The 125016-nt window shown below is 40.8% G+C and overlaps 3 protein-coding genes across 5 annotated transcripts in view; 2 read left to right on the plus strand and 1 right to left on the minus strand.

Moving 5' to 3' along the window:
* nbeal2 (neurobeachin-like 2) overlaps positions 1-28888 on the minus strand; it is a 202607-nt gene extending 173719 nt beyond the window's left edge. For both annotated transcript variants that reach the window (XM_048595708.1, XM_020515436.2), the window contains exon 1: positions 28359-28888. In XM_048595708.1, coding sequence (XP_048451665.1) covers positions 28359-28409 — 51 coding nt within the window. In that variant the 5' untranslated portion in view covers positions 28410-28888. The remainder of the gene's footprint in view (positions 1-28358) is intronic.
* Positions 28889-44370: 15482 nt separating this feature from the next.
* ccdc12 (coiled-coil domain containing 12) lies at positions 44371-120685 on the plus strand. The gene is made up of 7 exons (XM_020515474.2): positions 44371-44551; positions 94518-94597; positions 107787-107866; positions 113275-113336; positions 117834-117868; positions 117993-118069; positions 119171-120685. Exons 1-7 carry the CDS (start codon positions 44468-44470, stop codon positions 119248-119250), a joined length of 498 nt encoding a protein of 165 aa, XP_020371063.1. The 5' UTR covers positions 44371-44467; the 3' UTR covers positions 119251-120685.
* A 3819-nt stretch (positions 120686-124504) lies between these two features.
* tbrg4 (transforming growth factor beta regulator 4) overlaps positions 124505-125016 on the plus strand; it is a 37074-nt gene continuing 36562 nt past the window's right edge. For both annotated transcript variants that reach the window (XM_020515451.2, XM_048595979.1), the window contains exon 1: positions 124505-124631. The gene's annotated coding sequence lies outside the window, so the exon portion shown is untranslated. The remainder of the gene's footprint in view (positions 124632-125016) is intronic.

Below are 125016 nucleotides of genomic sequence, written 5' to 3' on the forward strand. Positions count from 1 at the left end.
CTACCCTGATTACTACTTGTCCAGATAACAATTCATATTCCAATTGCATTTTCTAGATTGGAACCAGGATATAGCAAATGGTACAGCTGGAAATTGACACTTGAGATTTCACTGAACTCTCTGAAGAGGAAACAAAATACTTCTGCAAGACAGTGAGAGTAGCCTCTGTATCCCTTAATGTAGTATTGGGCTTGGACACTTCATTTGAAGGACAAAGAGGTAGCTTCCCTTTAGGCAAAATCCTTCATATCTCTCAACTACCCTATGTACTCTTTCTCCACTCCCAGCTAGGTTTACCTCTAATTTCTTAGTTGTAGTTAAAGTGACAATTTGATCCAAGGCATTTTCCTTCTAAGTTTTCTTTTCAGACTTGTGCTTATCAGCTCCAATAAGTCCAATTGGTTTCCCACACAACTTCCAGCATTGTTAATCAATGTGTAATATCTTATTACAATAGAAACTTTTCCTGTGGAAAATCAATGAAACCTTCCTCTGCATTTCCCCACCAAACTCTGCTATGTCAGGTATGCTAACATTAGTTGAATTTTGCATTGACTTTGTAGGGTTAAGGTTTGAATCCTTTCCCACAAATATAATACTGTCAGATACTTATCAAAGATAGTAGGAACTGCAGATGCTGGTGAATCCGAGACAACACGGTGCAGGGCTGGATGAACACAGCAGGCCAAGCAGCATCATAGGAGCAGAGAGGCTGACGTTTCAGGCCTAGACCCTTCATCAGAAAAGGGGGAGGGGAAGGGGGTTCTGAAATAAATAGGGAGAGAGTGGGAGGCGGAAAGAAGATGGATAGAGGAGAGGATAGGTGGAGAGGAAACAAACAGGTCGAAGAGGCGGGGATGGGGCCAGTAAAGGTGAGTGTAGGTGGGGAGTTTCAAAATCTCCCCTCCCCCTACCACATCCCAAAACCAGTCCAGCTCATCCCTGCCTCCCTAACCTGTTCTTCCTCCCACCTATCCCCTCCTCCCACCTCAAGCCGCACCTCCCATCTCCTACCGACTAACCTCATCCCACCCCCTTGACCTGTCCGTCCTCCCTGGACTGACCAATCCCCTCCCTAACTCCCCACCTACACTCACCTTTACTGGCCCCATCCCCGCCCCTTCGACCCGTTTGTTTCCTCTCCACCTATCCTCTCCTCTATCCGCCTCCCACTCCCTCCCTATTTATTTCAGAACCTCCTTCCCCTCCCCCTTTTCTGATGAAGGGTCTAGGCCTGAAACGTCAGCCTCTCTGCTCCTATGATGCTGCTTGGCCTGCTGTGTTCATCCAGCCCTGCACCTTGATACTTATCAAATATTGGACATCAGTTCATTCAGAGATTTTATCTTAAAAGTCATGTCACTGGTGACCCTAGACATGAAAAGCAAGTGCTAACCAACTATACTGTCATGTAAGCTCTTACCTAGTTCAGATAAAGGGTTATACCCAGTATCTTCCTAGTCTTGTGGTGCAATACCTCAATATACAGTGCCTTCATTCACTGAAATCAAAAGAGCTTACCCACATATAACTTAAAGTAAAAGGAGCTTCTACTATCGCAGCTATGAATTGAGAAACCAAATTAATGGTCAAGGAACATAGAACAGTACAGCACAGTACAGGCCCTTCAGCCCACGATGTTGTGCCGACCTATTATCCGATGAAGATCAATCTACCCTGCACACCCTACATTTTACTATTCTCCATGTGCCTATCCAAGAGTCGTTTAAAAGTCTCTAAAGTATCTGACTCCACTATCACTGCCGGCAGCGCATTCCACACGCCCACCACTCTGTGAAAAACCTACCTCTGACATCTCCCCTATATCTTCCTCCCAACACCTTAAAATTACGTCCCCTCGTAATAGCCATTTCCACCCTAGGAAAAAGTCTCCAACTATCCACTCTCTGTGCCTCTCATCATCTTGTACACCTCTATCAAGTCACCTCTCATCCTTCTGCGCTCCAATGAAAAAAGCCCTAGCTCCCTCAACCTTTCCTCATAAGATGTGCCCTCCAGTCCAGGCAGAATCCTGATAAATCTCCTCTGCACCCTCTCTAAAGCTTCCACATCCTTCCTATAATGAGGTGACCAGAACTGAACACAATATTCCAAGTGTGGTCGAACCAGAGTTTTATAGAGCTGCAGCATAACCTCGCGGCTCAAACTCAATTCCCCCTGCCAATGAAAGCCAACACACCATATGCCTTCTTTACAACCCTATCAACTCAGATCACAACTTTGAGGGATCTATGGACATGGATCTATGGACACAAGATCCCTCTGTTCCTCCACACTGCCGAGAATCCTGCCATTAACCCTGTATTCTACATTCAAATTTGACCTTCCAAAATGAATCACTTCACACTTTTCTGGGTTGAATTCCATCTGCCACTTCTTTGCCCAGCTCTGCATCCTGTCAATGCCCCGTTGCAACCCTACAACAGCCCTCCACGCTGTCCACAACTCCACCAACCTTCGTGTCACTGGCAAACTTACTAGCCCACCCTTCCACTTCCTCATCCAAGTCATTTATAAAGATCTCAAAGTGCAGAGATCCCAGAACAGATCCCTGCGGCACACCACTGGTCACCGAGCTCCAGGCTGAATACTTTCCATCTACTAGCACCCTCTGTCTTCTATTGGACAGCCAGTTTTGTATCCAGACAGCCAAATTTCCCTGAATCCCATGCCTCTTTACTTTCTGAATGAGCCTACCATGTGGAACCTTATCAAATGCCTTGCTAAAAGCCATATACACAGCATCCACTGCTCTGCCTTCATCAATGTGTTTTGTCACATCCTCAAAGAATTCAATAAGGCTTGCGAGGCATGACCTGCCCCTCAGAAAGCCATGCTGACCATTTCTAATCAAACTGTGCTTTTCCAAATAATCATAAATACTATCTCTCAGAATCCTTTCCAATAATTTGCCCACCACAGAAGAAAGACTGACTGGTCTGTAATTTCCAGGATTATCCCGATTCCCTTTCTTGAACAAGGAAGTGACATTTGCCACCCTCTAATCATCTGGCACTACTCCAGTGGACAGTGAGGACGCAAAGATCATTGCTGCCCCTTTGGCAATCTCTTCCCTCGCTTCCCGTAAAAAACCCTGTGTATATCCCATCTGGCCCGGGGACTTGTCTATCTTCATGTTTTTCAAAATTTCTAACACATCCTCCTTCCTAATAACAACCTGTTCAAGCATATCTGCCTGTTTCATGCTGTCCTCACAAACATCAAGGTCCCTCTCACTGGTGAATACTGAAGCAAACTATTCATTAAGGACCTCCCCTACCTCCTCTGACTCTGCACACAAGCTTCCTCCACTGTCCCTGATTGGCCCTATCCTCACTCTGGCCATCCTCTTGTTCCTCATAAGTATAGAAAGCCTTGGGGTTTTCCTTGATCCTACCCACCAAGGTTTTCTCTTACCCCCTTCTAGCTCTCCTAAGTCCATTCTTCAGTTCCTTCCTGGCTATCTTGCAGACCTCTAGAGCCGTGTCCGATCCTTGCTTCCGTAACCTTAACTAAGCTTCCTTCTTCCTCTTGACTAGGTGTTCAACATGCCTTGTCATCCAAGGTTCCTTCACGTTACCATCTTTCCTTGCTTCAGTGGGACAAACCTATTCAGTACCTGTAGCAGCTGCTCCCTAAACAACCTCCACATTTCTATCATGCACTTGCCTGAAAACATCTGATCCCAACTGGTGCTCCTTAGTTCTTGCCTAATAGCATTGTAATTCCCTCTCCCCCAATTAAATACTTTCCCATACCGTCTGCTCCTATCCCTCTCAATGACTATAATAAAGGTCAGGGAGTTGTGATCACTATCACCGAAATGCACTCCCACCAAGAGATCCGACACCTGGCCTGGATCGTTGCCAAGCACTAAATCCAATATGGTCTCCCCTCTAGTCAGCCTATCTACATATTGAGTCAGAAATCCTTCCTGGACACACCTGACAAATCTGCTCCATCCAAACTATTTGCATTTAGGAGGCTCCAGTCGATATTAGGGAAGTTGAAGTCGCCCATGACAACAACCCTATTACTTCTGCACCTTTCCAAAATCTGCCTCCCAATCTGTTCCTCAGTCTCTGTTGCTATTGGAGGGTCTATAGAAAACTCCCAATAAAGTGACTGCTCCTTTCCTGTTTTTTCCACCCATACTGACTCAGTAGAGAAACCCTCCTCCACGACCTCTCTTTCTGCAGCTGTGATTGCATCCCTGATTAGCAATGCCACTCCCCCACCTCTTACCTCCCTCCCTATTTCTTTTGAAACATCTATACCCCGGAACATCCAACAACCATTCCTGCCGATGTGTTATCCAAGTCTCCGTAATGGCCACATCATAGCTCCAAGTACTGATCCACGCTCTAAGTTCATCACCCTTATTCCTGACACTTCTTGCACTCAAGTAGATACACCTCAACCGGTCGCATTGACTGCCACTTTGCCCTATTAAACTCTCTGCTTGCTCTATCTGTCTGTACACTGGCTACTCCATCCTCTGATCTGTAGCTCTGGTTCCCATTCCCCTGCCAAACTAGTTTAAACCCTCCCGAAGAGCTCTAGCAAACCTCCCGCGCAGGATATTGGTGCCCCACCAGTTCAGGTGCAACCCGTCCTTCCTGTACAGGTCCCATCTTCACCAGAAGGTATCCCAATGATCCGCAAACCTGAAGCCCTCCCTCCTACACCACCTCTGTAGCCACGTGTTCAGCTGTGCTCTCTCTCTGTTTCTAGCCTCACTAGCCCGCGGCACCGGTAGTAATCCCGAGATTACTACTCTACTGAAGATAATGTAAGGTCTGACAGAAAAACAGGATAGTCATCAACCAGGTTGCACAATCTTACAGCATAGAAAGGGGCTTTTTTTTTCTTCCTACAGTGCATACATAGGCTCTTTGAAAGAGTGATCCATCTGATCACTTCCCTATTCTTCTTCATTGCACTGGAAATTTTTCTTTGTAGTACAGATCCAATTCCCCCTTGAAAACTACTACTGAATCTACGTTCACCAGGCAGTGTATTATACATCATGACTTGCAGCATGAAAAGTTCTACTCATTATTTCACCAAATAGGTTTATAACTTCATTCAAAAGCTGAAGACCATATGACAAAGGGAATAGCCCTGGAGGAGAATAGTTTCACAGGTTGGACTAAAGAACAAAGCACAAGAGGTTTCATTTACGACATAGTAATGCAGAACGGAGGAATGAGTGTGTAGGAGGCTTGAAAGAAGCAAGCAAGATTCAGTTATAATACAAGAAAGAAACATAGGTTTGCACTGAAAACAAGAACAAAAACAACCTTTACTGTGCTGTGATAAGATCTCTCCGAGATCATTATCAGTATCAACAAGGTGTCAACAAACCTAGGTCAGAGCCATTCACAACTCTGCAATTTGCACATTTGTTCCTTTCTGCATTGAATTTTCAAAACTCATGTTAGAGATTATATTAATAATACAAGTCACAAAGAAAAATTAATATGACTCAAGGGCAAGAATGAGTTGCAATCTCAGGCTGCAGTATTTGAACAAGTGTACAAATTACAACATGCCTTGCATGTCTTTCACTGACCAAGCAATGGCCTTAGTTTAATGTCTCATCCAAAATTCATCAAGACAAATGTTTTTATAGAATATGTAACCTTATTTATAATAATAACATATTATACTTGTATATTTGTAACATATCTGAAGAGGGGGAGGCACTGACATTAGTAATAATGTTACTGGCTAACATCAGGATCTCAGGTCAATGTTCTGGATATAGTTTTGAATCTCACCATGCAGATGGTGCAAATGAAGTTCAACGAAATAGCAAAATAGCAAAATAGCAAAGCTCATTTCAAAAGACACAATTTAGACATGATGGGCCAAATGGCCTTCTGCACCATTACAATTCTAAATCTTTTTTGGTAGTTGCTGAGTGATGAGTAGCAAACAGAGATGGTGGCCTCATGATCAAATCAACAAGGAGCAGCCATGGTAGTCCTCAACTCTAACACTAGATTCCATGAAGTATCATGGCATCAGGTCAAATGTGGACAAAGGAACAAACTATAGACTGCTGTCAAATGCTATCCCTTGGTTGCTGAATCAGTATTCGGCTGTTCCGCTAAGAAGAAACCAAAGAGTCACCAAGAACAACTTGGTAGCACTATTACTGATCAGGTTTGCTGAATACTCAAGTACATAATTGTTTTCAGTAGGTGCCAAAACATCTAAAGTAATCATCTGCACTGGACCACTGTTGTGGCTCATCTGCCAATATCAGGACAGGCGAGAGTGAATGCCATATTAGGTAGCATGCACGGCAAAAGGTTCTCATTCAATTCTTAAATCGGTGTTAAATTAGGAAATTAACTGACATCAGGAATCTTGAGCTAGGGTGTGTAAAAAAAAAAACACTAATTTTGCATCTGATTGCTATCCAGTGGTCCATTGTGAGGATTCTGCATACATTAATATTAGAATGCATGGTTGCAACACACCCTGTTTAGCTACTGTCAAAAGTATGCATTGAAATGAGGTACCAGTGGGAGCTCTGAAAATGCATCCTGCTGTGAATCAGTACCCAGGACAAAGGGTGAGGAAAAAAAAAACCAGGCTAAACCCTGCGTAAAATGGGAGGGAGCGAAAGTTTGCAGAGCGTTAGAAATTGCAGGCAGTCTCAATCAGAACCAATAACTTATACTCATTTAATATCCTAAAGCACTTCACATGTGTATAATCCAAAAACAAACTAACTATCTCAGAGCCAAAACCAGGAGATATTGGAAGAACTAACTCAAAGGCTTGGTAAAAATAGGGTTTAAGGAGAATGTTATAGGAGCAAAGAGAGGTAAGGAGGCAAAATAGTTAGGAAGATATATACAGAGCTTGAAGCCTAAATGACTTGAGTCATGGCAGTTTGTAATCCTCAAGGCCTACAACTCTTATCTGGAAGTCAAATTAAGATTGGACCGAGAGCATGCACTGGAAATTTAAAAAAGTCAAACCATGGGAAACGTTTACTGGTTGGTAAGAAACTGCTGTTAGGGATTGTCTACAAATTACTGTAAATTAGAGAAGAGTATGCTTTTTTTGAAAGAGTAGCTGTATTTGGATTTAACTGAGAAAGTTAGGGCCAACACAAGGTCATAAAAGTAACACAAAGAAAGTAAAGTTAAAATTTAAAGTAGGGTCTGCAAAGACTTAACACTAGGACTTTGCATTGCAGTGGGAGTGTTTGGAATAAAATAAGAACCCTAGCCTAATTAGTATTTTTTAAAAGGAATAACTACGAAGTTTAATCTAAAGGGAAGTCATGGCAGGGGAGCTTGCACCGGTGACATTCCCCTCCAGTGCTACGTGGGAAGTCATGGACACTTACAGAATTCCTGGTGAACATGTGTGTGCTATGTGTCCCCAGCTGCAGCTCCTAACTCACTGCATTTCAGAGCTGGAGCAACAGGTGGACTCACTGTGGAGCGTGTCCGATGATATTGTTGTGGACAGCACATTCAGTGAGGTGGTCACACCACAGGTAAATACTGAACAGGCAGAAGGGGAAATCAGTGACCCGGAGGCAGAGCAGCAGAAGGCAGGTAGTGCAAGTTGTCCCCTGTGGTTGTCCCTGTCTCTAATAGATATATCAACTTTGAATGAAATGAAAGTAGACAGCTGGGTGCAGCAAGCAATTAGGAAGCCAAATAATTTTGTCTTCATTGCAAGAGTGTTTGAGTTCAAAAGTAAGGATATCTAACTGCAGCTATACAGGGTCTTGGTGAAACCACACCTGGAATACTGCATGCCGTTTTGGCCTCCCGACTTAAAGGATATTCTTGCCATAGAGGGAGTACAGCAGAGATTCACTGAACTTGTACCAGGGAATAGCGGGACTGTCCTACAAGGAAAGATTGGCTCAACTGGGACTGAATTCACCGCGTTTAGAAGAATGAAAGGAATCTGATTGTTAGAGTTTTATACATTTCAGACTGGACAGACTAGTTGCAGGGAGGATGTTTTCCCTCGTTAATGAGTCTACACCAAGAAGGCGCAGCCCTAGGATACTGGGTAGGCATTTAGGACGGAGATGAGAAAACATTTCTTCACTCAGAGGGTAGCAAATGTGTGGAATCTTCTGCTACAGAAGGCTGTGAAGGGCAAGTCATTGAGTACATTCAAGACAGAGTTAGATAAATTTACAGATGTTAATAGCATAAAGAGGTATACAGAGAAATGGAAATATGAGATTGACGTTCGAGGATCAACCCATAATGCTATTGAATAGTGGAGCGAGCTTGAAGGGCTGAATGGTTTACTCCTAGTTTCTCTGTTAATGTGTTGAGGGAGTGGGTGTGTGCTGCAGTGCAGATCTGAAAAGAATGCAGAGTTCTCAAAATGCTGTACAGTTTGAGGAGATGACACGGAGAATGATGTAATTAAACATGAATAGAAGACTGTTAAATTTGAGATATTACTGAACGCAAAACCAATGCAGGGCAGATGAAAGTGAGAATTCGGACAAGTTAAGGAACAGGCAGCATTCGAGAGAAGTTAAAGTTTCTGCAGGATGAAGGATTGTTCAGTATTTTTGTCCCCTTTTTCTCTTTCACTACGGATGTGGCTAGCAGCATCGAAATGATAAGACCAATTGCAAGAAGAAGCAGTAATTAAAGTGTTTAGTCATTCTCTAGCTGCCAAAGAAAAACATGCAGTAACCCTTTCTTAGTCAAAACAAAGTTCCAAAATCATTTGCAGCACACTCGGTGTTTTGGACAAGAATGCCATAAAGAATACCCACTTTAGATCACATGCCCCTGGGGTGTGCTCATGTTCGAATGAATAAGTGGGTGACAGTGGTCATGGGACAAAGTTGGGAAAGTTCAAAGAGGAAATACAAAAGGTTAGGAAGTTATACTTCAACTGCACATTGCCTCGATCAGATTCTATTTTTAAGTTTTGGAAACAATTGCTAAGTAAGGGTATATTGGCCCTACACCTGGTATGTTGCAGATTTACCCAAACGATGTGGGGGAAAAGGCGGCTGCTGCTTCATGAAGCAGACTTGGCTATTTGTTCTTTGGTACCAGAATTGGGAGTTGGGGGCTACTGGCTTAGGTGGAAGTTGTGGTGGTGGGATGGAAGGTGGGTGTAGCGGCAGAAGGTTGGGGGGGCGGGGCACAGTATCTGCAAGGGAGTGATACAGTAAAGCACGGACAGAAAAGGGGTCATGAATGATTCGGTTTTCTCACAGTCAGGAGCTCCCGGGCTTCAAGGAAGGGGAACGAATGATATATGAGCACACTTAGCATACTCATCTCATATGCCAGGAGCTGGGAGATGGAAGATGGGCAAGTGCAGGCTCATCTAGAAGGCTTGGGTGGAAACCTGGGGAGATATAAAACGTGTTGGGTTTACATGAAGGGGATTTAGATGTTTACGGCCTCCCTGGCATAGAGGCGCAAGCTGAAAGCTAGTGATTGAGGAGCATTCACAGTCACCTTGCCGAATGCTGGAACTGAGAAGTATGCCATGGTAAAGAAAATGGTTGCAACCACATAGGGAGTGGGCAGGACAAGTGTCTGAACCTGTGAAAGAGGAGGGCTGCAAGCCTCCACAATGTGGGAGCTCAAAGGGAAAGAAATTACTTTATGCACTGTGCACAAACCTATGGGGTCCCTAAAGCCTGGCCAACCTAATGCTTTGTCCCCCTGCTTGCTGTGTACAGCCTTGCCCCAGACATGACCAACTCATTCATAACACCACTTTTGGACACGGAGGCCAGAAAACAAATTTGAGATGTTGCTGGATAAAGGCCAATGGTGTCAACAGGGGCCATTACTCCCCTGCACCTTGTTCCTTTTGCTTCCAAATGCCACAGCAGGCTCTCACCACAGACAACAAACCATGATACATCCTGTGTGGCCATTTGGAGCTAAACAGAGAGAAAACTACCAGAGGTCAAGCTAAAGCAATGCCACTTATCAGTAAGTGCCTAATAACGTATAGTACATTGTCACCTGTGCAACCAAACTGCCTTTCTTCTTTCTCTCTCTTCCACCTCATCCCAGGGTACCCCCTCATTCCCCAGCTCAGGTAGAGGCAGGCTGTCTCCTTGGGAGGAAGGGGCAACTGAAGAGATCACCAGGTTCCCCATTCCTCTGTCACTATCATGAGGACAATTGGCTCATGCACTGGAGTGCATGTGGTGCACCTCTCCAGCCAATGTCCTTGACTGTGGAGGGCGAGTGCTTGTCCAGGTTCTCAGCAGCCTTTTAAGGAAGGGCATGCTGGTTTCTTGTCCGATATCTGCTGACTGGCGAGTTGTTCTGGGAAATGCGCATCGTGAGATGGGCTAGAATTGTACATGAAGAACACCATGGGGCAGAGTCGGTGGTTAATGAGGTGAGTTTTCTCACAGTGAAAAATCTTGTTAAGCCTCATGGCAAAATATCCTGAGAAACTCAACACAACTCAGGCCTAGCCGTAAAAAGGAAGACTCAGCCCATAACATCAGACTAAGGGTTGACCATTCTAGACTGAGAGAAGGGCCTTGACTCAAAGGTGTAAGGTTATGGAATCCTCTACACAAGGGGGCTGAATAGGTTGGATTAATGAGTATATTCAAAACAAAGATCAATGTATTTTTGAATTTCAACGGTGTTAAGGAATATCAACATAGGGCAAATAATTGAAGTTGACATGGGAGATCAGCAACAATCTTTTCAAATGGTAGTGCAGACTTGTAGGGCTAAATTCCTACCTCTGCTTTGATTTCTTAAATTATTATGTACTTTCTATTTTTTAGGAACAAGATTGATAAAACATTATTCTGTGTGGGTATCAAGTGACAAAAAGCGATGGCAAGTAAACCGAGTTGAGGTATGATCTAATTAACAGGTTTAAGATGTTGAATGACCTTTCATTTTTCTTATGAATAAAGTATATACACCAATACAAACTAACCAGGGAAAATGGCTATTCCTTTGCTGTAAATTTCATAGACTTCGAAGTGAAGCATAAACGCATCCTGAGCTCATCGAATGGTTGCATATGGAGAAGTGGTGGTTTCAAAACTGTATACCTCGAAATGTACCTGTTCTGTTTTGTAACTGTTCCATTGTGACCCGTGAATAGCTAGTTGACCAATCATAGAACAAAACATTTGGGGTACTTTTGAAGAGGTGGAGGGTGGGAAATTGAGTTCTCTATTGGTGGTTTATAAAGAATCAGCAGCTGGTTTCGCACCATGCCTGGTTTTCCTTCATGTAAAACTGCCTGCTCATTTAGACTACTTTTATCCTCCCATTTCTTAAATGGTAACCAATTCAAGAAATGTATTTGGCAAGTTCTTGTCCCCCTCCGCCCCTGTCATTTCCCTCCAAAATAATAGTGTCATTTGCCAAATGTAGCTCAGTGTTAGGACTTCTGTTCCACAGTCAGGAGTTTGTAAGTTCAAACTCCAGTCTAGATAATCCAGGCTGACACTCCATTGCAGTACTGATGGGCCATAGCACTGTTCAAGATGCCATCTTTGAGAATGAGATTTTAAACCAAGGCTCCACCTGGCCTCTGACATAAAAGATCCACAACACTATTCAAAGGATGGCAGGAAATTGTTCTGGTGTGCTGGTCAATATTTAGTCTTCATCCAACATGATCGCTTTTTGATATTTTTGATGTATTCAAAAATGAGCTTCCTACTACTACATATCCACATCATCCAGAAGATGATCTTATTTTATTTCCATAACTTGAGCTGATCTTCTGCTGAAATGCACAACCATGCATTTGTAAACTGTTGACTTGACTATTCCAATGTACATCTGATCATCCTCACTAATTGTACTCTGAAAATGTGAGAAAAGGCATGCAAAATTCTACTGTTTATGTCCTGATTTGCACCAAGTCACACTCACCCACCTTCTGTGCCTGTTTATCTGTACTGGCTCCAGGTTAAGCAGTACCCTGGACTTTAAAGTTTCATTCCTCTCTATGATTTCACTATTCCATATCTCAATTGTCCTCCAGCTGTACAACCCTCTCCATCCCAATCACCTACAGACCAGGATTTTTGTGTTTCATCAATTCAGGTCTTTTGAACATTGTAGTTTTAAAAACACTCTACCACTGAGAGCTATGCCTTCAGTCACAAAGCCCCTGAGCTCTGAATGACCTCCTTAAAGCTCTTCTCCCTGCCCCAATTAACCTCTCTTTCTTCTTTTACGATAATCCTTTGAATCTACTGCTTTGGAAAAGCTTTGCATCATGAGGCGCAATATCTTTATATACGGCCTACTGCCAATTATTATTTCATAACGGACTTATGACATGCCTTGACACAAAAGAGTTGCAACCAAGACAGCTGCAACGAGCTCACTGAAAGACAAAGTAGCAGACAAGTACTGTTGTTGAGGACTTAGATAAGGATCTCAAAGGGACAGCATGTAGGAGAGTGCTAAGTTAGCTTGAACATCAAGTTCTTGGTGCAGCAGCTGAATTGCTAAATAGCCCCTTGTCACTGACAGATTTTAGTTCTTAAGGCTAAAGGGATCAAAGGGTAGGGGGAGTAAGTGGGAACAGAGTACTGTTAATGTTGGTACATCAAAATGCTGTTGAGAAGGTCGGTCCAGAATTTTTGATCCAGCAAAGGCGTTATTAGAGCCACCTGTCAAAGCAAATAGAGATACATAGAAACACTAAATAGAAATTAGGAGCAGGAATAAACGTATTCAGCTCTTCAGGCCTGCCCCACCATTCAACGGGATCATAATTGATCCCGTATGTCCCCAAATTCCCACTTTTCCCCATACTCTTGCCCGATGCTTTCAAAAACTACATACTTATCTATTTCTTGAATATATTCAGTGACTTGGCCTCCACAGCCTTCTTTGGTAAAGAATTCCACAAGTTCACTCCTCCTTAAATGAATACGTTTTTCCTCATCTCAGTCCTAAGTGGTTTACCCCATATCCTGAGACTGTGTCCCTGCGTTCCAGACTCCCAATCATGAAAAACACCCTTCCTGCTTTTAGTCAGTGCAACCCTGTTAGATTTTCATACATTTAAATCAGATCCCCTCTCGTCCTCCAAATCTCAATGAATACAGGCCCACTTGAATCAATCTCTCCTGAGAGGACAGCCCTGTCATCCTTGGTATTAGCCTAGTGAAATTTTGCTGCACTCCTTCTATGGCAAATACATCTTTCCTTTGGTAGAGAGAACAAAACTGCACAGAACAGTCCAGGTGTGATCTCACCAAGGAATCACACCATCACACTCCTGACTTATATGTTTTGTAGATTGTGGAAAGGCTCGAGATTCAGAAGGTGAATTACTCATTGCAGACCCTCTAAACTGTTCTTGCACCTGTAGTATTTATAGGCTAATCCAATTAATTTTCTGCCTCAGGATGTTGACAGACCTGGTGCCAGCGTAGATAATGTGCTCAAATTCCTGGAGTGGAGCTTGAATCTTTGGCATAGAGAAAAGCATGTTACTTAAGACTGACAGGTGGGATGTAATGGCCAAATAGCCTGTTGGAACTCAATATCTTTGGGCATAAGTAGAGATTGGCCACTTGTGAGAGGTCCAAGATTAATTCGAGCAGTCACTGGAACCCTATTTCTGTATAACCCAGTATCACGGATACAGAAGGAAACATAGTCAAAATAAGAAATGCTGATAGCACTCTGCTGAGGGTGATGTTGATGAGGATCAGTGGGCCTACTGCGAAGATCTGACTGAAGGCATTGTCTCTGTAGGCAGTAAATCTCTTAACTTTGGCTGACACCTCTTCTCTTCTACCCCAAAACCACATATTACTGGTTGCAACACTTCCATTTCTGTTTGCAAAAAAGGTTTCACAACTTCCGTGTTCAATTCTCTGTTACACAACTCAGATACAGTGGACATCATCCACAAAGTAACAAGGGCAATATACACTGTAGGTTCATGACAGTGACCTTGAGTGTCCAAAATAATAGCCGATTTGGTTCAATAATTGTAAGACTACCATAGCCCACTAAGGGTTCCATTTTTAAAGTAAGTAATCTCTCTCCGAGGTATGGAACCTTGCAACAGTTCCACAGGCACCAACTGGAATCACATTCATTTTTGACAGACCAGAGGTATTGCAGACAAATCCAAACCTATCCTCATTTAACACCAATTTTTTATGCAGGAATCAGCATGTGGAAAACAAGAGAAAGTTTACCTCTTTCCATCTCTGTGGCATGGCTGTCAATCACAACATCCCAACAGCCAGTCACCTGATATTAAATAATCTGGCAAACTGTTAGATCACCTGATCAAAGTGACACAGTACCACATGAAGAAATGCATTTCTGTTCCTCATAATAGATGTCAGGACGAACAATACCTTGCATTTATGAAGGACCTTTATTTGCATTTCAAAGGAAGAGTGTTATATCAGTAAAAATCAGTTTGATAACAATGCCAAATTAAAATCATCCTTACCCAAGACAAATTTGCTTTTATTCATACTAAGATACAAAAGGGGTACCGTGGAATTTAAAACTAAAGCTTGTCAACATTGCAGAGCAGGATTAACAAAACAAATTGCACATTGTGTTTATCTAGTTGTACAACTCCAAAGTAATTGTGGTAATACTCTCCACAATGGGGAAATTTCAAAGTGTTGTAACTTTGCTGGAGAATAACTGTGCTCGGAGAGGACTCAAACTGAGTTGGGTGAAGGTTTGAGAGTTAACTGAGGGCCCTATTCACTGCTCTGAATGACAGTGTCCATCCAACAAAGGCTACACTCCCTACACTGGATGGCAACCACCAATAAATGTGATAACAACTACAAATGAAATATTTCCTGGTTGAAGGGGCTAATTAACAAATAGATCCTGCCAATACTCAATAATGCATAAATTGTCATTTAAGCAAGAATCTATGACAGATTCAACATTCAAGCCTTTTAGCAGCATAACTATTCTCCATCAACGTCTCAATTCTCTGAAATGGGGCTACACCATTGCACACAGTGTCAGTGCAATTCCCTTTGAGTCCATTTAGTGACTGACCACAATGGGCAATTTATTTTGGCAATCATTGCCCGGAAATATAACGAGATCGCATGTTAAGTCTAATAGCACTCCTACTGCACCTTAGTTTCAATATCCGCCACTCCTTATGCAATCACACCTGTTATTTTACTGGTGTGCATTGCCTTGCATTTCTCATTAGCAATCAGTAGGGTAAACAGCAGTCTGTAAACTTGCCTGGAAGCATTTGACCTCTGTAGGGGTTCTTATGGTGTAGTGTTAATGTTCCTATCTTTGAGCCAGGTGGCCTGAGTTTGAGGTCCACCTGCTCCAGAGGTTGTGTAATAACATTTATGAATAGGTGGATTTCAAATATTTCTGACATGTTTTGCTTCTCATCTGAATGCTTACTCAGAATACCTTGGTCAAGGTTATTAGCAAAAATTGTCAATAATGGTACAATTGAAAAATGTTCTTCAGAAGAAAGAGTTTCCAACTTCCCAACTAGAACTGTTCCCTATTTGACTGAAGGATAGATATATGTCAGGATGCTCTGCTCTTCGGAGAATAGTGCATTGGGATCAATTATACTCCATCAGGATCTTGGTTTAACATTTCACTACAAGGATAGCAACTCCTATAGGGTGATACTCCAGGACAGCTCTGCAGGAGTATCAGCCTGGGAAGTCTGCTCAAGCCTCTGAAGTTTCAACTTGAACCCATAATCTTCTGAATAAAAAGTGACAGGACTAATCAATGAGTGACAGCAGTCACCCAAGTAAGGAAAAAGAGATGACCAAGGTTATAGAGGTGATCAAATCAAGCAGTTTGGATAAGCTCATAAGTTCCATATGAAAAATGCAGACACTTGCTATCTCCCTTTCTACACAGCACAACCAGAACCTCTCCTTACCCCAACACATAGTTCTCTTACTCTGACGTTCTTCATTCTGCTTGTTAGCTGTGTTGATACTAACTAATGGTACTACTAACCCTTCGATCATGACAAAGAAACCGGCATCATGTTCGACCAAGACTTTCACTGTCCTGTTTGCATAACGCACAGAAAAGATGCAATCACTTACAAAGGTGTAAATGTATTGAGACAGATCAGAAGAAGTCACAAATGAAAATTAACCCAAACTCACCCACAGCATAATCACAGAAAAGCTGTTGAAATCAAACTTGAGAGAAAACGTAATCATCTGAATATCTGGAGGTGATCCTCTAGATGGAAAATGGAAACTGGCCCATAATTTTTTTTCATCATGTATGGTACAGCAATCTTCCATTTATAACTTATCATGTAAATACTGAGTTTAATATGGATTGGCTGTGAGATTGATTTAAATGATAGCAGGAAATTAATGTCAGCAATGGTACAAGTAATTTACATCTTGTAAAAGCTGATAACAAGTGAAAAGTGCAGTAGATAAAAGAAGTTACTTTGTCTCATCAAGCCCATTTCTCCCATAAACCCTGTACAATGTACTATATTCCGACCATTTAATCTCTTCTCACTTCCTCTGTACACTCTATTATAGACTCTGCCCAATCATTAAATCTTCCACTACTGTCCCTGCAGTTTACTAGATTCAGAACCCGATCCATCATTTTAAGATCCTCCAAAAATCATTTTGCAAATTCCCTATCATGGACTCTATTCTACACATTTTATCTCCTCCCAAGCCCAATATTATCTCCCTAAAATGGATTCTATCCTGTTCATTTCATCTGCTCGAACACGCATCTCACCATTGTTAAACACCAACATCACAAGCTAAAAGCTCAGAGGAGTTGCAGTTATAAGAACCTATGAAACAGGAGCACAGTAGACAATATGGATTGTCAAGCCTGTTCCACCATTCAATAAGATCATGGCTAATTTGTTTGTGTTTAAAATTTCACATTCCCATCTATCCCCAAAAACTTCCAATTCCTCTCCCTAACAAGATCAACCTGCCTCCATCTTGAAAATATTGAATAACTCTACCTCAGAAGCTGGTGGAGGCAGAGTTCCAAAGTCTCACAACCCTCAAAGAAAAAAATTCTCTCTGTCATGAAGTGTCATTCTTTAATTTTTATACAGTGCAACTTAGTTCAGGACAGACTCAAGGCAAAACATCTTCTCCACATCCACCTTGTTAAGACTATTCAGGACTTTGTACACTTCGATTAAATTATCTCCTCTCTTTTAAACTGCAGTGGAAACATGCCTAGTCTGTCCAACCTATCTTTGTAATATAACCCACTCATTCTCGGTATCAATCTAGTAAACCTCCTCTGAACTGCCTCCAATGTATTTAAATCCTTGCTTAAATAAGGAGACAAACTGCGCACAATATTCAAGATGTGACCTCACCAATGCCCTGTATAACTGAAGCATAAATCCTTACTTGTTCTTTTTTTCTTGTAATATAGGATAGCATGCCTTCAATCTTGAATATTTGCTAGATCTGGAAACTTACCGTGACTCATGCACCAGAAAACCTGAATACCTCTGCACTTTGGAATTCTGCAGTCATTCTCCATCTAACTAATACCCTGTATTTTTCTAGTTTCTGCTAGTGAGTAATGTCACATTTTCTTACACCATACTCCATGTGCCAAATTTTTACCCCTGACTTGGCATATCGATACCCGTCTGAAACTTCCTTTTGTCGTCTTCACATGAAAAACTTTCCAGCTATCCTGGGGTCAGCTGTGAATTTAGTTCCTGTACCTTCACTCCCCTTCTTCTTCATGACTTCATATAGTTTCCATTTCTAGGACAGGCTATCAACGAACAGCACCTACAAACTGACTCCCTCAGTTGTTACCTAGAATACAATTCGTCAAACTCTGCTACTTGTAAGGATTTCATTCCATTTTACAACTTTCTCCATCTCTATCACATCCTCACTTTCCATCCCAACAGTCTCTGCATTCAAAGGATCATTTTCCACCATTTCCAGGAGGATTCACCAAATACAGCCTTATTTCCCTCCACTGTCAGCATTCCACAGGACTATTCCTTCCATGAAACCCTCGTCCATTGTTCCATCATTCCTAACACTTCTCCAATAAATCGCACAAGGTATAACACTTGCCCATTCACCTCCCCCTTCTCACTGTCCAAGGTCACAAACACACCTTCCAGATGAAGCATTTTATTTGTACTTTTTTCCAAATCAATCCACTGGTTTTGCTGCTCACAATGTGCTCTCCTTTACATTAGAACTACCAAACATAGACTGGGTGACCACTTGGCAGAATGCCTCTATTCTATCTGTAGGAATGGGCCCAACCTTCCAGTTCATTGCCATTTCCATAAACCACATATTAACATTTCCATCCTGGGCCTATAGCAGTGTTTCGATGAAATACAATGTAAACTGGAGGAATAATACCTCATTTTCTGCTGAGGCAATTTACATTTTCTAGGACTCAATACTCAGTTAAACAACTTCAGAGCATGATCTCTGTAATTCATTTTACATCTGGTAATCTGCCATGTCTCATTTGTGTTGAGAACAAAGCCAAGAAAACAGAGTGGACCCACTTTCTCCTTTTCACAACTAACATTTACACCTATTTTACACACCCATCTTCACTGCCTTTGTATTTTGCTCTGCACATTCTCAATCTGTGCCACTTATTCCTCCTCTCCCTTCATTTGTAACACAAAAAAATAACAGCATTTCCAGCTCCTTTCAATTCTGAAGAGTCATTCTGGACTTGAAACATTAACTCTGTTTCTGTCTCCACAGATGTTGTCAGTCCTGCTGAGTTTCTCCATCATTTAGTTTTTACCCCCACTTCCGGGTCATCTCACCAGCCTCCCTCACAGTCACACCATCCTATTCCTGACCATTGACTAAATCAGGAGACCTAATCCTCAGGAGGTTTGATTATCTCCTGGTAAAATGAATCCAGGTAACTCTCTGCCTCCCTGATATGTCACAGAGTCTGTAATTGAGCCTCCAGCTCATAAACTCTGAGCTGAAAACGTCTGAATTCAAACATTCACTGCAGCCACGTTTATAACCGTAGCTCAGCAACATGTTGTAACTAACAAACACTCTTCAATTAACACATATAACATAATACTATATTTACTTCTCAAACCAATGAGGTTAAAAGTTAATAGTTAGTTAGAATCTGTATTGATAAAGTCCCTTATCATGCTTCGCATAAAAGTCCCCCAGCATTTTACATTCACTTGAACTTCACTGAAGGACAATCACGGGTGTTCTGTACACAAACGCAAAAGAACAATTCTATGATGTCATCAAAGCATTTCTCAAGAGATGAAACATCCCAGCCAATTCATGGGAGGCCCTGGCTTCTGACCGATCAAAATGGAGATTTATTTGGGAAGATAGCCAACACTGAAAGATTTGGGCAGAAGTACATAGAAGTGAAGTCAAGACATCGGAGAATGTACATAGATGTTGAAAGACCTCATCTGCCATGCCCTTCAAGCATCAACTACACTGAATATGGCAAATTCTGTAGATTGTGCGCTGAATTTATCAACCATTTCAAAACCTGAGTGGAAGCAAGTCATCCTTGATCCCCAGGGACCACCTGAGAAGTACATGTGGTATGCAATTAGCTGTCCAATTAGCACACAAGATTTTACAAGCAACAATGCTGTCATTGATCTTTGTTGAGGGAGGAAAGTTTATCTGAAATCTCAGAACTTTCATTTCAAGAATCAAGGAAATAGTACAGAGGGAGGCTCTCCAGGATTGTTATCATGTTGTGTCCATATAAACACAGTCAAATGGGCTCTAGTTTTAATGTCTCATTTGCAGAACCTCTGCCAGAACAGTATTCTCTCAGTGTTGCACTGGGCATTGTGACTTGGATTTTGTGTCCTTGTCTTAGAACGTGAGACTGAAACATGCTTTTTCTCTTTGAAAGAAGAGAATGCTACCAAATAAGTTGAACTGATGCAAATGAGGGTGCTAGTGAATCTTAAATAAAGGGTTTCTATCCCTGATATTAAAACTTGCCTTTCTGCATTTGAACATTTCTCAAATGAGATCCTCCAATCACTGAAATCACTATTTTTTTTTCAAAGTTCTAAATTCAGAAAACAAAAACAATCTGTTTTCGACTCGTAGCATGAGATCATAACCATTTTAGAGCTGCACTCACATTTCAGCAGACATTTTGTCCGAAGACTATATTTTTCTTTTCCTTTTCATCTCTTTAGATGGGCTGACTGTTCCTGAAATACAATTTCACTAACTCCAGCTCCCCTCTGACACTTTGTATTTTCAGGGATACACACAGACATGGAGTGATGGCTGGCTATTCAATAATAGAATTGAATTTATAGAATTTATAGAATTGAGGAGGATATCTGTTCCACTAGGCTTGTGTCAGTACTAATTCTTTATCTGCAACTATCTATTCCAATCCCATTACTGTACCTTCTGTACTGTATCTTCTTCCTTTTCAGATACTCATCCAATTCCATTTCATGTACTGTTACAGTCTCTGCCTCTATAATCAACGGTGTCAAAATCCATAGGCTAATGATCCTCTTGGAGTAAAAATAGTATATTTTACCCCTTTTATTAGGCCAATGATAACTCTGAAGATCCATTCACTAGTCATTGGAAACTACTACAATATTTATACTTAAAGGCTATCAAATTTATGAAAAACATTGTCAGGCACCACAGCAAATCATGGTCTTGCCCATACTCAATAATGAAACATACACCTGTAAGCATCATCTAGTATTAATCAGGAGTTGATTTTCCCACTCCTCTCACATCCCTCCCCACTGCTGATAAGTAAAAGGGGAACTGAGGCCAACTGCAATGCTGTTGCCAACCTGTCAACTAACCTCTGAAGTCTGAACTTTGGTTCATTTCCTGTTGGCTCTTACTTTTATGTCAAATTTCCTATTGTAAATTGCCATGGTAATGTTCCCCGTTCTGTCTTCTGTCCATGTAATTACAGGTTCTAGCCACTAGGCTGTTCTGTGGAGCAAGTAACAAACTGTTCCCAATTTGTGTACGCTTTTGTTTGAAATAAGACTTACATTTATCAACCAGAAAACTTAAAAGGATACCAATCTTAAAATGTATAAGATTCAGGCAGAAACAATAGTGGAATCCCTGCAGTAACAGAAGTGTGGAAGTGTTATTAGATTCAACAGAAATCAATGAATCTAAATTTATATTTTAGAAAGTCAATTTGAGGTTTAAAGTTGATGAAGACTGTAGTTGAAGGAAATCACAGCCTATCTTATGCGATGCATATCACTCTTCTTTCTTACCAAGTTCCACATGCTGACTGTGCACTAGAACACCAGCCCCAAACTCATCGGGGTAGATTTTAACTGCATGACAACACCAGACAAAACAGCAGCACATTTTACAGCTCTCTTGATTTTTATTTCTGCTATGGCCAATTTTACACTACGGTCAAAGATTTAGACCTTGCTCTTCAAGCCAGCTAGAGTTTTGTAACACTTCCGAGAACAGCATCTGCACTTCCATGAATGGGTTACTGCTCATATCCTTCTTCCTTTCTCCACAGATTGCTTATCTTTCCATCACTGCATCTCTGCTCTGTGGCTTTTTCTTCCCAGAATGATTTACAAATCAGCTATGGCTCGGTTTTAGCACACTGGGTTCAGTGCGAAAAGCCTGTTGGTTCAAATTCCACAAAGAATCGAATGCAAACTTCAGGCTGATAGCTCAGTGTAGTACAGGCAGGAATTCAGGGAGGTGCGGCCTTTCTGGTGAGATGCTAAACCGAGACCCGGAAAGGATTCCACAAGACAACCTGAAGAACACTGTAGTTCTTCCAATGTTGTTTATCCCTCAAACAACAGCTCCAAAGCAGCTCATTTGGTTATGAAGTCAGTGTGGTTTATATGACCAGACACAGTTTCTCATCCCTGGAATCATTCTCATTAATCTATTTTGCATTCTCTCCAATGCATTCACATCGTTCCCAAAGTATATGGCATCCTGAACGGGACATAATAATCCAACTGAAGCCAAATTAGTGTCTTATATATGTTCATCTTAGCTTCTGTATTCTTGTACTCTATGTCCCTTTAATAATGTCTAGGATACTGTACACTTTATGAAACTCTCAAATGAATCTTTATGAATGTCTCAACCTCTCCTGCTACCTTCAATGAATTATGCACGTATGTACCCAGATCACTCTGTTCCGACACCTCTTTAAAGTTGTACGCTTAGTCTACATTGGTCAGAAGAACATGAAAAGGCAATCAAATTGAATCACCTCACGTTTCAAATTGTTATGATGCAGGAAAATATTGTAAATTACTACACCTAAAAATTCATTGTTGGTTGTGAAGCTTAAGAAATAATAAGGAAACGAAAGGCACCAAGTCATGTCTTTCCCTTTTGAAAGATATCCCCTGAATATATCTGCTTGACCTTTCTATAACCCTCCTCATTTCTTTCTGTTTTTATTTCCACTTTTATTTTTTGTTGAAACACAGAGCTGATGCTACCAGAACTGACTTGCACATGTCACTGATCACAACACAGAGCACCAACATCAGCAGATACATGTTTTGTTTTCGAACGCAAGCTTATTTCCATGACAAGTTTGCATGTGTTTCTTTTTCCCTATCTTGGCCACCAGTTTCCTCTGACCTGATTCTTGACAAGGTACAGTTCTCTGAACGTTGACCAATCTCTAGTGACTGTACAAAGTAGCTGTTTTTTGTAAGTGGATCGGGAGGGAGAATGGGGGGGGGGGGGGGGGGAGGTTATTCAATTGTTAGTTAGTAACATACCCATCCCCAATCCCATCTTTCACCAGTGTCCTTCCAACAGTGATTGCTTGACAATGATTAGGAATGACTATGGCATTAAACCAACAACCGAGAGATTGTGCGTTCAAATTCCAAAGCACATTGAGAAAGTGAATTCAAAAAAAATCTGTTAATTTGGAGGGTGGGTAGTGGAAAAATCATGAACGTTATTGGATTATCAAAAATCTAAATTTGTCCACTAAAGCACTTCACGGAAAGCATCTACCTGCAGGTTTGCTCTACAAGATTCCGGCTTGTTGTTGACTCTTAATAGTCTCTGAAGTGACCACATTCGCAGGTCAAAATGAGACAGGCAAAACATATGATTCCTACATCCAGCAACCAAACTTTTAAACACCCTGACAGTTTCCTTGATCATGAGTGGACGTGGGTGTACTTGTTCGTGAGTCACTAACAGCTCATACACACATGCAGCAAGCAATTAGGAAGGCAAACTGTATGTTGGCTTTCATTGCAAGGTGTTTTGAGTACAGGACTAAAGATGTCTTGCTGCAATTGTACAGAGTCTCAGCGAGACTGCTCCTGGAGTACTGTGTATAATCTTATTTAAGGGAGGCTTTAGAGGGTGTGCAATGGAGGTTACTTAAATTGGAATGGAGGGATTGTTTTATGTGGAGAGATCTGCAACACTGGGCCTGTATTTTCTCGAGGTTGATAATAATAAGAGACAATATTATTGTCAAAGAGGGAAGGCAACAAAGCTTCACCAGACTTGTTCCAGAGCTGGGAGGACTGTCCAATTTTGAGACAGTGAGAAAACTGGGCTTATATGGTCTAATGTTTTGAAGAATGAAAGGTGACCTCATTGAAACCTACAAAACATTTAAAAGGATAGATAGGCTAACGCAGGCAAGTTATTTCCCCTGGTTGGTGAGTCTAGATCCAGACGCACAGTTTTAAAAAAGAGGGGATGCCATTTTTGACTGACATGAGAAATATTTTTACTCAGAGGGTGGTGAATTTTTTAAATTTCCTGCGTCAGAAGGCTGTGGAAGCTCAGCCTTTGGGTATACCAAAGGTAGAAGTTGATGATTTTTTTGATTATCAATGGTGTCAAAGGATACAGGTATAATATGGATAAAAGACCTTGAAATGTTGCTTAAATAGCAGAGCAGGGTCAAAGTGCTACTGCTGTTCCTTTAGTTCTTCGCTCAGCATGCTGAAACTATGAATTCTCTTTGCCAGAAGGCGAAGGAAGCACAATCGTCAAGCATGTTCAATATAGAAACTGATAGTGTTCTGGATGCTAATGACATCAAAAGGATATGGAGATAGTGTAGGAACATGTTGTTGAATTAGATGATATGCTATAATCCAACTGAATGGTGGAGCAGGCTCAACAGGATGAATGACAATAAAATCATAAGATATAGGAGCACAATTAGGCCATTCAGCCCATCGAGTCTGCTCCACCAGCTGATCATAATTCTATGTTCCAATTTCCAACTTTTGAAACTCTTGGTTTCTTCAGTAAATCGTAACATCTCAACCCGTTCCTCAAACTCCACAAGCTCCCATTCTACCAATAACCTTGCTGAGATCTGTTTATTTTCCAGAACTCAAACTTACAATGTTGTGGTACATATAGCTTAAAAGGTACTCCATTTACTTCTTAGAATCAGGGAGTTCAACCACTTGTACCAGTGAAGTCTGCAAGGGTTTCTCTTACACAGTTTGGATAGGGATAGAATAGAATATTGTCTTGTCACTGTTTGTGTTGTGTTACTGACAAGAAGTTAATGCCCAGACTGATCCATCTTGTTCAGATTTCACACTGCTCTATGTGTTGCAACCTAAACTCCACTCAGTGATCTCCCACCAGCTACTTGCAAGAGAATGTTCCAGCTTCTCCAGTGGTATTTGTTGTCATCTCCTTGGTCTTTAAGATACAAGTTTAATTCAACTCATCCATGGTGACTATAATTTCCAGTGAGGTACCAATCATATTGAACTTCCTAACTTATGTTCAGTTTGGTTAGTTGATATTAACCAGTGCGGTCATTGGAAAATTATAATTGGTCTCTGTACCCTTAGCATGGGCGATGAAATTCAGTCTGTGTCTCCATGAACATTAGGTGAAGGTAGGATGAGCTATGGCACCTTCCATAGAAGAGGAGCCTTGTGACATTCAACCACCAGGATCACACATGAAAAAAATGGGTATAGAACAAGGAGTTAACTGGAACACATGGAGTGTATTTCAGCAAAATTAGTGCTTTGGGAAAGAACAAAGGAAAGTTAGAGACGGCTAGTTATGTTTCAAGTTCTAAAAACAATTTATTGAGCTATTACATAGATCTGTGTTTAAGCCTGAAGCTTACACCATAGATAATTAACAGATCTAATAAAAGTATAATGTTCCTGAACTATACTCTCTGTTCTTCAGATGCCAACCAGTAAAGATCCAACAGAAGTGTTAGTACATGAACTGCAGTAAAGCAAGCAACGCCACAGTTGAAGGTAGCACATACACCACCCTCACTAATAATTGCTAGGACTACACAAAAGGACACACAAGCAGCCCACATTGATTCATGCATTGAATGGGATGCTCTTTCACTTTAAAAGGAAATGCACACATAACTGGAGAAGAGCCTGACAAAATTAGGAAGTGTTAGACTGGAGGGTGGCAACCTTCAGGTGAAGCATGAAACCAAGGTCTTGTCTGCCTTCTTGGGTCCATGTAAAACTTTGTATGGCAATTTCAAGATGTTTCGGGGATGTCAGCTATTCCGTTCAATATTCACTCCTTAAATCAATAATTAGACAAAATGTTCTTAATTTCATTGCTGTTTGCAATACCCTGCTGTGTACAAATTCCCAGCCAATACAACATTTCCTACATTAAAACAGCAACTGTTCTTCAAATTTATTTCACCGATTGCAAAGAGGTTTACTGAGGTTCTGAAAGATGTTACTTAAATACAAGTCATTCTTCTTATTGCAACACTATTTGGTTTCCAGTTTCCTTACAAAGTACATGAGAATCTGTGTTTGCTTTAAGTCACATGAGTTTGCTAAGCACAATACTTGTAAGCACATGCTCCACTTGGCCTCTCCTCAGAAATGCTCTGATCTGCTCATTGTTTACCATTTACTTAATTTTCACAGCAGCTGAGTGCAAAAATCTAGAAAGCTTCATTTAACTATTTCACCAATGCATTCGCTTTAAATACACTATGACCACACAGCAGTAAGAACTAGGCTTATGCCTATGCGGTCCCTCGCTCTGCAATACCGTACTCTCAGTTTATAATCTTATTGCTAATGGGTGGAGTGACACCAAATGGAGTTTATTTAGCACTTTCTGACATCAACAGAATTGGTTTTGGTCATGGCTTCTCATGGCATTGCTGCTAATCAGAGCCTGAAGTCGGAGCAAGGAGAAGGAATGCTTAAGGTGTTATGCAATAATTGAGTTGTTGAGCCACTGGAGGTTGGGAATACAGCCAGTGGAACAAGAAATGTCCATGTACAAGCAGAGCCACTTCTGTCAGGCAACTAGTTACAGATCCTGGTGCTGCTGAAATGTCACAAAGATATTCATTACTTGCATAGATTGCCATTTCATCTTCCCACATCAAACAGAATGCTGAATTATCATCATGTTAGTGGACCTCCAGTAAGTGGCAGTCCTATGATAAGAACTCTACCAGCTCTCCAGCCCCCACCCCAAATATCTTGAAATGAACATCTCAAATTTATTTTGGGTTGGACTCTGACACCGCGCAGGGATTAACATCTCCCATCTTACACTTAAATCCAAACCTCGAATTGAAAACAATTGTACATTTCACTAATATATTTGGTTATCTCCAGAAGCACCTGAACGAGTCCTGAAATGCTCTGAGGAAACACAGCCAACGGTGTCTTCATTTGTGTGTATAATTAATCTCTAGAAATCATAGAATACTGTCAAAGCTGTCAGTGCACGCAATTTCTTTCTCCAAATCTGGTCACTGAGCTGGAATTCGTCAAAGATTCTTGATTCCAGGAAGTAGAAAACTATATACCACAGTTCCCACACCTAATTTTTTGCAAGTGCAGACTCATCTGAGCTGCAGGTGATGCCTTTCACCAGCTGATTATAACAACTGTCTGGTACATCAGTGAAGACTGCAGAATAATCACTAGGGTTAGGTAGCAAGTGTCCTTTCAGAACAAGAACAGAAATTGCTAGTGAAACTCAGCAGATCTGGCAGCATCTGTTGGAAGAAAGCAGAGTCAACATTTCGAATCGGGTGACAACAAGTCCGTGCCTGCAGCGGGGGGGGCGATGTATGGAGAAAAGCTTTGAGGTCATACTGGGACTTATGGGCAGACCTTCACCATACCACAGTCTCACCCAAATCTCACGAGGGAGATGTGGAGCCGCGAGCAAGATAAATAGCAGCGAGAGGCAATAAATCCCTCGATTACTAAAAAAATTCACGTTTGAGGTGTGATTTCCGTAAAGAGTTTGGGTTTTGCAAGTTGCTTCCACGCAGACATATACAGCCAGCTCCAGTTGAAGAGGTGGCTCCGCCTGCGGACCCAGTAGAGTTACCGTACCCCAGCTCCTGGAGCAAAAGTCGATACGGACCAATCAGACAAACTCTCCTTTAGGGACGGTCAATTCTAACACAATGTACACACTGTTATATGTACGTACAAACCGTCATATGTGTTAACTAATACGCAGGTAAATAAATAATCAATTCAACAAAAATAAACGCACCTTCAGGAAATGATAAATCAAAAATACAGCTCATTTTCTCCAAGTACAAGGGATGCAATTTGGAAATAGCTGCCAAATTTGCAAAAAGATTACCATGTTATTGAAACGGAACCAGTTATAACTCCGAAGGTGAGCAATCCCAAATATATTGCAACTGGGCACCTCACTCAGACACAAACAGAAGTATCGAGAACTTTTTTCTTGTTTGCTACCTCATTCCCACAACATCAAGATGAAACCATTTTAGCACTTGCAATGAAAATCGGTCAGCAATATACACCCTACCACTTTCTCGATTTAAATGAACACCACTCCAACTTATTTTCAAACAACATTTTTTTTAAACCCAAAGAAAATGAACAACTGAACTGTCCACAAATAAACCGCAACGTGCCTCAGAGACATTGCAATTGTTGGCTGCAACAAGTCCTGGATTGCCTTTATAAACGGGTTAATTCAACATCACCGTCAGACATAGCAGCCTGGCTTATCCATAAACATTTTACAAATCAACACAAAGACTGGCACCTTTCAACTATCCTGCAAATTATATTTCCTCAAATGAGGAATCGCGATAACTTTTTTTTACGTGAAATAAAAAGTGGAATTAAAAGATTATTCTCAAAGGCAACACGCGAGAAATTGCTTTGCAGTCACGGTGCACTGACAACAGGTTTCTACTTTTGCTTTCCTTTGCAAGCGAAGCTAATCAGTGAGAGTGATGCCGGGGGGGGGGGGGGGGACAGCATGTTGAAGCTGGCGGCCCTGGCCCCGCGTTTCCAGGTGTGGGACTCACCTTGGCGAAGTACAACATCCAGAGCTCGTACAGCCGCTCCTTCGAAGCCATTCTTCGGCCACCGGGAGCCGCGCTTTCTTCCTTTTTCTTCTTTTTTTTAAAAAAAAATGTATTATTTCCTCTTTATCCTCTCACACGCGCAGCTTTTTCTTGCAACTCTTCATCCCGACTTTTCCACTTCTCCCCACCGATGTTGTGAAGAAAAAAAAACCCGTAAAATTATTCCCTCGTTGCCAATCAGAATGGTCGCACGGGGAATACAGCATCAGCGAAGATCCTCTCTCCTCATTTATTTATCCCGAAAGCTGGGGTTTCTCAGCTTTATATTTAAAAATTCTTTGGTTAAGTTGCTCCGAGTGGATTTCTGTTTATCTCTCTCCTTGTTTTCACACAATGGGCGCTTCCGCCATCTCGGTTCCGGGGTTTCTTCTTTTTTCTCTCATTTATGTTGTTGCTCCTGTTGTGTCTGGTGTTTTTTTTTTGGCTGAATCTGTTTGCGCTTCTCCTTGGAGGCGCGCGCACGCGATGGAGGGCCGCCCCCTTTCGCCGGAGCGCGCTTCCACTCAGGCCCTTCTGCTGGAAGCGGGTGTGTTGGGGGGGAAAAGAGCGAAGACAGTTCCAAAGGTTCACGCGCGTGCTTCCGGCAACCGGGTCAGGTGACAGGGCGCGTGCGGCCAGGTGACAGGGCGGGAGGGCGCGCGCCACCGAGGGAGAGGGCTCGCGCGCGAGAGGGGAGCGCGCCACCAGGTGAACGGGATCGCGCGCGTCCAGGTGAGAGGGAGCGCGCGCAGTCAGGTGCAAGAAAGCGCGCGCGGCTAGGTGAGGGGGAGTGCGCGGCCCCTTTGCGCTGGCAAGGCCAACCCTTCCCCCCAGTCTATTTCAACCTTATAATTACCTTATTTTTGTCCTGTGCAACAGTCAGATTTCAGTCATTCTTTGTATGCTCATCACTCTGAGACATCTGATGAGCTACTTTATAAATGTTACCACTTAGCATTAATCTAAATTATTGATCTAATTCTAATGCTTTATTTTTTTTTAAACAGGTACTGTCACTTCTTAGAAACCTCCAGGGGATTAGATGATTCTGGAAAGAAAAACTTCAGACCAAAGAGATTGGACCAAGGGGGAGAGCACAGTGGATCAAGGGAACATCTGTAGACCATTCAGCTCCTCTATCCTCAATCTGTAACTCCATGCTCATTGCAGTGTGAAATGAAATACCGTCCATCTCAGTCTTGAAAACTTCAATTAACTTCAATCATCTACAGCCTTGTGGAAGGATGCACAACATTTCTCACATATTTGACATGAGAAAAGTGCTTCCTGATTTCACTTTTATATGGGAGCATGGGACTAAAAGAAAAAAACTTTTTCACTACCAGACCATAAGACCATAGGTATAAGAGCAAAATTAGGCAGTTTGGCCCATCAAATCTGCTTTGTCATTCGACCATGACTGATATGCTTTTTATCCCTAATCTCCTGCTTTCTCCCCATAACCTTTGATCTCCTTACTGAGCAAGAACCTATCCATTTCAGTCTTAAATACACTCAATGAGTTTGCCTCCACAGCCTTCTGTGGCAATGAGTTCCACAGATTCTTCGCTGGCTGAAGAAATTCCTCCTCATCTCGGTTCTAAAGAGTCATGCCTTTACTCTCAGGCTGTGCCCTCGGGTCCTAATCTCTCTTACTGGTGGAAACATCTTCTGCACATCCACTCCATCCAGGCCTCTCACTATTCTGTAAGCTTCAATGAGATTCCACCCCCCCACCCCTCATCTTTCAGAACTCCATCAAGTACAGACCTAGAGTTCTGAAGTGCTCCTCATATGACAAAACTTTGTCCTCAGGATTATTCTGAGAAGCTCCCTCTGGACCCTGTCCAAGGCCAACACATCCTTCCTGAGATACAGGGCCTAAATGCAGTCTGACTAGAGCCTTATATAGCTTTAACAGTTCATCCCTTTCTCTTGGAATCTAGCCCTCCCGAAATGAATGCTAATATTGCAGTTGTTCTCAACTGCCAACCGAACCTACATGTTGACTTTAAAGAATCCTGAACTTGGACTGCTAATTCCCTAAATGCTTCAGATTTCACAAGCTTCTCCCCATTTAGAAATAGTCTATGCCTCTATTTTTTTGACCAAAATGCATAACCTCACACTTTCCCACATCATATTCCGTCTGCCGCTTCTTTGCCTACTCTCTTAGCCTGTCCAAGTCCTTCTGCAGCCTCTCTGCCTCCTCAACACGGTCTGTCCTCCACCTATCTTTGTGACATCTGCAAAGTTAGCGACAATGCCCTCAGTTCCTTCATCTAGATGTATAATGTATAATGTGAATAGTTGTGGTCCCCGAGACTGCCACCCTATGGAGTTCTGCCACTCAAGACTGCCATCCTGAAAAAGACACCTTTATCCCCACTCCTTGCCTTCTGCTCGTTAACCAATCCTCTGCCCCTACCGTCATGGGCTGTTATCTTATTTAGCAGCATCCTGTGCGGCACCTTGTCAGAAGCCTTCTGGAAATCCAAAAAGATCACATCCACTGGCTATCTTTTGTCTAACTTACTTATTATCTCCTCAGAGAATTCTAAAAGATTTGTCAGGCATGACCACCCCTTGACAAAGCCGTGCTGACTTGGTCCTATTTTACCATGCACTTACAAGTACTCTGAAATATCGTCCTTTAAACTCTCACCAACAACCAAGGTCAGGCTAACCAGCCTATAATTTTCCATCATCAGTCTCCCTCCTGTCTTAAATAGGGGTGTTACATTAGCGCAGAACAATGTACCAAATTACAAAGGGATAGTAAGATGTGACCAAAAGGTTGGTTCTTTCAAACAGTAAATGGCGAAAATAAAACAGAATTTGTATAGTTCTATCTGAGAATGATTATGGAAGCAAATGGCTTAAATTCATTTCCCTGTGAATTTGCACTCAATAAATCCTACAAGTATCGTTAATCAAACTACTAAATTACTAAGGGTTTTGCTAGCATCAGTTGTACTCCAATCAAGTCACAAACCTGTGGGTTGTAGTCAGATGCTTCCGTTCAGTTCCAAAGGGGTACAGCTATCAGTGCTTGTCATTTACATTAGATTTTAACTGACAGCCCAACTATTCAGGCAATTTAGAGGGTGATTAGAGGACCCTTAGCACTCAGGTACTGTGTTTGCTTTGTGAATATCCTGTGCAATGATTTGATTTGAAGTCTTTACATCGATCAAATTGAGATTATTAAAAATAACACAGGATCTATTGGGGGCTCTGAAATGTTGCTTGGCTCTGATGTCTCTGATATCAATATTTGAAAAGCAACAGGAAGCTTCCTTAGGTTACTGGGCAATATTCAATTTACAACTAGTGTTACCAGCAACAGATTAATTGTTTTTGTTAGTTTGGCTTTCTCCCCTAGAATCCTTTATTTAATATTTTATTATCACCATCAAAGACTTTGCTTGGGTTGTTTGTTTTTGACAGGTTTGTTTTGCAGTTTTTTTCTACAACTACTTATGCTCTGCCAAAGCAACCTGTATATTGAAAACAATTGAACTCTGAAAACCTAGCCCTGTCAGGCAGTTAAGTCTGACACAGAGCAGCTGATTCCTTGAGGACAAACAAGATGTGATACCATCATCATATATTTGTCCACCGGGATAACCCCTGACTGTTTGACCAGTACATTTTATTTCAGAGATACATCAAAAAACATTAATACTTTTTAAATATCCTGTGTGTGTGGAAATGACAGCTGAGGAGGTGGTGGCATAATGATAATGTCACTGGACTAGTAACCCAGAGATGTGGGCTACTGTTGCGGAGGGGCGGACAGATCGGAGGGCCCCCTCATATGTCTGGTCCTGGGCCTGGCCAAAATGGTTATTAACATATTCAAGCAGCAGGCTGTGGAGGGGGTCGTTGTGCTTGACTGTCTACCCCTCTTTCACATTCTCATCTGTGTTTGTGTGTCCAAGTAGAGGGAGCATGTGTTGCTCACCAGCAAAGTAGAAGCCTTTAGAGTCCAGTGGGCACCACATGGTTTGGGGTGCATGAGGTAAGTTTCCATTTCCTTCTTTAAGTTTCTTTTAATCGTTAGTTTTTATTTTTCTTACAATGATCCATCAGGGCTGTTAACCTGATTTTGATTGTTTAAAAAGAGTAGGAACCAAAAGCTGCATGGTATATTATGGAAATGGTCTTGAAACTAGAGCAATTGAATTTTACATAAAAACAGAATTGCTAGCCAAAAAAAAAACCTAGGGTCAATCTAGTTTGTCTTGCACCATCTCAGTATTCACATGATTCAACAGGAATGCAAACTTATGATGACAATCAATCTCTATCAATTGCTTTACAACAGACATGATATGAAGCTAACCCCCAAATATGGAGAGAGTTGGAAACCATAGGTCTAATGTCACTGTTCTTTGCAGATGTGTTACACATACCACTTGTCATGTCTCAAATTATTTGTGCATTGGATACCCAGGAAGTGTTACTACTGACACAATCAGTTTGGTAAAACAATGGGTATTTTTTTTCCTCATCTAACCTTTGGGGAAATTCCAATTGCATTTTAAAATGTTATGTCTCCAGACAATTTTGCTTTTCTTCCAACAAAACAAAGAAAATTTCAGAATGCAGCTGCTAAAAATAGTAGAATCTTGGCTTAGAAACAAATCAATCTAAAAATATCCAAAACTAATCAAAAACAATAACAATTTTATTGATATAGCACTTTTAATATAATAAAACATCCCAAAGTGCTTCAAAAGAGCATAATAAAACAGTTCATGACACTGAGCCGCATAAGCAAATATTGTGTCAGATGATCAAGAGCTTGGAGAAAGATGTGTATTTTAGGTAGTGTCTTATATGGAAGACAGTGAGATGAAGAGGGGTAGGCAGAATCTTTTAGAACATAGCACCTACATAGCTGAAGGCACAGCATGATCAAAGTTGAGGATGCACAAAAGGTCAGAATTAGAAGAGCACAGACATCTCAAAGCTTGGTAAGGCTTAAGACTAAACAGATAGAAATGGGAGACAGTATGTGGAGATATGAAAACAAGGAAAGTGAATTTTAAAATTGAAATGTTGCTTCACTATGTTGATCAGCAAGCACAGGAGTGATAGGTGAAAGGGATTTTTACAAGACAGATAACAGGCTGAAACATTTGAGATGAACTTGACTTTATGGAGGATAGAATGTGGAACACCAGCCTGGAGGGAATTGGAATATTCACATCTAGATGTAACAAAGACATCAATGGGGGTCCAACTGGGAGATGAACTGAAAGAAGCCCAGGTTATATTCAGGTGACTTGGTTCAAATCTCACTGTGAGTTATATCTAAAAATGAGGTGTCAACCTGGTGAAGCTACAACATAGAACTACTCGCATTATCAAACAGCACTAGTACAAAAACCTGAAAAAGTGATATGCAGGGCTAAGGGATGCCACAACTAATGGATCAGACCCATGGATGATCCATTTGGGCCTCCTCCAGAGGGTCCCAGCATCACAGATGCCAATCTTCAGCCAATTCAATACACTTCACATGGTAGCAAGAAATAGCTGAGGGCACTGGCTATTTAAAAGACTATGGATTCTGACAATATTCCAACATTATTACTGAAGAAATGTGCTCCAGAATTGCATGTGCCTAACCCAATTATTCAAGCATGGTTACAACGACATCTACCAAACAATGTGGAAAAAAGGCCCACATTTATCCTGTACACAAAAAAAACAAGACAAATCCAACACAGTCAATTATCGCCCCATCAGTCTATTCTCGATCAGCAATATCGTGATTGAAGGGGTCATCAACAGGGCAATCAGGTAGTGCCTGCTTAACAATAACCTGCTCATTGATGCCCAGTTTGGGATCTGCCAGGGCAACTCAGCTCCTGATCTCATTACAGCCTTAGTTCAAACATGAACAAAAAAGCTAAACTCCAGACGAGAAATGAGAATGACTCCCCCTGACATCAAGGCTGCATTTAACTGAGTGTTTCATCAAGGAGCCCTAGCATAACTGAAGTCTATGGGAATTGGGGGGAGGGGAAATCTCCACTGCTTTGAGTCCTACCTGGCACAAAGCAAGATGGCAGCTCAGTCACTTCAACTCCAGGACATCCTACAGGAGTTCCTCAGGATCATGCTTTAGACCACTTTCAGGTGCTCCACCAATGACTTTCTCTCCATCAAAAGGTCAGATGTGGATGTTCGCTGATGACAACACAATATTCAGTAACATTTGAATTCCTCAGATTCTGAAGCATGCCATGTTCAAGTACAGCAAGATATGAACAATATCTAGGCTTGGGCTGACAAGTAGCAAGTACAGCAAGTAATGTTCATATGAAACAAATGCCAGACAATAGCCATCTCCAACAACAGATGATCTAACCATTGTCCATTGACATTTAGTGGCATTATCATTACTGAATTATCAAGTATCAACATCCCGAGGGTTGACAAGAAACTGAACTGGACTAGCCGTATAAATAGCGTAGCTACAAGAAAAGGTGAGCAACTCACCTTCTGAATCTCCAAAATATGTCAACCATCCAGCAGGCACAAGTCAGGAGTATGATTGGATGTTCCCTACATACTTGGATGAGTGCAGATCCTATAACACTCAAGAAGATTGACAACCTTTCAGGACAAAGCAGCGTGCTTGATTGACACCACAAACATTCACTCCTTCCATCATTGATGCATAGTAACAGCAATATGTACTATCTACATGATGCACCAGAGAAATTCACCAAAGTGTCTTAGGTTGCGCCTTCCATGACCAATACCATTGAGAAGGAAATGGAAACAGAACCACCTGCAAATTCCCCTCTAAGCTACTCGCTTGGAAATATGTCACCATTTCTTCACTGTTACTGGGTCAAAATCCTGGAACTCCATCCCTGACAGCAGTGTGGATGTGCCTACACCATATAGACTGCAATAGTTCTAGAATTCATGAATGTAGGATACATAATAAGTTTGCTTATGACACAAAGAATGATGTGTTACATAGCAAGGAGGAAAGCCCTAAATTACTGAATGATATAGATGGAATATAGATGTAAATGGAATTTAATTCTGAAAAGTGTGAGCTGATGTATTGTGGAAGAATGATCAAGATCAGGAAGTACACCTTGAATGGTCGGATTCTGGGAAGTACATGTCCATAGATCCTTGAAGGCAGCAAAATGATAAAGTGGTTAAAAAGGTAGACGAAATACTTGTCTTTATTAGTCAAGACATTGAATACAAGAGCAAGAAGGTTATGGTGGAACTGTAAACAACATTAGGCCACAGTTGGAGTATTGTCTGCACTTCTGGTCAATACACTGTAGAAGAGATGTGATTGCACTTGAGAGGGTGTAGAGGATGTTGCCTGGGCTGGAGTGTTTCAGAGAGATGACATAGGCTGGGGTTGTTTCCCTTAGAGTGGAGAAGGCTGAGGTGGGATCTGATTGAGGTGTACAAAGTTATAATAGGCAGAGGTAGGGTAGATTGGGAGAAACCGTTCCTCTTCGCAAAGAAGTCAACAATCAAAGGGCTCAGTTTTAAGATAAGGAGCAAGGGGTTAGAACTCACTGCCTAAAAGGGTGGTAGAGGCAGGAACCAGCAAGACATTTGAGACGTACTTAGATGAGTACTTGATATGCCATAGCATACGAGGCTTCGAACCAAGTGCTGGAAGATATTAGAGGATTAGAGTAGATATATGCTTGATGATTGCAGTGGATGCAATGAGCCACAGGGCCTTTATCTGTGCTGTAAAAACTCCCACTGTCAGGCAACTATCGCCACCTTCTTGAAAGCAATTTTGGATGGGCAATAAATGCTGGCCCAGTCAGCAAGGCCCTCCCCCCATGAAATGATTTTTAAAAAAGTCAAGTGGATAGAATGAGAAACCAAGTAATAAATCTGGAATATAGAACTAATCCAATGATGGTGGCAAAGATAATTATCATTGATTGTTGTAAAAATCCAATTGGTTCATTACTGTCCCTATAGAAGGGAATCTGCTACCCTTACCTGGTCTGGCCTACATGTGGCTCCAGATTCAAGGAAATGTGGTTGACTCTTAACTAAAAACTGAAAGAACTGCAGCTGCTGTAAATCAGAAACAAAAATAGAAATTGCTAGAAAAGCTCAGCAGGTCTGGCAGCATCATCGAGAAATCAGAGTTACTGTTTCAGGTCGAGTGATCCTTCCTCAGAATCCAGATGGTGGTTTCTATTTTTGTTTGTGATTTTTGACTCTTAACTGCCCTCTGACGTGGTCCAACAATCTGTTTAGTACAAGGGCGATTGGATAGAAGCAACAAATTCTGACCTTGACAACAACATGAAAGAATTTTTAAAAAGTCAATTCAGCAGTGACCGGAATACAAGATTAGAATTTAGTTTTACAGTCAAATATGACAACCATATTTGTGAATGAACTGAATTAATTTGAATTATTGCCTGGAGGGGAAGGGAGTCCACAGCTCAGGAATGAGATTTGGAGCAGTAACTGAAAGCCTTCAATTTTCCCACTATTTAATTGAAGAACTCTCTGCTCATCCAATACGAGATGTTGGATAAGCAGTCTCATAATTTAGCAATATTGACAATCAAGAGCTGTGGTGAGGTAGAACTGGGTATCCTCAGTAAATGTGTGAACACTAATGCTATGCTTTTGAATGATGACACCAAGTATAAGACTGCAGATAAGAAATGGGAGTAGGCCAAGATTTGATCTTTGGGGAGCACCAAATCTAATAGTGCAGAAGCAGGAAGAAAGATCATTGCAAGTGATCATCTGTCTGCAATTATACAGACCAAGACTGGAACCAGATGACAGCAGTTCTACCCAGCTGTGGACTTCATCGAACAGTGGAACGGCATTGTAGGAGAATGATATGGTTGACCATTGCAGGGAGATTGAGAGCAGGAGAGATACTTTATTTTTGTCATGTGGAATGTTGTTTATGAGAATGAGAAGAGTTATTGTCATCCTGTGGCTGGGCAGAAAGATGATTGGAAGGATTCAAGTAAGGATTTCCGGGAAACTTGAAAATGGATTTGGGAAGTGATGGCAGGGCTTTGGAGAGAAAATGGAGGCTGAAGCATGAGAATAGTTTCCAAGGAAGGTGGTTTCAAGGAATAAAAACAGAAAATGTTGGAAATACTTAGCAGGTCAGACAAAATCTATATAGAGAAACAGAGTTAACATCTCAGGTCTGTGACTCATCCATTTTTATCCTGATTTATTTGAGAATAGGACTGATGTCGGCAGATGAAATGAAAGAAGGACAATACATGGAGAATTTAAACCATGAATATGGGGACCAATTGGGAAAATTGCGTGGTCAATAGTTGAATGGAACTAGGGGTGAGGAAGCATGAGGTGGATTTTATGTAGAAGATGCATTCAGAAAGGGTATGAGCAAAGAGAGGACAGAAGCGAGATAGGTATACAAGTTCAGGCACTTGTGGCCTTGCACTTGGCAATCCAAGTCTATGTGGTACATTCAGGTGAAACAGAGTGACCGGGCAAAGAGATGAGTGGATCAGACCTCACTCTTGATTCAACTTCAATTTTAAAACCATATACTTTATCCTTATTTTGATTTGGCCTTTAGCATTTATATTATGTTAACAGTTTAAAAAGGCAATAATTTAATAAACTGGGCTGTTGGGTTGATTGGAAAAGTTTTTTCAGGGCTACTTAGATTGAGCAGTAAACATAACCTTGGCAGCATTGACTATAATCTGAAAAAAATCACAAGTCTGAAATCCTCCAAGTTTTATATCAGATAAAATTCTGCTAAACATACAGAAGCTCCATTTTTGCAAATCCACTAAAGTCAGGGGTGCACATGCTTGCAGTGTTGTAGAATTTTTCAAATCTACACCATTATATTCCCTATACAGGAGAAACATACGTGGGTTGTCTGGCCAATAGTACCATACAGCAGATGGTAGAGTTGACCATTCTGTAACTCTTAAAGTACAACTGCTGCCCTGTAAAGGAGAGATAATATTTAGTGGGTCAAAAGAAAACTTTCCTTCTCTGAGAAATATAGATAAAGAGCAATGTACAGAAAACTGGCCCATTTGGAGATAACAGCTTGGTGATCTTGCTGAAGCAATACAGCAAAGGAAGGTGTCTTTTTTTGGCATCAAAACCCCTCCTGTGAATCTTAGGTGTAAGCTGCTAGAATGAAAATGATTTAATTTATGAATGTAATCATTGCACCTTTCGTGCAAATTAGAAAACAATATGTTGCTGTCAGAAAGTATGTTGTACCATTCTATACATGTTAGATCTGGTGGTGAGCAGTCCTCCCAACTTGCAAGTTTCACATTTGAACCTACTTATCAAAACTACTGTTGAGAATACACATTTTTTATTTAAGATTTGAGGAAGTGGAATATGGGAAATACTTGGACATTCTGGATTGAAAGGGTTTTGAAAGGACGTGGTTTCTAAGAGTTGTGTTTGACATAATTACTGGAGTCAAGAATTTAACATGGGCTGTTAGCCATCTGTTCTTTTGGTTGGAAGTCAAATGACTTATGGGATAGCAGATAAGAAAAGCTTTTAAGAGATAAAAGATGGGTTTATGGGCTATAATTGCTGAACAGATTGATTTGGAAGTGGTGTTGTGCTGAAGGTTTCCTAGCAACAGCCTCTGAACTGAAGTTTCTGTTTTCCAGTGGATGTCTAAGTGTATCAGTTGAAGGATCGAACCTCCAAGAAGCTGACATCAAAAAGCTAGATCTCCCTCTGTATGTTTGAAAATGAAACCTTACAGCAGGACAAATTGCACAGACCTCTCTCTCTCAGGAAAATATCTTCTGGGAACCTAGATATGTTCCAGAATTCAATATCTTTAACTTCTTCGTAAACTTTGAAAGCTGAATTGTCACTTCTCATTGACTCTCATCTAAACTGAAGTCTGAGCAAACAATCTCATTGAATCTATAGCTATCAACATTGAAGTCTCAACTGTGGAATATTGATTGGACTGTGACAATCTTCCTATTTTCATCCTTTGAGAACGGACATTTGGCTCAACGGGTTGTCTTAGCTATGTGCCTTTGTTCTTAAAATATTTATCATCTCTGAAAATTTGTATTGTCTGTCATGTGACTGTGTGTGTTGATATTAAGGGAATTTAGTTTGATTCCAAATAGTCGCCGTTTTGCCACTTATTGCTGGAATGTTTGTTTTTAACAATTGAAATTTCTGAGTTCTTTGAAAGAACCTGGTGAAAATCTCTTCTGTTCTGGATAACAGTAAGAAAGAGGAACAAATTAACTATTTTGATGACAAAATAAAACATTTACACTTTTGGTATGTTTCATGAAGTAATGGGGCTTGATTACCAAAGCACCCTCCTGTTAAGAGTCATAACACCACTCTAAATTACTATGATTCCCTTTTCACATAAATAACAGTCTGGAAGAAGGGAGTAGTTATCTGCAATACTTGACATTTTACATTCCTGACAGCAGTGCAATGCACAAGTTAGGCTTGTTTAATTCATAATGAAGTTAAATGCAAGTGTTGAATGTGGATACACTTTGACGCACTCAATTTTGCCCTCTCATTCACAGGGTAGCAGTTATGTCTTAAAAAGATGCAGGATGGTCATCTCTCACACCCTCCGTTCAGTGGGGTTTCTGGCTAGACACCTGACGCATGTTTCTCTGGTGCAGGGAAAGTAAAGTGGTCGGCTTAAAATTCAATGAAGCCAATGCACCAGTCTCCCACACATGGAAAATTGAAGTTTGCATGTGTTTAATATCTGGGAATTGATTGACCCACAGGCATATCTTAAATTGAAAATGTTTTTCTTACTTTTTGAAAGGTTTATCGGGTTCCCTGACCAGATGAAATAGAGATGTACGGAGATGACAAGGACTGTAGTCACCTCTGAGAAGTTAGATTTTCTTGAGAAAGTAACACTGGCAGCACCATTAAATGTGCTGGTCAAGACAAATATGGTTCAAAGTTTGTACATATCTAGAAAATAACACTCATAGTTTGGATCTGTACCTATGATGTAAGGTTTAAATGTGGAAACGGAAACATCTGGAAAAATGTAACAGTTTTATATTGAAGGAAACGGGTGAAAATACAAGAAACATATGAAAACATTAAACATGACATTTAAAGTTTATATGAACAGATACACAGTTGGCTCCCCAAGCTGACTCCACTATTCAATCGGATTGTGCACATTGTGGCTGATCCAATCATGGTCTTTCTTCCACTTTCTTGTACCCCCTCCAACTACCACCACCACCACCGCATGTGCCCCCCCCAAAAAAACCTGACTTTCTGGGAAATAGAATTCCACAGACTAATAACACATTGCAAGAAAAACTTTTTTTCTCATCCCTGTCCTAAATGGGAGGGATCTAATTTTTAAATGGTATCTTTGAGGTTGAGACTGCCTCAAAGGGAATACATCTTTTTAGCATCTGCCTCGTCATGTCCCCTCAGGATCTTATGCGGTTCAATAAAATCACATTCCTGTGAATTCTGAGGGTTTAGGCTGAACCTACTCAATCATTCCTTGTATGACAACCTTTTCACCCCAAAAACCAGTTAGAATCAGTTCAGTGAACTTTCTCTAAACTGCTTTACGTACCATCATATGAACAAATAAATTAGCGGCAAGAGTAGACACTCGGCCTCTTGAGCCTCCTCCACAATTCCATAAGATCATGGCTGATCTGATGACTGAACATTCTTGCCTAGACCTTAATTTATTAATAATTTGTCTACTGTCTTAAAAGTATTCAAAGATTTTATATCCACTATCTTTTCGGGAAAAGAGTTCCAAAGCTTCATGGCACTCCCCTTGACACCCCTTTCTCTACTCCCCTCACCATTACCCCTGCTCCCATTTACAAGTCATGCTTATATTATTAAATTAGAATAATTTGCACTTATTGTTGAATTTTTTTTGAATAGCATAGTGTTAAGGGAGCTGATAATATATTGCATTATAAATCTGTTTATACTTACTTAAACCTTACAACTGTATTCATTGATCGACACCTTTGCAAGAGTGAAGTATGTGGATGAATTGGTTACCTCTTTACGAATCATTGAATTCTTACAATGCAGATTAAGGGCATTTGGCCCATTGAGTCTGCACTGACCTTCTGAAAAGCAACCTACCCAGACCCACGCACCCCCATCCTGTAATCCCACATTTCCCATGGCCAGCCCACCTAACCTGCACATCTTTGAACTGCTTCAGCAAACTCTAATAAATTAGTGAAGCGCAATTTCCTTTTCACAAAAGCCTGTTGACTCTGCCTGATTGTAATTTGATTTTCTAAGTCATCAGCTATAAAGTGCTTAATAATGGATTCTGGCATTTTCCATATCATAGATGTTAAGCTAATTGGAAACAAAAAGGCTTCCTGCTTAATGTCTTACCTTTTCTTGAATAGAGCAGCTACATTGTGACTTTCCAATCCACTGAGACCTTTATAGAATCCAGTAGATCAAATATCTATGTCTACACAAATGTAAACATTTAGTATGAAGTTACACACAATGGCAGGAGGAATAGAGGAGTTGAATATTTAAGTAAAAAGCAGCAACACCTGTTCACTGGCACCCAATTCAGGTTCCATCAGGGCCACTCAGCTCCTGACTTCATTACAGCCATGGTTCAAACACGGACAAAAGAATTGAATTCCAGTAGTGCATTGGGAGTGACTGCCCTTGATATCAAGACCACATTTGACTAAGTGTGGCATTAACCTTCTCTGGACTGCCTCTAATGATAGATCTTTCCTTAGATAAAGAGCCCAAAACTCTTCACAGTATTCCAGTTGAAGTCTGACAAGTGCCTTGTGTAATCATAAATAAACTCTTAATTTTATACTCCACTCCCTTTGAGATATAAACCAAAATTCCATTTGCCTTCGCTACTCCCCACTGATCTTGGATGCTAGTTTTTGAGATTCACTCCCAAATCCCTTTTTTCTGTAACTTTTTGCAGTCTCTCTCCTTTTAAATCATATTAAGCTCCTCTATTCTCCATGCCAATGTACATAACCTCACATTTCCCCACATTTTGTTTCATCTGTCAAGTTTTTTGCCCATTCACTTAACCTGTCAATATCACTCTGCACACTTCAGGGCAAAGTGGCCTGCTTGATTGGCACCACGTCCACGTCCTTTACCACTGAATTTCTGTAGTAGCATTGTGTATTATGTACTGAAGATGCATTTCACAAATTCATTAAATCTTCTTAGTCAGCACCTTCCAAAATCACAACCACTTCCATCTAGAAGGACAAGGTGAACATCACTACCAAGTTTCCCTCTAAGTCATTTACCATCCTGACTTGGAAACATATCACTGGGTCAAAATTCTGGAATTCCCTTCTTATTTGCATTGTGGGTCTACCTATAGTGGTTTGCAGTGGTTCAAAAGGCAGCTCACTTTCTCAAGGGCAACTAGGGATGGGCAATAAATGCTGGCACAGCTAGTTACTCTCACATCCCACAAGTGAATTAAAAGAATGGAGAAACAATGCATAAAGTTACAGCACAGATTTGGGAATAGGGGCAGCACGGTGGCACGGTGGCACAGTGGTTAGCACTGCTGCCTCACAGTGCTAGGGACCCAGGCTCAATTCCAGTCTCGGGCGACTGTCTGTGTGGAGTTTGCACGTTCTCCCCCATGTCTGTGTGGGTTTCCTCCAGGTGCTCTGGTTTCCTCCCACAGTCCAAAGATGTGCAGGTTAGGTGGATTGGCCATGCTAAATTGCCTGTAGTGTTCAGCGAGGTGTAGATTAGGTGGGCTATAGGGGGATGGGTCTGGGTGGGATGCTCTGAGGTGCCGTGTGGACTTGTTGGGCCGAAGGGCCTGTTTCCACACTGTAGGGATTCTATGATTCTTTACACAGATATAATGAAAGGATAGCAAACAAGTTCAGCAGGTAGTAGGGGAGGCAAATGGAATGTTAGCCTTCATTTCCAAGGGAATGGAGTACAAAAATGTTGAAGTTTCACTGAAATTATACAAGTTAGAAAACACCTGACATGCAGTGAACTGGTTTTGTTCTCTTGTCTAAGAAAAGGTATATTAAAATTGGAGGTAGTCCAGAATTGACACATATAAGATTCATAAGGGATTTAACAGGGTAGATGTGGAAAGATTGTTTCCCATCGTGGAAGAATCTAGGCCCAGGCGGCATAATCTCAGAGCAAGGGGGAGCACAGTTTAGAGACAGATAAAGAGGCAGTTCTTTTCGTGAACGTGAGGAACGTGAAGCTGTGGAATTTTTTGCTGCAGAGAGCATTAAATGTCTTCAAGGCTGATACTGACAGAATTTTAATCAGTAAAAGAATCAAGGGCAATTGAGTAAAGACAGGAAAATGGAGTTCAGGATTATCAGATCAACCATGATCTCATTGAATTGTGGAGCAGTCTTGATGGGTTGATTGGCGTACCTTGGGTCCTACGTTTTATAGTCATATTTTTATATGAAACATGTACATTTCTACGACCAAGTGGTGATCATTGAACTTAGGAGAGATTTAATATGTAACTGCTTTATTCCATCCCTTTCTGGTATTGGGCTCGGAATAATGTGCTTGGTATTAATTTATTAACATTCATATTGTGTTTAATGGAGTATATATTCAGAAGAAAAATGCGACAAAAGAAACAGAATACTTGGAAATGAACTGTGACTCCATTTTAAAGTACACAAGATGAGTCAGACTGGTATGTATGAGTAAGTTTTACTGTTGATTTCCTGAAAAGCTTACAAGAAAAAACACAACCACGTTAGAATGTGAAGTTTCTTGCTAGATAAGTATATGATTAAATTATTTCAAGGATGTCCTATATTTATCCATTATCTTGTGTTCCTAACTTATTTTAATGATAAGGAGTTTGAAAAAGCTGGTAAAGAATCCAGCTTAGTGTCCAGCATGCGAATCGATACACTCGATGTTCCATTTTCTGGTGTCGGCTCTGGCCGGTCGTCTTTTGATCGGCTGTTTACGTCTGTCGTGAGGGCTGCTGGGAATTGTAGGCGCTGTGCAGCCGGAAGATGGCGGATGGAGCTGGGAAGTTGCAGGAGGAGGCGCTCAGGCGGAAGGAGCGGCTGAGGGCTTTGAGGGAACGGCAGCTACAGGTAAACGAGGCCGAGGCAAATGGACTGGGCCTTCATTCACCAGCTCTCATCATTACTCCCCGGCATCTAACTCTAGGTCTCAGTTTATGACTTGATAAAATAGGGGAATAGCATAACAATCCAATATAATGTTTACAGCCTCCCTTACTTTTAAGATACCACTGCTGCTTGTAAAGGAGAAGATAATACTGATGGGTCAAAGTGCACCCACCAATTAACAGTTCCATTGATTCGCAATATGCGAGAAAAAAAACCCCAACTTGCTTATTCTCAGTGATATAAAATACGAAATACTACAGATAGTTCTTCCTGTCTTCTGGATGATGGTTCAAAACGAGAGAGGTTCAAGCTAAAATTAAAATGGTAAACGCAAAGAAGATAAAACTCCAGATCCAGATGTTGTACATCCAGAAGTATGTATCGAAGAGACAGCAAGGACATTACTACTACTCTTGTTATTGTGAGAAAAGGTTTTGCTGCTGGATTGTTGGTTGTAATTCCTATATTTAAGGATAGAGGCAGAACATATCCAGGAATTTATAAATCAGTCAGTATAATATTTGCGACACAACAAGGTGCAGGACTGGATGAACACAGCAGGCCAAGTAGCATCATAGGAGCAGATGCTGCTTGGCCTGCTGTGTTCTTCCAGTCCTGCACCTTGTTGTCTCGGATTCTCCAGCATCTGCAGTTCCTACTATCTCTGATTCGAGTATAATATTTGCGAAAGTTTATATAAAAAACCCTTATTGAAGGAAGGAATCAGAACACTTGGAAATGAGAAATACAATAAGGAACAATCAGCATGGATTTCAAAAGGGAAAAATGTACCTGACAAATCTTATTGAATTTTTTGAGAAGGTAACAGAGGATTTGCAGTGGCAGTGTAGTAGATGTAACTTATTTGGATTTTCTGAAGGCCTTTGATATGATGCCCATAATAGGACAGTGATTAAGATCAGTGAATGTAGAGTCAAGGACAAGTGGCAAATGGATGGCCAGCATGTTTCAAAATGGAAAGCAGAGTGTGAGAGTTATGGGTAGTTATTCCATTTGGGCAGTATGGCAGAATTGATTCTGTACAACAATCACTGATGTTCACAACATAGATCAACAATTTAGACTTTGGAAACAAAAATGCAATGTCTAGTCTTCTGGGTGATTGTAAATTAGTGTGGTTAATATTCAATGCTGAGGAGCTCTGCAACAAAGTAGAAATGCAATATATAAATTTGCAGTAATATAAAAGTAAAATATCATGGATGCTGACAATCTGAAATTTAACTCAGTCTGGCAGCATCTTTGGAGAGAGAAGCGGAATTGATGTTTCAAGTCAAATGACTATTCTTCAGAACTGAAGAGAAGTGGAAGAGATGTGTGTTTTTTGCTGCTGAAAAAAGAGAGAGGGACAAGTGGAACAAAAGGACAGGCCTTTAGGTTCTAGATAGTCGGGGAAAGTTTTGGGGAGATTGGAGATCCCTGGATCTCCAGTGGATCACTAATGACCAAAAGACAAAGGGAGTGTTATTGGTTGTGGAGAAGACAAGGCAATTGATCAAGATTACATACCCAGTAAGGGATGGAAACAAAGTTTGAATTCAAATAAAAGCAAAGCTGACTGAATGTAAAACTGTAAATAAAAACAATACAGATACTGAGGGATAGCGGAAGAATGGGGACATTGGAATGAGGAAATAATATTAAAATACAGTTACCTGGTCTGAAGTTGTTCTACTCAATGTTGGGTCCAGAAGGCTTTAAAGGGCCTAAACATAAAATGAGGTGCTGCTGTTCCTCCCAGATAGTGTTGGACTCCACTCGAACACAGCAGGCCAAAAACGGAAATTTGAGCGTGAGGCCATAGTGGTGTAATGAAATGGCAAGCAATTGGAAAGTCGGGGATCATTCATGTAGACTGAGCAGAGGTATTTTGCAAAGTGGTGACCCATTCTGCATTTGTGGTCCCCAGTGTTGAGACAACTACATTGTCAGCAGTGGATGCAACTTGACTACATTGAAAGAGGTCCAAGTAAATCATTGTTCCACTTGGAATGAGTATGTGGGCCTTGGACAAGGGAAGGGTTAAAGGGACAAGTGTCACACATTCTGTGATTATATAGGAAGGTGTTATTGGGGGAGGGGAGAGAATGAGATGTTGGGATGATGGAGGCGGACTAAGGTGTTGTGGAAGGAACGTGCCCTTTGGAGTGTTGAAATGAGATGGGAAGGGAATAATTGGTGGAGGTATCCAGCTAGAAGTGGCAGTAAAGGTGGAGAATGATCCTTTTCAATGTGGAAACTAGAGCGGGGTGGAAAGGGAGGACAAAGGGAATCATGTTGTAGTCTTGGGATTGAGGGGAAAGATGAGGGCAGAAATGCAAGAAATGTGTTGGATGCTGAGGGTCATACAAATCATACACATAATAAATAATCTCAAAATAAACTTGCAGAATGAACATGTAATTGATGAATGAAAATAATTGCATATACATGTTAAGAAATACATTTTGGTTGGAGAAATAGAAAAGCAACAATTACTTGGAATTTGAGTCTTGTTGAGATGCAAGAACAAAGGAATGTCGAAGTACGAATATATCAATTACTCAATCTGCAGAGGGTTAGCAAAACCACTAAAAATGCCCTGTTTCTAGAGGGATGGATTTGAAAAATAGAGAAGCTATGTATTAAATTTTGACTGCATCACATTTATATTACTGCCTTTGGTTCTGCTTCCCATGTTATAAAAAAGATATTGAAGCAATGCTGAGGGTACTGAAAATATTTAGAAAGATGGTACCAGAAATCCCATAGGTATTGAGAAAGGATTGATGGGCTTGGTCCTTTTTTATTAAGATGCCTAGGGGGTGAATTAATGGAGATCTTATGAAAGGTTTTAAGCAAGTGATTACCGAGAACATGTTTCCTCTTGTGCGAAGAGACAATATAAGAGTGACCAAGAAATTCAGGTGAAACTTCAGTGGAAACTTCATGGTGCAAAAACTGATGAAAATGTGGAAATTGCTGTCAGATGGAGTGATCAAAGTAAATAGTATAGATGTGTTTAACTGGGCAAGCGTATGAGAGAGAAGAGAATAGAGGATTATAATACAGATTTAGATGAGAAAAGATGGAAAGAGACTCAAAAAGCATGGCCTAATTGGCTGAGCATTCTGTTTCTGTTTGTGCATTGTATGTATGGTGGGTTCTCTTCTCCTTCACTTGACCACTAGCTCTGACATATAATGAGGCCAAAAAAAACTTGAACTAAGAGTCTAATGATAGAATTATAGAATCGTACAGTACAGCCCATCGAGCCTGCACTGACAAAAATTACTCTAAATCCACACTAGTTCCACTTTCACGCACTTGGCCCATAGAATTGAATGTTAATTAAATGGCACATCAGGCTTAAGGGGCTGAATTGCCTTCCTCCTGCTCCTAGATTTATGTTCTTATGTGAGGAAACAGTAAATGAGGGGGAGAGAAAGCTGAGTCATGGCCAGAGATGCCTGGAGTTCACAGTGGGGGCAGACTAAATATTTTGGCCAACAAATAGTGATGCAGTGGAAGGAGATGTGGGGATGAAGAATCTAGTGTAATAGAAGATGATCTGATCAATGGAAGGTATATTCAAGAAAGAAGGGTCGTTTCTGACAGCATGAATGCTTGGTTGGTCAGTAAGAAATAGGTTTGATCATTTGGGGACATTTGGTGTATGCTATCATTTGGAGGGTGGTTTTTTTTTTATTATTTGGTAATGGGATGTGAGTGCCACCAGTAAGGGTACTACTCATTGCTTGTTCCTAAGTACCCTTGAGGAGATGGTAATGAACCTTCTTGAATTTCTGCAATCTATGTGATGTAGATTCACCCACAGTGCTGTTGGGAAGAGAATTCCTTTTCTTTGATCCTACTACAGTGAAGGTTCAAAGATACAATTCCAAGTTAGGATGATGTGTAGGTTGGAGGGGAACTTAAAGGTGCTGTTCCCATATGTCTGATGCCCTAATACTAGGTGGTGAAATTTGTGGCTTGGGAAGATGCTGTTGAAAGAGAGTGCTCTCTGTAGATAGTACATGCTGCTGCCTTTGTGTTCCGATGGTATGGAAGAAAATGTTCAAGATGGTGAGTTGCTTGAGATGAGGTTTTGATAGACACTTGATTATTGGGAGTGGGGTTGTAACTATAGGCAAGGGAATTCTGAGGAGGAAATTTTACTGGGCCGGGAATTGGGGGAGAAAGATTTGATTCAGATCTCTTATTTGATCCTGTTACTCATTTGGCTTTATCCTGTGTCAGTTCTTGGTATGAAATTACCTCAGTTTTAATATTCTCATTGTTTTCGCATTCTCTGTTGCTACCTGCTCCTTAACTCTGCAATGTCCTCAAAGTCTACAACCCTCCGATTCTGTATCCATCAATTCTGGACAATTTTAACTTGTTAACAGGCAGCAGGGCATTCATTCATGCTTCGAACTGAAGGTCTGACATTTCCTTTCTAACTGTCTCTGACCTCCTTAAGAATTTCTTTGAAACCTATTTCTTAACTGTCCTAATATTTCCTTTTGTGTTTTTTTGATGAGCTCCTTTGGATATTTTCCATCATTAAACAACAATTGACATTAATAGATATTTTCAATCAAACTATTCATGAAACACCTGTGGGAGATGGTGGGACTTAACATGGGGCATCTGACTGAGAGGAAGGAATACTACCACTTGCTCAGGAGGGCCCCTATACAAATGACATTTAGGTAATGGGATGGGATTCAACAAGAGAGAGCATAGTCTTTTAGTGGAAGGTGAATTCAGGTAAATAGATGGGGATAACGAACAGTGCATGGAAATTCTCAGTCTGGGTTCAATAGTAGTTTTATGTTAGTGTCAGCTCATAGACTCTAAGTTTCAGCAGGGATCAGTAATAATTTTATATAGTGGTCTTTTTGTAATATTCACAATTTCACAAGGATGTTTGTACTTGTATGTAATACATCTTTTTTAACTTTTCTTTAGAAGTTTGGGTTATAGCTGTCGCTGATGAGAATGACATTTATTATCAATGTTTACTTGATTTGAGAAGTTAGTTGATACAATTGAGAGCAGTTAAGAGTCAGTCATCTTCAAGAGTTTCTGCGGTCACATATTGCCAGGCAGGGTAAGTATGCCAAGTTTCCTTCTCCAAAAGCCAGTGGTGAACTAACTGAATTTTTACAACCAGACACAGCTTTGTGGTTTCTTTCACTTTATATGAGAATTTTAAAAAAATCAAATTATCAATAGTTGAATTTGAATATATTCTCTGGATTATGATCCTAAGAGACTGTCTTTGCATTTATGCAGGGACTTATCAGAGCAAAACTCTCAATGTGCTTCACTGAAGTGTAATGACTATTCTTACATCGGTGCTAGTTGTTTTTGATCAGCAATTCCTCTCAATGGGGCAGTGAGTTAAAAGGGTAATTTAGTTTTAATGATATTTTGAGGGGAGAATGTTGACCAGAAGCTCAGGAAGGTTCTCTTCTTATTGAGTGTTATGCAATATTGCATGTGATTGCTTGTGCTTATGTTGCTCAAAGTATTTGAAAGATGCCAACTGTGACCACACACTGCTCCCTCAATGCTGTGTCTCACATCAGTCTGGATTGCAAACTCAAACCTCTGTTGTGTGGCTGTGTACACTAGAGCCATCTGACTTAGACTACCACAGTTAGGCAAGCTGACAGTTCATTGGTTTAGCTAATGGCTTCTCCCTGGAACGTGGGTGAACGTGAAAAGGAAGTAGTTACTGTGCTGCTGCTGTTTGTGATAAGCCCTAGTTTGGACTGTGGTTGAAAGAGGAAGTCGGTGTTACTGCATTGTTGCAGTAGATTCAAATCATGTAAATACAACAATACTTTCATCTGTCATTGGAGAGCTTGGAATGATCAAGAAATATTTAGCCCAAGGGAACGTATATGGAATTTTGTTTTCTTGCAAATGGATGCCACTTTGTAAAAATAACTTTAAAAGCAAAAGGTAGCTCAAAAAGCTACAAAGTGTACTAAAACATCTGTTGGGATAGGTTACTGCCCTTGCTGAGTAGACAAAGCAAGGAAGCTGGAGATATATACACAGTGATTTGTATTGGCAAAGGACATGAGAGTCAATGACCGCAGCTCTTGTGCTTTGATTATCTTACTTTCTTGCCTGTGAATTTTTTTAATGCTTGGCAAATGTTGATCCTCAAGAGTGAAGCATGCACTGTCGGGTATAGCTGAAAGCTGTTTTTACAACCGGTCTTGGCCTCAACTTTAGGTTACCTTTCTACTACAGCATTCTCATATCCTTCACAACAGTAATTCCGTAATTCCTGTTTAGTGCTGAAATGGGAGCAATTTTAAGTTGCTAGTTTCTCGTAATTATTTACAACAAGGCAATTAAATCAACTGCATATATCATGTAGTATTAGCCAAAAAGTCAATTGTTTTATCAAATTCTGTTGCATGTTTTGCAATAATGGGATTTGAAGTCATAAACTATGGACCGTAAGTTCCGAAGAAGGATCGCTCTGTTTTCACTGCACAGATGCTGCCAGACCTGCTAAGTTTTTCCAGCAATTTCTGATTTTGTTTGTTTCAGGCCTTCAGTATCCACAGTTCTTTGTTTATTTCAGTTGGCTTTTAGTTCTGTCCTATTATTGCACCCAACTGTTTAACTGTATGAAGCCATGCTATGTAAATGAAACAGCTAGACATGCACAGAAGGGTCTGTGTCATCAATTGGGGGTGAATTTGGACACATGTTTCACAGATGAATTTGGAGACCTAAGCATTGATATTTAGTGATCTTTGAGTGTAACTATGGCTGAACTGGACAGCAGTGCTTTCAGTGAGTTGGAAAATGGTGGAATATTTTGAGGTTGGGATAAAGAGTGACGTCTTCAGGTGAAGTTGGGTTTAATTAATTTAAGGGTTTATTGGAAAAAGGAGTAGACCATTTAGCCTGTCATGGAAACAGGACAAATAATGTTAAAAAACAAGCCTTAACGCTTAGTTGCCAATAATGGAGCATTTGAAACAAAATGGATGAATTAATTGTGCAAATAGGTACAATATAGTTAGGATTATGGAGACATGGCTGTTGGGTGACCAGAGCTAGGAGCTGAACGTTCAGGGATATTCAGTATTCAGAAAGGGAGGAGAGAAAGGAAAATGCGATGGAGTTGCATTGCTGGTTAAAGAGCAAGTTAACACAATAGTGAGGAATGATATTAGCTCCATTGATGTAGAATCTGTGTAGGTAGAGCTGAGAAACACCAAGGGGCAGAAAACATTAGTTGAGATCATATTTTGATCCCAAAACTGTAGTTTGACGTTTGGAAATGCATTAAACAGCAAATTAGGGACATATGCAATTAAGGAATATTTGCAATTATGAGTGATTTTAATCTGCAAATAGAATAGGCAAATCAAATTAGTAACAGTATTGTTGAGAAGAAATTTTGGAGCCTATATGGGATGGTTTTCTGGGCCGATATGTTGAGGGAGCAAGCCATCCTAAACTGGTTATTGTGTAATGAGAAAGAAATAATTGTCAGTCTGGTCGTGTGAAGCCCTTTGGGAATGAGTGACCATAACATGATAGAATTCCTCATCAAGGTGGAGAGTGATGGATTTGATGCTGAAACTAGGGTCCTGAATCTAAATGCACAAACTGCAGTAGTATGAGGTGCAAGCTGGCTATGATAGATTAAGGAACATTTCTTAAAGAGAAGGTAGGAAGGCAATGGCAAACATTCAGAGTGCATGGGTGAACTGCAATAATTGTTTATTCTTGTCTAATGCAAAAGTAGAATGGGAGAGATGGCCAAACAATGGCTTACAAGGGAAATTGGAGATAATACTAGATCCAAAGAAGAAGCATACAAATTTACCAGAACAAACAGACCTGAGGATTGGAAACAGTTTAGAATTCAGCAAGGGAGGGCAAATACATTGATTAAGAAAGGGAAAGTAGATTACGAGAGTAAGCTTGCAGTGAACATAAAAACTAACTAAAAGTTTTTATAGGTTTGTGAAGAGAAAAAGATGAGTGAATGTAAATGTAGGTCCCTTTTAATCTGAAACAGGGAAATGTATAATGGGGAGTAAAGAAGTGGCTGACCAATTAAATGCATACTGGTTCTGTGTTCACAATGGAGGACACAAATAACTGCCAAGGAACACAGGGTTTAGTGAGAGGGAGGAACTAGAGGAATTCACTATAAAAGGAAATGGTGCTGGGGAAATTGATAGGACTGAAGTTAGTTAAACATCCAGGGCCTGATGATCTACATCTCAGAGTACTTAAGGGAAGTGGCCTGAGACATAGTGGATGCATTGTGCTTGTCTTCCAAGATTCAGTAGACTCTGGAACAGTTCTTAAGGTAACCCCTTGATTTAAAAGGGGAGGCAGAGAGAAAGCCTGGAATTATAAACCAGTCAGCTGTATGTTGGTAATGGGGGAAAATGCCAGTGAGTATAAAAAATTAAGAGCACAGCACTTGGAAACCAGTGGCAGGATTGGACAGAGTTGGCATGGGCTTAAGAAAATTAGATCAAGCTTGACAAACTACTGGAATTCTTGAGGACTTCACTGGTAGACTTAATGTGGAGCTAGTGGATTTGGTTTAATTGGACCTTCAGAAGGCTTTTGATAAAGTCAACATAAGGTATTAGTACATTAAAGTGCATGGAATTGGGGGTAGTGTTTTGAGATGGATAGAAAACTGTTTGACAGACAGCAAACAAAGACCAGGAATAAATGGATCATTTTCTGAATGGCAAGCGAAGTATAGTTGGGTGCTGCAGGGATCAGTGTTAGGACCCCAACTGTTCACAATATATATTAATAATTTAGATGAGGGAAATTAAATGTAATCTCTCCATATTTGAAGATGACAAAAAGCTGGGTGTGAGGGTGAATTGTGAGGAGGATGCAAAGATGTTTAGTGAGATTTGGAGAAGCTGATTGAGTGGGCGACTATATGTCAGAAGCAGTGTTATGTGGAAAAATGTGATGTTATCCACTTTGGTAACAACAGGAAGGCAGCTTATTATTAGCATTGCTGTAAATTGAGAGACGGGTATGTACAGTGAGGTCTTGGTGTCCTTTTACACCAGTTGCTGAAGGGAAGCATGCTAGTGCAGCTGGCAGTAAAATAAGGCCAATAGTATGTTGGTCTTCACAGTGAGATGGCTTGAGTGTAGCAGCAGGGATGTTTTACTGCAATTATACAGGTCTTTGGTGGGACCACATATTGAATATTATATGCAGTTTTCATCTCCTTATCTGAGGAAGGATGCTGTTGCTGTAGAGGGAATGCAGCAAAGGTATACCAGGCTGACTTCTGATATGAGGAGAGATTGAATTGGCTAGAATTGTATTCACTGGAGCTAGGTAGAATGAGAGGAGATCTCAGAAATTTATAAACTTTGAAAAGGACTGACAAGTTAGATTCAGGATGGATGTTCCCGATGGAAGGGGAGTTCAGTACCAGGAGTTGCAATTTAAGATTATAGGATAAGCCATTTAGGACCGAAATAAGGAAACATATCTTCACTCAGAGTGGTGAACCACGGAAAGCAGTTGGTCAAAACATAACAGGAAGGAGTTGGAAATAGCACTTGGGGCTAAAGGGACCAAAGGATATATGGAAAGTGGGAACAGGCTATTGATTGGTTGATCAGCCATGAGCATAATGAATGGTGGCAAACTTGAAGGGCTAAATGACCTGCTCCTCTTTTGGTGTTTCTATGTCTGTTGGGAGCAGAGGAAATAGGAACTGGAATAGGCCATTTGGCTCTTATGACCTGCTCCCTACCCAATGCCACTTTTCTACAACGTCCCCATATTCCTTTCTGGTTTGAATATCTAGAAATTCCTATCTTGAAAATGCTCAATGATTGAGTTTCTACAGCCACTGGGTCAAAAATTCCAAAGATTTGCTGCCATCTGAGTGAAAGAATTCCTCCTCATCTCAGTCCTATAATATGGACCCTTTATTTTGGGATTCTGTGCTGTGGTTCTTAATCCTTAATCATGGGAAACACCTTTTGTGCATTTACCCAATGGAGCTCAGATAAAATTCCATATGTTTCAATGAGATCACCTTTTTCTCTTCTAAACTTGAGTGAATACAGGTCCAGACTCAAGAATTTCTCCGTCTGGGACAATGTTCCCATTCCAGTAATCTCTCCTGGGAAACTTTTTTATTGTATACTTGACATAGAGGGAATGCCTTTCCTTGGGTAAAGAGACCAAAACTGTACATACTATTTTGGGCGCTGTCTCACTAAATCCCTGTACAATTGTACTGATAAGTCATGGCTGATCAAACTAATTTTCACCTTTGCCTGATATGCTTTGACTCTCTTAGCTAACAAAAATCTTTGTTTCAAAATTAACTATTGATTTGGCATCAATTGATGTTTGTGAAAGTGAAATTGAAGTATTATCACCCTTTGAAGAATTGTTCACTCAGTTTGGGCCTCAGAGGTCTGACTTTTTTTCACTATGTCCTTAGTCCTAGATTCCTCACCTAAGTGAAATAGTCTCTCCAAGTCTATATTGTCTGTTCCACATTAATGAAGCTTTCATCAAGTTTTACTGTCCCTGTAAACTTCTAAATTGCAAAGAATCCAATAGGAGATGGTGTATTCTCTACTTTTAATGTAATCCTCAGAATCTGGGCTTTGCTTCCCTCCAAGTCAAGATATCCGCTTCTCAACAATGGGGGTTGGGGCCCCAAGTAGGGTCACGGCTGACATTTTGGAATAGTGAGCGCTGATGTAATAATTGCTGTCATGACACTTTGACCGAGTCATATGGCTGTGCTTCTGCTCAAACGAGCACCTTTACTTGGCGGCCCTATCCCTTTCTTACCAGCTATCACATCCGTCTCTCTCTCCCAAATCTCCACCCTGTTTCACAGGTCACTCTAGCCCCTTAAACCCCCACACATGTTCACTGAGGCGTCCCAACAGTTTGCAAGTCTTGAAATAGGGTCACAGTAGAAAGATTTGCAATGAATCACGTCAAGAACTGCACACAGTAATCCAGGTGTGGTGTGATCAAGGCCTTGTACAGTTGAAGCATGGTTTTCCACCCCTTTCATTCTAGTCCTCTAGAAAGGAAATCTGACATTGCATTTGCCTTTTTGATGATTTTCTGTTCATGGAATTTTAATATTCTATGAGTCTAAACCTGCCTGTATCCCAGTCTTCTTTTGTTTTCACCATTTAGAATGAACACCTTTTTCAGTTCAAAATGGTTGAATTTATATTTATACATTGAAATCTGTATTTTATCCATTCACTTAATCTGTCGCCATTTCTTCATAGTTTACAGTTTTACATTCATTAACAATGTCACCTACACTAATGTATTTGGCAAGTGTTGATAAATGGCAGGCTATCCTTACAATCTAACCCTTCATCTAAGTTGCTAATACAGAAAATAGTTGAAGCCCCACACAGATGCTTCTGAGTCACCACTAGTCTCATTCTACCAGTTAGAGTATATGCCCATTATTCTTTTCTCTGCCTCCTTCCATTCAGTCAATTTCTGAACCAAGTCAATTGCTTGTTTTCGATTCTATGAACATCAACTTTAGCAAAGAACATCCAAAGACGTTGCCCTACACGCTACTTCAGAATCTCTCTGAAGAGATATCTGTCGGGCTTGGTCTACCCTTCACAGTTCCATGTTGGTTCTTTGAGAGCCAAAGATTTTCAAGATAAGCAGTCACCTTTTTTAATAAACTGCAGTATCTCCTGGCAGATGTTAGACTAGTTTTATAACTTAAAAACAGAAACAGAAAGAATTGTGGATGTTGGAAATCAAACAAAAACAGAAATTGCTGGAAAAGCTCAGCAGGTCTGGAAGCATCTGTAGAAAGACATCAGAGTTAACGTTTCTGGTCCAGTGACCCATCTTCAGAAATGATGGTAGCTTGGGAAAAGTTAGGTTTTTGCAGAAGACAGAGTTGGGGAGGGGCTAAAGAGTAAATGACAGGTGCAGATAGAGCCCACAGAGCGAGAAGAACAATTGGATAGACAGAGGAGTGGATAACGGTCAGCTGAGGAGAATGAATAGGAATCTGAAGAACAGCACCTCATTTTCCGCTGAGGAACTCAATAGCCTCCTGGATTCAATATCGAGTTCAACAATTTTAGGGCTTGTGGTATCTTTAACCATGTCCTTACCCCAACCCCTGACCTTGTTATCACATGTCTACTATAACACACAGTCCGTTGTTAGCTACTAATAGTCCTTGTTAGTAGCTATCCTGGCTCACGTCTGTCTCAGGACTGCTGTAGTGCTCAGCGATGTTCTTCCAGCTTGTTCTGAGTAGAACGTCATTTTCTGCTGGGGATCTGTACAGCCTTCTGGACTCTATCGAGTTTAACAGTTTTAGGACTTGAGGCATTTTCTCCCGTATCCTTACCCCAATCCTCTCTCACCCAGCTTTATTATCACATGGTCTGCTATCATACACAACTCGTTGTTAGCCACTAATAGTCCCCATTAGTAGCTATTCATTCTCTTAGGCTGACGGTTATCCACTCCTTTGTCTGTCCAACTGTTCTCTGTCTTTGGGCTCTATCTCCACGTATCGTTTACTCCTTACCCACTCCCCTCACCTATCTTCGGCATAAAAATCAACTTTTTATTAGCTGCCTTCAGTTCTGAAGAAGAGTCACTGGACCCGAAATATTAATTCTGATTTCTCGCCACAGATGCTGCTAGACTTGCTGAACTTTTCCAGCAATTTCTGTTTCTGTTAGCTCTAATTCCCTGGTTTTTCTGTCACATTTCTTACATAGCTTAGTGCATGCACAATTTTCCATTTCAAAGAAAGTATTACTGCATGGAAGTAATAGGAATGTAGAAGTTGGGATGTCATGTTGTGGCTGTACAGGACATTGGTTAGGTCACTTTTGGAATACTGCCTTCAATTTTGGTCTCCCTGCTATAGGAAAGATATTGTGAAACTGAAAGGGTTCAGAAAAGATTTACAAGGATGTTGGCAGGGTTGGAGGGTTTGAGCTATAGGAAGAGGCTGAATAGGCTGGGGCTATTTTCCCTGGAGCATCGGAGTCTGAGGGATGACCTTGTAGAAATTTACAAAATCATGAGAGGCATGTATAGGGTGAATAGCCAAGATTTTTTTCCCCAAGGTTGGGGGAGTACAAAACTAGAAGGCATAGGTTTAATGTGAGAGGGGAAAGATTTACAAGGGATCTGAGGGTCTACTTTTTTCATGCAGATGGTGGTGCATGCATGGAATGAGTTGGCAGAGGAAGTGTTGGAGGCTGGTACAGTTACCGTATTTAAAAGGCATCTGGATGGACATATGAATAAGAAGTGTTTAGTGGGATATGGGCCAAATGCTGGCAAATTGAACTAGATTAAGTTCAGATATTTTGTCAGCATGGACGAGTTGGACCTAAGGGTCTGTTTCCATGCTGTACAGCTCAGTGACTCAATGATTCTATAATGTTAGAAGATTAATCTTAGGACATCTGCAATGTTGTCTCTTTTTTACTCTGAGTTGGAAATGATTTGATTCAGGAGATTTGTTACTTTTTAGGTCTATTAAAGTCTATATGAAGGCAAAATACTATGGATACTGGAAGTTTGAAACAGACACAGAATACTGGAGGAATTCTGCAATTCTGACAGTTCCGAAAAAAATTCACAACAAACTAAAAATGTTAACTCTGTTTGTTTGTCTTTCCGCAGATGCCAGACCTGTTGAGTGTATCCAATATTCTCTGCTTCTAATTTCTTTATTATTGATATTTTCATAGAATCATGCAGTACAAAAGAAGCTCTTTGGACTATTGAGTTTGCACTAACAAAACTCATCTAAATCTATGAACAAAAACAGAAGTTGCCGGAAAAGCTCAGCAGGTCTGGCAGCATTTGTGAAGAAAAAATCAGAGGTAGCGTTTTGGGTGCGGTGACCTTTCTTCAGAAGAACATTCTGAGTGAAGGGTTGGCAAATGAGTCAGACAAGGCAAATTTGAAGACACTGGGTTGTAGGTAGTTAAAGTCATGTCAAGGGTGGTAAAATGAAGTAGGATTATGCAACTGCAGTCTTTACAAGTTTGGGCTTGAAAAGTGGTCTATTTATCCCATTTTGTTTAATGGAAACTGTACCTTGCAGTATTGACATTGATGCACAAAGTTGCAAGCAACATTATTGTTTGCACCTTTGAACGTGCAATGAACATTGGAAGCAGCCACTTCCTCCCTTTTCTGTCAAATTTAGAGTGTAACTTGATGCATTTTTAATTTAAGATCAGATAGAAACATGTCTTTTCCAAGCAACCATCATATCATTTCAGTGGCGTATTCCTTGTATTCATTAGTGTGCAGCCTGTTCTTTTACCCTCTCGTCTCCACAGCAGATGTCTGTGTTATTATGATGTGTAGGAGTAGATCATTTGGTTCCTTGAGCCTGCTTTGCTTTTCATTTAAATTGTTGCTGATCTGTATTTGAATTCTGTTTACCTAGCTTTATTGGATTTATTAATAGTGTCAGCTGACAAAGCAGTATTATTTTCAATTTTGACATGTTCAATTGATCTCACCTCAGCTGTCTATGGAATGGAGTTCCGATTTATGCTACTGCGTGACATAGTCTTTTGTGATGTCAATGCTGAGTAGCCTAGCTCAAATTTAATGGATGTAGTATCTTATCCTTTATTCCCAACTGGAGGAAGTAGATGCTATCAAATCGGTTAATCGCTTTAACCACATTAATTAGATTACCAAAGGAGGTAGTGGCATGCTCTGGGAACATTGACTCGAATCTCCCCAAAGCAGCTCATGCAATTTAAATTAATTTAAAAAATATGGAGTTACAAGTACAAAGCTAGTCGAGGTAATGGTGACTATGTGACAAATCCCATTTGGTTGACTCATGTCCTTGAGACATGGAAACCTGCCTTTCTAGTCTTGTCTGGTTTATATGAGACATCACACCCACTGTAGTGTGATTGACTATTAACTATCCTCTGAAAAGGCCTTGCAAGCCACTCAGTTGTATCAAACTGCTGCAAAGCCAAAAAAGAAAGTAAACCAGATGGACCATCTGGCATTGACCTAGGTACCAGAAGTGACAACCGTGCACCATGACCTGTTGACCCTGCAAAGTCCTCCTTAGTTATGTCTGAGGACTTGTGCCGGTATTGACAGTACTGTCTCACAAAGTAGTGTAGCAACAGCCTGACATATTCAGATTCATTCTTCAGTCCCTTTATATACAATGACACAAGCAACACCATCAACAATGGCAGGACCAACCCACTGAAAGTGATATACAGTTGGGCGGGAGTTGCCTTTTAAATCCTCAGCGTTGACCCTGGAGTCTTTGGGTGTCAAGTCAAACTTGGTCAAAGAAAGCTCATGCTGAGTACCACCTGTAGCTCCAACATGCAGGATTGGATTTATGTTATTTATCACATAAGTACTAGGCAATGACCATCTCCAATTTGAGGGAATCTAATAATATTCACTTGACATTCACTGGTGTTACCACCACTGAATCCCCCCACTATTAAAATATTTGGATTACCATTGACAAGGAATAGAACAGGAGCAGTGATGTAAATATGGCTACAGAAGCTGAGAACTCTGAGATGGGTAACTCACCACCTGACACCTAAAAGCCTGTATGCCGTCAGTAAGGCAAAGTCAGTTGGATGACATTCCACTTGCCTAGGTGAATGCATTTCCAACAACCATCCCGGACAATGTAGGTATTTTCCAATCAACCTGTTCTGAGATGTTATTGCACACCTGTGGAGCAAATGGGACTTGAACCCAGGCTTCTGGCTCAGAGGCAGGAACACAATCACTGCACCACAAGAGCCTCCTGGGTCCAGGACAATGTGGCCTTTCAATTGACGATCCATAACTCACTAAAGCTCCTGTGAAAACACCTTCGAAGGTAGGTACATTGGAACTCCACCACCAGCAAGTTTGTCTCCATACCAGACACTGTCCTCACTTGGGACTATATGTCATTGCTTTGCTGATTCAAGTTCCTGAAACTCTCTTCTTAAAAGCAGTGTGAGTGTACATGCACCAAATAGATACCAGTTTAACAATAAAGCTCCTTATATCTTTTCTACCAATTAGAGGTGGTGATAAAGGTGAATAGTGTGCTATCGCCATTGGGAATTTGGATTTTCAAGTGGAAGTAAAAGAGCTACGTGGTTTCAGTTGTGCGGAGGTAATTTTTTTGACATCAGAAATTAATTTGTAATATTGAAGTGAAGACACAGTTTCTCGGAAGCTATATCATTTCACTTAAGTATTTAGCAGATTGCATGTGATGTTAATTTAAGTGTTTACAAAGTTGAACTTTTATAGCAGACAGAGGAATAGTCCAAGGACTACTAGCATTTTGAATTCTGAATCTGATTTCACTTCAGATGAACAACCTCCCCCTAACAGAAGGTTTTTAGTTTCTGAAGACTCCAAACAGACAGCTGACGTACTGAAAAAGGGGTTAGGCCATCAGAACTGTAGTGAAGTCTGTCCGAACTTCGACATCAAACTGCCAGTTAAGCAGGAAATTAAGGAGTTAAGGTCAGATTAACATTTCACTTGGATCGAGTACCTGTAAAGGATAATGCTGGGAAATTGGTTGAAACTTTATTTTGTTTCTGTCAGGTCTTTCTGAACTCATTAACTTGCCTTGTGAGCCCATTTACTAAATAACCACTACAGTCACCAACTGCAAAAATTAAACTTGTAATCTGTCTATTTTGACGTGTGCTTGATGAATCAAAGTAAGAGGTTGGTAATTCCACTGTTCGCTTGTAAGATTTGCAAGATTTCAGTAAAATTTCAGTGCAGCAGGAACATCAAAGGTTGGAGTTTCAATCTCTGAATGCAGCAGGAGACTCTGGGGTTTATAATGTGAATGTGTTTAGTTCACGTGGTTTTAGCTTGGAAATATACGTGTCTCCAATTCAGAAGACTGTCAGTTGAGCTTAGATTGATCACGTGATTCAGGCTGACATCGGCTAGATATTGTCAGAGAACTACTTTATGGAGAATGCTGCTTTCAGATGAGATCCAGAAGTACGGTTCAAGCAGATGCTGAAGATATCCTGGGACCATTTGCAAGTTCTTCTTTTTCCTTGGCCAGCATTCGTCCATGAGCCAACATCATACTAATGAGTAATTCATCTCATTTCAGTTGGTGCTAAGTGCACATTGGCTGCTTGTTTATACACGAGAACGTCACTGCACTTAAAAGGCACTAAATTGAAATCTGTCAGGATGTATCTAACAGATGTGTCAGGCAAAGTATAAATATTTCTTTTATTACTGAAGAAAGCTAGCTACTTTTTTTAAAAACAGAACCCAGAGTTTCCCATCAGAAGTTTGTCAGTGTTGTAAATTCATAGTGACGTGAGAATTTGCTGCTATATAGAGTATGAAAAGGAAACTTGTGGTTATCCTAAGTCAAAATATTTTTGGTGAGTAGCTGTTTAGCGTACAGCAAAAATGTTGATGATGGATTTTGAACTTTCTATTTAAACATGGTATGTTTTCCTATGAAAGCATTGTGTATAAGTTTCCCTTTTGCCAACTTCATTGTGATGTAGAACTGACTTTATACAGATCCACAAAAATGTATTATTGTGAACTTGCAGTAGGATACAGGATTTCTCACCTTGCAAGCTAAGTGGGAGGAAGTTGGAGACAACACAGTATGGAGCTGGAGGAACACAGCAGGCCAGGCAGCATCAGACGAGCAGGAAAGTTGACATTTCAGGTCCCAACCCTGCTCCTCAGATGCTGCCTGGCCTGCTGTGTTCCTGCAGCTCCATACTGTGTTGACTCTGATTCCAGCATCTGCAGTTCTTGCTATCTTCGGAGGGAGTTGGAGTTGGGGAGTGCCTGTATGCTTGCATTCCAGTGCAATCCATTTCCTTTGTTATACATGGTTTCACAAGTGAGTGGCCTTTCAGGTGAGGATACTTATCTGCTTAAACTTAAAACTGGCCTTAAGCCAGAATCCTGGACCATAGAATTTATACACAATGGGTAAAAGACTTTGTCTCCTATTTTGGATAAGCAGAAACTGTGTGGTTTACAAACCACATGGTGAAGGAAGGATAATGACCAGAACTCCTCCAGTTCAGTTGTGCCGTGCAATATTAAATATCCATCCTATCTCCTGGTTTGAATAACATAGTGTGAATTTACCTTATCCAAAGAATGGCACTTTTGCCAGTTCTGGTGATGGCACTTGACTGCCACCCTTGTTCCATTATCTCTAAATGCTTGTACAGCATTCAGTAATGGATGAGTAGAAATTTCCTCCAACTAAATGCCAGGAGAATTGAAGACTGAAGCGATTGTCTTCAGATCCATCACAAGCTCTTTTTCCTAGCTGTTGACTCTGTCCCTCTCATTGACAGTTGTCTGAGACTGAACCAATCTGTTCTCAATGTTGGTGTCTTACTTGATCTGGAGATAACCTTCTGACTATGCATCCATATGATCACAGAGACTGCCTGTTTCCACCTCCACAACGCCTCTCATTTGTTCCTGCTACTGAAATTCTTATCCATGCCTTTGTTATTTCTAGAGTGGTCTATTTCAGTGTACTGTCTCGATCAGTCTGCGAGGTGCAATCCAATGTAAACATGTCATCCAAATTCTGTTTATTTTATCTTAAAGTGCACAAGTCCAAAATCTCTGTACTCATTGGCTGATACTCCCAGTTAAGCAATTCCTCAGTTTAAAATTCCTCAACCTTGCTTTCGTATCTCAATGGCCTATCCTGTTTAGTCTAGACGATTCCATTGTGCTTTCAGTTGCCATGATGTTTCTTAAACATCTCCACTGTCGTCTTTTTCCTTCCATAAGACTTTCTTTGAAATCTAGCTCATTGGCCAAGCTGTTGGTTATTTGCTTGAACATAATCTTTGTAGCTCAGTGTGAAATGTTGTTTGATAATACTTCTGTGAACACTTTGGGACATTTTAGTATAATAAGATGCAATATAAATACAAGTTGCTGTTGGAAGTTATGCGAAAACCACACAAGACCATATTTTCAGCATTGATTAATGTTTGGTTGTCAAGGTGCAAGGGGAGCACGGCACACAAGAATCAAGCACACAAGGTAGCATGGTTTAAGAAGAGAGATAAAAGAAACTCTTCTGTTAAATCTTTAAAGGCTAAGAAACTGGATGTGGAAAATTTGCACCAAAGAAATGGGTTCACATCAGTAAAAGACAAACTTCCGTCTGATCAAGACACTCATTGGATTCCTAAATTTAGTACTGGAAATGGCTACCCTGAAATTATATAAGACACTTGACTCTTATGACCCAAGAGGGGTGAAAGCTTTTTCAAGATGAAAAAGCTAGCATGAGCTGAATGAGCTCCTTCAACTCCATTACCTTAGGTGAATGTTAAACAAGGACTAGATGCATAGTTGAGATTCAGAAGAATGACACAGTCAAATCTTACATGGGTAGTGTCCACCGAAACAAGGGGATGAAGGTTTACCTTCGTTGCTATTCAACAAGTTAAATGACTTGAAGCATGGAGCAGAGAAAATCTGTGGGATAATCAAGTTTGAACTGGACTGTTGATTAATATTTACTTAATGTTAAGAGGATTGCCTGGAGACTAATGAGTACATTAGTGCCTGCTAACTTTTTTGGATTGATCAGAATGCTTCTGAACTATTATGTGTTGTGTGAAGTGTCCTTAGTACAGCTCAACATCAATATCAACAAATGTTGGAAAATAAATAAAGAACTTGGTTTTATGTGACAACATGTCACATCTCAGTATTGTTTCTGCCTTTTGTCTAGTGTATTTCATTGTATAGTGCATTATCGAGGGAACACTTGAAGTGCTGAATATTTTAGTATGTGGAAAAGCTGCAAATGTTCTGGAACGAACAAAATTAAAGGAAGATTTAGATGGAGGTGTACAAAATTATCAGGTTTAGGTAAGCTAGTTCTTGTCCAAAGTTCTTGGTTCCAACTGAGTCATATTTAAGGTTTTGGGCAAAAGATATAGGGGGAAATACTTCTTATGCAGTGAATGTTAAAAACCTGGAATGTTTCATTGCCTACATGGATGGTGATGAAAATGGAGACCATCAATGATTTCAAAAGAAAATTGGAGGGAAATATTACAGGTGCAGGCATAAAGCAGGTTAGTGGGACTGACTGGATTGCTGTATAGAGAGATGGCATGAACTTGATGGATGGAATGGCCTCCAGCAATGAAGTTCTTTTGAAATGTATGATTGGCAAATGCAACAGAAATTCTAAGTCATTAATATTCGACAAGCAAGAATGAGATAAATAATAACATCAATTTTAAATTTGATATATGCTGTGAATTAAAAACAAGGATAAAACATTTAGGCCTTCGAACCTGTTCTCCCGAAGTTATATCAGGACTAATCTTGACATCAATTCCATTTGACCATGTTTGAAGCATATCCCTTGATTCCTTACCAAATAAAATTACAGATGATCCTGCATAAATAGCTTTTTCGAGAGGAGAGTTACTGATTTCCACTACCATTTGTTTGGAAAGTGGCTGAGCTATTTTTAAGAACAGGCATTTCCCTTACTGCAGGAAATAATTAACTCAAAGTATCTCAAAATTTGAAAAACATATCAAAATGAGCAAGCCACTTCACACTGCTGTTATGTAGTGCCTACACAAGTGTTATTTTCCACTAACGGAATGCTGCTCTAAGTCCAAAAAGACATCACATCATTGAGCAACATTGTGTATAAATTTCAGTAATGATGTAATGTTAGGTACTTAACTGTGCAATCCAATGATTGGCAGTAATAGGGATCAAATCAAGCAGCATGTTCTTTTAGTTGCTTGTAGTCCGTAGAGAAAAGACTGTGCTCAACGAGCCAGTACTTAGAAAGCCCAAAGCAAAATGTCTTTTGTTGGGAATGATTTTACATCTGGGCAGTACTTTCTGAACAATCTGAATGCTATGCTTGGTACATAAACAACCAATTTAAGATAACCCATCAACTATGTTGTGTCTCCTGTACACTTGTTAGGAGTGATGGACTTTCAAGGACTTGCTCTTTGCAAGTTACAGGGTTGTGTTCTTGAGTTACACTGGAGCTTGGGAGATACAGTAAACTTGGTGGTATATAATTTTTGTCAGTTTATTCAGTGTGCCAGTTAAAACAAAGTTTACTGTATTATTCTGTCCAATTATTATAGTTTAATTTATTTACCTGAATGTAAGTATACTTGTTCAATCAAATGGCCACACAAAATATCAACAGTTGATTCAATTTCGAGTCAATTTCTTCTCGAATACCATGATCTACCACAATGTCGGAGTAGTCAGTTGAGAATGCAAGTGAGAAGGTTCTCTGCAGTAACTTTTATTTAAGGCAAAGTTGTATTATTGTTTAAATGATTTATATTGTACATAAAGAACAAAGAACAAAGAAAATTACAGCACAGGAACAGGCCCTTCGGCCCTCCAAGCCTGCGCCGATTTGGATCCTCTATCTAAACCTGTCACCTACTTTCCAGGGATCTGTATCCCTCTGCTCCCTGCCCATTCATGTATCTGTCTAGATACATCTTAAATGACGCTATCGTGCCCGCCTCTACCACCTCCGCTGGCAACGCGTTCCAGGCACCCACCACCCTCTGCATAAAGAACTTTCCACGCATATCTCCCTTAAACTTTTCCCCTCTCACCTTGAAATCGTGACCCCTGGTAATTGAGTCCCCCACTCTGGGGGAAAAAAGCTTCTTGCCATCCACCCTGTCCATACCTCTCATGATTTTGTAGACCTCAATCAGGTCCCCCCTCAACCTCCGTCTTTCTAATGTAAATAGTCCTAATCTACTCAAGCTTTCTTCATAGCTAGCGCCCTCCATACCAGGCAACATCCTGGTGAACCTCCTCTGCACCCTGTCCAAATCATCCACATCCTTTTGGTAATGTGGCGACCAGAACTGTATGCAGTATTCCAAATGTGGTCGAACCAAAGTCCTATACAGCTGTAACATGACCTGCCAACTCTTGTACTCAGTACCCCGTCCAATAAATTAAAGCATGCCATATGCCTTCTTGACTACTCTATCGACCTGCATTGCCACCTTCAGGGTACAATGGACCTGAACACCCAGATCTCTGTGTGCATCAATTTTCCCCAGGGCTTTTCCATTTACCGTATAGTTTGCTCTTGAATTGGATCTTCCAAAATGCATCACCTCGCATTTGCCTGGATTGAACTCCATCTGCCATTTCTCCGCCCAACTCTCCAATCTATCTATATTCTGCTGCATTCTCCGACAGTCCCCTTCACTATCTGCTACTCCACCAATCTTAGTGTCATCTGCAAACTTACTAATCAGACCATCTATACCTTCCTCCAGATCATCTATGTACATCACAAACAACAGTGGTCCCAACACGGATCCCTGTGGAACACCACTGGTCACAGTTCTCCATTTTGAGAAACTCCCTTCCACTACAACTCTCCGTCTCCTGTTGCCCAGCCAGATCTCTCTCCATCCAGCTAGTACACCCTGGACCCCATGCAACTTCACTTTCTCCATCAGCCTACCATGGGGAACCTTATCAAACGCCTTACTGAAGTCCATGTATATGACATCTACAGCCCTTCGCTCATCTATCAACTTTGTCACTTCCTCAAAGGATTCTATCAAGTTGGTAAGACAAGACCTTCCCTGCACAAAACCATGCTGCCTATCACTAATCAGCCCATTTTCTTCCAAATGTAAATAGATCCTATCCCTCAGTATCTTCTCCAGCAGCTTCCCCACCACTGACGTCAGGCTCACCGGTCTATAATTACCTGGATTATTCTTGCTACCCTCCTTAAACAAGGGGACAACATTAGCAATTCTCCAGTCCTCTGGGACCTCAAACGTGCTAAAGGATGCTGCAAAGATATCTGTTAAGGCCCCAGCTATTTCCTCTCGCTTCCCTCAGTAAGCTAGGATAGATCCCATCCGGACCTGGGGACTTGTCCACCCTCACGCCTTTTAGAATACCCAACACCGCACCCCCCCCCCCATGCCGACTTGACCTAGAGTAATCAAACATCTATCTCTAACCTTAACATCCATCATGTCTCTCTCCTCAGTGAATACCGACGCAAAGTACTCATTAAGAGTCTCACTAGTTTTCTCTGACTCCTCGCATAACCTCCCTCCTTTGTCCTTGAGTGGGCCAACCCTTTCTCTAGTTACCCTCTTGTTCCTTACGTATGAATAAAAGGCTTTGGGATTTTCCTTAACCCTGTTTGCTAAAGATATTTCATGACCCCTTTTAGCCCTCTTAATTCCTCGTTTCAGATTGGTCCTACTTTCCCGATATTCTTCCAAAGCTTTGTCTGTTTTCAGTCGCCTAGACCTTATGTATGCTTCCTTTTTCCTCTTTGTTAGTCTCACAATTTCACCTGTCATCCATGGTTCCCTAATCTTGCCCTTTCTATCCCTCATTTTCACAGGGACATGTCTGTCCTGCACTCTAATCAACCTCTCTTTAGAAGCCTCCCACATATCAAATGTGGATTTACCCTCAAACAGCTGCTCCCAATCCACATTCCCCAGCTCCTGCCGAATCTTGCTATAGTTGGCCTTCCCCCAATTTAGCACTCTTCCTTTAGGACCACTCTCGTCTTTGCCCATGAGTATTGTAAAACTTACGGAATTGTGATCACTGTTCCCAAAGTAATCCCCTACTGAAACTTCAACCACCTGGCCGGGCTCATTGCCCAACACCAGGTCCAGTATGGCCCCTTCCTGATTTGGACTATTTACAGACTGCTCCATAAAACCCTCCTGGATGCTCCTTACAAATTCTGCTCCATCTGAACCCCTAACACTAAGTGAATCCCAGTCAATGTTGGAAAAATTAAAATCTCCCATCGCTACCACCCTGTTGCTCCTACATCGTTCCATAATCTGTCTACATATTTGTACCTCTATCTCTCGCTCGCTATTGGGAGGCCTGTAGTAGAGCCCCAACATTGTTACCACACCCTTCCTATTTCTGAGCTCTGCCCATATTGCCTCACTGCTCGAGTCCTCCATAGTGCCCTCCTTCAGCACAGCTGTGATATCCTCTTTGACCAGTAATGCAACTCCTCCACCCCTTTTACCTCCCTCTCTATCCCGCCTGAAGCATCTATATCCTGGGATATTTAGTTGCCAATCTTGCCCTTCCCTCAACCAAGTCTCAGTAATAGCAATAATATTATACTCGCAGGTACTAATCCAAGCCCTAAGTTCATCTGCCTTACTTACTACACTTCTCGCATTAAAACAAATGCACCTCAGACCACCTGTCCCCAAGCGTTCTTCATCTGCTCTCTGCCTACTCTTCCCCTTAGTCACACTGACTTCATTATCTAGTTCCTTACAGTCTTTAGTTACTACCTCCTTACTGTCCACTAATCTCCTCATTTCACTCCCATCCCCCTGCCACATTAGTTTAAACCCTCCCCAACAGTGTTAGCAAAAGCACCCCCTAGGACATTGGTTCCAGTCCTGCCCAGGTGTAGACTGTCTGATTTGTAATAGTCCCACCTCCCCCGGAACCGGTCCCAATGTCCCAAAAATCTGAGCCCCTCCCTCCTGCACCATCTCTCAAGCCACTCATTTATTCTGCCTATTCTTTCATTTCTACTCTGACTAGCAGATGAAGTATAACAGTGATATATATGCCCTCTGCATTGTGTTTCTTTTACTTAGTGTATGTGTTTTTACATTGATTATGTGGCAAGTTTGATCAAATAGCACACTCCTGGTCTCATAGGTCCCGGTTAATAAAACGTTTACCGTAGTTCACAATTGCTTTCTCAATAGCAGCACCTTGCCACTCAATATTCACTTTCCATACTTTGCTTCTGTAATGTAAGTTGGTGTGATCACTTGAAATTTGACATTCCTACATTTCAGTGCACGACACAAGATTTCTGCATCGTGCCCTCTTCAGTAATGTTTGAAACATTTTCTCTAGTCCAGCCCAGAGAGAAGAGTATACCAGGACCCCGGGAGATTAGTGATATCAGATCTTCAACATTTACATGTTAAGAAATACAGTTTTAACGCTTCAGCTGTGCCACATATGTTCCTTAGTGGTGTTGCACTAAAAAGATCAGTCTGTGTTATGTGTTTGCATTCTGAAGTGAGACTTGGATTTACAACTTTTGACTTACCGAGGTGAAAGATTTAATGAGGGAAATAATTCAAAACTCATCAAAAGGAACTTCAAGTATTTCATAAATATATTTGTAAAAAGATAACTATTAGAATAAGCTGAGAACTCAAAGGAGACATCTGTTGATCTGTTAATAATAGATGTTGCAAGAACAGGTGAATTCTGAAGAAGATTGAGAGTGAGGTGAGCATATGTTATGATTGATAAAGGATATTTTATGAAAATTAGTTGGTCTGAAGGGAGACCTTATCTGAAGAGATACATCCTAGGACACTGAAGAAGGAAACAGCAGAGGCCCTAGCAATTATGTTTTGTGCTTGTACTGAGTGGATGTGTACTGGAGGACTGCTGAGTTGTCATTGTCATATCTATTTGTAGAAAGGAAGTCCAAGTCATTGTAGATCAGTTTGCCATTTGTGGTCATGGAAATTTTAGCGTGTCTAAAAATGAAATAAAATACATCTAGAAAAACTGGCGGTTTAAAAATTTTTTAATATTCTTTCACAGGATGTGGGCATTGCTGAGTAGTCCCAACAGTTGTTGCCTATTTCTAATTGCTGTTGAGAAGGTGGTGGGGAGATGCATTTTTGAGCAATTGCATCCCTGCCTACAATGCTGTTAGGAAGGGAAAACACCACACATTTTTCAAATGGGCAGTTGGGCTCAAGAAACTTAATAGAATTGTTCAAGGAGGTAATATTCATTTTAGGGAAACGCATTCGATGTGGTTTATACAAATCTTAAGAAAGTCTTTAATCAGCTTTCAGGTTGGAGATTAGTAGAGAGAATTGAGAGGATATGAACAAAGGATAAATAACGAAGTGAATTGAACGTTGTTAAAAAGAAGAAAACAGATAGGCTAGTATCAGTTTTCCAGAGTGGTTGGCAGTATTTAGGTGTTTGACAGGAATCAATCCTTTTCCCTCTTATGACTTGGTTATAGAGTTAAATGAGTTATGCAGAATATTTTGAAAGTCTCTCAAAGAAGCTCATGTAATTCCATGTCAGTAGGTCTGCGGTGAAGTTATTTTAGATTTTAAAAAATATCAGTTGTAATCTGAATTGAAAAAGGCTTGGTACTTTGGAAGAGCATGAGGACTTCAGAGTACAACTTCCTAGCACATTAAAAACAGCACATTTGATTGAGAAGACCAGAAAAAGAAGCTAATTTTGATTTTTATCCTGAATTATAGAATATCAAATTTAAAAGATAATGCAAGCCAATACAAACATTTAGTTAATGTATTGTTTTCAGTATTGGACTGACTTTAAAGAGAGTACTCTGAAGACCAACTAGGATGAGAATAGAGATATGAAGATAGGTTTGGAACTTTTTTTATTACAACAATTCATATTAATCCATGTTAAAAGGTGTAATTTAGTGTATAAAATTATGAACATATGGGATACGTTTTGATAAAAGCAGAACATTTTAGTGGTGCCATGATGCAAGGTTGCATCCAAAACATTTCGAAAGAGCAGGAGACACTTTTTTAATTCACTTGTGGGACATTGGTTTAAATAGGTTAGCATTTACTGCCAGTCCATAGTTGCCCTTGAAAAGGTGGTGGTGAGCTGCCTTCTTGAACTGTTGGATTCCACGTGCTGTATGTAGATGCACAAAGCTGTATGGAAAGGAATTCCAGGATTTTGATGCCACTTAACACATTCTTTTGTCTGTATGGAATTCACTTCCAGGTTTTGTGGTTGAAGCAGAAGCTGTGAATGCTTTGAAGTTAGTTTGGATTTGAAGACAAATGGAAAAATAGATGAAAGGATATGGGAGTAGAGTGGGCAAATATGATTAGGATGAAGTGAATGCTGACATGTACAGGTTGGGCTGAATGGTCAGTTAGCTTACTGTAACACCTGTAGATTTATGTGTAGGTAGCTCATTCAATGAAGAGGGAAAATCTAACTCGAGGTTGAAAACTAATGAGAATTCCACCCATTGCTATCAACTACTCTCATTTGGATTTATTTATAATGAAGAGAACTGCAGATCTTCTTGCGGGTGTCTGTCAGCAGTTTATGTTTCTGTGCTTTTAGCAGGACACTGGCAGGAATGCCTCTCTGTATTTCCAAAAAAGCTGAAATGGCTTGCTTCCCACTATCCCTGGATCTGAATGTCAAAAGATTACATTGTTTTCCTGACTGTGTACTTGACCAGTGTCAGTTTTATATGGTGATAAAGTGAAACTGTCTTATTGTTTATTAAAAATGAGTTGTTTTTATTGGAAAGGTTTAGTATTTGGAATGTCAGACTGCACTGACCTTGCTGATCTATCTGAAAAATGCACTTGCACTTTTCTCTCCTGCATGTCCCTTGTCTTGTGATATTTTTTCCATTTTTCTTTCCAGCTTAATGGGTTCCGAGGTTGTTTATGTAGCAAATTTACATCGTAAAAACCATGTATTTTTATTTCCTTCAGTTTTGCACTGTGGACTAAAAATGGAAGATACTTTTTTATGTAAAAAAGAACAGGCTGCAATTTTTAAAAATCATGTATAATGGAGCACAGTGTGATTTGTACACAGTGTTGCTTTCCTCTGGAACAATGAGAGCAAAAGTAGCCTCCACGGAGCTGATGAGTTTAACTGAGGGGCTAATAGCTTGACAACAATGTCTTGATTGGTTCTTGATCTGGTGACTGGCTTGTGTGGGACCAATGCAGCCTGCTAAGTGAGAGTATCAGAAAACCTTTGTGTTGCTCTGTCTCTGTCTGCCTCTCTCTCTCACACGCATTTGAAAACACCAAAAAGTCCCTGCAAATCCTCTGCTGAAGGAGAAATAATGCCTTAAAAGACAATGAAAGGATGAATTCCCAACCAGTAAACAAGAGTAGCAGTGTATAAACAAACAACAACAGCACACTAAAAAGAATCAGAATAAACCAAAAGAAACATCTGATGAGCTCCTATGGTCCAGATGGCTATTAAACTGTTACTGTGATTTTTATTTTCTTCATTTTCCATTTTTAATATCTATGTCTTGTCTCTTTTAATTGTCATTGGTTAAAGACAGTTTGCTTATAATACTTACTTCTATGCTCAGTTCAAAATGTGGTGAGTGTTCTCTTTTAACCTGAGTTTGTCAGTCAGGTGAATTGAAAACTTTGAATAGTTTGACTAAATCTTCCTATATTTATGCTGATTCATGGAATAGCGGGACTTGATTTCCAGTGAAAATCACAACCCCAGTGAGTTGTAACGGCTCATATGGGTTGGTTGAGCTAATTTGCCACAGATTGAAAACAGAGAAAAATAATTTTCTTTCACAAGAACTTACTGCATTTACTCAGTTGGCCAAATGACTACTCATTTCCTTATTTTGTTAACCTGTTAAGCAACAAATTGATTGTTACATTCGTGTGTCACATTAAAATAGTATAGGTATGTTGTCCCAAAACTGACAGTCTCTGCGTTTCTGGTTGGTTGCTTTGGGCCTTGGGTGGTTAAAGCCAGTCCAGGGCAGGTGGGATTGAGAGCTGGATAGAGCATGGGATTAGATAGGTGTGCAAGCATGAACAAGTCTGGCACCAAATAGTGCCTAGATGAGTTGTCCAGGTAGCATTCTGTTGCAGACTTTGAAAATAATTTCAAATTTTCCAACTGCCATGTGTGAGAGTTGAAATTTGTCTGGAACACTGATCCAGGCTTTTGAATTCCCCCTGAATCATTTGTCAAGACTCTGGTGTTTATAGTGTAAATGCGTGGCCTGGAGCATCTCTGAATAATGTTTGGACTGACTATTTGATATTTGTCTTAGTCATTTGGTAGAACAGAACTTGACTATAGTTAAAAAGTGGCACATGTTAAAGCTTTCTGTCTTCCCAATGTCCTGATAAGTGCAAGATGAAAACGGCAACGAAATGTCTTTTTCAGCAATATTTGACCCTCTTTTAGAAAGTTTTGTTATTTGGCTGACCTTTTACAAATGCATATCTTTAAACTGTTGATTGGCTGAGAAGGCATTTTTAACTGCCCTTAGAATATGGTGACTTTTCACTGCTTGTGGAGGAACTGTTCAAATTGTTGGAAGTAAAAAGTAGATTAGTCATAAGTGGATTCAGTAATGTCACAATAAGGTCAGCACAAATAATTTGATGTTGCAGAAAGAATCTTTGAATAACTTCCCATAATTTTCTGATGCTAACTTTTGTCAAATCAGTACATAGCCGAGTTCATTGAATTTCTAAGTTTTCCTGTGATTCCTTACCTCAGCCGAGGGTGACAGTCAGGTTTACTGCAATGTTACAGTCATTGTATAGCAGGTCTCCCCTTCAACAAATGCCCCAGCTGCGGAGTAGAGACCCAGAAGTGAAAACACCTCGCAGGTAAGAGTTGAGAGTTGGGGAATGGGGTAAGAATGGAAACATTTGTTGAAGATATGTATGTACACAATTTTTTTGTATGTGTATGTATCTCTTCTCATAAAATGAATAAGCAACTATGCATAACCTTGCTGTAGAAATTCATCACATCTTAGTATAACTTTGGAAGGATACACACTGCAGGTTTGTCCCTAGGTTTATATATGTTGTTAGTATCTGCTTCCCAGGTGGAGGAGACTAGAGTTTTTCATCACAATGTCGCTGTGACTAAGGACTGAACTAGACTGTCAGTCTTGGTTATGTCCTCAATCCTGGCATGAATTTGAATTAGTCAGTAATATTCACCACAGTTCTCTCCTGGGACACTGTTCCACCCGTCCAACTGCTACATGTGATTCATTTTCTCATGTGTTCATAGGATATAGGTAAAGTTGTCATAGACCTACCAGACCACAAGGCTGTTCTCTAATTAGAAGTGGTGGTTTAACCTGAGGGCCACTGCACCTCAGGTGAGAGGAGAGGTTGAGAGAGAGTAACCTTCCTGGTAACCTTGGCTGGTGCAGGAATTGAACTCAAGCTATTGGCTACATTCTGCATTGAAAACCAGCCATCCAGCCAACTGATCCCCTGAATGTTTACTACCTGTATCTATGTTGTTATGGAGGCATCAAGAACTCAGCATTTTGTGTAGGACGGAAGTCAAATTGCATGTACAATACACATTGCTCAAGCAAATCTAAATTGGGGGGCATCTAAAATAAATTTATTCATTATATATTGAATTTCTGTGTGAGGGTGCTTATTTAGTGTTGCTTATTACACTTCAGAAAATACTTCACTTACTGTGAGCAAAAATCAGTGGCCTCTGAGAGGGTGGTGGTATGGGAATAGGATTGGGATGTCCTGAACTCCTGTTATAGGCATTGGATAAATGCAATTTCATCAAGGCACAAATTGCTAATTCTCAATTTTTATTTACTTCACTGCAATCTCCAGAACACTCCTCTGCCCCCTGAACATGCATGCGCTTACTGCAGTGGGATTCCGCAGAATCCAGGATTGTTTTGACAGCTTGCCTATGTGGCCATTCATCCTGTGTGCTATATTATTTGCAGCATTAATTTTTCATAAGACAGAGTAAGATTGAAATCATGTGAGCCAGAACAATGAAGGGAAAAACATGATACATCAACGGCAATTTCCAGATGGTGAGGCAGCTGTGATTACATCCATTGTTGGCAAATACTGTCCTGACTTGGGAAATAGAACCTTAAAAAAAAGGAAACGCAATTGTTGGTAACTGCCAGATTTGTAGATAAATGTTATTAATTCTATGACCATTTAAGTTGTGCTCCTGAATGAATATGGCCATTTCTGGTCAACCATATCAAAGTCTAATCTGCTGATTTAGGAGTTCAAAATCAATTTTGATGGCGAAACTGTTGGACTATTAACTGAAGTCAGACATGTTTATTTGCTTCTACAGTCCACAAGCTTAATCCCTGTTTGTAAATGGACACATACACTGACACAGGACCCTATTTATCTTTGCAGCTCTTCATAAACGCATTATCTATGTCATTGTCTCTTCCTGTTCTCCACCATCCCTCACCCCCAATCCCACCAACTCCCAAACACCCTACCTCTCTAATCTTAACAACCTTTATCTTTGCCCTTCTATTTTTCTTGGCTTGATCTTTATTGGCTCTCTATCAGCATGCACTAGGTAGGGTGCATAGCTGAACTACAGGAGCTGATCATGAACACTTAGAAAACAAGGACCGAGTACTTGGCAGTGTTTACTCTTGGAAAAAATCTGTAAATGGCTTACTAATTAGTAGTTAAGTATTTAAGGTTTCTATTTTGGAACCTGTGTTAATTATTTTTAAATAATGTTAGTTATCCCCCCTTCTCACTTCTCACCCCTTCCCCTTGGACCTTTCTGTGTATAATTATCAAATACATATTGCTACCTTCCCCAGCTTGTTTCATGATCTTACCTTTGTACCCTCATCCAAGGTGAGATTCCATACCTTTCCCCTTTCCCACTCCCAATTTCTAATCCTTCTTGCTGCATACAATTGGATGTGGTCATTTGCAGACTTGCTTTATAATTGGTTGAAGTTTTCCAAACATCAGCTTGAATTACACTCGGCCAGGGATTGCTGAATAATACATGACACAATAATTGCCAGCATCTCGTGGGCAATAGACCGTCTTGAGAATACACCGAATAGAAAACCACTTCAATAATCAGAGGAGGTGGATTTCCCTTTTGTTGCTTGTGTTCTGTCTTCCATTTTCTTTTCCGTTTTGTAACTGCCGCTTCTCCCTTTGTTTTTGGTTGCCTGTTTTCTCCACTGTACTCCAATCTCTAATTTTGTTTCTCTCTCACCTCCTTTTCTTCTCTATCACCCATAGATTTTGAGTTAGATCAATAGTTGAAACCCTTGTATTTGGGAAGAGAAAATTATCAGGCAAGTAGTAATGCACTCTGGGCTCATGTTTTTTCAACTTGTGGGATGTGGGTATCCCTGGCTGGCCAGCATTTAGTAGCTGTCCCTAGTTGCCCTTGAGAAGGTGATGATGAAGCTGCCTTCTTGAACCGCTGCAGTGCACGTGCTGTAGGTTAACACACAGTACCCTTTGGAGGGAATTCCAAAACTTTGACCCAGTGACGCTGAAGGAACAGCGATATATTTTGAAGTAAGGATGGTAAGTGGCTTGAAGGGGAGCTTGCAGGTGGTGGTATTCCATGTATCTGTTCCCCTTGACCAATTGTTTGGAAGTGGTCATAGGTTTGGAATGGGCTACCTGCAGATCTTTGGTGAATTTCCACACTGCATCTTGTGAATAGTACACACTGCTGCTACTCGGCATCAGAGGTGGACGGATGCTTGAGCGTGGTACCAATTAGGCGGGCTGCTTTGTACTGGATGGTGTTGAGATTCATGAGTGCTGCTGGACTTGCACCCGTCTGGGCAAGTGGGGAATACTCCATCATACTGCTGATTTGTGCCTTGCAGATGGTGGACAGCTTTGGGGAGTCAGGAGTTGAGTTACTTGCTGCAGTATTCCTAGCCTCTGATTTGCTTTTGTGGCCACTGTGTCTATAACATAGAGTCATTAAATGTCCACAGTGTGGAAGCAGGCCATTTGGTCTGTCAAGTCTACACCAACCCTCCAAATAGGATCCCAGTCCCTGAAACCCTGCTTTACCCATGGCAATTTAGTATGGCCAGTCCACCTAACCTGTACATCTTTGGACTGTGGGAGGAAACCTACGCAGACACAGGGAGAATGTGCAAACCCCACGCTGACAGTCATCTGAGGCTGGAATTGAACCCGGGTCTCTGGCACTGTGAGGCAGCAGTGCCAACCACTGAGCCACCGTGCCCCCATACATTGCTTATCTAGTGACTCCAGTTGAGCTTTTGCTCTCAGAATGTTGATGGAGGGAGATTATTGATGGTAACAACACTGAATATCAAGGGGTGGTGATTAGGTTGTTTCTTAGTGAAGATGGTCATTGCCTGGCACTTGTGTAGCGCACATGTTACTTGCCATTTGACAGCCCAAGCTTGGATATTGTCCCGACCTTGTTGCATTTGAACATGGGTTTCCTCAATATCTGAGGTGTTGCAAATGGTGCTGAACATTGTGCAATCATCAGTGAACATCCCCATTTCTGACCTTAGGATGGATGGAAGGTCATTGAAAAAGCAGCTGAAGATACTTGGACCTAGGACACCACCCTGAGGATCTTCTGCAGAGACATCCTAGAGCTGTGATGACTGATCAACAACTATGACTCTCTTCTTATGTGCCCTGTATGACTCTAACCAAGGGAGAGTTTGACCCCTGATTCTCATTGATTTCAGTTTTTCTAGGGCATTCAATTGAATGCAGTCTTAATGTGAAGGGCAATCACTCTCACTTCACTTCTGGAATTTAGCTCTTTTGCCCATAAAGAACAGAAGAATAAAGGAGAAGTACAGCACAGGAACAGGTCCTTTAGCCCTCCAAGCCTGTGCCGATCATCATTCTCTGACTAAACTGAAAAAACAAACCTTCTGCCTTTATTCGGTCCGTATCCCTCTATTTCCTCCCTATTCATGTAACCGTCCAAATGCCTCTTAAATATCGCCCATGTGCCTTCTTCCACTACCACCACGTCTGGCAGTGCATTCCAGGCTTCTACCACTCGCTGTGTGAAAAACTTTCCTTGCACATCTCCTTAAACTTTAGCGCTCTCACCTTGAACCTGTGCCCCCTTGGAATTGAAACTTCAACGTTGGGGAAAAAGCCTCTGACTATCCACCTTATCTATGCATCTCATAATTTTGTAGACCTCTATCAGGTCTCATCTCAGCCACCGTCTTTCCAGTGAAAGCAGTCCTAGTCTTTTTAATCTTTCCTCCTCGCGAATGCCCTCCAGACCAGGCAACATCCTGGTGAACCTTCTCTGCACTCTCTCCAAAGTTTCCACGTCCTTCTGGTAATGTGGCAACCAAAACTGCACACACGACTCCAAACGTAGCCTAACAACTCTTGTACTCTGTGCACTGGCCGCTGGAGGCAAGCATGCCATATGCCTTCTTAATCACCTTGGCCACCTGTGCTGCCACTTTTGGAGAAGTGTGGACCTTCACACTCAGATCCATCTGTATGTTAATACTCCTAAGGGTTCTGCCATTAACAGTATAATTCACACCTAAATTCGATCTTCCAAAAGGTATCACCTCACATTTGTCTGGATTAAACTCAATCTGCCCTTTCTGTGCCCAAGTCACCAATCTATCTATATCCTGTTGTATCTTTTCACAATTGTCAGCACTATCAGCAACGCCACAAATCTTTGTGTCATCTGCAAACTTACTAATCAGAGCACCCATGTTTTCCTCCAGATCATTGATGTATACTACAAACAACAGAGGACCTAAGACAGATCCCTGTGGAACACCACTAGTTACCAGTCTCCATTCTGAAAACCACCCTACCACCGCTACCCTCTGCCTTCTATGACTAAGCCAGTTTTGTATCAACCTAGCCAACCCACCCCAAATCCCATGTGATTTTATTTTTAAGGTACATCCTTACCTGATTTTAGTTTTTGTTCCAATCTGCCACGTGGGACCTTATCAAATGCATTTTAAAGTCCATATAAACTACATCCACAGCTCTTCCATCATCAATTATCTTTGTCACCTCTTCAAAAAATTCAATCAGGTTGATGAGACATGACCTTCCCCGTATGAAACCATGCTGCCTGTCACTAAATGTCCATTTTCTTCCAAATGTGTGTATATCCTGTCCCTCGGTATCGTCTCCAAGAGCTTCCCCACCACAGATGTCAGACTCACCATCCTATAATTTCCTGGATTATCCCTACTTCCTTCCTTAAACAAAAGAACAACGTTGGCTAATCTCCAGTCGTCTGGAACCCTTACCTGTGGTCAAGGAGGATGTGAAGATATCTGCTAATGTCCCAACTATTTCTTCCCTTGCCTCTCCCAATGGATAGATCCCATCTGGCCCTAGGGACTTATCCATCGTAATGCAATTTTCAAATATCCAAAACTTCCTCCTTTAATATTTGAACCAAGGCTGTAATGAGGTCAGGAGCTGAGTAGCCCTGGTGGAACCCAAAACTGCACATCGCTGAGCAGATGCTGCTTGATAGCACTACTGATGACACCGTCCATCACTTTACTGATGATCAACAGTAGACTGATGGGGCGATGATTAGCCAGGTTGGAATCCTCCTGCTTTTGGTATACAGGATTAACACATGGTTGTACTGGAAGACTATGGGACAGCAAGTTCTCAAGCATAAGTCTTCAGTACTGTTGCCGGACTTTTGTTAGAATCCACAGATTTGAAAGTATCCGCTGCCTCCACTTCTTGATATTATATGGAGTGAATCATAATTGCTGAAGACTCGTATCTGTAATGCTGGGGACCGCTGGAAGAGGCTGAGATGGATCATCCACTTGGCACTTCTGGCTGAGGATTACTGCTAATGCTTCAGCCTTATATTTGCACGGATGTGTTGAGTTCTTCTATCTTTGAGGATGCGAATATTTGTGGATCCTCCTCCTCCTCCTGTAATGAGTTCTTTAATTGTGCACCTTCATTCATGACAGGGTGTGGCAGGACTGCAGCGTTTAGACCTGATTGATTGGTTATGGGATTGCTTAGCAGTTTCTGTCACATGCTGCTTATGCTGTTTGGCAAGAAAGTAGTCCTGTTTGGCACCTTCACCAGGTTGATACCTCATTTTCAAGTATGCCTGGTGCTGATCCTGGCATGCTCACCTCCACTTCCCATTGATCCCCTGGCTTGATGGTAACGTTGACTAGGGAATACTCACAGCCAAGAGGCTGCAGATTGTGCTGGAGTACAATTCTGCTGCTGTTAATGGTCCACAGTGCCTTATGGATGCCCAATCTTGAGTTGCTAGATCTGTTTCCGGTCTGTCCCATTTGGCATGGTGTTATTGCCACACAACATGATGGAGATTATTGGACAGATGCATCTGGAACCAGTAGATTAGTAAGGATGAGGTTGAGTAGTCTATCAGTTGTGTTCATTAGGACCCAACCAGCTTCGTCAGTAGAGATGCTGCCAAGCTCCTCCTCTCGCACCCAGAGTACATTTAATGCCCTTGCCACTGTCAGCACTTCCTTTGTACTGAGGAGTAGTAATTCATCAGCCAATGGAGGATGGTATGTGGTAATCAGCAGGAGGCTTCCTTTCTCTTGTTTAACCTGAAGCCATGAGATTTCATGGGCCCCAGAGTTAATGTTGAGCACTATCAGGGCAATTCCTTCCAGACTGTATACCACTTGGTCTTCACTTCTGCTGAGTCTGTCCTGCTGGTGGGCCAGGACACATCCAGGGATGGTGTTGGTGTTGTCTGGGACATTGTGACAATGAGGTCAAAAGGGTTTAATGACATTGGGGATGGTATATTTATCCATATACTTGTTGAAGTTAGTTCTCTTTCAGTCACATGCAGAGCAAATATCTGGACAATTGCAAAATCAAGCAAACTTCCTTTAGGTGGACAAGTTGGTAGATCCTCCCTGGATATTGACATTTTGGTGTTAACAGCTCGTTCATAATGGCAATAGACTTAACTTTTGGTGTAAACCTATAATCCCATTTCAAAACCTTAGAATAATTTGTTATGAATTTATATTTAATACACAATAACTTTGTTCCTTACTATCACAAAATGCAATAGCCATTTTGCCACAGCAACATCCTGCAATGAGATCAATGAACAGTTTATCTGTTTATCTCTGAGGGAGAAATGTTGACCAGATCATTGGGTTGACTCCAAATTTCTCTTCACGTAAACTTGTGTGGTCTTTGAATCTACTTGAAGAGGCACACTGGGCCTCAATGTAGTGTATGGATCTGAAGGACATCGCCTGCCAGGGTAAGACAGTGACAGGTCAGTTGTAAAATGTGAAAATTGTTTTGGGGAGGAATGAGAGGGCAGTCTTATTCTGATCAAAGAGCAAAAATTTAATCAATTTAATCTTCAAATTCACACAGTTCATCCTTGAACATAACCAGTTGATCAAAAGCAATCTGAGAAGCAGTGGTTGGCCCATTAAATCTGCTCTCACACTTACCTGAAGGCAATTTGATTGGCAATCATCAATCCTATTAAACATTCACTCTGAATGTCATTATGCACAGTGGCAGCTGTGCGTACCATGTGCAAAATGCACTGCCACAAACTTGGTAACGCTCCTTCAATAACTGCTCTAAAACTGTAATCTCTGTTGGCTCAAAGAAAAACTGACAGATGCACGCGAACACCAACACCTTCAAATTCCCTCCCAAGTCATACATCGCCTTGACTTGGAACTGTTGGTTTTTATCCTTGTTGCTGTGTCAAAATCCTGGAATACTGACTCAGTTTCATGGCCTGTATAAGCCCATAAGAAGGAGCAGAAGTCTTGTGTTCAGGCAGTTCAGCCCATCAAATCTGTTCTACCATTCAATGAGATCGTGGCTAATCTGATAATCCTCAATGCTACTCTTCTGTTTTCTCAATAACCCTTGATTCATTTACTGATTAAAAATCCCTCTATCTCAGCTTTGGATATACTTAACAATCCAGTCTTGGCAAACCTCTTGCAGTAAAGAATTTCACAGATTCACAACCCTCCAAGAGAAGAAAATCCTCCTCATCTCTGTCTTAAATGTGCAACCCTTAATTCTGAGATTCAGCCCTCTGGCCTTAGGCTATGTCACAAGGGGAAACAATCTTTTCGCTGTCAAATCCACTAACAATCTCATGTTTCAATAAGGTTGCTTCTTAATCTTCTAGATTCCAATGAGTACAGGCCCTCTTTGACACAATCTCTTCTCTTAAGAACAGTCTTTCCATTCCCGGTATTAGCTTAGTGAACCTTCTAAGACTGCCTCCAATACAATTATATATTTCCTTACATAACGGAACCAAAAGTGTTTAGCATATTCCAGCTGTGGTCTGACAGATAAATAGGATAGTGAAGAAAGCATTTGCTATTGTTGCCTTTTTGGATGGTGCATTGAATATAGGAGTTGGGAGGTCATGTTGCGTTTGTACAGGACATTGGTTTGGTCACTTTTGGAATACTGTGTGCAATTCTGGTCACCCTACTATAGGAAGGATGTTGTGAAACATGAAAGAGTTCAGAAAAATTGACAAGGATGTTGCCAGGGTTAGAGCGTTCAAGCTATAGGGAGAGGCTGAATAGGCTGAGGCTATTTTCCCTGCGAGTATTGAAGGCTGAGGAGTGAACCTTACAGAGATTTATAAAATCATGAGGGGCATGGATAGGGTAAACAGACAAAGTCTTGTCCGTGGGGTGGGGGAGTCAAAGAGTCGAGGACATAGGTTTAAGCTGAGAGGGGAAGGACTTAAAAGGGACCTAATGGGCAATTTTTCATGCAGAGGGTGGTGCATGAATGAAATGAGCTACCAAAGGAAGTGGTGGAGGCTGGTACAATGACAACATTTAAAAGACATCTGGATGGCTATATGAAGAGGAAGGGTTTCGGGATATGGGCCAAATGCTGGCAAATGGGACTAGATTTATCGAGGATATCTGGTCGGCATGGACGAGCTGGACCGAAGGGCCTGTTTCCTTGCTGTACATCTCTATGCTTGTACGTCTAGTGCCTTGCCTTGTTTTAGCAAAATGTTTCTACATTTATACTTCATTCCCTTTGAAATAAAGGCCAGCATTCCATTTGCTTCCTTACTACCTACTGAACTTGTATGTATATTTTTATGATCCATGCTCGAGGATTCCCTTTTCTGTAAATTCCTGTAGTCTTTCTTGATATAAATAAAAATGAGTCTCTCTGTTCTTCATGCCAAAATCACATTTTCCCTTTTTTTTTCCATCTGCCAAGTTTTTGCACACTTCGTTAAACTGTTTATATCCCTCTGCAGACTCTGTGTCATCCTTACCACTTGCCTTCCCACCTATGTTTGTGCTTTCCACAAACTTGGCTATGGTGCACTCACTTTCCTTATCCAAACCACTAATATGCAAAGCAAATAATTTTGATCCCACCACTGACCCTTGTCATATTCCACAGGTTGCCATCCTGAAAATGACCCATCATTGCCACACTCTTGCCTTCTATTGGTTAGTTAGTTGTCTGTCCATGCTAATATATTTCCTTGGACATTACAGGCTCCTATCTTATTAATTAGCCAAAATGTGTGATACCTTATCATATGCCTTCTGAAACTCTTTTCCTTTTTAATTAAAACTGTTACATTGGCAGTTTTCCAATCTGGTGGGCCTTTCCAGAATCTAACAATTCCTGGAAGATCATGTCCAGTGCATCCACTATCTCCGTAGCTACCTGCTTTAATATCCTAGGATGCATCCCATCAGGTCTGGGGGACTTTAGCCTCAATAGTTACCCTTCCAAATTTTTTTGGTGGTAAATATTGTCTTTATTTCCTGTCCTTTTACCCTTGCATATTTAAAAATTTTGGAACGCTATTAATGCCTTCTAGTGAAGATTGTTGCAGACTATTTATTCAACTCCTCTGTCATTTCCATCCATTATTATTTCCCTAGCCTCATTCTCTAAGTGACCTATGGTTACTTTGGCTTCTCGCTTCCATTTTATATATGTAAAGAAGCTCTTGCTGTCCACCTTGATATTACTTGCAAGTTGAACCTCACAGTTTGTTTTCTCCCTTTTAGAGTCATAGTAATACAACACTGAATGAGACCCTTCAGTTCTATTCATCCATGCTGACCAGGTTTCCAAAATTGAACTAGACCCGTTTGCCTGCATTTGGCCAATGTCCCTCTAAACCTTTCCTATCCATGTACTGGTCCAAAGGTCTTTTAAATGTTGTAATTGTACTTGCCTCTACCACTTCCTTTGGTAGCTTGCTCCATATATTAACCACCCACTGTGTGAATAAGTTGCCCGGCAAGTCAATTTTAAAATTTTCCCCTCTTCCTAAATAATGAATTCTCTTCCCATCCCTATTCATCCTTCATCCATGTCTCCATAATCCTAACTATATCATACCTGTTTTCACGATTTGTGTGATTAATTTATCCATTTTATTATGAATGCTCTGTGAATTAAGGCACAAAGCCTCAAGGTTTGTCTTTGTAACATTACTTGTCCTATCCAAATATTTTTCACTGTGGCTCTGTTTGATCTTGGCGACTGATTTTTGTTTTGTCTTGTCACTTTTCTTATTCCTCTTGCTGTCTTTTGTCCTTGTCCCTGATTCCCTTTCCTCTGACTCCTTGCATGGATTCCCATCCCCTTGCCAGTTTAATTTGAAGTTTTTCCAGCCAGAGTGTCAGCGCCAGTCCTGCCAGGTGAACCCTGTCCAGCAGTACTAGTTTCACCAGCCCAGGCTTGGTCCTGTTGCCACAGTAATCTGAAACTCTTCCTTGCACCATCTCAGCCGTGTATTCATGTGATATATCTTGCTATGTCGACAGGGTTTGCTGGGGGGTGGGGTGGGGGGTGGTTTGTTGCAGCTGGTCCATCGGCATCTGTGGAGGGAGGACAGAGTCGACATTTTGGGTCCAATGACCCTTCAGAGCCTGGGACGGTTGGCTCTGTTTTCTCTTTCTGCAGTGCTGCTGGGCCTACTGTGTTTTTCCAGTAATTTCTGTTTTTGTTTCTGATTCCTAGCATCGACAGTTTTTTTTTGTTTGGTTTCCTGCTATTTCTACTCTGACTAGCACATCCCTGTAATGCTGAGATCACTAATTTTGACATCCTAATTTTCAGTTTACTTCCTACCTCCCTATAGCCTGCTTTTAGGACCTCATCCCTTTTGTTACCTATGTCATTGGTACAAATGTGTACGGCAACCACTGGCTGTTTACCCTTCCCTTCCACAATGTCCTGTACCCTCTCTGAGACATCCTTCACTCAAGCAACAGGAGGCAACGTACCATCCTGGAGTCCATTTGCAGCCACAGAAATGCCTATTCCCCTTGCACTTGAATCCCCTGAAATGATTACTTTCCCACATGTTTTGCTCCTTGCCTGTACAGCTGAGACCACAATGGTGCAATGAATTTGGGTGTTGTTGCTTTTGCCTGAGAGGCCATTCCCTTAACAGTATCCAAAGTGATATATCTATTTTACAGAGGAATGGCCAGAGAAGACTCTTGGATTGGCAGTCTAGTCCTCTTGCTCTGTTTGGTTGTCACCCACTCCCTTCCTCTCTGTGGAATCTTAGGCTGTGGTGAGGAAAGAGACACAAAAGGGTCCAGAGGAGCAATTTTTTCACACACACACTGTGTGGAACGGGCTGTCAGAGGTAGTGGTGGAAGCAAACACAGTTTTGTCATTTAAGAAACATTTCGACGGGTACATAGATGGGATAGGAATGGAGGGTTATGGACCAAACGCAGGCAAATGGGGCTAGTTTAATTTTGAAAACTAGGTGGCGTGGGCAATTTGGGCTGAAGGGCCCATTTCATGCTGTAGATCTCTATGACTCACCTTAAACTTGTGCCCTCTAGCTTTGGACTCCCCTACCCTGGGAAAAGACCTTGGCTATTCACCTTATCTTGCCCCTCATGATTTTGTAAACCTCTATAAGGTCACTGCTCAGCCTCTCACCCTCCACACAAAAATATCTGAGCCTATCCAGCCACTTCTTATAACCCAAACCTCCATTCTCTATCACATCCTTGTAAATCTTTTTTGCACCTTTTCCAGTTTAATAATATCCTTCCTATTATCAGGGTGACCAGAATTGTACGCAGTGCTCCAGATGTGGCCTTACCACTGTCTTGTACAGCCTTAACATGTCGTCCCACCTCCAGCACTCCATGCTCTGACCTATGAAGGCAAACATGCCAAATGCCTTCTTCACCACTGTGTCCACTTGTGACGCCACTTTAAAGGAACGATGTACCTGCATCCCTCAGTCCTCTGTTCGACAATACTACCCAGGTCCCTACCATTAACTGTGTAAGTCCTGCCCTGCTTTGTCTTACCAAAATGCAACACTTTGTATTCATTAAAATTAAATTCCACCTGCCATTCCTCAACCATTGGCCCAATTGATCAAGATCCTGTTGTAGATAACCTCCTTCACAGTCCACTATACAATCAATTTTGGTGTCATCCTCAAGCTTGCTAACCATGTCTCCTGTATTCTCATCCAGATCGTTTATACAAATGATAAACAACAGTGGACCCAGCACCGATCCTTGCGGCATAATGCTGGTCACAGGCCTCCAGTCTAAACAGCAACCGTCTGCTATCACCCTCTGTCCCCAACCAGCAAGCCAATTTTGTATCTAATCGGCTAACTCTTCCTGGATTCCATGTGATCTTACCTTACTAACATACTACTTACTACCTTACTCACCTTGCTACTTCTTTTGGTTGTCTTTTATTGGTTTTAACAATGTTCCCAATCCTCTGGTTTACCCACTAATATTTGCTACATTGATTTTTTTTTCTTTCAATGTAATGCAAGCCTTAACTTCCCTGGTTAACCATGAACCTTCCAAGATTCTTTCTTTGTCTGTGGAGTATATCTTTGCTGTGAGCCGTGGACTATTTTCTTAAATAGTCTGCCAATGTTCCTCAAATGTCTTTGCTACTAAACTCCTTTCCCAGTCTACTCCAAGCCATTCTACCATCATTATTTTGTAATAACCCCTATGCAAGCTTAGCATAATTGTTTCTGACTCAAATCCCTCCCCCTCAAACTGCAGTAAGCCAAGAAGGTGACTTGTCACATCTGTCACAAGGGCTCGAATGCAAGCATTGGCAGTGACATCTATGCCTCCCTAAAGAGGGGTGGGAAAGCACATGACTAAATTACTTCCAACCTCTGATCATTTTTAATTGACGCAGCCATAAGGTATGTCAAATGTGGAATGGGACATTGCTCGTGGCTAGTTTACCTGATTAATTTCACGCATGAGAAATATGGTTTGGTTACTGTATGCAAGGTCTGTTGACATGGTATGAAATATTAACATGAACCAACTACATCAGATGCTAGGAAATTCCCTTCATTGTTCATGTGGAAGATAAGTGATGGCTCAGTATTTTCCTAAAATCATTGATACTGGAAGTATAAATACGTGGTCTAGAGAGCGTCAGGCTCTGTCCAGTACTATTATGATATCAGTACATGTTAAAAAAAAAAAGCACTCCATTTTTAATAAGCATTGCTGCCAACAGCATGAGAATAGTCTCATTTCAGTGAGGGGAAAATCCCACACTTATATAGTCTGGCATGGGAACAGGTTAGCGTTGGAGTGTTTGCAATTGACATTATTTTGGAATATATGTTCCCGATTCTGAAACTTCTCTAGGATGTTGGCAAAGTTGAAGTTTTAAGGAGAAGCCACGATGGCATGTATGTTCTTTTGTTATATTTGCATTATTTAATCTTCCCTTTCTTTTTCAGTGGAGCTAGCCAATGCTATTGTATATGTCTGCAAGTGGTAGCAGCTCTCTCACTCAACTAGTGATTCTTCTTAATAAGAGTCTCGACAATGAATGTTCAATCGCCACCAAAATTAAACTGACTCCTACCCTCAGCTGGTGAATATAAATGTGTCTTTGCCAGCAAAGCTTGCTGAATAATAGAAGCAGGAAAATTCTGTCTGTTTATACTCCTCCATCTTGGATCATTGAGAACAGTTACAGTTTCCTTTATTATAAATGTGAGATTACTCCCCCCTACGTGACTATAAATCAAACTTTGCATATATTAGTTATTAATTTTTCAATGCCGAGTTGCAATAGTTTCTCCTTGAGGTACTGAGTGGTGCAGCAGTTCAAGAAGGCAACTCACTACTAACTTTTCCAAGATAGTTAGGAATGAGCAATGGATGCTGGTCTTTCCTGTCATGCCCATATCCCCTTGAATGAAAGAAAGAGAGAAAAGAAATTCTCCCAAACATTGTATACTGACAATAAAATTTAAACTAATTTTTTAATTCATTCATTGGCTGAGAGCGTTATTAGCAAACTAGCATTTGATATTCATCCTTCCTTGTCTTTTAGAAAGTAGGGGTGAGCTGCTGGATTGTTCTGAGTCTATTGTATTTCAAAAGGTGGTAATGCCACACAAGAGGATGTAGGAAAATATCAATATTAAGATGGATCTTCATCTCTGTTAGTACGAGTACTGTTGATCCACTCTTCATAATGGGTGTTGATGTCCCTGATCCAGAATGTATTTTGTGTGATTACTGTGCTCGGTATTTCTCAGTGGTGTTCAATATGGAGAAGTACTGATTCATCAGTTGAAGGAGGTTTCCTTGCCCAGATTTGTCCAGATGCCATAAAACCTTGTGGAATTCAGAGTTAATGCTGAGAGCTCCCACTCTCTCTGAGACTGTCCTTCTGTGGAGCAGATGTACACAAGGTTGGTGATGGAGGATTCTGCTATGTTGCCTGTAAGATATGATTTGGAGACTTAATTTTTGTTTTGACTAGTGTGCAGTATGTACCTCCCAATATTGGCAGAGGTTATCCAGATGTAATGAGGAGGACTTTGCAACCAAGCAGGGTGTGTATTTAGTCTGTCCAGTTTACTCTTGCACTGTAATGAAAGCGATTAAGTCCCTTTAATACAATTTAATTTTGTTCTGAAAACAGTCAGTCTTAAATTATTTCCTGTAATGTTCAGTAGATTGAACTGTTCCACTATTTACCTCGTAAATGTGCAATTTATATTTCACATGTTGCCAGGAATGTAGCCATTTCCTATCATTGTCTTCGATCTACGCTGTTTATTTTAACTGGTCCCTCCCGAAAACATTTTCCAGATTACTTGATTTAAAAACGCGTTCATTTGGTCCAAGTTGCACTCCAGCACTAGTGTGCAACCTCTCGGATGGTGTTGTCAATGCAGTATTGAGGATCGAGATGTTATGTTATTATCTTTTCCAGTGGTCTATATGGTACTATTTCAGGGAAATAAAAATTGCATTTCTAGAGAGTCATTCTCAATTTATGGATGTCCGGACTGTCTTGTAGCACTGAAGTTTCTTTTATAGTGTAATACAAGTGAGGAGCAGAATTAATCATACTACTTGACGTTTGGAAATAATGCAGAAACGTCTGTTTGTTTGGAATTTAGCCAATATTTATTCCCTAAACTGACAGCCAAGAAAAATTAGCTAATGTGAGCACTTACCATGAGCAAAATGGCTACCATTTGATGTAGAAGGAGAAGTAGGCCATTTGGGCCATCAAGTCTGCTCTGCCATTCAGTGAAATCATGTCTGATCTGATCATTCTCACCTCCACTTTTCCTTTTCCTCGTAATGCTTGACTTTCCTTCTGGTTAGAAATTTGTCCATCTCAGCATTGAGTAAATATAATATTTACTGGACTTAAAATGCATTCACAGAATCATAGAAATGTTACAATTCCAAATGAGACCATTTGGCCCATTGTTTCTGCATCAGCTTTCTAAATAAGCATTATGACTTAGTGCCATTCTTCTGCCTTTTCGTTGTGCTCTAAAGCATTGTTTTATCCAAATAATTATCTAATACTGTCTTGAATGCCTTAATTGAACCAATCTCCACTCCAATTCTAGGCAGTACATTCGAGACCTGAATATTCAGTGCATGAAAAAGTTTTTTTGCATAAAATGTGCTACTTTGGCAAACCACTTTGAATTTGTGCCGTTGTTCTTGATCCTTTTATGAGTTCAAACAGTTTGTCTCTATCTGTTGCATTCAGATTTCTCATTGTTTTGAAAACTTCATTCCTAACTCCTCTTTGCCTTCTGTCCAAGAAGAACAGTCCCAACTTCTCCAATCTGTCCTTATGTTTGAAGGAAACATCTCTGGAAACAGTCCTGTGAGCCTCTTTGCCATTTTCTCCATGCTTTGAAGTTCTTCCTTTAGTGCAGTGCCCAGAACTACACCTAAGACTCTAGCTAAGATTGAACAAGTATCTTATAAAAGTTCAGCATAACCTCTTTGCTCTTGTACCCAATGCCCAGAATATTATATCTTTCTGTCTATCCTTCCACCTTGAAAGCAGGTGCATGTATACACCCAGGTCTATCGGCTCCTTCACCCCCTCTTAACAATTGTAACTCATATTTTATAGTGTTTTTGCATGTAGTCATGTTCCTATAAAAATGCACACTTGGCTGCATTGAACCACCAACTTGTCTGTGTCATTTTGGAGTTCTATACTGTCTATTTCATGGTTCATAATTCATTTTATGTTGAGCATAATGTAAGGTTTCTGAGATAAGTACTTTCTAGAATCCCTACAGTGTGGAAGCAGGCCATTCAGCCCATCGGGTCCAGACCAGTCCTCTGAAGAGCATCCCACCCAGACCTACCCTTACCCAATCCCATTTCTCACCCTAGACACCATGGGCAATTTAGCATAGTCAATCCATTGAAGTGTTCTTTCGTTTGAAGCTGTGACTCTTGCTGAAATATAGGTTCATTTGCCTAGATGAGTCCAGCTCCATCAGCACTCATGATATTTGCTACCATTTTCAGGACTAAGTAGGTTGCTTAATTAGCATCCCATGCACCAAATTTTGATAATGGGATTTAATCGTCTAATACCATAACCACTATGTTACTGTACCCTTTGCCTATGAGTGTTTGATTTTAGATCATAGAATCCCTACAGTGTGGAAACAGGTCCATTGGCCCAACAAGTCCACACCGACTTGCAGAGCACCACATGGACCCATTACCCTTTCCCTGTAACCCATCTACACATCCCTGAATGCTGTGGACAATTTAGCATGGCCAATCCACTTAGCCTGCACATCTTTGGACTGTGGGAGGAAACCGGAACACCCGGAGGAAACCCACGCAGACATGGGGAGAATGTGCAAACTCCACACAGACAGGCGCCCGAAGGTGGAATCGAACTCAGGTCCCTGGTGTTGTGAGGCAGCAGTGCTAACCACTGTGCCGCCGTGAACATTTGTAGTGAACAGTGAATATGTAATGAACATTTCTTCTACACCTCCGTTTAACTTCCCACTTTAATAAATAATAATTTCCTTCCTCAACACCCCCTTTCTAAAAAATCAAACCATGCTTTGAACCCTCAGTTCCCTTTCTATCCACGTTTTTTACGAGTTTCTTTTTGAAATTTTCAACTGATAATTGAGTAACTCTCCCTGAAAGTCCATTTCACATTTGAAATTCAGTGTGAGTAAAAGGATTTTTTAATCTCTAACCTTGCTGCAGGCTTGTGAACTTTGCATAGATTTCAGTGTGTTTTACCATTTGGATTACTCATTTAGCTGTTCCAATTCTATGCCTCCCGACATCAGTGACAGACTTTTAACTACTGAACTTCACACTGGAATTGCTCACAAACCTGCCTGCAGACTCCTGGGCCTCCTGCAGTGCCACAACTATGCCACCCGAAGGTTGCCGGAACAGCACCTCATGTTCCGCTTGGGAACCCTGCAGCCCAATGGTATCAATGTGGACTTCACAAGCTTCAAAATCTCCCCTCCCCCTACCGCATCCCAAAACCAGCCCAGCTTGTCCCCGCCTCCCTAATCTGTCCTTCTTCCCACCTATCCCCTCCTCCCACCTCAAGCCCCCCCCCCATCTCCTACCTACCAGTCTCATCCCGCCCCCTTGGCCTGTCCGTCCTCCCTGGACTGACCTATCTCCTCCCTAACTCCCCACCTACACTCACCTTTACTGGCTCCATCCCCGCCTCTTTGACCTGTCTGTCTCCTCTCCACCTATCTTCTCCTCTATCCATCTTCTATCCGCCTCTCCCTCTCTCCCTATTTATTTCAGAACCCCCTTCCCTTCCCCTCCCCCATTTCCGCAGAAGGGTCTAGGCCCGAAACGTCAGCCTTCCTGCTCCTCTGATGCTGCTTGGCCTGCTGTGTTCATCCAGCTCTATACCTTGTTATCTGCAGACTCAACCTGATTTGGAAGCCCAGTATAATTGTCTTGTTCAGTATTCTTCAAAGTTGAGGATAAAAGTTGAAAGTTTCACATTGCCATTGTGTGTGTGTGTGTGTGTGTACGCGTGTGAGAGTGTGAGTGCGTGTGTGTATGTGTGAGAATGACTGTTATATTATTAAGTTCGTATTCTGTTCGTTGTGTAGTTCAATTGAGGCATTCAAGAGGGCATTGGATAATTATCTGAATAACAATGATGTGTATGATTATGAGGCAAAAGGAGATTTGTATAAGTGATGACACTCGTTTAATGAACCTCTGCAGGCATGACAGGCTGAATGGTTGTTCTCTACGCCGTACACTTCTGTGATTCTGATATGTTAACTTTGGGTTTCACGTTGCCTCCCAGATTGTATGCAAAATGTGGAGAGGGAAGCAAATGGCTGTGTCATTTTTGCTATTATTGTACCTGACATGGAAACAGCGTGGGTGGTGGTTAACACCTGCTGAGGTTGCAAGAGTTTGGCTCTTTCCTCAAACAGCTTTCAAAATGTAGGTGGGGAGCTAATTTACTTTGTCAATGCATTTAGATAGTACTTGTTTTAGCAGGTATAGGAGACAAGCTCGGACATGTGTATGCATCTGGAAGATTTGAGTTGCGTTTGAACACCTGTAGGCTAGTCAGGGAGGTGAAGACAGAGTTCACAGTTTTGTCAGAACCAATAGGGCAGCTCCTGCACCTCCAGAATATTCATTGTTGTGCATAAATGGACCATGCCTTTGAATGTTTGTGTGATACATTAAGGGAAAGGAACTACAATATTCAGTGTGTCAAGCCAGAGTCTGTACATGTCTCTGCATTAACATTGACACCACAATAGCTTTTTCAAATCCTGGGAAAAGTTTTCTCTTTTGCTCCCTGCCTTTCATTCAAAGCCAAAGTCCTACAGCCCATATATTTATTTTACTGGTGTCATGCATATTTTTTTGGATCCAAGATGATGTAATGTTGAATGTTTCCAATATCGTTAGCAACTCAATTCCTAGATAGAAATAAGTCTTTAGTTTAATGTGTGCTGGCTGTTGCACACAATATTGAAACCCGTGATCAAGCAGCAGAATTTATTGCATGTGATATATAATGTATTCTGTAGAGAAGGGTGCAAGTAACCAGAAGCTGGAGAATGAGGGACAACTTGACCTCTGATAGAAGAATGGCATGGAAAGAAGGGAGTGGAAGGTCAAACAATTTTGAGGGAAAGTGGAAGAGGGAAAAAAAAAGTGGCGTGTACTAGAGAACAGGAGCTTGGTGAGCTTACGTCAAAGAGAGAGCTGTGGGAGACCAGCCACAGGCCAGAGTGAAGTCAGGGCAACAGTAGTGTCCAGATATGTAATAGAGTTGGACAGGAGTCGTTGAGCGCAGTTTTTTGCACACTAATGCATAGTCTTGGTTTTAACTACACATTCCTAGTCATTCAACTTTCTTACACCTCTAGTTTTGTCTCCTCTCCTTGTGCAGCAGCTGATCTTTGCCATGGTAGGGACCATCAACATTGTGTCCTATAGCATGTTATTCAGGTCATTGTTCTTCATGTGAGACCACATTTGCCATGTGTGAACTCTGACACTAATGACACTGATTTATATTTTAAAGACTGGCCTGAACAGATTTCAGATAGATTAAAATGCTTATCTGATAACAGACATGTAATTTAGAAATCTTAAATTAATCCTGGTACAAAATGATGCATTTTTCACGTAATATTCAGTGCAAATTCTATTCAGAGAATTGAATGAACTACAATCTAATAGTTTAGTTTGAGAAACTTGGTTGATATGGACGAATTGGACCAAAGGGTCTGTTTTTGTGCTATATAACTGTATGTTTGAACAGTAGTGCAATGGAGGCAAGGTGAATCAATTTACTTGTTACATTTGGATCTATAGAACCGAAACCAAGATGAAGGAGAGCCAGAGAATAAACAGCTCAAAGAAGACGAGGATACGGATGAAGAAGTGAAGCACCGGTGAGCAGATGTATTTATTGACTGTCTTAACATTATTTTCACCCCAACTTTCCCTTGCTTTTCACACTGACTTGTATGATGTTGCAGTTCCGCAGATGCCAGTTGGCTTTGTATGAACTATTAGACTCATGAGGGTGGTGAATCTTCACGTCATAAAGATTAGAATGTTGTGTGTATTTAATTATTCGTCACATGGCGCTGCATATTGTTGTGCTTCATTGTTGTCCACAGTGTTAGAGACTGCTCTGGGTTGGAGAGCCATAATGAAACAAGTGTCACAGCCTTTGGGAGTGATGGGGAGACTATGGGAATTGATAACCGTCAACGATTTAACAGTTTAAAAATTAATCTGTTTACTAGTTTAAATATGGCCAAGTGGCCACAGCGGTTCAAGAAGCCAACCCACCACCACCACCTCAAGGGCAGGTACAGATGCATAATAAATGCACAGCCAATATCCCATGAATTAAAGTAAAGCTATCTTGGGGCAAGATTGTAATCTTCCTTCACTGTGTGGCTCAATGACTTGCTGGGTTAACTGAGCCATTTGGATAAAGGAAAGAGTTGCCACTGAGTAGGAACTGCCACTTAAACAGTGGATTTCTGCTGAGTCAAGGAATTGAAATCCTGTTTGAAGTGAATTAAATGCAGTTAAAACTCTTGGTACATTTCAAACAGATTAAAAGATATTTTAAAATTGCACCCTAACTATAAGTACTTTTTGAAAGAGATTACAATTTGAGGAAAAGTACAGCAGAAAGGAATTAAGTGGAAACTAAAAATATTAGAACTCTGAAATTAAAAACAGAATATAAGCAACATACAGAACATGAGCATTACCAACAGAAATGTTTCTTTCCCTGAATTAGTATTCTTATGAATTACCTATTGAGCGCAAGCTGAAAAACTTTGCCAAAATGTCTTTTTTCAACAATACTCAAGTTCTGTACTACCAGATGACTGCTTGTATATCTCAGATATAATACAATAGGATCTGTTGAAGCAAGAATTTTGTAGCATTCTCATGAACACTTCTCAAAAGTTTGTTGCACTTGCAGAGAATTGTTAGCTACTTTTGTAGCACTGTGACAGTTGTATAAATGCGACAATCCTTTTTGGGATGACAAGACTCTCCTAAGAGAAATGAGCATCGAATATTAGAGATAACACGGTGTAGAGCTGGATGAACACAGCAGGCCAAGCAGCATCAGAGGTTCAGGAAGGCTGACGTTTCGGGCCTAGACCCTTCTTCAGAAAAATGCATCGAATATTGTCCATCGCACTGGGAGTATTCCCTCCTCTTTGGTATAGTGTCATGGGATCTATGATGCCAAATCTGAACAGGCAAACAGGACCTCAGTTTAAAGTCTCATTGGAAGAATCTGTATCACTGATGATGTGGCTGTCCCATAGCACTGTGCTGAATAGAATCTGTGCTCGCTGGGTGGGGCTTGAAACTGTAACCTGATGACTCAGAGCTTGCCTACGTGCATGGATGGATAAAAGACTAGTGAAGGTGTTAATTACTGAGTCTCCACCTGAAACAATGAGCCGTCTTTTTCCTCAAATCTATTTTGGGAGGGAAGAAATGGCATGTTGAATCATCACTGTTGAGAAATCTGTAGAATTTGCAATGATCAGATAACTGCTGACTTTTCCCAGGTAAACAATACCTGGAGGCTTGCAGCTGCTTCTAATATTTCACTGTTGAGAGATTTCTAACTGTGTTTTGGTTTCTAAAAGCCATGTTTCTCATCAAACCTCTCATACGTTTTATTAAAGCCATTTTGTTAAATGCCTTTGATTTTTGTGAATAGAATGTCTATTCTAAGATTTTTTAAGTGCTCTTCCTCAGTCAGGAGAAGGACGTTTGGAAAAAAGATATTGTTTCTTGCCGCCTGAATTTTTCCCTGTAGGTTTTGGCTGACTTCTGTTCATTCATTCATAAAACCATGAAGAACTTGCACCTATTATTGCACCATTCACCACCCCAGGGCATCCCAAAATGTTTGGAAGCAAAGAACTAAGATAATGTGCTTAATCACATCTTGTTACAACTGTTCAAAGTACTTTGAACACTTTCTCGGTAATGCAAGGCATTCATAGAACATAGAACGTAGAACATTACAGCGCAGTACAGGCCCTTCGGCCCTTGATGTTGCGCCGACCTGTGAAACCAATCTGAAGCCCATCTAACCTACACTAGTCCATTATCATCCATATGTTTATCCAATGACCATTTAAATTTTCGGGACCAAAAAATGCCACAAACTGTAAATGGCGATAGCTGACCAGTGTATCTGTTTTTGATCATGTTGTTTGAGTGTACAGTGTTGACTAGTATACAAGAATACCTTCTAATCTATGAAGAGTGCAGTTTTAACATTAAACAGAGCAGACAAATGGATCTTGGCTTCATGTCTTGTTTGAAGAAAGTCATCTCCAGAAATGTGGAGGGTCAGCTGACATAGGCTGAAGTCCTGGAATGGATTTCAAGTCATAACTTTTTGACACCTGTATTATAATTGTTATTAACTGAACTAAGCAGATAACTCTAATTTTTAAAGCTGTTGTGATCACATCATGCGCGCTTGGTATCCTGGATTATCTCAAAGCCTGGCAATGATTGCTCCACCTTCTGCATACTATGTTCATGAACCACAACCAGTTTAGAAGGCAAATACCAGTGATCATCACACTCACAACAATTCAACAACTTTGTAGGTCTCAGAAGAATGTTTACTAAACCCAAGAATAAACTTATACTGCTTGACATGAATTACTTTGATCTATGACCTATGACTGAGAGACTAGAAGATACTGTTGCTTTCATGGGTGCAGAAAATCATTCAGTTGTTTTTCAATAGCAAATGAATCTTCAAAATCTGATGATTGGACATCCTTGACATCACAGCCACCTTGAATTAATAGTAGATCCTTAATAGTCAATTCATTTGTTAGAGGCAGTACCAAAACAGCGCAGACCACCTATGATTGAACCTGATCAAAAGACAGTGTTATTCATGAGAGTGTGTGTGAAAGTAAGGGCCACAAGTGAGTTTACCTTATTATAATGTTACAAGGAGAAAATTGCTTCTTTCAGAAATGCAAATGTTTTCTCTGTCACGATTTGAGAAAATTCAAGATTCCCTAAGGGAGGCAATCATTGAACAGTAATGTCAATGCCAGAACACATCCTTTGTAATGGTCATTCGGGAAATCAAAGATTCCCCAAAGTTCATGTATAACGAAGAATTGAACCCAAATATTTCATCCTCATGCAGCAGAGTTCCAATACAGTCAAGTCATCAGTCATAGGTAAAGCCAGATAGTTAGTACCTGGCAGCGGTCTTTGAGTGATATTCTGCCTATGCCATGCAGTGCTATCTCGAGATATTTTCTATGCAACCTGTTCAGAGATGTTATCACAAACCTCTGGTGGCAGGTAGGACTTGAATGTAGGCCTACTGGCTCAAAGGGAGGGACACTGCTACTTTGCCACAAGAGCCAAAAGATTTTAATTAACCTGAAAACACCTGTTTGGAGTGTTCTGGCCTGGAGGTATGGATACTAGCACTGCACCAAAATGCAAGCAGGTTACAGTTTCATTCCCATCAGTCAAGTGGTAATCTCAGATGGCATATTACCACTTGGACCCGGGGACACAGCCTCAGTGAAGAACTGAGGTGAGGAAGGATTTCTTCAGCTAGAGGGCGGTTGCTGAACAAAGAGATCTAGCCGTGCAGATGCATAGTCCCTTGAAACTGGAGTCGCAGGTCGAAGAAGGCATTTGGCACGCTTGCCTTCATTAGTCCGATCATTGGGTATAGGAGTTGGGACGACATGTTATGGCCGTACAGCATGCTTTGGAATACTGCATACAGTTTTGATCGCCCTTCTACAGGTAGGATGTTGTTACACTTGAAAGGGTGCAGAAAAGATGTACAAGAATGTTGCTGGGACTGGAAGGCTTGAGTTATCGGGAGAGGCTGAACAGACGGAGGTTTTGTTTTCTCTGGAGCATCGGAGGACCTTATAGAGGTTTATAAAATCTTGAGGGGCATGGATAGGGTGAATAGCCAAGGTCTTTTTTCCTAGGGTGGGGGGTCTAAAAATAGAGGGCATAGGTTTTAAGGTGAAGGGGAAAAAATTAAAAAGGACTTGAGGGATAACTCTTTCACGCAGAGGGTGGTGCGTCTATGGAATGAGCTGTCAGAGGACACGGCGGAGGCTGGTACAATTATAACATGTAAGAGGCATCTTGATGGGTATATGAATAGGAAGGGTTTAGAGGGATATGGCCCAAATGCTAGCAAATGGGATTAGGTCAGATTGGGCTGTCTGGTAGGCATGAACCGAAAGGTCTGTTTCCGTGCTATGACTCTACAATCTGTGGAACTCCTTGCCACAGAAGGTTGTGGAGGCCAAGTTTCTGATTGTACTGAAGACAGAGATGGGTTCTTGATTAGTAAAGGGACCAAAGGTAATGGAGAGAAGATAGGAGTATGGGCTGAGAAATATTTCTACCCCTGTTCTGTAAAATAGAACTGCATATACTGTTTGAATAGTTGTGATTCAGCAAAGGTGTCCCTGGTTCCTCAATTCATAATTGTTTGTCTTCTATTTATCTTTGCAGGATGTATTTTTTTTAAGAATAAAGTGCAATGCAATATTTGTTTATTGCTTCTGTTTTATCATTCCTTTTTGTTTCTGTTTCCCTTTGTTTTTCCTTGTTGCTGCTCCTTTATTGGTCTTGGTCCCTTTAAAATGTTTGTTTGAGAACTGTAGGTTTTTAGTTTAAGATTGCTGTTGAAGCTTTTTTGCTTGCATGCTGCAGTCATACCAAATAAGGAATGATGTCACATTTGACTTTTTAAAAAAAATTTTGGCACCAATATGAATAAAAAGAGGTTAGTGTAGAAGATGGTTTCCTGGTATTTTAAAGCGATATTTCCTATTGGACCACTGGATAATTAATTGCTTTTTTAAAAAAAATTGGAGCAGCAGGCTATTGGATTTTGTTTTCAATATGAGAGGGGAATAAAATATTCACTGTTAGTACATATTTGTAACCTTGAGTTTGGCCATTTCCTTAGATATTTCTTACACCTTGAAAGAGATTTCAATTAAAAAGAAACTGGCTTTTTCTTCTGGCTGGTCAGTACTTTATCCAAAGTTCTGCATAGCTTGACTGTACTCTCAGAAACTGATGCCGCTGGTTGTCTGAATTCTCTAACGCTTTGCCATTGGTTTTTTAAGTATCTGCCACTGAGATATGGTGTTTATTTTAATACATGGCCACTGTTGCTAACTGTGATGTTGATTTATATCTGTAGGCTATATTATCTAATGCAGCAATACTTACGTTATTTCTTGCAGGATAATAATCTAAGTGTGAATAATCTGATATTGAAAAATCCAACAGATATTTATTACAGCTCACTAATATATACAAATTTTGAATTCACAGCACATCAATCTCTGGGTTTACAATCTGTTAAGTTAAACAGCAGCAGAGCTCAGTGGTATGTTCTGCTTCAAGTAAATCAAACGAAGTGGTGTATGAGGCCTATTCTGTTCTCTGCTTATAGTCTTGGGTCAAATGCTATGATGGTTATATCATGAGCATTTCGCTTAAAAGGCGTACTGATCATGTAACACAACAGGAGGAATTTTTTAATCATGTATAAATGCAACTGTTTTTGTTGTTCAGTGTTTTAAATTGTACTAAATATTGAGGTTTTAGGTTTTTAATTCTTAAATAGTTTTTTTAATTAAAGCTTTATTATTAAAAAGTCTTTACCGAATCATAGAATCTGTACAGTGCATATAGGGGCCATTTGGCCCATGAAGTCCACCAATCCTCCAAAAGCATCCCCTTTTTTGAGATTCACGTCCTTTCTGCTTTTCTGAAAGTCTTACAGTTTTTGGTTGAGAAATAACACAATGTGCTGTTTTAACATATTTAAGAATTTATTGCTTATGCAACAAAAATTCATTCTTACTTCAAAATGATTTTTTTAAATAAACTCTTGTTGCTTGGACATTTTTTCTCTAATCAGTCTAATTATACTGCCAGTTGAATGACTCCCTTAATGAGTAACCTTTCTCCAATTTTTTTTTCAATTTTTCCTGACAGTTTTAATAATGCTAATTTATTCACGAGAACCTTAAGTCTCTTTTAGCTTCTCAGCTTAGAATTTTCTCTTCAAAGTGAGAATTTCTGTCCTTTCTCTAAGGAACTTCACTTACTTAGGATGTACAATATCAACCACTTTATCCAGTTTTATGATCTGGATATTTCCCCTTGAAGCTTTGGTGAGACCCTCTATGGTCTTCCAAGTTGCTTCAGTATTTTCACCATATCTATCTGTTCTGAGCTGCTACAGGCAGACTTAATACTACTAATGCTTCTATAATATTTTTAACTACCGACTCTTGTTTTTACAGAAATCACAGACTCTGAGTGCTTTTAAGCTGCTGAATATTTAAAGAAACACTTTTCTTTCTAGAATTTGTATTTTTTCTTTTTGGATGGCTTTGCTTTTGTAGAAGTGAAGATTTGTTCATACTAGCACTATCTGCACCACTGTTCACTATTGTATATGTTGTGATCATGTCCAGTCAGCTCCTGACCTCATTCGAGCCTTGGTTCAAACATGGACAAAAAGCACTGAATTCCATAGGTGAGGTGTGGTGAAAGTGATAGCCCTTGACATCAAGGCCACTTTCAACCAAGTGTGGCATCAAGGATCCCTAGCAAAACTAGAATCGATGGGAATCGGACAAACTCTCCACTGGTTAGAGTCATAAGTGGCACGTAGGAACGTGGTTGTGCTTGTTGGCGGTCAGTCATCTTAGCTGCAGGACACCTCTACTGGAGTTCCAAGTATCCTAGGCCCACCCATCTTCAGCTGTTTCATCAATGACCTTCCCTTCTTCATAAGGTCAGGATTGGGGATGTTCGTAGATGATTTCACAATGTTCAGCACCATTCGCCACTCCTCAGATACTGATGCAGTCTGTGTTCAAGTGCAACAAGATCTGGACAATATCCAGGCTTGGGCTGACGAGTGGCAAGTTTCATTCATGTCACATAAATGCCAGGCAATGACTATCTCCAATAAAAGATAATCTCACCACCACCCAATGATGTTACCATCACTGAATCCCCAACTTTTAACATCCTGACAGTTAGTCTTGACTAGAAACTCAACTGGACTCACCATATAAATACAGTGGCTGCAACAGCAAGTCAGAGACTAGGAATACTTCCATGTATAATTCACCCCTTGACTCCCCAGAGCCTCACTACCATCTGCAAGGCACAAATCAGGAGTGTGATGGAGTACTTGCCTAGATGGCACTCGAAGCTTTCCACAATCTAGGACAAAGCAGCCTGCCTGATTGGTACCGCATCCATAAGCATCCACTCCTTCCACCACAGCTCAATAGCAGCAGTATGTACAATCTATAACATGCACTGCAGAAATTCAACAAAAATCATATGACTACTTCCATACAGAAGTGCAAGGGCAGCAGATACATAGGAACACCACTGTCTGCAAGTTCCCCTCCAAGCCACTCACCATCTTAACTTGAAAATGTATCGCCATTTCTTCACTGTTGTTTCATCAAATCTCGGAATTCCCTCCCTAAGGGCATTATGAGTCTACTTACAGCGTATGGACTGTAGCGAATCAAGAACGCAGCTCACCATCAACTTCTCAGGGGCAACTAGAGACAGGCAATAAATGCTGGCCAGCCAGCAAAGCCCACATACCCCAAATTAATAAACAAAAATGTCCACCGGTGCCATTTGAGATGTTTTGGGGAGATTGTTACAGCTGTTTTATTGGTAATTAGTCTACATAGCTGATGCCATGTAGGGAAGGATGCCCACGTTAAGTCTTTCTCAGAAAGAGAGTCTTATTGAATAGAGTATGTTTATTACATGGTATTTAGCTAGTTACATTACATCAGTGTTACATGAGTGCATCTTATGAGTCTTTAAGGTCGGCTTGAGAATAATTACACAGTACTGTTTATCTGCATAACACCTAGTAGTTTGAACATGGGTATACAATGCTTCGCTCCTCACACGAACAACAGCCTGTCACGTCCTGATGGGCAGAGCTTATTTTGTAATGTTAGTTAACTTTCTCAAGTGCTAACTGCTTTAATCAGCATTGCAAAGAACATATGAACAAGGCCACCTAGCCGTTCGAGTCTTCTCTTCCATTTAATAAGATCATGGCTAATCTGATTTTAAACTTGACTTGATATTCCTGCATACACTTGATAATCTTTCATCCTCTGAAGAGACTGATCCCTCCACAAAACCCTGGTCCATTCCTTTATCAACCCAGATAGTCCATCCCTTTCCTTGACACCTTTTCATATAAGTGCAGGAGGCCTCCTCACTGTCCACAGGCTCCACACCTCTAAGGTGAAGCAGGGGTTTATATGTACATTGTATTTGTTCCTCACAATGTGATTCTGAAGAAGATTCATACTAGACTCGAAAGTTAACTCTGTTTCTGTCTCCACAGATGTAGCCAGATTTGCTGAATTTCTCCAGCATTCTCTGCATTTGTTTCAGGATTCCAGCAGCCACTGTATTTTGTCTTCAACTAACTTTTAAAGTAAGGCCGTGTTTGCCCCCTCAGGTCAAAATAAGTATTGTTATTGCAGGAAATGTGAGCTTGTTTGTGCATAACAAGTTTCCATCATCATCTTTGTGAAAATGAGTTTAATGATGTTAGTTGATGGATATAGATTGACCAGGAGGCCAAGAAAAGTGCTGTTGTTCAAAATGGTGCTATATATCTTTTATGTTTGGTGTGATCCCAACAGCAGTCTCTTGCTACTTCCTGGAATGTGTACCAACTGAGGCTGTGACATTTTCTAGAGTCGGGAAGGCTGGTGGCCCCTACAGAACGGCTTGGAGCTTAGAACTGATGAATAGTTGCCTTGGAAAGTTACATTGTGAAACTGTAGTTGATAAAAGTTGGGGTAACAGAAATCCAACGAACCATATTAGCCTCCAGTATAAATCCTGATCTAAAAATAAAAGGCTCCCTTCTGATCAGGTTTCATTGCTAACCAGATACTTAGTGAGACAAAAGCAAAGTAGTACGCAAGCTGAAATCTGATAAGATACAATGCTGGAGATAACTGAACAGACCAGGCATCAAGTGTGGAGAGAAAAACTAAGTGACTATTACAGATTAAAAATCTTTCATCCATATGATAAAATGCCATTAACCTTGAAAAATTATCTGTTATCCTATGCTGCCTGACTTATTAGAGACACTGGGGGTACACTGTTTACCTGTATTTATGTACCTACATAATTATGCAGAGATTAATTGATCAACCTATTTATCCAACAATTTAGCCTACCTGTCTTTTCATTCTGTCAACTATCTTACCTTGAACTGACCTCTCTGTAATTAGCTTTATATTTATTAAAAAGAAAGTTTGTTGCATTACACAGTGCCTGTCACAGCTAATTTTTGTTGGCCAAAATTTACCCCAGAAAACATTAATTTGTTTGGTATTCCTTGAGTATGTTATAAGATTGGTTCACTACCTATGAGCAAATCTCTCACCAACCTATGTTTTCTTATATTTAGCTTTCATCTTTATGACACATCCTTGTGAATGAAGTCTCTCGCACAAACATCTCAAAAAAAAGTGCAACTGACATTACCCCTCTCTCAGGGGCCTTAGCTTTGCATGCTTTTGTATTGCATCTGTTTACTGCAGCCTGTCATTTGTCTTCTTGAAACTTGAGCATTTCTGTGCATGAGCACCTTTTAACCTCTTCTTTGCTTGTGTATTTTAGATAGTTATTTATTATGTATCCATTTGTCCTTTACAGCCACTGCTCAGCGCAAATGTCGTTTGCAGCTGCTTCCCCTCTGATGACAGTAGTAGATAGAAATCTTTGGTAATACCCTTAATCCATCCCATTGTGTCATTTATTATTTTAGCAAATCAGCTGCATCACCAAAGTTGCAGTGCTAGAAATTTAAAATACTAACCTGTCCTTTCGGTTGCTTGCATGTGTTTCAGAAATTTTCTAGAATGCCATTTGGAGTCATTGATGTCATATCTGCTGCCCTCAAGTGGTAAATATTCTGCAGGAGAGAGAGACAGAACCTGTGCACTGTGATGTTCAAGTGTTTGCATGACAGGAATACTTTAGTGCTCTTAGTGTGCCTCCTGGTCCAGGAGTAGGGACATTATCACTGCCACAAGAGGGTCCCTTTACACGCGTTGTATGCCATTTTCACACAGCTCATTTCGGCTGTGGGTTAATTCACTGGTTTGACATGATAGAAACTGGCCAAGGTGATGGCCTCCTGACATGCATGAAAGCCAAAGGCCTCAGTATCTCATGTGACAACACTCATGAAAGATCCCCAGTTAGCTGACTGCACTGGTACAGGGTCCCATAGGCTACCTGACTACACTGCAGTATGGATGATGGGGTTTCTCTCCCCTCACCCCCCTGCTTCCTTCCCCCTCATGCACACACACGTTGTTGGCTCTTCGCAACATTTTATTGTTTACTTGCCCCTTAGGACATACTTCTGGTTGGTATTCTAGCTCTGTTTATATTTGTACTTGTTTCCTATGGGAAGGGTCCAATTGAAGGGACGTATACATTTTTTTTTTCAAAACCAAGAGACCAGTGATGCAGGGCAGTGAAGAGACAAATGGCAATCAGAGCATGCAAGGAAGTTGTTAGATATACATGCAGAAGAATGCACTGGAAATTAGAACCAGAAGGAAATAATAGTAAAATGTCCAAGCTTAAAACTTTTTATCTAAATGCATGTGGAATCTGTAAGAAGATAGATGAGTTTATGGTATGCATAGAAATAAATATAGATGACTTGATAGCTATTACAGAGATGTTGTTACAGTGTGATTAAAACTGAGGACTCGGTATATAAGAGTATTCAATGTTCCAGAAAAATAGGCAAAGAGGAAAGGGAAGTGAGATAGCTTTGCTAATAAAGGAAGGTATTAGTGCCATTTTGAGTAGTGATATAGCTGCAGCAGACCATGATGTTGAATCCGTTTGGGTGGAAATAAAAACCAAAAGAACTGGGAGACTGTAAATCAGAAACAAAAACAGAAATTGCTGGAAAAGCTCAGCACACACATGTGCACGTGTCTATGTGTGTGTCGGGGGTGGGGGGGAAGGGTTGGTGGGTGCGTGGAAGTAAAGAATGGCAAGGGAAAGATGTCATGGGGTACAGGCCTCCAAGCAGTTGTCTCACTGTAGGCCAAAGTATAAATCAGGAAGTAATGGAGGCATGTAAAAAGGGCACTACAATTGCCAGAGGGAAATTTAATCTGTATATTGACTAGACAAATCAGTTGGGCAAGGGTAACATAGAAGACTAATTTGTAGAGTGCATCACGGATTGTTTCTTCGAGCAGTATATTGCGCTTCTTGCCCAGGAACGGGCCATTTTAGATTTAGTAATTGTAATTAGGTAGGATTGACAAAATATCTTATAGTTACGGATCCTTGGAGAAGTAACAATCACAACATGGTAGACTTTCAAATTCACTTTAAGGAAGAGCAAATTGGGACTCAAACCAGCGGTCTCAACTTAATTAATGACAATAATTGTAGTCTGAAAGAAGTGTTGTCTAAAATAGGCCAGGAAAATAGACCAAGAGCAAGGTCAGGAGATGAGCAGTGGTAGACATTTGAGCCGATGCTTTATAACGCTTGACAAAATTTATCCTAGTCAGAAAGGAGGACTTTATGAGAAGGATGAACCACCCAGGATTGACAAAGTGGACAAGGAAAGTATCTAATCAAAAACTAATGCATACAAAGTAGTAAAAAATAGTGATAGGCTAGAGAATTGGGAATTTTTTAGCAATCAGTAATGGATAACTAAAAGCTAAAGATGGAAAAAATTGATTATGAAAGTAAGAAATATAAAACCACATACCTATTCTCAATTGGGAGGAAAATCTGCAATCCTTGCATTGTCTGGCCTACACGTGACTCCAGAGCCACAGCAATGTGGTTGACTCTCAAATGGTCTAGCAAGCCATTGTATCATATCAAATTGGAACAAAGTCTAAAGAAAGGAATGAAACTGTATTGACCACCTGTCATCAACACCAGCAAATGCAGCCCTACCAACCCTGAAAATTCCTCCTTTCCAACATTTAAGGCCTTGTGCCAGGATTGAGAGAACTGTCCCACTGAGTTGTCAAGCCTGACATAGTCATACTCAAACATATGCCTTACAGAGATGAAAATGCAGTGTTGCATTGTCTGCAGTTGCATGAGATGGATCTGTCTGTGGGGAAGTGGAGGTGATGGAGGAGCGGACCATGGTATCGTGGAGGCAATGGTTCTCTTTGAATATAGGAAGGAGCGGAGAAGATGTGTTTAATGGTATCATACCAGAGGAGGTGGAAATGGGGAACACGATCTATTGAATGTGGAATTGGTCAGGGTGCAAAATGAGTTCAACTAAACCCCAACCATGGTTCTGGGTAAGAGGGGAAAGAATTCTGAGAACAGAATTGAAGGAAATTGAATGGACACAATTAAGAGTTCTGTGAAGAGAAGCAGAGTAGAATTACTGGTAAGGAGGGTGGTATTGTCAGAACTTGTGAAAGGGAAACTTGAGAATGGAATTGGAGTCCCTATGCAGCCTATTGCTACATCCTTCCCAAAATATATACTGTTTCAGTCTTCAGAATTGATTTCTTTCTGACTTGGCCCTATGTTTTCACCTTTTTCCAAGTTTATTCCATCTGTGACTGTTCTGTGCTACTTTTACCATCTCATTTGGTTTCTTTCTCTCTACATTTCCTACCAGGAAAGCATGAGTACTGCCCCACCTCCTTTTGAATGAATTCCTATCTTTGTCAGTGAACTTGGTCAGAAAAGGTCCTGGCCAAAACGTGGGTGCTTGGTGATGTAAGAAGAGTTCTGAGGAAAAGTCATACTGGACTCAGTGTTAAATCTGTTTCTCTTTCCACAAATGCTGCCAGACCTGAGTTTCTCCAGCTTTCTTTGTGTTTACTATCCTTCGTTGATTCAGGTAGCTGAAATAAAAAAATTATGACTGATAATTTTTTTTGAAAAATACTAGTTGTAAAAATCTTTTTGTTTTGAATATTTTTTCTCCTCTAGAGAATTAAAACTCCGCAACTATGTCCCAGAAGATAAAGAACTGAAACAACGACAGGTGCCCAATGCCAAGCCAGCTTCAGGTTAGTAAATGTATGGCTGCTGAAGCACCTCTCATGGAAAGATGAAGGGTGCAGAAGAGCGCAGTTTGGCTCATTGTGTCCGTGCCAGCCAGAAAAGAGCGATCCAATTTAGTTCCACTTTCTAGTTCTTGGCCTGCGGATTACAGCAGTTTAAATGTAAATCCAGATACTTTTTCTAAATTCACTGGATGCTTCTGCCTTGACTGACCTCTCAGGCAGTGTTTTCCAAACCCCTACCACCCCAGCTGAAAAAAATACTGCTCACCAACCTTCTTTTCCTTATACCAAATAGTTTAAAATCTATACCTGTAGCTCAGCTTTTGCACCAATATGTAACATTAAAGTGCTGTTGGGCAGGGTTGACTCTCCAGTTGTCACTTATTTTGGATGAAGTAATAAGAAATTTGAATGAAAGATGTGCCATACATTATTAATTGATATGTTTCCGGGAAATGTAATAGTTTGATAATGTTGTCAAGGAATTACAACTGGTCCCTATACGATGGTCCTTAATTCATTACGATTCTGAATTGGTTATCCCACCCAAAATGTTATGGTCCCAGGTGAGAAGGGATGAACTGACATTCATTTCTTTTAATACAAAACCTGCCTTGGTTCGTTGCAACAAGACTAATTTAAAAAGAACCCTTTCCTCGTGCATACCTTTTCCCAGCCCAAATATATTTATGTTTTAAAAGGAGCCAATTTAACCAGGTTTTCTTTGGTTAACGAATAAGTTTATTAGCTATGAAAACAGGGAAAGATGATAAAATTAGACACATATGCACAGATACGCGTGCACACGTATGTACACATACGTGCTCGCGCAAACACCCCCCATAACGTTAATTTTGTTTTTTCTCCATATATGCTGCCAGATCTTCTGAGTTTCTGGGGGGGATGAGAGGTAAGAAGTAAATGATAGGTGGAATAGAGCCCAAAGACAGAGAAAAGCAGTTGAACAGACAAAGGAGTGGCTAACAATCTGCCTAGAACAGTGAAGACTATCAATGGGGACTGTTATTGGCTAACAATGGGTTGTGTGGAAGAGCAAACTCTACAATAACAAGGCCTGGTGTGTGGGCGTTGGGTTAAGAACATGGGAAAGCTCAAGCCCTAAAGTTTTGGAACTCGATACTGAGTCAGGAAGGCCACAGGGGTCCCCAAGTGGAAAATAAAGTGCTGTGCTTCCAGCTTGCACTGAGCTTCGCTGGAGTACTGCACCAAACCTGATAGAAAAGCTGGCACGGGAACAGGGTGGTGTGTTGAAGTGGCACGCAACTAGAAGCTCAGGGTCTTCTTTGCGAACAGAACGCAAGTTTTCTCTGAAGTGGTCCTCCAGTCTATGCTTTCTTTCCGTATTGTAGAGGAGACTACATTTGTGAGCAGCAAATGCAATAGATTAGATTGTGTGACATGCAGGTAAAGCGCTGCTTCACCTGGAAGATGTGTTTGGGCCCTTGGATACTGAGCGGGGAGGAAGTAAACTGACGGTGTTACACTTTCTGCAATTGCAACGGAAGGTGCTTTGACGCTGTCCGGGGGTGTTGAGAGTGAAAGAACAGTGGACCAGGGTATCGCGAGGGAACAGTCCCTGTGGAAGGTGTACAGGCGAGGGGAATATGTGTCTGATGGTGGCATCTTGCTGGAGGTGGGGAAATGGCTATCGCTGTTGCGGGAGGGAAGGGAAGGGGTGAGGGCAGAAGTGTGGGAGATGGGTCATACCTGGTTGAGGGTCCTGTTGACAACAATGCTGGGGAATACTCAGTTGAGGAAGAAGGTAGACACTTCAGAGGCTCCCTTGTTGAAATTGGCATCATCGGAACATATGCAATGAGGACGGAACTGGGAGAATGGAATAGAGTCTTTACAGGAAGCAAGGTGTGAGGGTGTATAGTCCAGGTAACTGAGAGTTGGTGGGTTTATAGTGGATACTGGTGGCCAGTCTGTCCGTAGAAATGTCGAGGTAGAGAAGGGAGGAGTTCGATGGACCAGGTGAAGGTGAGAGTATGGTGGAAATTGGAAGTGAAATCGACAACCTTTCCAATTCTGGATGAGAGAGGGAGGCAGCACTGATGATATCACTAACATACCGGGGAAAGTGTTATGGGTAGGGCCCAGAATAGGACTGGGACAAGAAATATTCCATGTACTCCACAAAGAAACAAGCATAATTGGGCCCATACACGTATCCATGGCAACCCTGATGTCCTGAAGAAAATGAGAAGTGTTAAAAGAAAAGTTGTTCAGGGTGAGGACGAGCTTGGCCCACTGGCCAAGTGTTGTAATTAGTTTTTAACTCCGTTTCTTATGTATTCCTGAAGGGTAAAACACAAACATGTTTTTCATGCAGAGCTGCCCCTTTCATTCAACTCATATCATGTCAACAGTCTGGAATACAGCTGTCAGGAGAGCACAATTCAGTTTTTGAATGGTATCTCTTCCTTTGAGATGTTGCTGTCATGACATTCAGGCAACATTCTATGGCTCCTCTTATACTCTCTAATCAACACATGAATTTTAAATAGCCACTGTGTTTATATTATCAGCCATCTTTTGACTTCTGTCTGTCTTTCAAAAAAAAAGTTCATTTATATCCGTAAGTATTTCAGGGTTGTGATCATTTTCATGACAGGGGATATCTACCTCTGCAGTGGAAAACTTCTTACTATATATCATTCTTTTAAATGGTAAAAGAGATCCAGAAACGAAGGCAGATACATATTTGAAAATTTCCCCTTTCAAATATTAGTTGAGTGGAGAAAGAATGAAACGATTCCAAAATAAGTATATTCATTGGCTCAATTGAAAGATAGCTTATTAGAGGGAATATTATTGTGAGAGCTGAGTCAATTTAATTCAAAATATTCAGTTATGTTTCAAAATCCAACAAGTTTGAATTTAAATTTGATTTGTTGTCACTTGCATTTTACAGTGAATAATACAATAAAATACAGTGAAAAGCTTCAACTGTTGCCACAATATGGCCATTTTGAATAGTTTAAGAATAAAAAGAGTAATAAGATATAACTGAAAGAGAGTCTATCTTCGTTCCACCATCTCCACCATGAGTCCTGAGCCAGCTCACCGGCAACACGAAACCTGTGTGCCTCCACTCCTCCTACACCGCCCATCTACTGTCTATGCTGGATCCGCCATTGTAGAAGTCGCCCCTCTTTAGGTGCCATCTCTTCACTGCTGGGCCCGCTTCGCCAACTGCACCTGCACTTGCCCGCAACCAGGAGTTCCTGGCCCTGCTGCTGTCGCCTTGCCAATACTAGGAGTTCCCGCTCTGGGCCTACTGTGACCATGCCTGGGGGAGTCCCTGACACTGCTGCCAGGCCAGGCCGGCACAGCAGCAGCAACAGTCCCGCTCTGGTTGCCTTCCTCCAAGATATCATCTTGCTAGCACTGCTGTTGTGAAGTCTGCTGCCACCATCATTGCCTCAGATCGCTGGAGGAGCTTTGCTGCTGCTGCCGCTGCCGCTGCCACCAGCCCCGAGTGTTGGGAGGACGTCCTTGATGCCATTGCTGCTGCCTCCAACCACTGGTAATGCTACATCCGGGGGGGCTGCCGCCACTCCACGCACGACCCGCTCTCGATGCAGCCGACGAAGCCACCAAATGAAAGAAAGAAAACAGATGGGAGAGGATGAGCTCCAGACCAGAGCTCGCATGCAGCCTTCCTGCTGCCATCTCGGACAGTCTATGCATAATTGTGTGGATTGTTATGTAGAGGGAGTGAGTTAAATAGAACTGTTCTGATTAAAAACAAAATGACTTTTCGTCAATCTGTTTGAACACATCTGGGACAGGTCAAACTCTTCACCTGGCACCCGATCCTTCTGGCCCCGAGGCTAGGGACAGTCTGGTCAGATTCTTAAAGTCTTAAGAGATTAATCTCAATAATAGTATTCTTAAATTCTCAACCAACCATTCTGTGTGTAATAAGTCAATGACACCTGACTTCACTGTTTAATAACATGACTGATTTAAGAAGCACATTACAAATAAGATCAATCCCTCTAACAGCTGATGTCTCATGTAACCTCTATGGATGTGTAGTCTGATGCTGGTTCCATGATTTGGCTACTACAAATACACTAAAGTGTTAAGCAGAGCCAAGTTGGAAGGCATGAATCCAAGACCACTAGGAGTACTGAAATCGAGTTATCTACTACTGTGGGTTTTAGAAGCTTAGTTTCGGCAGTGTTGTAACAGGCTCTTCAATTATTGTGAGGAAGCATGGTGTTGGATAAAATGGGGGAGAGGAGCTGAGGAAGATGTGCCCAACACATGGACTGCTCGACACCCAGGTGTGCTGCAATAATACCTCTGGGGACCTTGCAACCCCCTTCATTGCCACAACATCTGCAATGGTTGAGGAGAAAGCTTAACCAATTTTCCAGGGCTACCAGAGATGACAATAAATTCTACTTTTGCCAGTGATTCCTGCATTCCTGGAGCAAAATAATAGCAAAGTGGCTTACTTCTTCCAAAAGAGGTGTGAAAAATAGTCAGGTTCTGACTACCTTTCTTGGCTGAAACCCAGCCATGGAGGAGAGTGTTATCTGCAAAGGATAAAACTTGTGCCACTTTCCTTTTTGCTAAAGAATGACATTTAAGTTAGACTGGCTCGACCTGGCTTTGTTTATTTGAGTAAATGCACTGATTGATATGTTACTGCGCTGTGCAGCGCAGGTTTATCCAATGTCTGATGCTGTAGAGTTGGTTGATCTTGTACCTGAGCTAGGGATAGAGGAACCAAACAGGGTTTATCTTGGTGATCACTAGCCCATAAGGGCTGGTAAGCTCAATATAGTGGTCCTTCTTGATGCGTACAGTCTTCCAGTGTTTAATTAATAAGAAAAGATGCTGAAGACTTTTGAATGATGAATTGACATGTTTAAAAATATGTCAATGGCGTAGTGGTATTATCACTGGACTGTTAATCTACAGATCCAGGTAACGTTCTGGGGACCTGGGTTTGAATCCCGCCACGGCTGATGATGGAATTTGAATTCAATAAATATGTGGAATTAAGAATCTAATGATGACCATGTGTCTATTGCTGGTTGTTTGGAAAAACCCATCTGGTTCACAAAATGTCCTTTAGGGAAGGAACTGCCATCCTTACATGGTCTGGCCTACATGTGACTCCAGACCCACAGCAATGTGGTTGACTCTTAACTGCCCTCTGGGCAATTAGGGATGGGCAATTAATGCTGCCTCGCCAGTGATATCCTCATCCCATGAATGAATAAAGAAAAAAAAATTGACATCTTGCAAGAGTCTTGCTGAAACTTGAAGAAGCTGATGAATGTATGATTTTCCCAGTGTTATTTGGTACTCTACATATGACCTGACTTATCTGTTCATGGGTGTTCATTCTATGTTTGTGCCAACAGTGGAGGATAAAGTGAAGGATCAACTCGAAGCAGGGAAGCCTGAGCCAATCATTGAAGAAGTGGTATGTGATGCCTTTTGTTCTCTGGTGCTTTTTTTTCACTGTAATTACAAACTGATATTGAACAGTCTAGCTTAGAAAAGTTTACAACAGGAGAGACAATATTTGATTTTCTGATAGTTGTGTGGTGAATAACCCATTTGTGAAAAGAAGGCCCCCAGATGCAGTTTCAAATCTCTGCTGGTCTCAGTTGGGAGAGTAGAATGCTCCAATTATTCTCAGTATTCTTGTTATCAGCATTTGCTGCAGCATTGAGTATGCATTTATTTTTACAATGTGTATCTGTGGTCAGCAGGTGAGAATAGAATTCGGCTTCCTGTGATGCCTTGTGTGGCGCGCACACTGTAATCTTACGTGAAAAAAGCTTGACTTGGCAAAGAAGAGGTAATATTAGAACTGCACTGGTTCATGAGTCAATGCTTTCAACTTGGGCCATGAGAGTTTCAGTGTTTTCCAAATATGCAACCCCATCAAGGCCAACAGTTGGATGAATCGCCAGCAACTTCAAATTTCCTTTCACATTTCACACACGCACATCTATCATAATTCTGTTTTGTTGCTTGAACATAATTCTGGAATGACATAACTTTGTGGGAGCGCCTTCTCAAATGGATTACAGTCGTTCAAATAGAAGTTCTCTTCACAGGTAAAACTTGAGATGGAAAATAAGTGGTCTTGCCAAGAATGATTTTTAAAAAAAAAACTTAATAAAAACGGTTTAATAAAGATAATCTCTTTAGATTTTCTAACCTTAATCATTGTAACCTCTTCCAGCTGATATGTCCCTGCCCCAAAGCCACTGGCCTTTTGTGTGCTTTTCCCTATTTTGCCTTATCATTTGAGAATGAATCCTCTGCCCCGTTGGCCCCAGGTACTGAGGCTGACTCTTAACATGATGAATTCTCCATTTTTCCTTCTTCCGTGGTCACTTAGAAGTCATGTTAAATTGACCATATACCTTTTTAGGTCTGGCTAAGAATTTGTTACAAACTGTTCAGCTCAATGGACGGAAAGACAAATGATAGGATAGATCAGTATAGAAATTAAAGAATCAAAAGGGTTGAAAGATAGCTAAGTATAGACATTGGAAACAAACACCCAACAGCCTTCTCTGGGCAACAATCAAAGGAAAAATTTGGGATTAAACAAGAAAAGAAAAAATAAACTTGGATGGTGGTGGCGCCAACAAATGCCTTAGTGTGCTGAACAATTTGATATGTTTCTCATTCCTTTGTTATTCTTGTACTATCAAGGAGGTTACAAAATAAAAGCTAAGGTATTATGCATTAGCTGTCCAGAGCCTTAATCCGACCTCATCTGGAGTACTTCTTAGTTTGTTCATTCCTCTTTTCTGTTAAGTATCTAGTTAACGGTAACCCCAGGATGTTGATGGTGGAGCATTCAGCTATGGTAATGCCATTCAACCTCAAGAGGAGATGGTTAGATTCTCCTCTGGAGATTGGAGATAGAAATTGCTTCACACTTGTGGAATAGGAATCTTAATAACCATTTTTTAGTCCAAACCTAAATGTTATCCAGATCTTAAAGCACATGAACAGGAAATCTTCAGTATCTAAGGAGTTGTCTTGTACTGAACACTGTAATCATCCAGAAACATCTCTACTTCCGGATTTGTTCTCGAGGATGAATATTGATGAAGTAGCTGGAGAAATTTGAGCCTAGGATTTTATCCCACGGAACTTAGAGAGATGTCCAGCTGAGATGATTGACCTTCAACAAACATCCTCCTTTGGGTTAGGTTTGACACCAACCTGTGGAAGGTTTACCCCAGATTCCCATTGACTTCAATTTTGCTTTGGATTCTTGGTGCCACATTTGGTCAAATGCTCGAGCAGTGTCAAGGAAAGTTACCCTCATTTCATCTCTTGACTTCAGCTGTTTTGTACATGTTCAGAACAAGACTGTAATGAGGTCAGGAATCAAATGGCCCTGACAGAACCCAGGGAGTAGGTTAAAAGCAAAATATTGCAGATATTGGAGATCTGAAATAAAGAAAGAGTGCTGGAGAAACTCAACAGATCTGGCAGCATCTGTGGAGAAAGAAGCTCAGCTAAGGTCTCCAATCCAATATGACTATTCTTTGAACCTCAATTTATTTGGTTAAGGACAAGCTGAAGTAGGTTTTTCATTCTGGTTGGTTCTCCTCATTAAAGACCCAGTCAACTCTTCTAGATTTGTCAGACTTCATTTCCCACTTACAATATACTTCCCACTTTGCTATACAAAAGCGTGGTTCGGCCACATCTGGAGTATTGTGTCCAGTTCTGGTCACCTCATTACAGGAAAGATGTAGAAGCGTTGGAACAGGTGCAGAGGAAATTTACCAGGATTTTGCCTGGAATGGAGGGAAGGCCTTACGAGGAAAGGTTGAGAGAGCTAGGGCTTTTCTCTTTAGAACGACGAAGGATGAGAGGTGACTTGATAGAGGTGTACAAAATGATCAGAGGTATAGATAGAGTAGACAGCCAGAGACTTTTTCCTAGGGTGGAGGTAGCTTTTATGAGGGGACATAGTTTTAACGTGAAAAGAGGTAGATATCGGGGAGACGTCAGAGGTAGGTTCTTTACTCAGAGAGTGGTAGGGGCATGGAATGCATTGCCAGAGAGGGTAGTGGAGTCTGCCTCATTAGGGGCATTTAAGCGGCTATTAGATAGGCATATGGATGATAGTATAAGGTAGCGGTGGAGGTTAGATAGACCTTAGGTTTCGGGTAAAATTTCGGCACAACATCGTGGGCCGAAGGGCCTGTACTGTGCTGTTATGTTCTATGTTCTAATCTTGGCTCTGACTAACTGATTTTTTGTTTTAAATGCCCTATTATTTCAATACTAATAATAGATTCCATCACTTCCCACCTTTACTGATGTCAGACTAAGTAGTAAATAGTTCCCTTCTCTCTGCCTCCTTTCTTGAACAATGGGGTTATGTCTGTTATTCTTCAATCCATAAATCTGTTACAGAATCTAGAAAACTTTAGAACATCAAAACTGATGAGTTGATCATCTTTAAAGCCATATTCTTTACAATCCTATGATGTAGGCATCAAGATCCAGAGGATTTATCAGCTTTTAGTCCTGTTAATTTCTCCAGTACTTCTATTTCACTAATATTATTTAAGTTCCTTAAGTTATAAGGTTTCTAATAATTTAAAGTTTGTTCTTTGTGTCTTCTACTGTGAAGATTGACAGGAATTTCTGCTATTTCCTTATTCCCTGTTGTAATTTCTCCTGCCTGATTTACTTCCAATTGTTTGCAAATTTGTAAAATCTGTTTCTGTATTTCTTGTTAGTTTACTCATGTTCTAACTTATCTCTCTAAAATTAGCAAACAGTCATTAAGAAATTAGTGAAGGCTTCCCAATCTTCAACATATAACTACTGTTTATGGCAACATTGTAAGCTACTTCTTTTCATCTTATCTTCAACGTGTCTAGCTACGGTTATACCACTTTTTTGGTAGAGGTTTTATTCCTAAAGGTATCAGGAGAGTTATGAATTATTTCTATTGCTTATCAAATTAATCTCATTTCCTAATCCAGCTCAGCTGATCATACCTCCATACCTGGCTTTCTTAAAGTTAAGAACTGAGTTTAACATTGCACCACATCACTTAAAATTCAACATGAGATATTCACCCATATTATGATTGCCATTCCCAAGAGGGGAATTGTGCCACCTTATTCACTGCTTAATCTAAGTAACCTGGTACCTAGTTGATTCCTCACCATATTTTTGGTACTTGTGAATATTATGGATCTGTCTATTGCAGAATACCTGCTCAGGAAAGTGCCCTGGAAATGTTGTTACTGTATTTTTGTTGTCTGTTCTCTCAAATACCATCCTTTAAACTCCTAGGGTATGCTTTGGTAGGTTATGTGAATCAGTATCTCTCTCTGACCCTTAGAGAGAGAGATTCCTGTAATGTGTCCCAATTTAAAGTCACTTCAATCCATTTTCACCTCTCTGTTCTGCTACACCTTCCAAGGAATAAACTGATAAGGTGACCCTTGGATTGACTTTGAATGCAACAACGGTGGATAATTTTATCAAGATGCTGGGTATCAACTTATCAACTTCTTGGTAGATATCTGTGATTTCCACTCGTAGACCTGAAGGCTTCACACTACTTTGTTGTTTTGCTTTCCTCAGCCAAAATCTGGAATGAGATGGAGAATCTCAATGTGATTCTTAAATAAGCAATAATGTTTCCAAATTGCAAACATGTGACATTTCTTTACCCATTTCAACCATTTTCCTGCCTCTCTGAGTGAGACTGCTGGTTCTTATTCCACTGTTCATACAGCCAGTAAGTAGGCATTATCCAGATCTGGACTAGAATTGAACCCATCTCCTGAAGTTGGAAGGGCAGTGACAGCCTGTCCTGACTTTTGATACGATTTTGGAAAAACTGCAGTAATTGAATTTCCATTCTCAAACTGTTGTTAAAATGTTGTCAATTTTTTAAACTTCATTTTTATAGGACTTGGTGAACCTTGCTCCCAGGAAGCCAGACTGGTATGTGTCTGATTTTTGTATCTCTCAAGATGTTGTTTTTGAAACAAATGTGTCCAATTTGTGTCCAAGTTAATCTGTTCTAGTTTATGATATGTTTTTCAATTTGATGGGTTTTCTTATGCAGGGATCTGAAGAGGGATGTAGCTAAGAAACTGGAAAAACTGGAGAAGAGGACACAGAGAGCAATAGCAGAACTAATCCGTGAGTAATTAATGAATTATCAGGTTTCATTGCGCTGATTGGAAGCATTGGTGGTCACAAAAGAGAGTTTCCAGAATTGTTGAGGTAATTCATTCAATTTGGTTTAGGTCAAGTGGAAGGAATACTACTTCTAGGTCAAAACTGATAATTGAAAACTAATTCCTTAACTGACCGTTCTTACTGTCTGGAATGCTTTGTCAAAAATGGTTACTGTGGCAGAGATTATGGTTAACTTGCACGTTAATTAAAAGTGTGTTTGAAAGGATAAATGCATTAGCACATAACAAAATAATGGTAGACGTTGGCAGTCCCCAGCATTGCTGTGATGGGCTAAATAGTATCATCTTTTGTTGCAATTTCCACCATTCTGTGTTGTGCCTACTTGCATACACAGGTGTAAGAAAGGTTCAAATACAAACATGAATTAGGAACAGCAGTAGACCATTCAACCCCTTGAACCTGCTCTGCCATTTGATAAGATTGTTGCTGATCAGTGACTGAGATCAGGAGCAATGTCTGCTGTGGCCATAAAGTTAGTCTACTGATTAACCTGCAGGCCAACATCCTACATGCTCAACGGGCATCATTAGCAGAAGAGGAGGAAAAAGATCAGAAAATAAACAGATGTGGATACAGCTAAGTTAAGCGGTGCAGTGCCATACTTGGCAAATAGTGGTGTTGTCCCACTGTTGGTAGGAGGTGACACAACCGCACAAGATCCTGTTAACGCCTAACATACTATCACAAAATGCATCTCCTTTGCACCCAATCTCTGTCATACGCTCTGTCTTTTACTTCACTTTTCTCTCAATGTCTCACACTCTCTTGCCTGTCTTTCTCGTTCTCGTACTCCCACACTTTTGCTGTCTTCTCCATCACACTGTCACTTACATGTATGACTAATCGAGTATATGTATAGGCTTTTATTTATATTACATGACTTTGTTCAGGTGTGCTTACAGAAGCAGTGAGCATGAAGTCCTGAGCACAACCACCAACTAGCAGATGATAGTTTAGTAAGGGCAAGGGAAGAAAGCCTATTTGAAAGTTTGGAAATAACAATGTTGGAATGATGTTAGTTATTTATTTTCCATCCCACAGGCGAGAAGCTAAAAGGTAATGAAGATGATCTGGCATCTGCAGTTGGAGCTGTGAAGCAGGAAGATTATGACTCTGAGTGATTCAGATTTTCGTATGAAAATGGAGGTGTGGGGGAGTCCAAACGCACAGCAGCTGACTTCATGGAATGAGAACATTGTAATGGTACTCACTGAGTGATCACAGTGAAGAGGAAAGAGATTGTTCAGCCTTTTTTTCCCAAGAAGATTCTGCAGTTGTCTTTCCAGTGATTGTCCAGGCTCTACCAGCTTACCTGAAACTCAATTAAACTTGTTGCTGCATGAAGAACTTACTGAAATCAGTTCTAAATTTACTTCTCCTATTGTTACAGTTTATTTTGATATGGCCCAGGATTTACTTTTTCTGTACCATTTACTAATATCTACACTTCCCTGCATCACTCTCGGTTTCTTACTTTCTAGGTCAAAGCGTCAATTGTTTTTCTTGCTGCTCAATCCATCTGACATAAGAAGTCAACCTTTTAGCCTCTTCTCTACACTGATTTCAGAGTTTGGATGATTCTTCGTGTTTTGCTGACCACAGCTGGAAACAGCAGCCAGTGCGATCTATCTCGAACACTGTGCAGTTATCCACAAACAACTGTTCACTTTGGAGTCCTGAGTTCTTTTCCTGTGTTTTCTCCAGATTTTCATTATTGTTAATGTTGGTTTAAGAGGAAAAGCTTTCCTACACCTGCAGTATAATTTACATGTCTCTTAGAGACCATAAATATCTCCTTATGATCATGGATACTTATAAGCTCATTTGATCCTGGAGGAAATCTAATCAAATTGATGTTAATTGGAGGGTTTAGGAGAATGGGAGCCGTGAGGTTTTACAGAGCCTTCAGGATCTGAGAGTTGAAGCCTGTAACGTTAAAACCCATTGAAATTATAGAATGGAATTTATGTAAGTAGCTACAGACTCACAACTTGAGCTCACGAACAAACTTTGTAGCTTTTAAAAATTCTCAATCTGCAAACAAACAAAAAACATACATAATTTGCTGAATGTTATGGAGATGCTGTGCAGTATCTGAACGAGGAAAGGCAAGTGAATATTTCCAGCATCGGCAGTTCCTACTATCTCTGAATATTTCTGATAGAATTCGTACCTGCAGTTTTTCTTTTAAAAAGAATTTCTTCTTGAGTTTCAGTCCTGCATGTGTCAGTGTGGTGTATCCCTTTCTGGATATCGATGAAGATTGTAGATCTTTTTCATGTGTAGGTGTTTGTGTTCCTCTGTGTAGGCTTGTAAGTGTCTGCCTTCTTGCCTGTGTATGAGGGATGCATCCACATCTCCATCTGTTTGAGTGGGGCATGTCCACCTCTGTCAGTGACTGGTGTCACCACTTAGAGTTGGGATTTCACGAAACAGACTTTTACCCCCTTGTTAACTGGTTATTCTTTCTGCTCTGCATTGTTTTGGACAGCCTTTTCTGTATATTTTATATGAAATGATGTACCAATTTATAATAAAACAAACTACAAAACAAAACTACTGAGTGACAGTGAAATAAATTACATTGTCATCTGGAGTAACTGGTCAGATAATCTCAACCAGCACTATTGAAAGTGCATTATCTGGTTCAAGTCTCATTTGCCAGGGTCCAATTAAAAGCTCTGACCACTGGACTCCTCTGACCAGTGAAATCAAGGTGACCCAAACAACCTGATTTGCAGAGGCCCTTGGCAGTCCACTAATACTGATATTGACCTATAAACCTGGGGTCAACCAGATTCTATTGGAATGTTATGCTAGGCAAAGGTAAAAATTAAATCTCATAGAAGATAAAGGATTGACAAATATACTAAATGAGTACGAGCAAATTACTGCAAATGCTGGAATCTCTATTAAAAACAAAAAATACTGGAAATAACAGCAGGTCAGGCAGTATCTGTGGAGAGAGAACAAGCTAATATTTCGAGTCTAGATGACCTGATCAGAGCTGACGTAAATTGTGAAGGGGACAGCATTTATGCAATAGTTAGAGCATGGAATGCTGGGGGCAAAAGGGTGCTGATAGTGCAGATTAAGTGATTGGAATGTGAGAATGGCTGAACAATGGGTCTCTGGCACTGTCAGGTAGTAGTGCTAATGACTGAACTACCATGCTGCCTATTCTTGTGGCTGAGTTTCAAATTCAAACCACACCAAGAAACATCTTATTTAACTGTTGGATTTATTCATTAAACTATTTCATATTTATGGCCCCTAGTTTTTCTAAGGAAAGTCCCAACTCGTTTTAAGTGAGTTGGTAGTAGGAATCAAAATAGTGCAAAAGGCAGAGCAATGGCTATTAGGCTGATTATTGATAGGTAAGTGGTTAAAAAAAGCCTGTGGTGCTATGGGCTTTTGTTTTATCTAAATAGGTGCCTGAGTACAAAAGCAAGGAAGTTAAACCTGAATAAAATGCTGGTTCAGCCTCAACCAGCAACATGTGTCCATTTCTGAGCATTACACTTTAGGAGGAATATGAAAGTATTAGAGTGCAGAAAAGTTTCATGAACTGGTTTTTCAGTTACAAAGACCAAAAGAATTGTGGATGCTGTCTGTAAATCAGTAATAGAAGTTCTGAGGAAGGGTCACTCGACCTGAAACATTAACTCTGATTTCTCTCCACAGATGCTGCTAGACCTGCTGAGCTTTTCTGTTTTTGTTTCAGTTATGAAGACAGATTGGCACAGTTGGGATTGTTTTCCTTGGATTAAAAGGGCTAAAATGAGATTTGATAGAGGTTATCAAAACCATGGAAGGGTCAGGTCAATATATGCAGGAAGAAAAATTTCCACATTTCCTATTGGTGGAAGGAATGAGAGCCAGAGATCACAATTGAGCCTACTCTGCCATTTAATCCGATCATGGCTGACCAAACAACAAATGCCTTTTACCCACACTATTCCCATAACTCTCACACCATTGCTAATGAAACATGTATTAACCTCTAAATGTACTCAAAGACTGAACTTTCACAGATGTTGGAGTAGAGAATGCCAAAGATTCGCCACCCTCTGGGAATTCTCCCTGTCTTGGTACGAAATTCATTTCTAAAAAAATTGTACCCTTGGCTCTGGATTCCCCAACCAGGGAAAGCATCTTGTCTGTATGTGCCTGTCCATTCCTTTAAATATTTTAGAGGTTTCCATGAGATCACCTTTCATTCTTCAAAACTGTAGAGAATAATGGCCTATTTTGCCCATTTCTCTTTAATGGAGATTGCTGCCATCTCAGGAACAAATCTGGTAAACCTTCATTGCATTCCTCTATGGCAATACGATTTTACCTGAGATGAAAACTGCACCAAGTACTCTAGGTGCAATCTAACCAAGTTCCTGTGGATTTGAAGCAATACTTCATTCCTCCTGTACTCAAATCCGTTTGCAGTAATGGCTAAAATTCCATTAGCCTTCCTAAATAGCATGTTGCAAAGAAGGAAGAGGAAGTAATAGTGACCAAATGCATTATCTGCCAGTGTGGTGGAAGTGGGTTCAATTAAGACATTCAAGAGGGAATTGTGTTAGTATCTGAAAAGGAAACATGTACATGGTTATATGGAGAAGATGAGGGAGTGGCATGAGGTGAATTGCCCCTGTTCTGCTAGCTCTGATTCTACATCTTGAGAGACTTAAAATAACGAAAGTGATATCACAAATTTACAAGAACAGAAGAATTAGGGGAAAAAAGTAGGCAATTAAGTCCCTTTTTCGATAAGATCTAATTGATTTTGATTGTGTGTTCCACTTTCCTAGCTACCTCCATATCCTTTAATTCTCCTATCATCGATCGTACAATCCCTACAGTGTGGAAACAGGCCCTTTGGCCCAACAAGTTCACACAGACTGTTCACCATCGCACCCAGACGCATCCCCCTATAACCCACCTAATCTACACATTCCTGAACACTTTGGGCAATTTAGCATGTCTAATCCACTTAATCTGCACATCTTCGAACCATGGGAGGAAACCCACGGGCAGAATGTGCAAACTCTACACAGACAGTGGCCCAAGGGTGGAATTGAACCTGGGTCCCTGGCGCTGTGAGGCAGTAGTGCTAACCACTGAGCTGCCGTGCTGCCCTTTACCCTACCATCCCTTCCTTGCCTCTGTTGGACAAACCTATTCAGTACTGTAGCAACTGCTCCCTAAACAACCTCCACATTTCTATCGTGCATTTCCCTGAGAACATCTGATTCCAATTGGTGCTCCTAAGTTCTTGCCTAATAGCATTGTAATTCCCCCTCCTGCAATTAAATACTTTCCCATACCGACTACTCCTTTCCCTCTCCATGACTATAGTAAAAGTCAGGAAGTTGTGATCACTATCACTGAAATACTCTCCCACTCAGAGATCTGACACCTGACCTGGTTCATTTCTGAGCACCAAATTCAGTAATGGCCTCCCCTCTAATCGGCTATCTACATCTTGAGTCAGAAATCCTTCCTGGACACACCTGTCAAAATCTGGTCCATCCAAACTCTTTGCACTTAGGATGTTCCAGTCTATATTAGGGAAGTTGAAGTCGCCCATGACAATAACCCTACTACTTCTGCACCTTTCCAAAATCTATCTCCCAATCTGCTCCTCGGGGGGTCTATAGAAAACTCCCAATAAAATGACTGCTCCTTTCCTGTTTATGACTTCCATCCATACTGACTCAGTGGAGAAACCCTCCTCCACGAACTCCCTTTCTGCAGCTGTGATACCATACCTGGTTAGCAATGCCACTCCCCCACCTCTTTTACCTCCCTCCCTATTTCTTTTGAAATATCTATACCCCGGAACATCCAACAACTATTCCTGCCCCTGTGTTATCCAAGTCTCCGTAATGCCCATAACATCGTAGTCCCAAGTACTGATCCATGCTCTTAAGTTCGTCACCCTTATTCCTGACAAAACCTTAAGAATTCTAAAATGTAATTATTCGCTGAGGAAAACCATATTCCCATCTGTTTGAAATGGAAAGCATCTTTTTTTAATTTGAAACGACGTCTCCCAGAGTTCTCGATTCCTCCCACACGGGTAGATATGTTCTCAGTATCCACCTTGTCAAGTTCACGCAGGGTCTCATTATTTCAACAAAATCACATTGCATTCTTCTAAACTACAATATATACACGTTCGACCTTCCCTCGTGAACGTAGTGTATTATTGAACCTATTGTTTATTTCTACGGGATAGTTTATTTGGATTAAAACTGTTGTGTTTGTGTAAATGGAACAGATAAAGAACTTTGACGTTCCAGGCTTTAGGACAGCCACAGGTACACTCCTGCAACCTTGCTGTGACATTCGCCGCAATGTACATCCTGGTCACATGCCTATGACGTGCGTTAAACGATCCGATTGGTCAATCTGACGTCGTCACGCCGGCGATGACCCCTGTACGTCATCAGCAGCGCCCGGATGAAGGATGTGGGCGGCCATGCCGCTGTCGGGGTTTAGGGTGAGTGAGCCTTGGGGAGGGAGAGCTTGACATCCGCGACTCTGAAACACTGTTGTGTTGAGGGCCGGAACAGTGACAGCTCGGCTCTATCTGCGTCCGGGCCCCACTTTTCTCGGTTAAAGAACTAGACCCTTCCGCCTTCCTGTCCTCATCTTACTCCTTCCTCTCTCTCACTTCCTCCATCCCCCTAAGTCAACCGCCTCAGACACAGGCTTTCACCCTGCTGCTTCTCCACTGTCTCCCTCTCACACATCCTCACTATCCCTCTCTCACACACACATCCTCACTATCCCTCTCTCACACACACATCCTCACTATCCCTCTCTCACAAACACATCCTCACTATCCCTCTCTCACAAACACATCCTCACTATCCCTCTCTCAC

Source organism: Rhincodon typus, chromosome 4 (genome assembly GCF_021869965.1).
Source record: "Rhincodon typus isolate 14 chromosome 4, sRhiTyp1.1, whole genome shotgun sequence".
Lineage (NCBI taxonomy): Eukaryota > Metazoa > Chordata > Chondrichthyes > Orectolobiformes > Rhincodontidae > Rhincodon > Rhincodon typus.

What these genes read in the sequence shown, in the direction of transcription:
- ccdc12 (XM_020515474.2), top strand. Translation starts at nt 44,468, where the DNA reads ATGGCGGATGGAGCTGGGAAGTTGCAGGAGGAGGCGCTCAGGCGGAAG. An exon ending in GCTCCCAGGAAGCCAGACTG is followed by an intron (nt 117,869 to 117,992) that starts GTATGTGTCTGA and finishes TTTCTTATGCAG; the next exon opens with GGATCTGAAGAGGGATGTAG. An exon ending in AGCAATAGCAGAACTAATCC is followed by an intron (nt 118,070 to 119,170) that starts GTGAGTAATTAA and finishes TCCATCCCACAG; the next exon opens with GCGAGAAGCTAAAAGGTAAT.